A 131,269-nucleotide genomic window follows, 5' to 3' on the forward strand; every position below is an offset into this window, starting at 1 on the left:
AAAAACCTTTAGACTCAGTGACGCTATCCTGGCTAAACAAGTGTAACATTCCCTTATTCCCTCGGATAGCTTTTAATTACAATGTTACATTCCCTGATGTTTTTAAATAGCAACATTTACATTTAAAGCGTTTACATAAATAATTAAAACATTTATATTAACAATTAACTCACGGCGGCCTAAGGCCTACAGCTAGGCCTAAAGCTTAGACCTAGGCCTCAAGCTCTCCCTTCGTATAGTTCCCCCGCGTGTGTGAAAGGGAGTAAATGTTTAACAATGTTACATTCCCTGATGTTTTTTTAATAGAAACATTTACATTTAAAGCTTTTACATTCAAAACAACTCCCTACCCCCCCCCTCGTCGGCGGCTCTCCAGCCGAGCCAGGCCTGGGAATCTCTCCCCCGCTCGGGGTGTATTGGGCGGGGCTACGCGGGGCTGGGCGGGGACACCGAGATGGAGCGGGGCCACGGGTGGCCGGGGCGGGGTTACGCGGGTGGAGGGCGGGGCCACGGGGGACCGGGGCGGGGTCAAGCGGTGTGAGGCGGAGCTTAGCGCGATGGAGGGAGGGGCCGTTGGCAAAAAGGGGCGGAGTCTACAGTCGAGAATACAGTACCGGGGGCGAGAAGGCGGGGCTAATAGTGATAGGGGCGTGGCCGACGGCGCTGCATATCGTGCAGATTGTTACTACTCACTGTGTCTGCTCCAAGCTGCACTCACGTAGGTACATACTTGTGCAATACTATTATTTTTTGCACAACGGTTACTACTACTTTATTTTTCTTATGTTCCACTACGTCTACGTTTCCATCCACTTATTGGCGCCCATTTTTTGCCATTTCATTTTATTATAGCCATTCAATTGTTCGGTCCTACCAAGCCCACCCCACAGGGACCTGTTAATGTAAAAGCTTTAAATTTAAATGTTTCTATTTAAAAACATCAGGGAATGTAACATTGTTAAACATTAACTCCCTTTCACACACGCGGGGGTACGATACGAAGGGAGAGTTTGAGGCCTAGGTCTCGGTTTTTGTAGGGTCATCCCAAGTGTTTGCAGTAGGGGGCGATGTTGCTACACGGACGGACGGACGGACGGACGGACAAACGGACGGACGATATAATCTATTGGTGGCTGGTCCACTTCGTTCCTACCAGTAAAAGTAGCTACATATGTGTAGTAGCTACTACACTTTCAAGCTATCAATTCCGGTTCAGTGATTCTGCACTTGCTCTATTACCATAGTACTATACTGCCTTCAACTTTTACGAACGACTGTTTGTTTAAGGTTAGCGATTTGTCGTATTATCTGGCTGTATAGCAAATGAAAAAATACAATTATTATGCAATAAAAAAAATGTGTTTTAATATTTGTTTTTTTTTCCATTTAAGGCCCCTTTGTAACATATGGGAGGGGTTGGGTTGGGTGGGGAGGGGCTGGGTGGGGGGTGGGGGGTGGGAGGGGCTGGGTGGGGAGGGGCTGGGTGGGGAGGGGCTGGTCACCCGTGGTGCCCTTATAAAACTAAACGTTTAACCTACTCACGCCGGCTTGCGCCCGCCCTCACAGTCGGGCATATTTGCGGAATACACCACGCCGCCGTTGACCCTGGCCATTGACTGAGCAACCCAACGTTCCTACCAGCTCCCTCCGCAGGAATGTGTTATAATGAGCCAAGCATGTCAGTGTGTAACGCGCGTGATGTCACTCCCCATGAACAAGGTGGAGCGGAAACCAAAAATTTGTTGACGCAAATAACCTTTCATTTCCCCTTTCTTTATGCAAAGTGAAGCTAATAAAGACATCAACGCAGCAACTAATATCACGAGCAAAATAAAGGCTGTGTGTGTATGTGTCCCGCGCGTGGCGTCACTCGACATGCCCCCCCCCCGCTCATTATTATTCACGTGTGCCTGCCGGCTGACACTTTTTTTCGCTAATTCGCTTTCGATTTCACGTATCTTTATACAAAGTTGAGGCAATAAATAATTATTCTACGCCGCTTCGCAGTGCATTTGCTGCCTTATTTCTTCGCCACCTCAAACAAAAAGGAACGTCTACCTTTACGCTTCCTACTTAGGCTACATTAAACATTTCCCTGTGACTTTGGGGCCGTCCATAAATGACGTCACGCGATTTTGGACGATTTTTGACTCCGCCCCCCCCCCCTGCCTCGTTACACGGCGTCACAAAAAGTCAGACCCCCCCCCTCAAATATGACGTCACAAAGCTCTGCCCCCCCCCAAAAAAGATAAAACATGCTTCAAATCACTTTAAACTATTGTCATTGTCGTGCGTATTTAATGTGGCGCTGCACTCTGATGTTGTAGGAGAAAACATTTATTAAAAAGTCTATTTAATTAAGTAGAACGTATTGTCTATTTATTAAAAGTTGCGCATTTTGATGTGAAGTCACATTTCTCCCCCCCCCCCCTCGTCACACATCGTAACAAATGTCTGACCCCCCCCCCCTAGGTGCGTGACGTCATTTATGGACGGCCCCTTTGCAGACATATCGAATTCCAATTGTTTATAACCCCAGCGAGCGAAAGCGGAAGAAATACGAAGCATCAGAGCGGTTAATTAATTTCCATAGTTAAACACAGTGCTACTGTGACGTGACGCCGGGGGGTTTCGGGCACAGTTCATGCAGTGCTGCGCTCAAATGCTGCGCGACATTTCCTAACAGGTTTTACAATCGCACAACAAAACGCAAATGTACATCTTTAATATTGCAGCGTACGCCCTAGGACGGGCAAACAGAGCTAGTAAAATAATAATAATAAAAACACCAGTTGCTACATTTCGTTGCGTGCGACTGCCTGCCATGCGACTGTGGAATGGCGCTAAAAGCCCCGCTGCCGAGGAACACGTGCCCGAGTTGCCCCTAGCAACGGCGCGGGTGCGACAGGTGAGAGCCCTTTGTGAGCACGTGGGCGTGGGCGTGGCAGTCGCCATGGCAACGCATTCACGACGCCGGGGAGGGAGGGAGAGGGGGGTGTGGTGGATGGGGGGGGGGATACGAGGTGGGGGGGATACGAGGTGGGGGGGGGGGATACGAGGGTGGGGGGGGGGTACGAGGAGGGGGGGATACGAGGTGGGGGGGGATACGAGGTGGGGGGGGGGGGAATACGAGGGTGGAGGATACGAGGAGGGGGGGATACGAGGTGGGGGGGGATACGAGGTGGGGGGGGATACGAGGTAGGGGGGGGATACGAGGTGGGGGGGGATACGAGGTAGGGGAGGGGTACGAGGAGGGGGGGATACGAGGTGGGGGGGGATACGAGGTGGGGGGGGATACGAGGTGGGGGGGGGATACGAGGTGGGGGGGGATACGAGGTGGGGGGGGGGGGATACGAGGGTGGGGGATACGAGGTGGGGGAGGGATACGAGGTGGGGGGGGATACGAGGTAGGGGAGGGGTACGAGGAGGGGGGGATACGAGGTGGGGGGGGATACGAGGTGGGGGGGGGATACGAGGTGGGGGGGGGATACGAGGTGGGGGGGGATACGAGGTGGGGGGGGGGGGGATACGAGGGTGGGGGATACGAGGTGGGGGAGGGATACGAGGGGGGGTACGAGGGAGGTGGTACGAGGGGGGGTTTACGAGGGGGGGGGAGCGAATGTACAGTGAGAAGTGAAAAAAAAACTAAAAATATAAAAAATAACTTAATCAGGCTGCAGGGACATTTCAAAAAGCCGGGCCGGATCGCCAAAAGTCCGTAGCCTGGAACGCTAGGGGATCGGTCTGTGTGGATGTTTAGAATAGCGGGGTGGGGGGGGCATCCTAGTTCGAAGCAAAGTTCGCCGGTGTTTGGGCTGCACGAGTGTTTGCTCAAGCGGAGGTGGTCCCGATGGGGTTGTGTAAAGAATGTTTTACTAAATAATTGAAAGTGCAGCGAGACGGATACATCTAAGCGATGCATTGTCCGCTTATATATTTTGTTATGTAATTTGTCCTCGTCGTATATGGATGGACCAGGTGAGCGAATTCTAGATTTGAAGCTTTCGTGACTGCAAGGATTCATACTCGTAGTTCTTTCGGTAAAGTCACGTAGGTAAAAAATTAAGTTAAAATTAATAACAATAAAACAATAAAATCACGACGTTTCGGAGGCAACACAAGTCTCCGTCATCAGGTGGGACCGTCACAGCCAGATTAGCTGCATCAAGTGAGAGAAAGCCCCAGGTGAGTTCCATGTTCCACAAACTCCATGCGTGTGAGTCGGGGCAGCTCACGCTCACACCTTCCCCTTACCTGCTCCACCCACCACGATCACAATCACCGCCAGCATCAACCCCGCATCCAACGCCTCCTCCTCCTCCTACTGCATTGGAGACAGCGGCCGGCTCGCTCGCTCCACCGCCTACATCAGAGACCTTCCACCAACCATCTCGACCAAACGTCTTCGGCATCTGTCGTCAATTAACGCGTGCGGCGTTCTGGTAAATTGAATTTAAATTCGTGTTTTTGTTGTTTTGAATCGGTTTGGACCTGCGTTGGGTGTATGTATATATTTTTTGTGTGCGTTACAAGTTGATTTTACGTAACCCGCCTCGATCTTAAAATGATTAATCACCTTTATTAATATTTACTTATCCAAGATAGACACGCTAAGTTGTCAGACTCTTATTTTTCATAACGATCTGGAATTAGCTGTTCATTTGTTTATTTAAACATGTTTTCAGCCGATGGATGATGATGATAATGATGAGTTGTGTTTATTATGCAAATGCGCGATTGAAACCGGGGCGAATTTAAACGAACCGTGGCCGCCGGTCTCCCGTATTCGTTACTGCCACCTCTTAGATGTTTATACCCTATCATCATCATCATTATTATCATTAGTAATTGTTCTTTCTCCCAACGTCCGCTTTCGCCGCTGCAATTTTATGTTTTTTTGTGTTACGTGGAAAATCTCCGTTGAGGTCGTGGGTTTTTACAGGTCGTGGATTCGATCCCGACCCTTGACGCCTGCTGCTGTATATTTGGAGTTTGCGTGTCTCTCTCGTTATCACGGTGGCTAGGAGATGTTAACTGCCTCGCCTGGTATACAGGAGGTCGTGGGTTCGATCCCGACCCTGACGCCTGCTGTATATTTTGTATATTTGGATTTTGCGTGTCTCTCTCATCATTATCACGGTGGCTGGGAGATGTTAACTACCTCGCATGGTAAACAGGAGGTCGTGGGTTCGATCCCGACCCTGACGCCTGCTGCTATATATTTGGAGTTTGCGTGTCTCTCTCTCTCATCATCATCACGGTGACTAGGAGATGTTGACTACCTCGCCTCGGTATGCAGGAGGTCGTGGGTTCGATCCTCGACCCTGACGCCTGCTGCTGTATATTTGGAGTTCGTGTGTCTCTCTCACCCCGTGGTCACGTGAAATGTGTTTCCCTCCCGGTCCTCCGGTTTTCCCCGGCACATTTAGAAACATGGCATTGCGATGATCTTGCTGCTATAAATGTCCAAATGATGGGACCACTTTGTTGAGCGACTATCATTTGTGGCCAGGTCGCTTCTGAAAAAAAAGTGAATGCCTCAGCGGGGTTTTGCCTGATAGGATGGGGTTGGGTTTAGTTGTATTTGTATGCGTCTGGGTCATGTGTTTACCTCTCTTGTGCTTTCCACTACCATCGTGTTTTTTGTACTGTTTGTTGTGACGTTCTCACCCCGCGCCCCTTCTGGACATCCGCGAACACGAGCTTAATAGCGCATCGGATTCCTCCAGTATAAATAAAGATTCTGATTCTGCTTCTGCTATGGTGGCAGCCACGGAGCCCAGCCAGCAGCCAGTCGGCCAGCCAGGAGGGAGGGTAACGCCGAGGCTATTAGCTTCTTGTTAATAGGAGTGCGATTGATGATTGACGATTTCACTGACGGCTACTCATTAAGTGAGCGTGTTTGACACTAACAATGGTGAGGGGAGGGAGGGAGGGAGGGGCTCTGCGTCGAGACAGCTGGAGATTGGCATGAAATGAAATATCGGTGACAGGTCGAAATTACATTTGGGATATTCATTTAGTAAATATTTGGTGTGTGTTGGGAGAGGTTGGGGTGCCACGTTTAAGGTCACGGCTATCATCACTCCCGATTATTATGATGACGTGGATCTGCTCCACGCACTAACCAGCGTGGTGAAGTATGGTCAGTGCCGGGTGGAGAAGGCCCTTCATCAAGGAATGGATTCGCAAAGGGCTGTATGTGCATTGAGGTGCGCCTGGTGGGGCACAATGTGGGTAAACTGGACAAATCTGGCTGTCCGCCTGATGAAGCTAGTTGTAATTACTGACGAAACGTCGTACTCGGATTGTAAATGTTGTGGCTTGGCTCTCCAACACACACCGGTGTGGCTGTACTAGTGACGAATTGGCCACGTTCTGTTTACGTGGCAAACCTTTACTAATTGGCTGTGTCGGTGGTGGCGGGTTTAACGACACATTTATATATTTGCGCGATCTAACCCAAAGGAACAAACCTCCATTGTGGGTAAACTGCCCAGTTGGTTAGCGCTCTCACAAGGCGCGGGTGATACGTGCACACACAAGACAAAGATCCCCCGTGTAGTCTTAGACTGTAGGGGCAAGTGCTGTTAGCGAGCACCTCTGAAGGCCGGCACGGCACACGAGGGGGTGGGTGGCCAACACCATTCCCGGCCGCCTTTGTCTCCCCAGTGCTGAGGTTTACACACCGCACCTGATGGTAACACTATGTAACACGATTTTTGTTCCTGGGTAGTAAGTGTTGTTTTTTAATTGCTTATGCCTAAACAGTATAGAAAATGGCTATTACTCCCCACAAACGTTGCTTTTGTGACCAGGACTTTACGTGAAGGAATGACACAAACGCACACCACGTTTTCTCATTGACAATAGGTACATTTAAAAATATCACTGTCCTGGTCACAAAAGCAAAGTTTGTGGGGAATAATAGCCACTTTCTGTACTTTTGAGGCATAAGCAATTAGGAAATAACACTTACAACAATTTTTTTTTGTTCCACAGTGTAATTATTGGTGAAAATATCTGCTTATAGCGTGCATTATAAATGATATTACTCCTGTTGCTGATTGAATTCCTGCTGCTGTTGCTGATGATGCTCATGCTACTGCTCATGATGCTACTACTGATGAACTGTTGATGATTTCTTGAAGATGATATATATTGCTGATGACGAAGATGATTCTACTGTTGACGATATTGCTACTGCTGCTGCTGATGATGATTCTGAAGATTCTTCTGCTCATGATGCGACTGTCTTGACACTGACGCTGCTGCTGATGCTGCTGCTGATGCTGCTGCCAGTGATGCTGGGGCTACGGATGCTGCTGCTGATGCTACTAATAATGATGCTGATTATCCTTATGCTGATGCAGCTGCGCTCCTGATGATGACACTGATGCTTCTGCTACTAATGTTGCTGCTGCCACTGCTGCTGATTATGATGCGGATGCTGCTGCTACCGCTGCTGCTGATGCTGCTGATGCTGCTGCCGCTGCTGCCACTGCCGATGCTACTGATTATGATGATGCTGCTGATGATGATAATGCTGCCGCTGCTAATGCAACTGCTGTTGATTATGATGATGCTGCTGATTATGATGATGCTACTGATGATGATGCTGATGTTGCTGCCACTGCTACTGCTGCTGATTATGATGATGCTGCTGATGCTGCTGCTGATGATGCTGCTGCTGCTGATGATGATGATGCTGCTGCTGATGCTGCTGCTGCTGATGATGCTGCCGCTGCTAATGCAACTGCTGTTGATTATGATGATGCTGCTGATTATGATGATGCTGCTGCTGATGATGCTGCTGCTGGTGCTGCTGATGATGCTGCTGCTGATTCTGCTGCCGATGATGCTGCTGCTGATGCTGCTGTTGCTGATGATGCTGCTGCTGATGATGCTGCTGCTGCTGCTGATGATGCTGCTGCTAATGCTGATGCTGCTGCTGATGATGCTGCTGATGCTGCTGATGCTGCTGCTGGCAGAGGGAAGTGTCTCCATCCGCTATTTCACAAAAGGCAGTTCCGGCTGTAACTCTCTCCTACTGTGTGTACACAAACCAAAATGTTTACAATGTCGTTTGCAACGTCGATTGGCACATTATTGTCGACTCAAATCTTCCTCTACTTGTTTGTTTAAAAAAGAAAAGGAAATATATGTTTTATTCAAATCTCAGTCTTACGTGAGTCTGTGTACTCTATGCACATATCCGTGTCTCTATGTGAGTCTATGGGTCTCTTTGTAAGTCTACGTATGTATATGGGTCTTTATGTAAGTCTATGTGTCTCTGGGAGTATGTATATGTAAGTCTATGGGTCTCTATGTGAGTCTATGGGTCTCTGTGCGAGTCTATGGGTCCCTATGTGAGTCTGGGTCTCTGAGTATATGGGTCTCTATGCGAGTCTATGGGTCTCCAAGCGAGTCTATGGGTGTCTATGTGAGTCTATGGGTGTCTATGCGAGTCTATGGGTCTTCATGCGAGTCTATGGGTGTCTATGTGAGTCTTTGGGTCTCTATGCGAGTCTATGGGTGTCTACACGAGTCTATCGTCCCTATGTGAGTATATGGGTCTCTATGCGAGTCTATGGGTCTCTGAGTCTATGGGTCTCTGTATGAGTCTATGGGTCTCTATGCGAGTATATGGGTCTCTGAGTCTATGGGTCTCTGTATGAGTCTATGGGTCTCTATGCGAGTATATGGGTCTCTGAGTCTATGGGTCTCTGTATGAGTCTATGGGTCTCTATGCGCGTCTATGGGTCTCTATGTGAGTCTATGGGTCTCCATGCGAGTCTATGGGTGTTTATGCGAGTCGGTGGGTGTCTATACGAGTCTATGGGTCTCTATGCGAGTCTATGGGTCTCCATGCGAGTCTGTGGGTCTACGTGCGAGTCTATGGGTGTCTATACGAGTCTATGGTCCATATGCGAGTGTATGGGTCTCTATGCGAGTCTATGGGTCTCTATGCGAGTCTATGGGTCTCTATGCGAGTCTGTGGGTCTCTATGTGAGTCTATGGGTGTCTATGCGAGTCTGTGCGTCCCCGTGAGAGACGGTGACGGGTCCGAGGTGCATCGACTCCGCTGGGCTCGAGGAGCGGTTCGAGCACTAGCGCGGCGGAACAAAAAAAAACTTGGAACCGATTTAATCCCTCGGGGGGGTTTGGTTCCTCAACGGGACCGGGCCATCGTGAATAAGCGAACCACTCGCACCCCCCCTCTCCCGGCCCTCCGTATCTGCCACGGCCACGGCACGCGTTCTCTCGCGTCGAGAGACACGCGCAAGAGAGAGAAGAGGAGGAAGTCGTCTTGTGGCTGCATGTGCGGCCGTTTCGATGAGGACACCAAAGACACAAGATCCACCCCTCGCCCCCCCGCCCCCTATTAGGACACCCACCCACAACGTAACACATCCATTCAAAGATCCCCCGTGTAGACTTTTTAGCCAAGTTTCGCGTTGATTCCCAATGTGCTGCATCATCATCAATATATATGAAAGGGAAATTTGTGAATGTGTGTCTGTTCAAAATGTATAGCGTACTTCCCGACATGCAACAAACTTGAAATTTGCCATGTGGGTACTTTCCAGACTGCACACCATGCACAAATTATAAAAAAAAATACTTTTGTATTGTGGAGGGGGGGGACGGCGCAATAATGCAGATATTTTGCACGGCAAGTGAGCTGTGACGTCACAGCTGTCAAGTGACCCGTGTGCGGAAGCGTCGCGCAGTGTGCCTGCTGACGTCACGTATCCCCCCCCCCAACTCTCCGCAGCGAAAGTGAAATATACAAATGTGTTGCAGGTCTAAGGCGTTCTTCGCGCAGCATTGCCGCTTTGTTATTTCAGTCGTTTACTGCCGTACGCACCCTGAAAGTTGCGTGTGTCTGCAGCAAGCGCGTGTATGTGTACCTATGGACGCGCGCGTGTTTGTGTGTGTGGGGAGTGGTGGTGTAGTGGTTAGCGCGCTGTCTGTGTGTTCGTGTGTGTGTCTGTGTGTGTGTCTGTCTGTGTGTGTCTGTGGGGGGGGGGGAGCGGTGGTGTAGTGGTCAGCGCGCTGTCTGTGTGTTTGTGTCTTGTCTATGTGTGTGTCTGTGTGTGTGGGGGGGGGAGCGGTGGTGTAGTGGTTAGCGCGCTGCGCTACGAACCCGGCGACCCGAGTTCGTTCCCGCTCACGGCCACCACCGGTGACGATTATTTGAAGTTTTGAACCGCTCCTGGGCCTCCCCTAGGTCGACTCAGCCCCAAACGAGTAACTGGTGTGGTGTGTGAACATCGGCACTGGGGAGTCAAAGGTGAATCCAAGTCCCGGGCGAAGCGGGTTAGTAAAGCTAGTACAGTATATACATGGACTGTTGTACGGTACGCACGCTGAGACAAAGATACCCGTATAGCCTTCACGGACTGTTGGGGCAAGTGCCGTTAGCGAGCACCTATGAAAGGTTGGAACGGTACACGAGGGGGTGGGTGGCCAACACCACGCCCGGCCGCCTTTGTCTCCCCAGTAGCGATGTTTACTACACACCGCACCAGGTACTCATTTGAGGCTGAGTCGACCTAGAGGAGGCCCAGGAACGGTTCAGGTAATCGTCACCGGTGTTGGCCGTGAGCGGGAATAGAACTCGGGTCGCCGGGTTTCCGTAGCACAGCGTAGCGCTAAGGGGCCGTCCATAAATGACGTCACGCGATTTTAGACGATTTTTAAATCCCCCCCCCCTCGTCACACGGCGTCACAAAAAGTCAGACCCCCCCCCTCAAATATGACGTCACAAAGCTCTGCCCACCCCCCCCAAAATAAAACATGCTTCAAATCGCTTTAAACTAGTGTCATTGTAGTGCGTATTTAATGTGGCGCTGCACTCTGATGTTGTAGGAGAAAACATTTATTAAAAAGTCTACGTGTTGTCTCTATTTAAAGTTGCGCATTTTAATGTGACGTCACATTTCTCAACCCCGCCTCCCCCTCGTCACACATCGTCACAAATGTCTGACCCCCACCCCTCTCCCCAGGTGCGTGAGGTCATTTATGGACGGCCCCTAACGGCTACACCACCACCACAAAGATAAAGATTCCCCGTATAGCCTAACATACTGTAGGGGCAAGTGCTGTTAGCGAGCACCTCAATCACTCACACACACTCACTCACTCTCCCTTTCCTCCCATCTCTCAGAGTCGAGACCATGATCCACAACGGCACCCCCCCCCTCCTCCTCCTCCTCCTGCTGCTGCTGCTGCGTCTCTGCGTCTCCTCCTCCTTCTCTCCGCCCAAGACCACCGCCAGCACATCGCCTCCGCGGTGCCGCTCGTGCAAGCCCACTGCCTGGAACGCCACCGACCCCGGCTCCTGCTGCCTCAACGTCTCTGGCTCCGGCTGCGCGCGCTCCCTCGAGCAACTGAGGGCGACTTTCAACTTCACGGCGCTCCAAGTCCTCGACCTGTCCCACTGCGGCCTGCGCGTCGTGGACATCCCCGCAGTGCCGGCCCTGCGCACCGTCTACCTCGTCGGGAACGCCTTGGCCACGTTGCCCGAGCCGTTCCTCGGCGAGGCTCGCGACCTCGACGAGGTCTACCTGGGCGAGAACGAGTTGACGCACCTCCAGAGGTCCATCACCCACAGGGGGCTGACCGCTCTGGACGCGAGGGGCAACCCCATCGAGTGCGACTGCGACTTGTACGAGGCGGTGAAGAGGATGGCAGAGGTGCAGTATTCATCGTCGTCCGGGCCACAGATCGTCGTCGAGTGCGCGATTCCGGAGAGTTTGTCGGGACAGTCCTTGACCAACGTGTCACGCGAGCACATCTGCAAGGAGTCACACACGGCGGTGTACGCGTGCGTAGGGACCGTCGCGGTGGCTCTGATAATCGCCACGCTCTACCTGGGATGCAAGCGCCACCTAGACCCCGTCATCTCCTCCTGCTGCTCCTCCTGTCGCCGCTGCTGCCCCGGCCACAAGTCGGGCCTCAGCTCTCGAATCCGCAGCTCCGATGCCCAGCACGATAGCTACATCTACAGGCCGAGCCCTCGGCGAGAGAGAGAATTCGGCGGAGGAGGTGACCGGGCGAACGCCGGCACGTGTGACCCGAGCCCCTACGAGAATTGGCCCCTCGCAAAGGCGTCCTCGTCCTCGTCGGCCTCGTTGTCCGCAGAAGCATCGGCGGCGACAGCAGCGGCGGCGGCGTCAGGCCCGGGTGGATCGCGGTCAGACCTCTCGGCCGCGGTGTCGGCGGGGTTCGATCGGCGCGCCGGGTTGCTGCTGCAGCTGGGCACGGAACGCCCCGAGTCCGAGTATCAGAACCTCCCCACGCCGAACAGATCCAAGGAGCATGCGCCGACGATGGCGGAGGAGACGGATGTGCACGTGGAAGGTGAAGATGAGCAGGAGGAGGAGGAGGTGGAGGTGTCCATATACGTGAATCTACCCGCGCCAGATCATTACTACAGCCTGGTGCCACCCGTGCACGTGTCGGATGACGATGGTGGCGGTGGTGTTGGTGGTGGTGGCAGTGCCGGCGAGCAGGAGGTGAGGAGATAGGGCAAGTTGAGGAAGCCGTGATGGGAGAGCCAAGGACGGCGGTCGCTTCTCCAGATGAATTGAAGATCGGCGGTGCCTGGTGATGGAGAGATTGTTGGGGTACGTGGCGGCGGTGATGGTGTTGGTGGACGTCTTTTTCAAAAACATGACCGGGATGGAGCGTTTTTTTTTCGTTTGTATCGATTTATTTTTTTCTTGTTAAACTTGTTTACCCAGGAAAGTTTGACATAGCCTCGTGACATTTATTTTATTTTCAGGAGGGTTCTGATCGCTCCCGCGTGTATAATCCAATAAACTTTTTTTTTTATCAAACTTATCAAATTTGCCACCGTGACGCTGGCACGCAGTGGCCTACTCTTGCCAGTGACGCCACGGGATCTTCAAACGACCACTGTGCGTATTTTGACGGTCAATACACCCGGCGTATTAATTGGGGCCGCCGTTTTTATTTGAACCGCGACGACTCTCCAACAACGAGCCGCGAACGCGCTCCCGCTGGGCCGTGTCACTGCCCATCGATGGTTCTGGAATGTTGTCGTCATCATCGTCAGCGTCATTAGCAATAGCAGCGTCGTCATAATCAGCAGCGTCGTCATTATCAGCATCAGCTTACAATCATCACCACCACCGTCAATGATTATTCGCATTATCAGCAAGAGCAGCAGAAATCGCCGCCACTATCGACGAATCATCAACACGAGGGTATTAAAACCACCTCACATCCAGTTCTGGATCATGCTAGTCGCAAAAGTAGCTACATATGCTACGGGCCCCGCACTTTCAAGGGCCCCACGTTAAATGATTTCAAGCTATCAATTCCGGTTCAGTGATTCTGCACTTGCTCTATTACTATAGTACTATACTGCCTTCAACTTTTATGAACGACTAGGTGTTTAAGGTTAGCTATTTGTCGTATTTAACACGTAGGCTTTCGCGACCAATATTAATCATCAAGGTTTTTAAGTTAGATCGCGTTATTTATAAATGTGTCGTAACCCTCCACCACCCGACACGGCCAGTGAGTAAAAAATGTGTCACTTTGACAAAAGACAAAATTGTTCACTACTTTAGCCTCGTAAGATTTGGTACTGTACACACAATTCAAAAACTAGTATCTTGCACTAAAGACGAATTACCTAAATTAATAACAGAAGGTGTATATCGGATTAATTTTTTATGTGGCAGATGCTATATTTGACAGATGGGACGTAACATCAGCGTAAGACTAAAATAACACCAAATAAATATTAAATTATCTCAAACACAACTGTCGGCAGTGGCAGAACATGCTTGCCAACAGGGACACTCAATTGATTTTGATAACGTTGAAGTGTTGTGTAAAACGAATTATTACTGGCCAAGACTAATTAGAGAATCCATTGAAATTGAGAGAAACAGAAATAACTTTAATCGCTCTGACAGCTACAGGCTTAGTGCGGCCTGGAAGCGTATTATTAAATAATACATATTACAATTCCTTATAGGGGAAACGCATACTAATTAACTGATTACAAACGTAGTATATAATTACAATAACCATCTCCTCCCCTCCGCCCCCTTCTGATCTCTGCACCTGCTTGGGTATAATAATTGGGCTAAGTTGTTGAATAATACACATTGCAACTAATTACTAATCTACAACTGATTACTAATCATAACAATTGACTGATTACTAATCTATTATATAATTACAATACCCCCCCCCCTCCGCCTCAAATCACTGCGCCTGAATGGGTTTCACTATTCTGGCAAATTGCCGGATCGAAACGTCGTACTACTCAAAAATTGTAAATGTTGTGGATTCACTCTTCAACACACCGGTGGGCTAAAGTAGTGAACTATTTGTCTTTTGTCCACGTGACACATTTTTTACTGATTGGCCGTGTCGGGTGGTGGAGGATTGCGACACATTTATAAATAACGCGATCTAACCCAAAAACCTTTATTATGATTTGTTGTATTATCTGTCTGTATAGCAAATAAAAACATACAATTACTTTACTGTGCAAGTAAAACATTTTGTGTTCTAATATTTACGTGTTTTATTTTTTATTTAGGGCCGCTTTATAACATATGCTACAGGCCCCGCACTAGCTTAATCCGGCACTGCTCACATCGTCATCATCATCGGCTCCAACTCATGATAATGATTCATCAGCTGCACCCAATCATCATCAGCAACTGGTAGCCATTAATCAGCAGCATTGAACAATCAATCATCATTAGCCCCGCCATCGAGCCATCATCATCCGCATCACTGTCATCGGGAAATTATCATCATTACCAACAGCCAGTCATCATCATCCCTCCGTGGTCTCTAAATTGGTTACAAATCGAGGCCTATCCGGACGTTGTGTGGCGAGTGTTCTCACCAGGAGTTGGTGAAACGCTCCCGAAATCTCCCATCAAAAGTAAAAGCGTTAGAGGCACGGCCTTGAAATCGATCACATTCTCACTGCTCGGGGAGGGTCTCCCACTCGTGGGAGCCTCTGGAGAGAGGCTATTCTTGGCCTACTCTTCCACTCTGGACATGTGTCAGGGAAGAGGTGTAGTCATTCCGCACATCACTGATGAGGAATTTGTTTAAAGAAATCCGAGTTCTCCTTCAGCGCCACTGGCTCCCCATTCACGACACCGCTGTCTTTTCAAATATGACCGCTAGTTCGTGGGTCCCTTCATGCCCTTGCCACACCTCATATCGCCTCTGTCATCTCCTTCCATGCCCCCTCTCGTCCTGCAATCTCCTCTCTCTCTCTCTGTCCCTCCTCACCGTGCCCAGTCCCCGTGTTTGATCCCTCTCCTTCCTTGCACCCCTCCACTGGAATCAACTTATAATAGTAGGTTTTTACCCTTTTAACTGGTACAAAACTGACACCTTTATTCAAGGCATCATGTTTGCAATGACCACAACACAAGTAGTCAAAAAAGCAAACAAAAAGAAGCAACTCTGATAAAGATGATAATATGCACTGTCCTTATCATCTTTATCAGAGTTGCTTCTTTTTGTTTGCTTTTTTGACTACTTGTGTTGTGGTCATTGCAAACATGATGCCTTGAATAAAGGTGTCAGTTTTGTACCAGTTAAAAGGGTAAAAACCTACTATTATATTTTGCCACTGGTAAAAGAGATCTCATAGTGGAATCAACTTCCCCTGTGCATTACGCAGTCCTCCTCCTTAACCTCTTTCCGTTCCTCTCTTAAAGCCTCGCCACGTCCCCATTCCCTTCCTCTTCCCTCCCTTATCCTCTCCACTCCTTCCTGCCCCCCCCCATAGCCAGTTCGTGATCCCAAAGTACCCCCCTCTCTCGCTGCTGTCACTCATTCCTCGATCCTTGTTACGCCCCTGGCACCTGCGCCGTTCCATTCCGCGTCACCGTATCGTGAGGCGCGTCGCGAAGCGCCTTGAGTGGAGGCGCTCTTTAAATACGACTTGGATTCGATTGCACTGCTGCCCCAAGAGGGACTGTGGTCGTCTCAAAGCCGCCCCACTTCCACTGCCCCCCCCCCAACTCACCCCTCCCCACCCCCTGCTGACCCCCCCGCCCACCCCCACAACCTCCACCTAAAACAGCCCAACCCACCCCTGTGTACAAGGGGGAGTGGTGCGGTGCTGGGCCAACACGAGAGAGGCGAAGGCCTTCAAAAGGGAAAGGTGCCGAAACGTAAGAGGCTGCGGGTGGTGGAGGGGTGGGGTGGGGGGTAGCAAGCGGAGGGTCTTCTCTTGTCTTCAGCCGTCCTCGATCAGAGGGGTTGAACCGCAACCACGGCCAATCCTTCGCCACTGACTCATGTCCCCTACCTATCCTCTCGTTGTCTGTTCCGGCGTGAGCCTCGTCCACCACGCTTTGACGTTATCCATCCGCGGAATCCCTCTGTGGTCTTCCTCGCGCACGTGAGCCGAGCATTGTGCCCTGTACAATCCCCCTTTTACAAACAAAAGGCCAGACGGCTTAATGGGAGAGAGGCCCCAAAGAGGACGTGGCCAACAGAGGTCTTGGCCTTCCCTACAGAGGTTTTGGCCTTCCCTACAGAGGTTTTGGCCTTCCCTACAGAGGTTTTGGCCTTCCCTACAGAGGTTTTGGCCTTCCCTACAGAGATTTGGAGCTTCCCTACAGAGGTTTTGGCCTTCCCTACAGAGGTGTGGACCTTCCCCGTGACTTCAAGTGATACGAGCATAGAATCGGACACCTGTGGCAGGCAGCAGCGTGACTTCAGTGCTGTAGACGCGGCCGCAGGTCAACTTAGTAGTTTACATTGTACTGTATATGTAATGGATTCAACTGAGTCTCAGACGTAGACTTGGAGGCAACACACACGGGGTAACTTCCCCTTAACAGAATAACAACCTATGGTGGTGACCACCAGGTTAACTACACTAGTAACTACACTAGTGACAACGTAACTGGTGTAGTTAACCGGGTGATAACCACCAATCTAGCTACACTAGTCACTACGTAACTGCTACTACGGACCGGGACCAACAGCTTCAGCCCGGGTCCACATATTGGAGACTCGTTGAACGTAGAACGAAGACGAAGGTTTCTTACAGGATGAACAACAACCGGGACCCGGCTGATATTCTCTGCGGCGTGGCCGGCTCCGCCCTTGGCAACGTCCACCTTCCAGAATCCTAGGGAAGGATCTGGGTCCCAATCACGTGACCACCCCTAGCCCCCGCTTGGGGCCCCTTTGTAGACTTAACTGGTCACGTGTCCTCCTGGGTCAACCAGAGTGCCATGGCCTCGAGTAACCCCATCCTTCTGCCTGCACCCACACACCCTGCCCTGTAGGGTCGGCACTGCACGTGCCATCTCGCGCGATCAATCAGCGCTCACCGGGCCCCTCTAGGGCTGGTACTACACCCACAACGCGATGTCGCTCCACCGCACGCCGTGCCCCTCTCGAGCCGGCACTGCACCCAGCATGTTGACATCCAGCGATGTCACTACATATATAAGAGTAAAACAATAACCTGTCTGTTATATTAGAGTAATACCGAATAATGGTTAAATACGGCTCTGTCACTCCACTGCTGGATGAAGGCCTTCCCCCACGTCATGTCCGTAACGGACACGTTGATTGACTATACTTCACCACTTTGATCGGTGCAGATTGTTGATGAATGGATCGGTGCTGCACAGGATCGGTTCAGTTCAGATATCACTCTCCACTGCTTGTTGTTGTTGTTGTTGGCCATGAGCCGGGAATTAAACTCGGGTAGCTTGAGCTGCCAACAGTTTCCCGAGCTCTGCGGTCCTCTGTATATTCAGTTATTGGCCAAATAATGAGTGCCTACATTTAGCAGGAAACTGAAACTACAAATTATTGATACACATTTTTTTATTTTACCAGGTAAGACCCACTGAGCTATATGGATATTTTGCAGAAGTGACCTGGCCACAAGTGACAGCTCAGCGAGGTGGCTTGTCATCACGTGGAAATGTATAGCAGCAAAATTACTCTAAACGCGTGTTCATACATGTGGAGGGAAAAACCGGAGGACCCGGATAAAAATGCACGCGACCACGGGGAGAGAGAGAGACACTGCAAACTCCCCAAATATACAGCAGCAGGTGTCAAGGGTCGGGATCGAACCCACGACCTCCTGTATACCAGGCGAGGTAGTTAACATCTCGTGGCGCCCTACGGTGGCGAGATGAACACTCACGCGTGCGAGGGGGAAACACTCTATCTCATACAGACGGTGGAGTCCACATTTGTGTTGTACCGCCCTCTCCTGGCGAGCCAGGGTTATGACACCTAGACACCCACGGGAAGAAGGGAGTTTCACAACGTGTGTGCGGTGATCCACCAACCCTGGCTGCCTCCAAAGTGCTCCGTTACAGACCACGTGCTAAGCAACCGCCGTCCGGCATTGGGCGGTGCCTGCAGCTCGCTAACCGCTGCGCCACCACTCCCAATCCGCTCTGATCAGCATGGTTGGCTACGTACGGTGCGAAAGAAGTCCAACGTTAACAGTTAAAATGCGCGGAGTTATTAATAATCGGTTTCGTGATTGCGTCATATTTATCCACAATAGTTCAATAAATGTGTTTGGCATTATCTGCGTGACATCTCGTCCGGTCACATTTATTTACAGAGTAATCGTCCAAGGAGGCAATGCCGCCGTGGTGTAAGGTGGTGACCACGTGGCGACATGCAACCCAGGGTCAATGGGTTCACACTACAGTCCAGTCGATGATCGACGGCAGGTCACGTGTGATGGTGGGGTAAGGTGTGGGTACTCTCACCTCCTCCTAAGACGGCTGGCGAGCGTGGAAGAGTAGGCCAATACAGTCCGTTCGCCTATAGCGCGTGCTTTCATCAAGCGAATTGGACATTTTCGATTAAAAGCTTTCGTGACTGCAGGGATTCATCTTCTTGGTTCTTTCGGTCAAGTCACGTAGAAGGGAAATAATAAAATAATAAAAATAAAACATAAAATAAAATTCTCACGACGTTTCGGCCACAACGCAAGACGCTGTCTTTCCGACAGACCTGTTCTTCACCTGAGGACGGCTGCTTGTGTTGTGGCCGAAACGTCGTGAGAATAATTTTATTATGTTTTATTTGTATTATTTTATTATTTCCCTTCTACGTGACTTTACCGAAAGAACCAAGAAGACGAATTGGACATGATGCCATGGGACGTACAACGTACTAGGGAATGCATTCTTCGTTCATAACGTGGATGCGATTTGGACATAACGCGATTGAGTGAGCAGAACTACGTCGCAGCGCGAGTATGAATCAGCGGCTGTGCGGCTGCCTCGGTGTAGCATCATCGCACAAGGCAATTGGGATGCTGCTGGATGCTTCTAGATGCTACCCACGAGCCTCGGTCTTTGCTCAGCCTGCGTGCGCATCTCACGGTGTTCTCGCGGACTGTGCCTTACCCCAATATTATCTACTAGGGGTTTGTTCGGGGTCGCCTGGGTCGCCCCTCACAAACATTGACGGCCTTCGGCCAGGAAAGTCACGAAAAAAGTTGCACACGAACGACGCATTCACACAAGCACCCGATGCTCCGTTTTGAAGTTTTAAAATGAAACATCTTTGAATTGTTTTATACTCCATGGGAACCTCATTTGCCAGTAAAAATATGATAATTGTTTTTTTACCCTTCTATCTGGCAACAAAACTGACACCTTTTTACAAGGAGTCATGTTTGCATAGACCACAATACCTGCAGTCATAATGCAAACAAAAAACATAACTCTGATAATGTATGCACTGTCCTTGAAGTTGATTGGTCCACACCCGAGACAGCTTTCCTTAGAGCCTAGTCTCACATGGGTTGGACCAGATGACGCCAAAAGGCGCACAACTCAAAGACAACGCACCATCAGAGTATGAGAGCTTGGTGTAAATGCTTTACCCCGAGCTCTCATACTCTGATGGTGCATTGTCTTTGAGTTGTGCGCCTTTTGGCGTCATCTGGTCCAACCCATATGAGACTAGGCTCTAAGGAAAGCTGTCTCGGGTGTGGACCAATCAACTTCAAGGACAGTGCACATTATCAGAGTTATGTTTTTTGTTTGTATTATGACTGCAGGTATTGTGGTCTATGCAAACATGACTCCTTGTAAAAAGGTGTCAGTTTTGTTGCCAGATAGAAGGGTAAAAAACCAATTATCTTGTTTTATACTCTTTGGTTCTTTCGGGAAAGTCACGTAGGTATAAAATAAAATGAAACACGACATTTCGGACGCAACACAAGCGTCCATCATCAGTCTGCCTCAGCAGCAGACCATGCTTTTCCACCTCAGCAGCAGATCACGCTTTCCCACCTGATGATGAATGCTTGTGTTGCGCCCGAAACGTCGTGACTTATTTTATTTTCTTACCCACGTGACTTTACCGAAAGAACCAAAGAGTATGGATTCCTGTAGTCACGAAAGCTTCAAATAAAGATTGAATTGTATTATGGTTTGAATTAGATAATTGTATTCCTTCATTAAAAGCTTATATCATTTTACATCTGGAAGACTTCATTGAAAAGGACGTTTCGTGTGAATTTTCTCTCGTCGTTAAGTAGATGGCCTTGGCGGGGGTTCGGTTCGATGCGGACTTTCACCCGTTTGGGATTGCGGGATCGAGATAAGGTGACACGGAGCTGGCCGTGCGAGAAGACCGCCGTCTGCGGATCGATTCCAACGTGATCGAACGTCTGTCCCTGTGCCTCCGTCGTTCATGCAGGGGGCGCGTAGGTTTGCAGCGCCCCCTGCATGAAAACGACGGGAAGTGCAACATTCATCACAGATAGATAAAGTTGTGAGCTTGTATAAGAGCATTAAAAGGCGGTGTTCATCAGGATGCAGTCTGTTCTCCGCGTTATCGGAGAACAGACTGCATCACCCTCCAGAGGAGTGTTCTTGACTTATTTTTCAGAAGAGGGGGGGGGGTACTTTTGCCGATTGGGGTTTGACAGCAGCACGATGATGTTTTCACATTTGTTGATGCTGCTGGAGGTTTCGAGATGTTACCCACATTTGTGAAAACCCCATTGCAACGCGGATGATGCCGTCTAGTGGCGGGTGGTGTGTACAGCAGTAGCAGGCCACCAGAGACCACCAATGCAGCCTTGCACCACCCCATTCGGGTTCTCAAGCGTTCAAAAATGCACAGTGTTAATAAATACATAGGAGGAGGTTTGATGAAACTAAGTGGTTTGGCGTCATCTGGTCCAACACCATGTGAGACTAGGCTCTAAGTAAAGCTGTCTCAGGTGTAGACCAATCAACTTCAAGGACAGTGCATACATTATCAGAGTTGTGTGTTTTGTTTGCATTATGACTGCAGGTATTGTGGTCTATGCAAACATGACTCCTTGTAAAAAAGGTGTCAGTTTTGTTGCCAGATAAAAGGGTAAAAAAACAATTACAGTAAAACCTTGGATTGCGAGTAACTTGGTCTGCGAGTGTTTTGCAAGACGAGCACATTTTTTTAATGAATATTCATTTGATAAACGAGCGAGGTCTTGCAATACGAGTAGTACGTGTATACGCTTTGTCTGCCGAGCGTCACGTGATCACAACTCATATACGAGTGCTTTGATATACGAGTGCTTTGGATTACAAGCACGTTTCCGGAACTAATTATGCTCGCAATCCAAGGTTTCACTGTATCATATTTTGTACTGCCAAATGAGGTACCAATGGTGTAAGTGGCTGTACTCACGTGCCCGTGCTTAATCTGTGCTTCGATGATTTCGCTTTAAAACAAAAAATCTGGCCACGTCTCGCACTCCCCCCAGAAAGGGCATCTCGCACCCCCAGGTTAAGAATCAGAAATCAGAATCAGAAAGGGTTTTATTCGCCATGAAAGTTTGCACAAACAAGGAATTTACTATGGCAGGAAGGTGCATACATTCAACATGTAGGAATCTTAAAACTTAAATAAGTGGTATACAGTCTAACTATACTAAAATTACAAAGTCTAACTAATACTCAGGGGCTAAAGTATGTACATTTTTGAATAAGTATACAATATAAAATGTAAACTCGCCGTAATATACAATCCTAAAATACAAATAGGGTAACATGTTGTAAATATGGCAAGGTGTAAAATTTTTAAAGAAGAATAAGAACCGCTGCTCGAGAGGGAGGTTGGAGCTCTCTGGAGGTCACTCGAGTGTGGACCCTTCCGCCAGCAGTTGCGCGAGCTGGCAAATTGCAGGACTGCGCCTGTGTATCTTTATCAACCTCAGGCCAGAGATGAGAGGCAACAAACATTTCGATTGCCCGAGCAGTTGGACTGTTAACGCACGTCAATCGACTTAGAGAGATGCAATCACGACAGAGGTTGGTGGGTGTTGTGCTCGCGCAATCACCGCTCTAATTGCGTCCCACCACCTGGCCTTCTAGACTCACACGGAGACCCCATAGCCTCACGTAGAGACCTGCATAATCCTATAGATTTATACAGAGACCCGTCGACTCACACACAGACCCGTACTCACACAGGGACCCATCGACGCATACAGAGACCCACGGAAGACCTATAGACGACTCACATAAGAGACTCAAAGACTCGCACAGAGACCCATAGACAACTCAAATAGATACCCATAAACGACTCACACAGACCCAAAGACGACTCAAACAGATGCCCATAGACGACTTACACATAAACCCATAGACGACTCACACAAGAAACCCATAGTCTCACACAAGAGACCCATAGTCTCACCCAGAGACCAATAGACTCACTTAACGACCCATGGACTCACACATAGACCCATAGACTCAACGATACATGGACTCATACATAGACCCATAGACTCACACATAGACTCACACATAGACCCATAGACTCACACATAGAGATATTCTTAGGTTTTTTCGGTAAAGTCACGTAGGTAAAAAAAAAATTAATAAAAGTAAAATAAAAATTAAATATAAATCACGACGTTTCGGAGGCAACACAAGCTTCCGTCTTCAGGTGGAACCGTCACAGCACGATAGCTGTATCAAGTGACACAGCTATTATTAATTTTAATTTTTTTTACCTACGTGACTTTACCGAAAAAACGTAAGAATATGAATCCTTGCAGTCATGAAAGCTTCAAATCTAGAATCCCACATAGAGACTCACAGATCTGCCCTATCCGATCTTTGGGTATTTCCTTCCCCATCGGCCGCCGATCTCGTGGAGATCACCAATCACTGCCTGTCTCGCGGACCGGCGCGGCACCACGCTGGGCGAGCGGCGACCCCCCCTCCCCCACAATCATTGACAAGGTGATCACCACTCGATAATTAATCGATAACAACACCGATCGCCTTCGCACGAAGTGGAACTGGAAGCGGGACCCCTCCCGAGGATGTTACGTTTGTGGGCAGTGCAGCAGAACGCAACGGCTGTGCGTTCGCCGCTAGTTGTTGCTGAGGTTGGCGGTTCGAACCGAGCGGCCGCCCTGACTAATACTGCCGGTGTTAATAACCTGTACATAATGCATAGCTGTCAACCCACACGGTTTACCCCGTATTCTTGTACAGGGGAAATTGAGTTTTCAGGTCCATACGGTGTACAGCCGTTTCAATACGAGCAACAATGTTTGTCTGTTTGTTTGTGTTTCTCACCTTGTGATGTGACTTTGTAGGATGCACGTTGAGCTGTATAAAGTCCACGGGGTGACCAGTGAGGTCTGATTTGTTCTGTAACAAGGTAGGCACGGATAAGGGGTTGACAGGTTTGCTAATGGCAATAGAGTACCTTACTCCTGCACACACCGCCTGTGGGCGTTAAAGATCCTGTGGCGTAATGCGCAAGAGCCGCTCATTGTGTGCCGGCGTCAGGGTCCAAATTGGGAACATTTACACCGCAACATAATACCCAACGGCGATCACGCACTGCACTCAACGCATCCTACTGGCAGACTAAAGCCCCTCTACGTACGGTGCGAACGAAGTTAAACGTACATACAGGCCACTGACTTGCACGTGAGACTCACGCTTGCTCCGCCTCAAGTCATCACCCTCGTTTACTACAAAAAACACATTGTCCTGCAGAGGGAGCTGGTAGGATCGTTGGGTTGCTCGGTCAATGGCCAAGGTCAACGGCGGCGTGGTGTATTCCGCAAATATGGCCGACTGTGAGGGGGGCACAAGCCGGCGTGAGTAGGTGAAACGTTGAGTTTTATAAGGGCACCACGGGGTGACCAGCCCCTCCCCTCCCCACCCAGCCCCACCCATCCCACCCCCCACCCAGCCCCTTCCACCCCCCACCCAGCCCCTCCGCACCCTCCCCTCGCCACCCAGCCCCTCCCCACCCTCCTCTCCCCAACCAGCCCCTCCCTCCCCACCCAGCCCCTCCCTGCACGACGGACGGACGGACACAATAATCCCCTGTGGGCTGGTGTAACCAGGAGGTTCCTACCAGTATTAACTTGAAACGTGACTCGTGTCTTCACCAAAGGGGCCGTCCATAAATGACGTCACGCACCTAGGGGAGGGGGGGTCAGACATTTGTGACAATGTGTGACGAGGGGAGGGGGTTTGAGAAATGTGACGTTACATCAAATTGCGCAACTTTAAATAAATATAGACAACACATTTTACTTAATTAAATTGACTTTTTAAAACAGGTCCCTGCGGGATGGGCTGGTAGGAACGAATATCCAAAGAATATAAACATCATGTATTATTACACTTGTTTAGCCAGGAAAGCCTCAGATAGTGTTAAGGATTTTGTAGGGTCCTGCCAAGTGTTTGCAGTAGGGGGCGATGCTGCTACACCTAATCGGACGATACGAAGGGAGAGTTTGAGGCCTAGTTCTAGGCTTTAGGCCTAGCTGTATGCTTTAGGCCGCTGTGAGTTAATTTTTAATTTAAATGTTTTAATGATTAATGTAAAAGCTTTAAATGTAAATGTTTCTATTTAAAAACATCAGGGAATGTAACATTGTTAAACATTAACTCCCTTTCACACACGCGGGGGTACGATACGAAGGGAGAGTTTGAGGCCTAGTTCTAGGCTTTAGGCCTAGCTGTAGGCTTTAGGCCGCTGTGAGTTAATTTTTTATTTAAATGTTTTAATTTAAAACTATCTCAGGGAATGAGTTAATTTTTAATTTAAATATTTTAATTAAAAACTATCTCAGGGAATAATTTAAATGTTTTAATTAAAAACTATCTCTGGGAATAAAAAAACTATCTCAGGGAATTATAAGGGAATGTTACACTTGTTTAGCCAGGAAAGCCTCACTGAGTCTAAAGGTTTTTGTAGGGTCCTGCCAAATGTTTGCAGTAGGGGGCGATGTTGCTATACGGACGGACGGACGATATAATCTATTGTAGGCTGGTTCACTTCGTTCCTACCACTATAAATGTTTTCTCCTACAACATTAGAGTGCAGCGCCACAATAAATACGCACTACAATGAAAATAGTTTAAAGCGATTTGAAGCATTTTTTTTATGTTTCTGGGGGGAGGGAGCAGAGCTTTGTGACGTCATATTTGAGGGGGGGGGGGTCTGATTTTTTGTGACGCCGTGTGACGAAGGGGGGGGGTAAAAAATCGTCCAAAATCGCGTGACGTCATTTATGGACAGCCCCAAAGCCTGCACTGACCCGCGCGGTGGTCAAATAGGGGAGGCTCTCATCCAGCGGAGCATTGAGACAAAGAACTGCACAGTCTACAATGCCACACGGTATTCCACACGCGGCATTGAGGCAGGTCTCGCGGATTCCAATCGCAATGCGAAACTCCACGTGTCGCGAGAACCCTAAGGATCGTTACATATTCTTGGTTCTTTCGGTAAAGTCACGTAGAATGGAAATAATAAAAAATAAAATATTTTATTATGCTTTATTTTAATTTAAATGTTTTATTTTATTATTTCCATTCTACGTGACTTTACCGAAAGAACCAAGAAGATGAATCCCTGCAGTCACGAAAGCTTTAAATCGAAATTTAATCGTTACATGTTGTCAAGCCCACTTGCTTATGCGCGGTGGGAAATATAAACTCACCTGACCGCCCCTCGCTCTGTTAACGCGGCCGCCCACCCACTGCGGCGTTTATATTTCATAGACCGCTTAGGTAAAGTTGTGGCCCGCGCTCAATTGGCTCTGCCGGTGTCACGTGGTGCGGTGTCCGGTTTATTTTTGCCCGAATCACGGCAATTAAACGTTTTCAGAATGTTAAAGTTTAACATTGATTAATGTGCTTTACAAAAAAAAGGTAAGCCCAATCGCTTTAAAAATACCGTATGTTGGTGTGAAGTGTGATTAGTTTGAAAGAATTGATTTTCTTTCGCGAAGGAAATTACCTCAGATTGTAATTAATTACCTCGGATTAACGGTGATTGAGTAATGCCGGCGAATTTTTAAGTATAATTTACGTGAAGTGTTAAAAATGCGTAACTTTGCATAGTGCGTGCGATCATAATCATAATTTGTGTTTTTTCGGGCAAAGAGTTAATCTTACCACTGACAATAATGTTTTTATATCGTGTTCGGATCATAAGACGCACCGCAAATCGCGTAAACTTCTCGCGTTTAATATGATTATGTACACAAACATTCGTGTTGTTTAATTTTAGCACTTATATAATAACAATTATAATAAAGTTGGGGAAAACCTGGCCGTGCGTCTTATCGATTACGTGGTGGGGGAGAACTTTCATCCAGCAGTGGATAACGACTCGCAGTGGTGAAGTCACGTACTGGTAGGAACCTCCTGGTTACACCAGCCCACAGGGGATTATTGTGTCCGTCCGTCGTGCAGGGAGGGGCTGGGTGGGGAAGGGCTGGGTGGGGAGGGTGGGGTGGGGAAGGGCTGGGTGGGGTGGAGGGTGGGAGGGTGTGGAAGGGCTGGGTGGGGAGGGGCTGGGTGGGGAGGGTGGGGCTGGGTGGGGGGTGGGAGGGGTGGGGCTGGGTGGGGAGGGAGGAGCTGGGTGGGGAGGGGCTGGGTGGGGTGTGGGAGGGGTGGGGTTGGGTGGGGAGGGGCTGGGTGGGGGGTGGGAGGGGCTGGGTGGGGTGTGGGAGGGGAGGGACTGGGTGGGGCTGGGTGGGGGGTGGGAGGGGTGGGGCTGGTTGGGGAGGGGCTGGTCACCCCGTGGTGCCCTTATAAAACTCAACGTTTAACCTACTCACGCCGGCTTGTGCCCGCCCTCACAGTCGGGCATATTTGCGGAATACACCACGCCGCCGTTGACCCTGGCCATTGACCGAGCAACGCAACGTTCCTACCAGCTCCCTCCGCAGGACAATGTGTTTGTTAACGTAATCAAACCCTGGGCCGGTTTAGACTATTAGAGTCTCGGCAGCAGAACCACGTGGGAGCCTCGTTCAGTTTAAAGTTTGTGTTTGGGATTATAACTGTGCTGTCTTTGTAACCACAGTAAAATATAATGGTGTTCACTGTAACTGCGTTGATTATTGTTTTGCAGTTCGGGGCCGTCCATAAATGACGTCACGCACCTAGGGGGGGGGGTCAGACATTTGTGACGATGTGTGACAAGGGGGGGGGGGGGTTGAGACATGTGACGTCACGTAAAAATGCGCAACTTTAAATGAATATAGACAACACGTTCTACTTAATTAAATATGCTTTTTAATCTTTTCTCCTACAACAGCGCCACATTAAATACGCACTACAATGACAATAGTTTAAAGCAATTTGAAGCATGTTTTATTTTTTTTGGGGGGGGGGAGAGCTTTGTGACGTCATATTTGAGGGGTCAGACTTTTTGTGACGCCGTGTGACGGGGGGGGTCAAAAATCGTCCAAAATCGCGTGACGTCATTTATGGACGGCCCCTTACATTGGCTATAGCTCCTGTAATGGGCTTTGTAATTGCAATGGTTTAGTTCTGAGTTGTGCTGAACATTAAACTTGTGTAATTGTTTTTGCAATTGTATTGTGATAGCCCATTAACACAATTATGTTTACAATAATTGCGTTCAGTTTTATTGCGTTGCAATAGTGTTATAACTTTAATCAGTATCATTTTGTGTCAGAATTTTGTTTATGGGATAATTGTGTCTCTATAACTGTCATAGATATACTCTGTCGTAAATGTTCTTTATGGGATTATAATTGTGTTGTCACCATAACTGTATTAAACATAATTATTCGTATCATTGTGGTGACATTTTTGTAATTCTAATTATGTTGTCACTGTGATAAACATAATTATGTATCACAATTGTGTTTATTTTTTACTTAAAACTTTCGTGATTCTAGGAATTCACATTCTTTCGGTAAAATGACGTAAAAAAGTGAATAAAAATAATAAAATAAAAATAATAAAACCACTGTTGACTGTAGCCTGGTTTTAATGTAGACTGTACTCCGATTAAAAACCAGGCTACAGTCTACACTAGTGTTTTTTTTGTTTTTTATTATTCTTTTTTATTATTTTCATTCACTTTTTTCACGTGACTTTGTGAGTGTACCCTGACTAAAAACCAGGCTGCAGTTTACATTAGTGTTTTTTGTTATTTTTCATTTTTATATTTTTAATATAAAATAAAAACGTTTTTATTATTTTTTTAAATATAAAAGTATTAATAAAATCTCAATCCTTTATAACATCCTGCCTCAGCAGCTCTCCCGCTATATTTTTTTACCTGATGACGATTGCTTGTGTTGCGATCGCTTGTGTTGCGATCGAAACGTCGTGATTCTTTATTAATTCCATCTACGTGGCTTTACCGAAAGACCCAAAGAATATGAATTCCTGCAGTCACGAAAGCTTTAAGTGAAGATCGCAATTTTATTGTTAATCATTAATGGGTGGGGGATTAATATTCTTGGTTCTTTCGGTAAAGTCACGTAGAAGGGAAACAATAAAGTAATAAAAATATAGAACAATAAAATTATCACGACGTTTCGACTGCAACACAAGCAATCATCAGATGTTTATGTAATTGAAACGTTTGGGCAGGAGCGTGGCCTGGATCCGGTTCCAAGCCTCGCGAGGCGCGCGTCGGAACCGGTTCCCTGCTTCCTTTTTGAGGGAACCGGGTTACCCGGTTCCTTCACACAGTAGACCCAGGCGAGACACGCGTGGTCGTGGAGGCGAACTTAGACTCACTGGAGACTCACTGCAGACTCACTGCAGACTCCAGGGGAGACACGGAGGGAGACACAGGGGAGAGACAGGGGAGACACGAGGGGAGACACGAGGCGAGACACGAAGGCGAGACACGAAGGGAGACACTAGGGGAGACAAGAGTGAGGGACAGGAGACAACCTTGCGGGCTGGGACACCCCGAGACTGACCTGGAGACGGGAAGACACCGCGTATAAGGCAACTTAAGGGGGGGGGGGGGGGGACAAGACCGAGTGAGACTCGGGTCACTCGAGACATGAGCCGGAGACACTTGGGGGAAGACGAGACGCATTGAGACGCACGTGGGATCGCAGAGACACGGGGCTGGAGACACGCGGAGACACGCAGACACAGCCAGGAGGCGACCTGGTGGAGGGGAGACACGGGGAGAGAGACACGGGGAGAGAGACACGGGGAGAGAGACACGGGGAGAGACACGTGGAGAGAGACACGTGGAGAGAGACACGGGGAGAGAGACACGGGGAGAGAGACACGTGGAGAGAGGAGAGAGACACGTGGAGAGAGAGACACGTGGAGAGAGACACTGGGGGCGGGAGACACGACACCGTTATGTCCGCCTCCGCTGTGTTCATCCTGGACCTCAAGGGGAAGGTAGGAATTGCTGTGCCTGGCTGTGCCTCAGCTATGTGTACATGTGCTTGTGTGGTGTGCTGTGTCTGCATGCCATTGTGTGGTGAGCTTTACTTGTGCTTTAATGGTGAGCTATGCATACATGTCATTGTGTGGTAAGCTGTGTCTGCATACAATTGTGTGGTGTGCTGTCTGCATATTCTTGTGTGGTGAGCCTTGTGCTTTAATGGTGAGATATGCACACATGTAATTGTGTGGTGTGCTGTGTCTGCATATGATTGTGTGGTGAGCTAAGCCTACATGTGCTTGTGTGGTGTGCTGTGCATATCCTTCTGGAATACAGTCTGTTGTTTTGCGATGTATTGAAAGCAGCAGTGCTGTGCCATTGAGCTATGTGCCTATGGGTTCTGCCTACCCGAATGACTAAACCTTACCATGTGCTGCGTCTGTGTATACTGGTCGTACCTGTACACCCTGGATATAGTAGCTATGCCATGGGCTTTAACCGCACACACATGTACTGTGAGCTGTATCTACACTGGCTGGAGACGATGCTAGCTGCTATTCCTGTGGGCTATGGGTTGGGCTATGGTTCGTACTTGCACAACTGCTGCGAGGTAATATGCCATGGACTGTCTGGACTCTCTTGGCAAGGCACTATGCTGTGGGCTTTGTCTATACACTGCTTCGGTACTGCCCCATGGGCAAATCCACATGTAGTTTAGCGGCGTGCGCCGATGGGTTATCATTCCGTCGGCTATGTTTGTATCCTGTTGATAATTATTCTGCTATTGAGCAATGCTTGGCAAGCACGTCTCGTGATTGGATTTTTCTCTTGGCTGGGATTAAGCAATACGTTATGAACTATGCCAGTTACACTGCTGTGTGCTCTGTGCTGTTAGCTGTGTCTGCACTGAATGTTTGTATGTTCATTGGTGAAGTGCTGTACTATGAGCTATCTGCCTCTGCACTATGACTAATCAGTGTGCTACGGGATATACGTGCATGTTAAGGATAAGTACTAGGATACGTTCAATGAATATACACTGGCTAGACACTGCTGTGGGTTATACTGTAACTATATAGTATATATAGTACTGTGGTTATGTTCTATGCTAGAAGCTATGGCTCTACACACTTGCTGGGTTTTGTGCACTGCTCTCTCCCTGTATTCTATAACGAGAGACTACGCTGTTAGCTATGCTTGCACGCTGCTTAGTTCATTACTGTGTGGGCTATGTGTACACGCAACGGACATCCAGTAAGCGACGGGTTACTACTACATGTCCCCTGTGCACTATGACTAGGCACATTGCAGCGAGCCACTGTATACGCGTGCACTCTGCCTTGGCCTAATCCTGGTGGGGATGTGCTTCAAAGTGTCTGCTGTGACCGGCTGAGCGCACGGGAGCAAGTGACCGTGGGCGAATGATCCTTGTCCGCCATCGGTGCTGTCAACTTGCAGGCAAGAGCCTGGCCGCATTTGCTGCTGGGGGTACAAGGGTGTGGCTGGTGTTCATTACCTGTATGTGCACACGCAGTCACGGAGCCAATGCACCGATATGCAGAGTTGTTTTTGTTGTTGTTGTGCGTCGGCGTAAATCGTCGGCCGTGTTATATCCACGGCTGGATTGGAAGGCCATCGCCATCTGCAGTGTTTTTTCTGGAAGACTTTGCTGGGTTTTTTCCCCCAGGATTTTTCTGTTGCGTGTAGTCACTTTAAGATGTTTCTTGTTCATGTTTTTGTTTTGTTGCCGTTGCACCCGAGTCAAGAGCCGCATGGCTCACCGGGTTATACTGTACCTAGTAAATGAAAACTGAGATCTGCCGTGGTCTTGCGACTCGCCAAATTCCTCGAGTGCCTGCATGCGTACGAGCCGATCTCATTGCTCCGTCGTTTCAATGGGTTTGTTCTGCCCTTTGGCTGTCACTCCGTCGTTAGCCTCTACCCCTGGCTCTCATCACTTCTAACTGTGTGTCATGTCCAAGCCCCGCTACTACTGATTTATTTTAGTATTTTTATCTCAACGGTCAGTAAAAGTTCTCCTACATTGTGATGGCATTTGCGCAACCCGTAAACAAAAATCCACGTAATAAAAAAGTGCTTAATGGACAAGTGATAGGGGTGTAGTGGTGCATATCGTGAATCCAGCACTTTAGAGGAAAGGGTTGGTGGATCACACCGAGATTTGTGAAGCTCCCAAACCTTTTGGGTTGTGAGATGGCCAGTAGCTGACTGTAGAGGAAATGGACTTGTAAACATGCCTGGAGATATGAGCTTTAGTCATTTGTAAGTGTCGTAGGTTTTCTCCGGGTGTTCCGAATTCATGGCACACAGAGGCAGATATTAATGGAAATGGCCAAACATGAAAATACACGAGTCTTGAAAACAAAGTCTTGAGACTCGGTCAGGCTTTCCTGGATAAATAAATTGCATTATTGCTGTGCAAAAGGAAGTGGTGGAATTTTCCTCATTATTACGGCGGGGTGAGGTCATTGTAGAGGGTGCTTGCTTAATATTACACCGAGAGACAGACCGAGGAACACGACACGTCAGATAGAGCAACCTCCTGCGCTCGAGACATCGTATTGACTTGTTGAAAAAGTGTAAAGTGGGTTTGTGCACGACCCAGATGGAATGGCAGCCAAAAAAAAAGAGGGAGACTTTTCCGGGAGGATGTCTGTTGAGGATATGGCAGAGGTCGCAAACGGGTTTTGATTCCTTACCCGTACCCGGCCGCACCAGGGTCGCAAACGGGTACCCGTACCCTACCCGATACCCGGCTACCCGTACCCGGCCGGGTATCGGGTAGGGTACGGGTACCCGATTGCGACCTCTGGGATGAAGCCATGTTGCAGGCGCGGGTGGGTTGATTCTAGGAACTTGAATTGTGAGAAGAGACAAGACGTTGGGAAATGAGTGACAAATGGTTACTCACCAGTGACTCACGGCCTACCCGTACCCGGCCGTACCAGGGTCGCAAACGGGTACCCGGCCGGGTACGGGTAGCCGGGTATCGGGTAGGGTACGGGTATCGGGTACCCGATTGCGACCTCTGGGATATGGTAGCGATGAGATCGGCTCGTGAGCAGGACTTGGACACAATGTTTGCGTTGAAGGTCCCTGTTCAAGCTGGGGATATGCGGATGCTTCATCCAGCAGTGAATAGATAATTGGCGTGTTAAGTTGATGGCAGGTGTGAGTATATTCACAAGACAACCTCAGAGTCCATCCACTCCACCAACCTCCACAACCAGGAGTCGAACCAGAGGTGTGGACTCGAGTCATGTGACTTGGACTCGAGTCAGACTCGAGTCATGAATTTGATGACTTGCGACTCGACTTGGACTTGCATAACAATGACTTTGTCCCACCTATGAGATGTGGACTCGAGTCATGTGACTTGGACTCGAGTCAGACTCGAGTCATGAATTTGATGACTTGCGACTCGACTTGGACTTGCATAACAATGACTTTGTCCCACCTCTGAGTAGAACTCACAACCTTTAAGATTGTGAGGCGCTCACTCCCAAACATTGTGTCAACCAGCCGAATACTAAAACGTTCATTAATAAATGTAATTTGCTTTCTCGATAAGTGAATTAGATCATAACTAACTGCAGCTATCTTAGGATTTACTCAAGATATTGACAGTTCTGATTAATGAAGGTTATGCCCTTGAATTTATTTAAATACCGTTTGCTCTCTATACATCGCACCAGGATATGCTCATGTTTGAAAAGCACCGAGCTCATCACAACGACACGAGTTCAAAATATATGCCAAGGTCCACCCAGCCCATCATCAACATGGGCAGCAGGTGGTGTGCGTTGGGAAGACTTGTGGTTCACAGCAAGAATGGCCTGGGTTCGATTCCCGACTTGGGCATCTTTTTGTGTGGCGTTTTTATGTCCCTCCCCTCCCCGTGCTGCCTGGCTTTATTCTGGATGTTTTTCTTACCCTGCCTCCCATAGCTAAAACATGCTCAATGTAACTCGTATTGGCCAAACATCCCAATTGGGTTTAACACGTAGGCTTTCGCGACCAATATCATCCATAATAGAGGTTTCTGGGTTAGATCCCGTAAATATATAAATGTGTCGTCAAAACCCGCCACCACTCGACACAGGAAGGACACGTTCAAAGGGCTCGCATAATGCACATGCATAATGTACGTTGCCTCAGTAATCCCCCCCCCCCCCACATTGTGCAAGAGCGCAGAAGGGTGGTCAACACATCTACGCCTCTATATAAGGAACGAAACAGTAAGACTTCTCCACAAATCTGGCTGTCGCCTGATGAAGCTAGTTGTAATCACTGGCAAAACGTCGTACTCAGTTTGTAAATGTTGTGGCTTGGCTCTCCAACACACCGGTTAGTGTTGTACTAGTGACGAATTGGCACGTTCTGTTTACGTGACAACATTTACTAGTTGGCTGTGTCGGGTGGTGGCGGGTTTTAACCACACATCTATATATTTACGCGATCTAACCCAAAAACCTCTCATGGATCCCAATTGGGATTATGCATAGCATCATTGGACCCTACTGCAAACAAGTCTTGAGACTCGGTGAGGTTTTCCTGAGTGAATAAGCGGAATAATAATACTAATATTTCGATTTAAAGATTTTGTGACTGCAGGGATTCATCTTCTTGGTTCTTTCGGTAAAGTCACGTAGAATGGAAATAATAAAATAATACAAATAAAACATAATAAAATAATTCTCACGACGTTTCGGCCACAACGCAAGCAGCCGTCCTCAGGTGAAGAACAGGTCTGTCGATAAGACAGAATCTGAATGACACGTCCTGGGCTTGGAGCATCTATTTAAGCTGGGAGGGAGGAGGAAGAGCACCTTGACAAAATAATTTGCATATCAAGAGGAATTTTAGCATATTTATGTAATATTACACTATGTATTATTCTACCCACCCTACTGCACACCACACTGCTGCATATTTCCATTCTACGTGACTTTACCGAATGAACCAAGAATAATAATACGAATAGTCTGGCGAAGGTGCGTAAAATTAATACCACTTAGTCAGATTCCACCTCTCTGTGCGAATATGCCATCAATAGCTGTATGAGTAAAAGGTTGGGCCTGCCATGAGAATGGAATTTTTGTAAGAACATAGGGACAATTTGAATTCCACTATATATTCTATGAGACCTCCTTTACCAGTGGCAAAATATAGTAGTAGGTTTTTACCCTTTAAACTGGTACAAAACTGACACCTTTATACATGATGCCTTGTATGAAGGTGTCAGTTTTGTACCAGTTTAAAGGGTAAACATCTACTACTATATTTTGCCACTGGTAAAGGAGGTCTCATAGTGTAAATGCTTACCCCGAGCTCTCAATACTCTGATAGTGCGCTGTTTTTGAGTTGTACGCCTTTTGGCGTCATCTGGTCCAACACCAATGGAGACTAGGCTCTAAGAAAAGCTGTTTCGGGTGTGGACCAATCAACTTCAAGGACAGTGCATATTATTATCATTATCAGAGTTGTTTTTTTTTGCATTTTGACTGCTTGTGTTGTGGTTATTGCAAACATGATGCCTTGTATAAAGGTGTCAGTTTTGTACCAGTTTAAAGGGTAAAAACCTACTACTAGACGTACCTATTGTCAATACACTACTGGATGCGGGCCTTGCCACGCTGTATAGATTGTGGGGATTATTTGACCATACTTCACCATACTGATTCTTGAGCACTACGACCGACTTTTATGGGGCCCATACTCTTTGGTTCTTTCGGTAAAGTCACGTAGGTACAAAATAAAATAAATCACGACGTTTCGGGCGCAACACAAGCGTCCGTCATCAGGTGACTTTACCGAAAGAACCAAAGAGTATGGATTCCTGCAGTCACGAAAGCTTCAAATCAAGATTTTATGGGGCCCATTCTGGGTGATTTGGTTGTAGGTAATGTGCAAGCATTAAAACAAAACATGAAGGGGAAACATAGCCAGGTTTTTAACGTACCAAAAATGACAAGAAAAGCCATTTTCTTCGAATTCGGTATATATATTAAAAATAAACGCAATATATTTCAAGAGCCGCAATGCATTGTGTGATGAATAGGAGAAGGTGGGTCTTTAATAAATAACGTCACCAAGCAGTGCTTAATGAGCCGCACGCAGCTCCAGAGTCGCAGGTTCACCGACCCCTGTCCATGGTGAACTGGGCTCCCATGGTGAACTGGGCTTCCATGGTGAACTGGGCTCCCATGGTGAACTGGGCTTCCATGGTGAACTGGGCTTCCATGGTGAACTGGGCTTCCATGGTGAACTGGGCTCCCATGGTGAACTGGGCTCCCATGGTGAACTGGGCTCCCATGGTGAACTGGGCTTCCATGGTGAACTGGGCTTCCATGGTGAACTGGGCTTCCATGGTGAACTGGGCTTCCATGGTGAACTGGGCTTCCATGGTGAACTGGGCTTCCATGGTGAACTGGGCTTCCATGGTGAACTGGGCTTCCATGGTGAACTGGGCTTCCATGGTGAACTGGGCTTCCATGGTGAACGCTTCCATGGTCATGGGGTCGGCAACCAAAATAGCAAGAGGCGGCATTTTTTTCGAACTCGGTAAAAACAACCGCAATGTCAATCTAGATCTGAAGTTTTCGTGACTGCAATGGTCCATTCTCTTTGGTTCTTTCGGTAAAGTCACGTAGGTATAAAAATGAATAAATAAATAGATTTCGACGTTTCGGAAGCTTGTGTTGCTTCCGAAACGTCGTGATTTTTTTTATACCTACGTGACTTTACCGAAAGAACCAAAGAGTACAACCGCAATTTTCAGGAGCCGCAGTTACCTCATCCTGCCTCTTTTAAGGACTGCTGTCACGAAGCAGTCCTTAAAGAGCCGCAGATTGCAGACCCCTGGTTTAGATGGACAGAAAATTACATTTTTTTACTTCTGTAATGCAGTGACTGTGGTTAATGTTTTGCTGATGTCAATCTCTCAAGTTGCGCTTGGCAACCTTTTTCTTTCATCCGAACAATTGTTTTCATGCGCACGAAAATGCAGATCATACTGCGACTCCTCTTCCACAACATGTTCAATTGTTGGAACGGTTGGCACAATCAATCGTATTTCCGATGACTGTAAAAAAATATATCACCTGAGTCATCCGGCGGCATATATACTGCCCCGTCGTTGCCTTGCGTTGCTTCGCTGAGCCCAGTGACCTTTATTTGATCGTCCCCAAGATTCTCGTGGGATTGTAGCTTTGGGAGGCATTGCACACACACACAGTAATCTCTTATCAACGTCTATTCGGTGATGTAACTGTGGTCAAATCTTCACATTCCTTCCCTGTGGCCCAGTTCTCCCGTGAGCGATGGCAGTGAGCGTATCCCGTGGTCATTCCCCCGCTGGAGACTTGTCCCGTGAGCTACCTTGGTCGTTGGGGGAAAGCGCTGACAGCGATGGGGATGCACTTGCAGTACTCTTGTCGAGGGTAGTAATTCTGTGACTCAACTGTGGAAGCGGGGGCGGTGTGACATTCTGGCCCAGGTTGGCATGCTTTAATTAAACGATCTTTCAATCTTGATTTGAAGCTTTCGTGACTGCAGGAATCCATACGCTTTGGTTCTTTCGGTAAAGTCACGTAGGTATAAAATGAAATAATTTATTTTATTTTAAAATTGAATAATTTATTTTATTTTATACCTTCCGCAGCTATACGATCTTTCATCTGCACAACAGTTTTTTCAAGAGTGTGCACAGCATAGTACATTTCCCTCCTATATCACTGCAAAAAGGAGTGCACCAATATATCGCTTCTAGGAGAGATACCTTATCAGTGGTGTTTAACGAGTTCGTCTTCTGGCGCATGGTGTGCCGTGTACACACGCTGGCGATGCTTTATTGCCCACGGTTCTCATGGGAGCGAAGCTTTGGGAGGCACTACGCTGATATTTTACTGGTAGGAACCCACTGGTTCCACCAGCCCACAGGGGATTATTGTGTCCGTCCGTCATGCAGGGAGGGGCTGGTTGGGGAGGGAGGGGGAGGGTGGGGAGGGGCTGGGAGGGGAGGGCCTGGGTGGGGTGGGGAGGGCCTGGGTGGGGTGGGGTGGGGGTGGGTGGGGGGTGGGAAGAGCGGGGAGTGGCTGGTCACCCCGTGGTGCCCTTATAAAACTCAACGTTTAACCTACTCACGCCGGCTTGTGCCCACCCTCACAGTCGGCCATATTTGCGGAATACACCACGCCGCCATTGACCCTGTCCATTGACCGAGCAACCCAACGTTCCTACCAGCTCCCTCTGCAGGAATGTGTTATTGACGTCCACGCGACAATGTCACTGTGGTTCTTTAAATTCTTTCCACAGGTCTTGTACCACCCATTGAGCGATGTTGTCAGTACGTCTCCTGGTCACTTGCTGCCTTGGACGTGTCTCACGAGTTCCTTTGTTGTTTGGAAAAGCACTCACAGTGGTGGCGGGAGGAGACGCTCCAAGCTGTTCCCTCGCCAAGAGTAGACATTCAAATTCTGTTACCTAACTCTGGAATTTGATGAGAGGTCTGCATAGGTGAGTGTGTAATTTCTTCTAAAGGATTAACTTTAATGAAGGTTTTCAAAAATGTTATATTGCAGGCTATCTATCCTACAATAGTAATAATTTACAACATTTTCTCAAACCATGGCTGAGTGAAAGCACCCCACATTCTTATCTCTCAAGAGTCAGTTGTATTGTATTGTTATATGAATTATTGCAATTATCAGTCGGGAATATAAAGAATGAAATCCTGACTTAAAGCTTTCATTACTGCAGGAATTCATATTCTTAGGGTCTTTCCGTAAAGCCACGTAGATAGAAAATGAATAATAAGAAAATGAAAATATCACGACGTTTCGATTGCAACACAAGCAATTGTCATCAGGTGAAAATAGAGCTGCTGAGGCAGGAAAAATATTTTAAAAATATTTTTTTTCCTGCCTCAGCAGCTCTCCCGCTATATTTTTCACCTGATGACGATTGCTTGTGTTGCGATCGAAACGTCGTGATATTGTTATTAGTTTTATTATTTTTCTATCTACGTGGCTTTACCGAAAGACCCAAAGAATATAACATCAATAATTGATTCCCCCTTATGCCCTTGTAGGGTGTGTACAATTCGTGGTGGCTGCATAGTGTCCAGAGTTTCTGTTAACCAATCATTAACAACTTTAGGAAAATTATAAATGTATTTTATGGGGATTTTTTTTTTTTACAAACCACATAAATTGCAGAAATCTAAAATAAATAAATAAATATCTATCTAAAACATGAATATTGGGATTTGTTTGCTGTACTAATGGTTAAAGTATGCTTGTATTTATCCAAGAAAGCCTGAGTCTCAAGACTCTTATTCAAGAGGGTTCTATTTTATTGGGATTTTCAGCCAATTTAATTTTAAGGAATGTTTTGTCTAAAAATCCGTTGTCAATTCACTGCTGGATGAGGCACCTCCCCATACCTTGCTGGTCATGGGGTTCTTTGACCACACTTCACCACTCTGGTGCATGCTGTTTGGTGAAGGTGAGGAGCAAAGATGTGTGAGCATACAGTTAAGGTTTCTCTGGCTTTATGTGGGTTCCGTTTGTGTGATTTCACGTTAATGTGGATATCATATTTCTACCCAAAAATCGCCATATGATGCGGTTTCAATTTACTAAGATGCAGCTGTGCGGTAGGAGTGGGACAACATTGTGTGTGTGTGCTGTGTGCGCTTACTCGGCAGACAGCTGACTCGTGCAGTTTCACTTTGTGCACCTTTTTTGTAATGCATCTACCGCACAAAGCGAGGGACACCTGTACAGAAATGGACTTTGCTGCACTTTCCTTCTGCTGCCCACCACACAGCCATGCAGCTCCAGATCTGAACATTATCCAGGCTCAGAACTGCTTAGCTTCAGAGGTAATCTGGTCATAGGCAAGTACATGCATAGGCCTATGTCAATCTGACAGCCTGATGAGAGCCTCCCCTACACTGGAGTCATGGGCAGTTAATTAACCGTACTTCAAAATCGGAAATGAACCGTTCTTACACGCACCATTCGATGCATGTATTGCGACTCTTTAAGAATCGATTTCCATCTATAAATAGTTACAAATCTGTATGTTCCTGACGTTGCTGACAAACGACTTTTACCGTGTAGGTGCTCATCTGTCGCAACTACCGCGGCGATGTGGAAATGTCGGAGATCGAGCACTTTCTGCCGGCGCTGATGGAGCGTGAGGAGGAGGGGATGGTGTCGCCGGTGCTGGCTCACGGGCCCGTACGCTTCCTGTGGATCAAGCACAACAACCTCTACCGTATCCTTTGCCCGTCTGCAGTGTCGAGGCGAGAGAGCCAGCCACGTTAGCGCCGAGGGGCGGCCGGGCGACTCGGGATGTAGAGCCGCTTGCCGTTCCAGCGCCTCTGAGAACACATTCCTGCGGAGGGAGCTGGTAGGAACGTTGGGTTGCTCGGTCAATGGCCAGGGTCAACGGCGGCGTGGTGTATTCCGCAAATATGCCCGACTGTGAGGGCGGGCACAAGCCGGCGTGAGTAGGTTAAACGTTGAGTTTTATAAGGGCACCACGGGGTGACCAGCCCCTCCCCACCCAGCCCCACCCCTCCCACCCAGCCCCTCCTCACACTCCCTACCCAGCCCCTCCCCACCCTCCCCTCCCCACCCAGCCCCACCCTCCCCACCCAGCCCCTCCCCACCCTCCCCTCTCCACCCAGCCCCACTCCCATTTTTGGATGCACGACGGACGGACACAATAATCCCCTGTGGGTTGGTGGAACCAGGAGGCTCCTACCAGTATAACCGGGTGCAAATCCAAGCAGCCGCTGCCTGTGGTTAAAACCGGGTTGTCAAAGTGTCGTGAGTTGATGGTCTTAGCCCATTCACCCACGGACGGAGAGAAAAAAAAAACCCCATCGCATTAAATTTAGTTCCGCGCTTCATTTGTCAAAAAATTTCAGCTCTGAGCTTTAAAGATATTGGTTTGACTGCCATGTGATGAACATTGCTGTCTGTGATGGGGTCGGTGGGTGTAAAAGTGTTGCCCTATGCTATGTGGAATAGAGGTCATTTTAAAGGATCTCAAAGGTAAGGGATCTCAGAGGTAGCTTTGTGATACCCCCGTCTGTGGGCCATTCTCTCAACACGAAAGGTTGCGGTGCTGTGCGATCGATCCGAATGGATCGCTATTCTCGTGACAAGACGCCGTTTGTACAATTGTGGTGACGTGTCATAACCAATATTTGAATATGAAGGAACACAGTTTTTCAGTGCAACACTGATGGTGCATCTACTTATTTTCCCTATGCACATAGCCACATCGACATTCTTGGCTGCATTACTGAGAGGTCATCCAAGATTAATATTTCGAGTTAAGGTGAAGTTGCCTGTTGGATTGTTGCCATGCTAATGTCTGCTAATCCAAGAGTTATTAAATTTTGCATACCTTTGTTCGTCATGTTGGCAGCTATGCATCAACATGCTGGCAGTTTTACACGCTGCGATGTAATATAAATTTATCGTCAGCCGTGATCTATCCACTGCGGGATTAAGCCCTCTGCAAGACGTCGTCATCTCTCATGGTCTTGCGATGCAATAATTTTGCACGTGAGCCGATTTCATAATTCTGTCTCCATGGTGGACCTCTATCTGGGGCTTGTTGTTGCCTCTTTGGGCTGCCACACCATCATGAGTCTCTCCCACCGGCCGTCGTCCCTTTTTCCGTGTCCTGTTCAAGCCCACTCCTGCTTGACGGTCATTACGATATTTACGCCACCTTTTTGCCAGTATCAAGTTGTTGAATGGTATAGACAAAATGCTTTACCTTGTCTGACATAAATACAGGCATAATGCAGCTATTTTGGGTTGGATCGCATAAATATATAAATGTGTTGTTAAACCCGCCAGCACCCGACACAGCCAATTAGTAAGGTTTGTCACGTAAACAGAACGTGCCAATTCGTCACCAGTACAGCACACCGGTGTGTTGGAGAGCCAAGCCACAACATTTACAATCTTGAGCACGACGTTTCGCCAGTAATTACAACCAGCTTCATCAGGCAACGGCCAGAAATACAGGTGTTTAGATGTTCAAACGCCAAATAGACACCTATTACATCAAGTCTGCATTAACCACACGTGGTAAAAATGCAAACAATGATGCATTGATAATCACACATTTGAAACGATCGACTTTGACAGCACGATGATGATGGGGTGTTTTCACATTTGTGTATTGTCGGGGGCCCCACGTTAGGGGCCGCACTAAAGGCCTCCAGGGGCTGCCAAGTGGCCCGCGAGCCTTACAATAAAGAACACTCTCATAGAATGGAAATAATAAAATAATAAAAATAAAACATTATAAAATAATTCTCACGACGTTTCGGCCACAACGCAAGCAGCCGTCCTCAGGTGGAGAGCAGGTCTGTCGAGAAGACAGAGTCTGAATGACACACTCCAGGCTTGGAGCGACTATTTGAGCTGGAGTGTGTCATTCAGACTCTGTCTTCTCGACAGACCTGTTCTTCACCTGAGGACGGCTGCTTGCGTTGTGCCCGAAACGTCGTGAGAATTATTTTATTATGTTTTATTTTTATTATTTTATTATTTCCATTCTGCGTGACTTTACCGAAAGAACCAAGAAGATAAATCCCTGCAGTCACGAAAGCTTTAAATCGAAATGTAACACTCTCATAGCCGATGAAGAGGAGAATTCAGTTTTCAGTTTAATTTACTAGGTATAACCCTGTGAGCCATGCGGCTCTTGACTCGGGTGCAACCGCAACGAATAAAAACATGAACAAAATAATAATCATAATTAGAGGAGAAAAGATAGGCATTGCTGTGTGTTGCCTGTGCATTGGTGTCACCGCTTCCTTGATTTTGTTGGTCTTCCAGTTGTGGCCACCTCCAAGAAGAATGCCAATGTTGCCCTCGTGTTTGCCTTCCTTTACAAGATGGTCCAGGTGAGATTTGCCTGCTCTGCACCCAGCTATCCGTACACTCGCGTGTGTTTGTGTTAAAATCCCTTATCAGATTGTTATTGCTATTTATGCAACATTTAAGCCGTGCGCTGCAGATAAGGGTTTCAAAATCATAATCTTTATTTATCCTGGAGGAATCTGATGAGCTATGAAGCTTTTTTTCACTGGTTTTGGGGTCTTCTGAGTAATTCAGCCTTCAATGTCGACACGATATGAGTGGAATACATTTTTAGGGGTTAAAGTGCCCGTGAGCTGCAAGATGTTTGGTGCAAAGTTATGTAACACATAAAACGTACGTCTATTCCATTGCCCATTCTCTTCCTCTGCCCTGCCCCCACCCCTCTGTGCCTTCTTATTACCTCCCTTTTCCTCTCGTGGTCCCCTAAGTACCCCTCTATCGCGGTCACTCATTCATCAACCCTTGCATATATCTGCCATCTCAATCATTTTATTGTGTCACCATTTTTTTTACCATGTGCAGCACCCTGAGTGAAGGCGTGCTCGATTCATATAAAATAAGATAACACGATGATTATGTTAATTGCTGGGTGTCAAATCGTTGCTTGGCAAAATTTTCAATTGTGTAATTAGTGGCGGTTGAGCCTGCTGCATATGCAGCGGCAAACTTTTTTTTGAACGAGATTCTGCGCAATCTCCTGTGCGATTTTGCGTACCATTGAAATTCGAAAGTCCGTGTTATTTTGGCACTCTTTACCGTGACACAACGTGCACATGCGTAAAAAAACTGTGCCAACTTGCACCACAATCGCCATTACGACTGCTCCGTTCGTTTGAATCCATCCTGACGATGGCACTTCATCTCAATGAATGGTTACTTTTATTAAATATTCATAAAAAAAATCGTTAAACGTTATCATATTATGCGGTATGAAAACGGCAACAGTGTTATTACAAGACATCTATCGGTAATGACATTATCTATTGAGGTCATTCATTACATTCTTATAAATTTGACCTGTAAAAGCAAGGTTACGGGACGGATACGAGGTGATGTGTGAGTGTGTGGTGTTGGCCCAGATTCCTGACCACCTCATCATGCAAAGGCCTCTGTTGCCCACTTGGCCACTCCTACCCTGACACACCACCTCTCCCCCCACCCAGTCATACGCTCCACCTGTCTGGGTGGACACATGAAGAGAGGGGTTGCCAGCTTGCCTGGATAAACAACAGCTTACCTGGTTACACAACATTATTTGGTTCTTTTGGTAAAGTCACGTAGATAGAAAATAATAACAAAAAAATTAGTGAATAAAAAAACACATTCCTGCAGAGGGAGCTGGTAGGAACGTTGGGTTGCTCGGTCAATGGCCAGGGTCAACGGCGGCGTGGTGTATTCCGCAAATATGCCTGACTGAGGGCGGGCACAAGCCGGGGGGAGTAGGTTAAACGTTGAGTTTTATAAGGGCACCACGGGGTGACCAGCCCTGCCCCACCCCTCCCACCCTCCCCACCCAGCCCCTCCCCACCCTCTCCTCCCCTCCCCACCCAGCCCCTCCCCACTCAGCCCCTCCCCACCCAGCCTCTCCCTGCACGACGGACGGATAACAATAATCCCCTGTGGGCTGGTGTAACCAGGAGGTTCCTACCAGTATAATATAAAAAAACACTAATGTAGCCACCAGGCTACAATCCACATTATAGATTGTGGTACACTCATTCCGATTAAGAACCAGGCTATAGTCTACATTAGTGTTTTTTTGGTTTTTATTTTATTAATTGTATTCACTTTATTATTTATTATTATTAATATTTTTCTTCCATCTACTTGACTTTACCGAAATAACCAAGGAATATGAATTCCTGCAGTCACGAAAGTTTTAAGTCAAGGTTACTCAACAGCTTACGTGGTTTAAACGCCTTTTGTTCTTCTGCTTCCCCCGAACTGCTGTGACCTTGGAATTCCCTCCCTTTGCCACTCTTCTCAAACGCTCATAGCCTCTCTGAATTCAAGAAACGTATTAACTCTTTCAACGGTTACAATTTTGACGTTGCTAACTTGTGGTTGATTTTTCGAAAAGGCTACATAATCATTGTAAAATTGTCCACGAAAACCTACATAGTTTTTGATGTCTGTTTCTGGCTGCCTGCCTGATGTTTTGGCTCTTTGGGCTTCTGCTGAGTAACTGTTGGCAGGGAGAAATGTTGACTACCTCGCCTGGTATGCAGGCAGTCGTGTGTTCGATCCCGACACTGACGCCTGCTGTATATTTGGAGTATGCATGTCTCCCCCGTGGTCACGTGCATTTTTCTCCGGGTCCTCTGTTTTTTCCCCTCCACATTTAAAAACGTGCATTTCGAGTATTTGGCCGTGATACATTTCATCGTGATAAGCCGCTTCATTGACCTATCATTTGTGGCCAGGTTGCTTCTGTAAAAGAGCTACACAACTCAGTGGGCTTCACCTGGTAAAATACAAAATAGTTTAGTTTAACGTTGTAAAGTAAAACAAAAAACTCGTGTCTCGTGGGGGTCATGTCTCCACGCCCAGGTCTTCTGTGAGTACTTCAAGGAGTTGGAAGAGGAGAGCATCCGGGACAACTTTGTCATCATCTACGAGCTCATGGACGAGGTCATGGACTTTGGTTTCCCCCAGACGACGGACAGCAGGATTCTGCAAGAGTGAGTTGACACGTGGGGAATACAATAAAAATCACGAATACGAATCCTTGCAGTCACGAAAGCTTCAAATCTAGAATTACACGTGGGGGGTCTGTCCCTGGCGTGGAACTATTTAACGTGGCTGGCGTTCGCGGCCGGTGCAGAATGTTTCTCCCCGCTGGGTTTTCCGTATTTTCCATCCGTGTAACGATGCATTGATTCGTCAATTTAAAATCAATTCCACTTACGATTGATGCAGTTTAAGAATACATTTTTTATTCGCATATGAAATATCAAATTTAATCGGCTTGTACGCGGGTGCTAGATGGCGATGGCATGGGGGGAGGCTTTCATCCAGCAATGGATTGACAAAGTGATGAAAATTATAATTAGCGTGGGCTACTGTTTGTAAGGTTATCAGTCCCTCCAGAAAAACGCGATTATGCGATCGCAAGATTTCACGCAAAATCAGCCAAAGTCCGCATATTTATGCGGGGGGGCGCGTTTTTTCAAATACGCCGCACTTTCGCCGCATAAATTGCAGATTTCCACGCGCAAAATATGCGGGCTTGCATGATTTCATGATCCCCGCATTTTCGTTGCAAAAAGTCACATATATTTTAGCAGAAAGTTGAAAAATGTTGCGTTTACTTCACACAAGCGCAGCCATTTCCCCTGTTGCCATGGGAACGTTATGAAGTGACGTCACTCATTACGCGACATCATTGAAAAGTTGCAAACCCCGCGATGCCAATGAAACCATGATGAAGCCCGCAAATCTTTCTCATTTGCCAACATACATAAGCGCAAAAGACCGTGCAAAGCAGTTCCCCAGTGTGTTACATGACAGTGGGGGCAAATTATTTTGCATAGCTACCTCTGTAAAACAGGAAGCACACATTTTATTTTTTAATATTTTATTTATTCATTTTTGCAGAAGTTGTAGCATATTCATTTTGTAAAGCTACAGAACTTGTTTGACTCAATGTTTTGTAAGTTTGAGCCATCTGTGTGTTAAGGTCTGAAATAAAACAAGATGAGAACTTAAATATTCCCAGCACTTTCTGTGATGTAGTATGCTTGCTTATCATAGGAAGTAATACGAAATTACTCTTTACGTTAAAGTAGTAACCTAGTGAATAGGGTGTTGGGGGAATCACTTTTTTTTTCTCTTTTTCATCAAACCGCAGTTTTTGCAAGTTACCGCAGTTTTTGCAAGTTCCCGCAATTTTTGCAAGTTCCCGCAATTTTTGCAAGTTCCCGCAATTTAATCGCATAAAATTGCATAAATATCCCGCATATTCCATCGCATTTTTTAAGAAAACGTGCCGCATAATCAACGATTTTTGCCCGCAACAATCACCAAAAAACTCCGCGTTTTTCTGGAGGGACTGGGTTATGTAACATTGTATTTTGCCAGTGCCTTGCTTAGTGTGCTTGGGCAATTATTTCTAGTTTTTTTGCAAGCATACCAGAGTGCTCTGGGATACCACTCAAACCCTCTCTCTGCTGGTGAACAACAATACACGCTCATGTAATATGAATTTAACTGAAGACACCAAGGGAGACCATTGCAGTACTTTCTATAGCCTCTCTGTTGGTGTATTTGTGTACAAAGTGGACTGGGGTGGTGGTGGTAGTGTAGCAGTTGGCACGCTGTGCTACGAACCCAGTGACCCGAGTTCGATTCCCGCTCGCGGCCAACACCGGTGACGTTTATTTGAACCGGTCCTGGGCCTCTCTTAGGTCGACTCGGCCTCAACTGAGTACCCGGTGCGGTGTGTAAACATCGCCACTAAGGAGACAAGAGCAGATGGGCATGGTGCTGGCCACCCCCCTCGTGCACCGTGCCGGCCTTCATAGATGCGCGCTAGCAAGACTTGCCCCAACGGTCTGTTAAGGCTATAAGGGGGATATTTGTCTTATAGTGGACTGCTGCTATTCACCAGCACTTGCGCACACACACAAGAGACAAATGTGTGTGTATGTATATGTTGGATTTTGTGAGTTTCTCCCATATACCTTGTAGTCTAACTCTCATAACAATAACAGTAATCGCCTTTTAGCCATGATTTATCCACTGCTGGATGACGACCTCTCATCTCTTACAGTCCTGAAGAAAGTGAGCTTTTAATACATAAATAAATTAATAGATGTTTGCCGCCCACATTTTGGCTCGTGGTCAATAGCAGCAGCATAGTTTGGCTCAATTTCTTATAAATGAGGCTCAGAAACAGTTGGTTGTAGTTGTAAAAACAGGCAGGCGAGTTAGAAGAAGAAGTTGTGGCTGCCTGGGTTATTGCGTGCGTGCATGCGTGTGGGGTTGACCTAACTTCCTGAAAAGAATTCCACTTCTATTTAAAGCTTTCATGACTGCAGGGATTCATCTTCTTGGTTCTTTTGGTAAAGTCACGTAGAAGGGAAATAATATAATAATAAAAATCAAACATGATAAAATAATTCTCACGACGTTTCGGCCACAACGCAAGCAGCCGTCCTCAGGTGAAGAACAGGTCTGTCGGAAAGACAGTGTCTGAATGAGATTTAATGAGATTCAGACACTGTCTTCCCGACAGCCCTGTTCTTCACCTGAGGACGGCTGCTTGCGGTGTGGCCGAAACGTCGTGAGAATTATTCTATTATGTTTTGTTTTTATTATTTTATTATTTCCCTTCTACGTGACTTTACCGAAAGAACCAAGAAGAAGAATTCCACTGTGCCGGGTTCCACTTCGTTTCATGACCACTGCTGATAACACTGCTTTGCCTCCTCGGTCTCTGGGACTCCGCCCCTCTTTGCTGTGATTGGTCCACACCTGGCTCATTGGCACGCCTCTTATTGCCCGTGATTGACAGGTACATCACTCAGGAGGGGCACAAGCTGGAGGTCGGGGCCCCGCAGCTCCCCGCGACCGTCACTAACGCGGTGTCATGGCGGTCGGAGGGGATCAAGTACCGCAAGAACGAGGTCTTCCTGGACGTCATCGAGTCCGTTAATCTGCTGGTGAGGTGGCGCCATCGACGACGTTTGGCAAAGTGGGGGATCTCGCTGCAACCGGTTGCGAGTGGTCGTGCAACCATTTGCTTACGGTAGAGACGGTGTGCTTTCGAGCATCTGCTCGGCGGTTTCTAGCGACGTTATTGCATCGCGTGCTGCACGTTGCCAAACATTAATTGATTCCGAATACGTCGATTGCATTTTCTGTTGCACAACTGCTCGCTTGGAAGGAGTGGGGGAGCCGAGGAGTGGAAGGGCACAAGAGATCATCTCGTGTGTGCGGTTGCTCGATGGATTGTTACGTCGCCAGATTGCGAGAGATTGCAGCGGTTAAGGGAAGGTTACCTTCATCCATCATTGGATTGATACGCGACTGCTGCCGATGAGGATGACGACGACGACGACGACGCAGTGTTATGACGTTAATAACGGGATGACTCGGTTTTTTGTATGAGCAGGTGAGCGCCAACGGTAATGTGCTGCGGAGCGAGATCGTGGGCTGCATCAAGATGCGCGTGTTCCTGTCGGGCATGCCCGAGTTGCGTCTGGGACTCAATGACAAAGTCCTCTTTGAAAATACCGGACGTAAGTGCCTTTGTGTGACCCGGCTCAAAGTCAACGGTGGTGGGAGAGAGGTTACATTGGTTCTTAATTTGTGCTGTTCTTTGTTATAAATTGGTGGTTCTTCACCTTTACTGCAGCCTGGCACCGCTTTGGTTCTCAATCAGCAAAACATCTCTGATGTTAATAAATACACAGGTTTGAAACCAAAGTAGTTGTATTTACTGGCCCGTGCTGAATTTGTGTTTTGATGGTTTACCCTTCTTAAAGAATCTGGCCAGATCTCGCATCCCCAGAAAGGGCATCTCACACCCCCAGGGTTATAAATAATATATTTGTTGAACGGATGCCAATTAACAATCTGTCGGTATGACACTCTACCCCCCCCCTTCCCTCCACTGACACAGCCAAACAAATGTAATCATCACGAGCGTTTAATGCACCAATTATTATTGTTATGTCTCACTCACCGGTAAGTTGAGAAAATCTCACAAACAAATTTAGCATTTGGACGCAGCGTTTCGCTTGAAACTACGTCAATCGTCGTCCAGGAAGTCTGAATAAAATCCGGGAAGTGAAATGTTACTTTATCTTGATTTGAAGCTTTCGTGACTGCAAGGATTCATATTCTTAGGTTTTTTCGGTAAAGTCACGTAGATAAAAAATTAAAATTAATAAAAGTAAAATTAAAATAAAATTAAAAATTAAAATCACATTTTTTTTACTTTATTATTATTTTACTTTTATTAATTCAAATTTGTTTTATCTACGTGACTTTACCGACAAAACCTAAGAATATGTTACTTTATCCTTTACTTCCTCGATAAGATTCAGAATGTCAGAAGCTGAAACGATAGTTAATTGGCGTATAAAACGTTGAATGCGCGAGAGTTTCTGTTCCCCGGGAAGCTCCTGGTGCATGGAGCGAAACGCCAATCCAATCGGACTGACTGCACGGACTCATGCACACCGTGTTCACCCACCACACTGCAGGCCATAGCAACGCTTCCTCTTCTGCTTCTTCCCATGCGCCGGGAATTCCCTCCCACTGCCTCCTTTTCCTAAGCCCCCGTAATAACCTCGCTCGTTTAAAAAAAAAAACATCCACGGCTCTTACGCGTTGCACACTTTGATCGTGCCGTTGTTGGCCTCTTGACGGTTTGGGCTTTTGGGCCTGTGCTCAGCGACCGCTTAGAAATATAAATAAAAAAAACATTCGGCTAACACAGCTGTGATGGAATTGGCAATGTTTTTTTAATCGGCATCGCCCGAGTGCTGTGTGTCGCCTCGCCAATATGTTTTATTCAGGAGCAGTGGAATGCTCGCTTGCCTCGGCTTGTCAACGCGACGTTTGCACGCCGCGGTGAATCCCGAGGGGAGCCCCGCTCATCTCTATTAACAAGTTGCGAATGCTCCCCCCCCCAAACCCGTGTGAGCGCGCACTGTGTTTCGGGCTTCGGCCCACGGGGTTTCTGTTGCCCCCGCGCTCTCTATGCTGGGTTCTTGTCATAATAAAGAAAACGAACAAAAAAGTTTCGCACGTCGGCTGTCACGACCGATATTATCCATTTCGATTTAAAGCTTTCGTGACTGCAGGGATTCATCTTCTTGGTTCTTTCGGTAAAGACCTGACAAAGGAATTCCTTCCTCCCCTAACCCAGCAGCTTAAATATACGCTGCCAAGCTTGGTAGTGTTCATTCAGACGCTGTCTTTCCGACAGACCTGTTCTTCACCTGAGGACGGCTGCTTGCGTTGTGGCCGATACGTCGTGAGAATTGTATTTTATTATGTTTTATTTTTATTATTTTATTATTTCCCTTCTACGTGACTTTACCGAAAGAACCAAGAAGATATTATCCATAATAGAGGTTTTTTTGGGTTGGATCGCGTAACTATAAATGTGGCGTTAAACCCGCCACTGCCCGACACGGCCTATGATTAAGTCTTGTCACGTAAACAAAACGTGGCCATTTCGTTACAAGTTCAGCACACCGGTGTGTTGGAGAGTAAACCCACAACATGAACAATTGGAGTACGACCTTTTGCCGGTAATTACAAGCAGCCTCATCAGGCGACAGCCAGAGTTGGTGAGTATAACAAAAAGAAGTTGTGATTGTCACTAGACATTCGGCAGCACAAGCGGCGTTGTCACGTTAACGTCGAATTGCGGATTCGTTTTCGTTCGATGAATCGGTGCTTCATTACCGCACTCCAGTGGCATTAACGGGTGGGGGGGGTTGGTGTCCTTTTTCCCGCAGGGGGAAAGAGCAAGTCGGTGGAGCTGGAGGACGTGAAGTTCCACCAGTGCGTTCGGTTGTCACGCTTTGAGAACGACCGCACCATCTCCTTCATCCCTCCCGACGGCGAGTTTGAGCTCATGAGCTACCGCCTCAACACGCACGTGAGTCCGGAACCTATGTGTATATATACACACACACACGGAGCAAGCCCTCGTTTAACAAGGGAGATACGTTCCTGAAAAGTTCCGCGTAAAAAAAAAAAGCGCGAAGCGAAAACGATAAAAAATTTTGCGATAAAGTTTGGCAAGATGCGATGTACGCAGACCGTGAGATTGCGGGGCAAATAATTTAAGGTATGCCATCGCGTTACCGTATCGTTCCACGTTCTGTATCATACCACTCGCCCGCGCAGCTTGAGAAAGTAATTCGTCAACCGCTCAGAAACTGTGTTATAACGGTGCGCGTTCAACGTTAAAACGGGCACGTTCTGCTTAGCATGACAAGCGTTGGAAGAACCGCATTCCACGTAGCATGCCAAGCATTGGAAGAACCGCATTATAGCGAAAATGTGTTGCGAGGATTTACCGAATATGTATACAGGGTAGCCACAGTCCCTCGGCATCTAACAAAGAGATGACGTACCTTTATTCGAATCGCTCAGTGTGCTGCCCTCCATCCTCAGTGTGCAGTTACTCATCCTTCCCTCTCTTAACACGTTCCTTCGCAGTGGGCAGGTAGGAACTTGGTTGGACAGCGCATTCGTGCGATCCGTGTCACGCAGCGCAAGCTGCGTGGGGCGGCGCGTCACGTGGTGCTGAGCCCGCCTATGAAATACAAATCGAGGGCGTGGCTATGCACGACAAACAGACAGACAAATAATCCCTGGTGGGCTGTGTGGAACTGTTGTTCCTACCTGTATAAACTCGTGAATGTCTGCCATGTTGAAACCTCACCTGGAAATACGGTGAATAAAACTAATATTGCATGCAAAGGGACTTTGTGGCCACCCTGTAAGCATAACATGTATACATCATAGTTGCTGAGCAGAGGCCCACATTTCCAGGCAGCCATGAACTAACGGCACCATTAAAGTTGTAATTGAGAATAATACATTTTTCTTACTCAGTGCTCTTCATCCATGGATCACAGAACGCTGTACAACATCAGAGTTGATACGTTTGTGGGAATGAGCAAGGTTTTATCAGGGGGGGTATATAGACGATGAAAGTGAATGCCAAAGTGCAGCATTGTGAGAGAAGAAGCAGAGGTGAGTGTGACGTGTATGTATGTTGAACTTCTTTCGCACCGTACGTAGCCAACTGTGTTAATCGGAGGTGCGGTATTTATGTATGTTGAGCTTCTGTCACACCATAGCTGTACTAATCGGAGGTGAGCGGTGGATGGGGGGGGAAGGACAACAAACTAAACACAATAAGCAGTTCTAAATAAATTATTTTAAAAAAATCTAGGTTTGAAAATGCATCGCGTAGTGTGGGTGGCTGAACACCGTGTGGAATGACAAGACACCGTCGGTGTCTGGTCTAGAGCCGAGCCCTCGACACGCATGGCTGGAGGACTCGATGAGTGGATGTCCACAGGAACCGTGGTTGTGGCCGTGAGAGCAGGTGTATGTGTGTGGGGGAAGAAGAGGGAATGTTTTCATTACCAGGGGGCCACAACCGCACTTTGCCGTGCAGCGCACCGCCGTGTTGTTGCCGGTAGTAACACGTGTTGTTGTTTGGCATGTGGACGTCCGATGTTTCGCTCCAGTGTGTGCTTGGGAGCTTCTGCAGGAATGGAATTCAACGGGCCACTTTCTCTCTCATCTTACTTTTTTTGTTCCATTTTATCAACGTCCGTTTCAGGTAAAACCGCTCATCTGGATAGAGTCCGTGATTGAGAAACACTCGCACAGTCGCGTGGAGATCATGATCAAGGTACGCGGGTGCTACCCACCGTACCCACCCCGCCTCCCCCCCCCATTTTGCAGGGAGGGATTCCCAAAGCCAGCAGCAGAGAACGGTAATAATTCTAATCGTACGGGTAAGGGTTTTGAAATTACTTGAAATGGCTTTCTTTTCACTACTGCTGGCAGGAGGGCCTCCACTCTCAAGAGAGAGCGGTAGAGAACACGTACACCAAGGGTGCTGATTAAAGGTGGACTCCGATAAAAATTATGAAATAAAATTGATCAAGTCGATCGTGAAAGGCATTGTACCAACTCGCCTCGAGAAAAGTGTTTTGAACCCTTTTCCATTCCGAGACGACTGCAAGGTGCAGGGTGGGTCCCGTTCGCCACCGAATCTTGGAACACGCAAGTGGTGGTGCCGTTGTTTTTGAATGCATTGTACTCACCGCAGAGAACTGCAGCGACACGACTGCACTCTATGATAGCCGGCGCCAAACTGTGCCACAGCATCAGAATATTGATACTGGAGCTATCTGATGAGCTATGAAGCTCTTCTTCACAGATGTCCAGTAGACGCCATCACCGCATGGCCTCACGGCAGCCTCGATACCAATAAAGTATGAGACATCTCCTTTACCAGTGGAAAAATATAGTAGTAGGTTTTTACCCTTTCAACTGGTACAAAAACTGACACCTTTATACAAGGCATCATGTTTGCAAAAACCACAACACAGGCAGTCAAAATGCAAACAAAAAGAAACAACTCTGATAATGATAATGATATGCACTGTCCTTGAAGTTGATTGGTCCACACCCGAGACAGCTTTTCTTAGAACCTAGTCTCCATTGGTGTTGGACCAGATGATGCCTTGTATAAAGGTGTCAGTTTTTGTACCAGTTGAAAGGGTAAAAACCTATTACCAATAAAGTTATTTTTTTCGATGACTTGCACGTATCTCATCGGAATGGGAAAGGGTTAATCAACGCTTTGACCGCTGTTTTAGCGGCAAATTAGTGACGAGGGCTGCCTTGTGCTGGATCTGCTTGCGCGCAGGCCAAGAGCCAGTTCAAGCGGCGCTCGACGGCGAGCAACGTGGAGATCCAGATCCCCGTGCCCAACGACGCAGATTCGCCCAAGTTCAAGACCAGCGTGGGAACCATCAAGTGGGTCCCCGAGACCAGCTCCATCCTCTGGTCCGTCAAGTCCTTCCCGGTACGACGCGAGCCCCGCCTCTTTGAGTCGGTACACGTGTATTTGCACACGCGTCTTGAGCGTGCGTCGGGAGATGAGCAGTGGGTGGATGTTTTAGCCAGTCTGGGGGGGGTGGTGGGCGGGGTGGCGCCTCTCCGAGGTGGACTCGGCATTAAATGAGTATTCTTTGGGTTTCATCTTCTTGGTTCTTTCGGTAAAGTCACGTAGAAGGGAAATAATAAAATAATAAAAATAAAACAATAAAATAATTCAGACGCCGTCTTTCTGACAGACCTGCTCTTCACCTGAGGACGGCTGCTTGCGTTGTGGCCGAAACATCGTGATAATTATTTAATGATGTTTTATTTTTATTATTTTATTATTTCCCTTCTACGTGACTTTACCGAAAGAACCAAGAAGATGAATCCCTGCAGTCACGAAAGCTTTACATCTAAATATTCTTTGGGTCTTTCGGTCTTTCGAGTACCTTGTGCGTTGTGTAAGCATCGGCACTGGGAGACAAAGGCGGCCGGGCGTGGTGTTGGCTACCCGCCCCTCGTGTGCTGTGCAAGCCTTCATAGGTGCTCGCTAACAGCACTTGCTATGTGTTTCTTCTGTATAGAGTGGCATTCTATGCCAGATGGATAAAATACAGGAAGTTAGCACAATAGGGGGGCACAGGTGGTGCATATACCAGTCATCTCAGTCAACCCATGGACCCCGAGTCTGTCCCAAGCCCTCCTGCAAGCGAGTCTTCGACACATCACATGGCCACAAAGTGCACCTTAGCTTGGCATCGGCGCTATGGTAACATCACTGCCACACTGTGGCGAATAGCGGCTGTTGTCCGTGTATTGTGTTGGCGTTCCTGGTGTTGTGGTGCTTTGTTGTCAGCAGAGGGCAGTGCAACAAAATCAATTGGAATTTACCAATGCTTCACCGCCCTATGGTTCCTTGTCTTTGCCAACCTATACTGACCAGCGTGCTCGAGTTAGGTCAAGGGATCTCCATGATCTGCACAGCATGGGAAGGCCACCTTTATTCAGCAGTGGATTGACTATAAAGGCCGTAGATGTTAGTATACGCGTGCGAGTGTGAATGATAGTGTTCTAGTGGTTTGTGTGTGTGTGTGTGAAGAGTGGCGTGTTGGTGTGTGTGGAGTGTGGTAGTAATATTATCGAGGTGTGTGAGTGCGTGTATGTGCGGCCGGGCGTGATGTTGGCCACCCACCCCCTCGTGTGCCGTGCCGGCCTTCATAGGTGCTCGCTAACAGCACTTGCTTCTACAGTCTGTTAAGGCTATACGGGGGATCTTTCTCTTTGTGAGGAGGGGTGGAATGGGTGTGTGTGTGTGTGCGGTAAAATCGACTCATGGGATGGGGGTTGTGTGGTGAACAGTGGCACATTGCTGTGCGACCAGTGGTTTTGTGTAACCCTGGTGATGTTTGTGTGGGGAGTGGTGACTTGGCCGGGTCACCACCCCTACATGTGCCATGCCTGTCTAAAATAGATTGCCGCAGTGGAAAGATGTTAACTGCCTCGTCTGGTATAGAGAAGGTCGTGCATTCGATCTCGAACCTTAACGCCTGGTATATTTGGAGTTTCCATGTTCTCCCCGTGGTCGCGTGGATATTTCTCCAAGTCCTTCGTATTTGGCTGCTTATACATTTCCACGTGATAAGCCACATCATTTAGCTATCAATTGTGATGGCCAGATCGCTTCTGAAAAAGAGCGATACAGCTCAGTGGGCCTTACCTGGTAAGTAAATACAAAAAATAGTTTAAAATAGTTTTTGTTTCGGGCGCTTTATTTTGGTGATTTTCGAAAAGTTTTTTTGGTTTGGCCATGTTTGTTCGTTGTAGTACAGAGTTAGACTGATGGCTTTAATCTAAGTTGTCTTGTGGTTGTTGTTTGACTTGCACCCCACTGGGATTTTTGCACATTTTTGTGTACGGTGCTTTTTCTGCAATATTTTACTGTCTTTTCTTGGATTTTCTGTTTGCACTCCGTCACATATTCACTTTAAGATGTTTTTTGTTCATGTTTTAGTTTTTTGTTTGTTGCGGTTGCACCCGATTCAAGAGCCGCATGGCTCACAGGGCTATACCTAATAAATTAAACTTGAACTTGAAATGACGCTTTGCGCCGATATCCCGCGAGATTTGGCGTGCGTGCTTGCGTACGTGCGTGCGTTGCATCTATCAGGGCGGTAAGGAGTTCCTGATGCGTGCTCACTTCGGCCTCCCGAGCGTTGAGAGTGAGGTGCAGGAGGGGAAGCCGCCCATCACGGTCAAGTTCGAGATCCCATACTTCACCACGTCGGGCATACAGGTACAGCCTCTCTCTCCCCCTCTGTCCAGCGGGGTTATCCCGCGGTGTTGTGCGTCTACCGTAGAACCGTGACGATCGGTCGATTTGGCTGCGTAGGTTTTCGGGCTCGGGCTGTAACAGCTCTCGGGAACACTTCGAGAAGCTCCAAGCGCGTGGAGCGGAAACGCCTAAACGTATCGGTCGATTAAATCGATTGATGTTTTGTAATCGATTGCTCTATTTTTGTGGTCTGGTACTCGGGGGCCCCTATAAACACGTTCCTTCGGAGTGGGCAGGTAGGAACTTGGTTGGACAGCGCATTCGTGCGATCCGTGTCACGCGGCGCAAGCTGCGTGGGGTGGCGCGTCATGTGGTGCCGAGCCCGCCCGAAGCGCTCTATGAAATACAAATCGAGGGCGTGGCTATGCACGACAGACAGACAAATAAACCCTGGTGGGCAGTGTGGAACTGTTGTTCCTACCTGTACAATTACGGCAATCCCGACATCCCACCTCCTGAAGGTGGGAAGCCCCCTAAGAGCCTACGGTGCGTGATGGAAACGGCTGCACCGTGCAACAGCCATGGTCTCTCTACTGCTGGACGAATGCCTCCCCCAGCCATCGTGATCTCGCGCGTTTTCCACGACGCAACAATCCGTCAAGCTCCTGCTCAAAAGCTGCTTTCATCTCTCTCCATCTTTCCTCGGTTCACGTTCTCTCTGGCCTGTTCTCTCCTTTGACTGTCAAAGACTTTAGCGCCGGCCATTGTTCCTTTATAACCATGGCGTGTTCTATCCAAGCCCACTTACTTTTCTTTGCATTCAATGTGATGTTCCTCTAATCCATGCCTGCCTGTCTGTTTCTCAGTAAATCCAAGCACGCATCCTTCCCGTTACTTCATTATGCAATGTTCTGTTTTTCTTCTGTTTTCTGTGACCCGTGTCCAATATTTCAGATTCCTATTATCCGCTGGCCTCGGCAGTAGGGGTTTCACGAACAGGACTTGCCTCAACAGTCTACTGTGCTGAATAGGTTTCTTGTGTCTTTTGTTGTTTGTGCGCATCCCAGGTGCGATACCTGAAGATCATCGAAAAGAGTGGGTACCAGGCCCTGCCGTGGGTGCGCTACATCACGCAAAACGGAGGTGAGAGAGCCGCGTGCCCTGTCGCAGCCCTGTGTGATTATAATTACGTTACAAATTACTCCATAAGTTCAACATACGTATGCACACACACAGCAATTATTGCACTGGCAGGATGAATGACCACTTGCAGGCTGCCACTGGGGAGGGAGGGGGGTTCACCCCTTCGAATGTTTGAAGATGAGATGTGACGTGAAGGCGTTTTGATTTGCCGAGGCATTTGCACAATGCCCATCATAAATAGAGTCATTCTTATCGTCATACAATGTTAGGAAAAGGTTTGCAGGCTGGATTCCTGGCTGGCGTGATGATGACGGCACCCGCATCCCACAGGCGTTGAGCCGGGTTCGTACGCGCTGGCGTCACGCTTCTCCCTCCCCCGACCAGCCAGCCAGCCTCCACCCCGGTCATGTATTCCATGCAAATGTGTGGGAGTTACTGTCATACTCTCATGCTACATTAGACAAAAGTTTTGCTGGCTGGCTGGATAGTTAGCTGGAGGGTGCGTCAGTGGGAGGGAGTAGGACATGCGAGCTGCTGGTCTACCACTATTAATAAGATACCGCTAAAATCTGTTGGCAATAGTTATTTCTTTACCGCGGGTAATTCACGTGACGTCATATATTACGTGAACGGGGACAGCGTTACGTGTCATGGGTTTTGTTGCATCATAACGTTCCTACGTGTGGCCGCCAACCTGTACATCTCGTTTGCAGCTCTCTCTCTCTCCCTCTCGTGTGTGTTGCTTTCATCCCGCTAATCTTCGGTGGCACCTCCTGACTAATCTGCTTATTTGGGCCGTTGGCTGGCACGCAGCGTGGCACTGCCCCCGCGAGGGATCCGAACAGAGGCCTCGTCTCGCGGCGTGATGCAGATGGCACAATCGGAATCAAATTGGGCAAAGTGATGAAAGAAAATTGTACTTGCATTTGCTGCGTTAAGCCCAGCAAAATAGGGGCGTTTCTCAACACCTCTTTCTGACCACGGCATGAATCTGAAAATAAGTGTTTTCCCAAACGGAGCAAGTTAAAAAAAATATCCAGTAACGGTTTTAGTTACATTTTTTGGCGTAACGTACGTGTACACAAGCAGCAGGCTTTTTGGAGTAAGCCAGGGTTTCCCAAAGCACTTGTAACTCACACCACCCTTCAAAGCCCGTTGCCTCTTTGGAGACTCCCCATGCCATGTTATTTTTAATTCGCCGCTCGCTCCGGCTGCAACGCGAGGCCCCCCTTTGACGACCCTTAACGGGCCTCTAAAACACGACCCCTCCGGTATTCATGACACCATGGTTTGGGAAACCCTGCCATAAGCTTGCACAGTAGCTGACTTGCAGATGTCACTTGGTAAACATCACCTCTTCTCACTCTTGTCGGCTCCCCGTGCTCGTTCATCCCATCTCTTCCCTGTCACTCTCCCCATCCCCCTCGCTCCACTCTGCGTGCTTTCTCCGCTCCGGCAACCACGGCTTTCTGTTGATGCCTCCGGTCGACCTTCGCTCCGTGGGGAGGTCGCTCATTCTCCTCTGCTGCTCCCCATAACCTGAAACTCCTTTCTCCCAACCATCTGTGCTGCTTGACTGTCTGCTCCCAAGTCCAGGTTCAAGAACTCCCTTTTTCCCTCTGCCTATGAGTGACTGCCTCTCTTTACAAAATGAATATGCCCACCGTTTTTGTACAGCCTCTGGAGATGCGGTTGCATTTATTGACTCTGCACACTGGGATTTTTGCACACAGCGTTGGTGTACGGTGCTTTTTCTGGAAGACTTTGGAGTTTTCTCCTGGATTTTTCTGTTTGCACATAATCACTTTAAGATGCTTTCTTGTTCATGTTTTTGTTTGTTGCGGTTGCATCCCAAGAGCCGAATGGCTCTTGAACTGAAACATCTAATTAGTATTTTTCTGCATCCTTCCACGTTGTCGCTGTTGCACCAGACTACCAGCTCCGGACCAACTGAGGCACCGGAGTCTCCCGGTTACGCTGGCTCCCGTTTGCGACGCCGACAACGGAGGGTGCCGCCAGACGCGCCTCTACGTCGGTGGTCGGTCGGTGGCGACGGCACACCGGTCCTTCCACTCCCTCAGCACCAGCTCCTCCCTCCGCCTCACCGCTTTTCCAAACTGCCCGTTCATCCGTCCGTCCGTCAACTCGTCAGCACCCGCGCCCGGGGGCTGCCGTGACGTTCCCGGTCGCCCATGCCGCTTGCTTGCCACCGTGTGGCTCCCTGCGGATGCTTCTCGTCTGCCGGGGATGAGCGAGGCAAAGCTGCTCCTGTGCACCCCCCCCCCCTCCCACCATCGTCCCGTTCCTCCCCCCGCACTTCATTAAAAATTCCGGTACTGCCACGAGTTCAGGCCCACGTCCCGACGGCGGTCGTCGTAGCTCTGTCGGTTGAGTCCCTCAAGGTCGGAGTCGCCAGACAAACCCCACCTCCCACTCCATGCCGGGTCTCGTTTAAGGTGCCGTACTTGCCCCCCAAATGTATTGCCGGACGTATTGAGCTACCGTCTCTGTGGGATGCCGGCGATCGTGGTGTTGCGCCGCAGGGAGACGACCGGATTTCGTTGATTGTCACCAGAAATGTCGCTGCCCAACAAAAAGAATTTCTTTGTCTCTTATCATGATGATGACGATGATAATGTTGTGGCTGTGCGAGACAGGTTGGGGTTTATTGACACGAGCACCTGGGCTGGTCGTGAGATCTCGAGTGGCACGGGGTAGCTTTTCTAATCCAGGTGGTCGGCGACTCTCCAAGACCACCTTGACTCCATGGGCCAGGCCAGAGCGGAATTGGGTACCAGTAGAGGTGGAAAATATTCTGTGATATCAAGATCTTTACACGGTTAATAGCGACGGATTGTGTAATAACGTCGTACTTGGTACACGGGGCTATTGCATCATTCACTTTTATTGGCCATTTAAAGATGTTGGTCCAACTCTAGCTTTGCCATCCACAGACGGCACCATTATTATAATTATCGTTTCGTTTGTTTACCCAGGAAAGCCTCGCCGAGTCTCAGGACGCTTTATTTTTTTTCAAGAGGGTCCTTGACAAGGTTTCAAAGTTGGGGGCGACGTTGCTGCTGCTGCTGCTCCTTTGTGTAGCCTCAATTGAGTAATTTATCAGCATTGCGATGTTTGGATAAAATCAGTTACATAGGATGTGTTTTTTTTCTTAGCTATGGGAGGAAACCAGAGAACATGGAGGGAAACCCCATGCATAACGGGGGGAGTAGACAAAATAACTCCTAAAAACTCCACACCTGTGTCGGGAATCGAACCCAAGTCTTACCACTGCGCCACCCTACGAATCTTGTACGAACAGGTGAAATATTCGGTTTGGGCCATGGACTACTTTTGCCCCTCCCCCCATCCCCCACGTCTTGCTGTGAAACTCACCTTGCCAATGAAGTGTGCTTGTGTGTGTGTGTCGCAACACAGTGTGTGTGTGCGTGTGTGGGTCTCTGAGCCACGGTCGACCTGTGTGTGCGTGCGAGTTGGTCATCGTCTTCCCCATTTAAGTGTTGTCCTTGTTGCAGTTACTGAGTAAAAAGTGTAAAATGTTGTAGCAGGCGGTTGAAGGGAAACCCCCCGATACCGCCACGGAGTCAGTATTGTCGCGTAGAATTCGTTGATCGTTTTCGAGAGACCTGATTGCGGGTTTATCCCGCCCAGGGTTCTTCTGTTTATTTTTATTTTATTTAAATTTGTACGGAAAAACGAAGGCCTAACTTTTTACTCCGAGCTTCGTCCCATTGTCTGTCGCCCGGAGATGATGTTACATTTCGTACGGGCCGGTGAAAGTGTTTTTCGATTCGAGCGGCTCGCAACAGCGCGTGGAAGTACGCGCCGTTTTAACGACCTGCCGAAACAACATTGCCAATCAATACCGCAGTAATGAACCTATCGGTTGAGCGCGAGGTGTCAGGCCAAACCTTTGAGGCATGCCGTTACAGCCTCGCGTGCCCACGGCTGTGGCGTGTACCGTATGCTAAACCATTGCGCGTTGCTCCTGCCGCATTAGAAGGGATGTCTGTCTGCTCGTTTGCACAGCGACGACAAGGGTGGTGGAGGGGTGGTATTTTTCCCCGCGTGGTCCCTATCGATTTAATAATCTCATGGATTCTGACGCTCGATGCAACGCGCATCGAATCGTTCGCGTAAGCATCGATCGTTTACAGTTCGCGCACATCGTTTTTTCTTATTCTGTCACGGAGCTTAATTTCTTTTGAAATGTTTGCGTGAACCTATCCGCCGCAGCGATGCACATCATGCATGTGGTGTGCTAGGTGCGGGGATATTTCCCGGGTTTCCGACACGCTGGGCAGACCAGGCTGAAATTAAAAGCCCGTATCTGCTACCCATCACTCTTTGAGGGGGGGGGGGGTGTAGTGAAGAGAGAGAACTGTACAAAAGAAATGCCGACAAACAAACAAACACAAACCGAGACAAATGCTCATTTCCATCGTTGAAATGCAACGGCGTTGCTCGCGAAACATTCGCACCATTCGCCAAGGGCTTCGCACAAACATCGCGTGGTTTCACGGCTCCTTGCAAGGGAAACGATCAATAACCAAAACAGCTCCTCTCTTGCCGTTACGCAACTTTGGCGGCTTTGTGCCCCTGGGGTGCGCGACACGTGCGTCTTGATGCAAGAGTGTTGAGAAAATGTAATTTTACACGGCCTTGGAGGAACGTGTTCCAGGAACGTGTCTACGGCGGCGTATTTAACAAGCGTGGAAATTACGCCACGCCAAGTCTTCTCTTGCCGAGAATTTGGTGTTTTGCCCGATCTCGTCAGATCTCAGAAGCCGAGCAGTGTTTGAGCCTGGATCGTGCTGTCGGGGGTGATCGCCACGCAAGTCGGGCTTTGCAGGTTTACGTAGCGGCAAGCAGCAAAAGGGCAGTGCAACAAAATCCATTTGCTGTGCTGTACTTCTATGCTCTCACACTTGTACGTTCCGCCTTCACCAACTCCGCTCTGACCAGCGTGATGACGTACGGTCGGACAACAACCCGTCCACCATCCGCGTGGCGTGCGGGTGGAGGAGGCCTTGAACCAACAGTGGGTTGATTTAAAAGAGGTGGGCCTTCAATGTGCTTGGAAGGGAAGACGCTCCGGTGCCAACAGCATTGGTGACGTACCGACAAGCGCGTGGGGAGCGTTCCGCCACCGTCAGTGTTTCTTGCTCTGGCAACGTGAAACAAATATAAACTCTTCTTCTTGGTTCTTTCGGTAAAGTCACGTAGAAGGGAAATAAAAATATAATAAAAACAAAACATAATAAAATAATTCTCACGGCTTTTCGGCCACAACGCAAGCAGCCGTCCTCAGGTGAAGAACAAGTCTATCGGGAAGATAGTTTTTTTAAAATTATTGTATTACTTCCCTTGTACGTAGCTTTACCGAAAGAACCAAGAAGATGAATCCCTGCAGTCACGAAAGCTTTAAATCGAAATATAAACTCTAGTGAAGTATGCTTTATTCGCCCATTTAACAATGCTTCAGATTTGCATCAAACAGCCGGACACACTGCCTCTCTCCTGTATGTTTTCATTACGAGATAAGAACAGGTTTTTGTTGTTCTTGTCTTTCGCGACTTAAGTTCAGGGCTGACCACGTGAGGCTGTGGGTGACGTCCTAGCCACGTTCACACGAGGAGAGACGCCACAGGGCTCTGGGGTTTCTATACTTTCTGTAAAAAAAAAAACTTGAGCTATTTACATTCCATTTGCGCGACCAAGGCGAAGAGATTTCCATTCGGAACCCTCATAGAAAGCGGTGTGACGTCACCCCCCGCCCCGCCCCACAGAATGCATTGTGACGTCACCACCAGCTTCCCCGTTGTTAAAGAACGGCCACCGGAAGATGACATCACAGAACTGCTGCCGAGGTCACTTCGATTGCATTTGCGTCTTCAACATATCAAGTTGTGCACCCTCGCATGCCCCTGCTGTGGAAGCGAACCGGACGATATGAAATCCCCGCCTATCTTTACCTACGGGGCCAATCGGCGATGATGATGATGATGATGTCGTATGTGGCTTGACGCCCTGATTCCATCGTTTTTATTATTTACATTTCATCGGTAGGAGACGTCGCAGGAAGTGATGCCGCTTGGCTCGATGCGCTCTGCTCGTCTCACGAGAGATGCTGAAGGACGTCGATCGGAGTGGCCCTTCCGTTTGGCAACGGGGTGAAGGCCGGGGCTGCGAGTGTGGCGTCGCATTCGTACGAATGGCTTCGTGAACACCGGCTCAAGACAATATCGTTTCCAATTTTTGAATGTCTACATATCTCACTTCTCCCCCCCCCCCCCACCACCGTCTTTTTATGAACGTGCCTGTAGATGAACTTTTGCGTTTTGGAGAAGATCTATTGATGTTACATCGCCGTTCACATGAGAAAATAAGTCGGATTAAATAACAGAATAAGCCACCTCCACGCAACATTTTGAGAAATAATTATAACCGGGTTTATTTTAACTGGGTTTCTAAAACTACCCCCCCCCCCCCCACATCCGTCCATCCTGCAGGATGATTGGGTGGCACCACCGTCGATCGGCAGCAGCAGGTCGTGTGTTGGTGGGAGGTTAAGTGTGGGTACTCCCATCTCTTCAAATGTGTCTGACCCGCGTGGATGAGTCGACCAGATGCCCTCTATGGAAGGGCTTTACTTGAAGGCCCTCTCGTGACATCTGGGGTCCTGAACCGAGCCTGCTACGTGCCACGTGTATAGCTTCACTGACGGTGGGACCCCAGATCTGCACCATGCTTGTCTCTTACAAACTGAAACGCGTATTTTTGTTGTTGTTGTTGTAACTCTGGCCGACGAAAGCATTTTGCCCAACCGGAAAGTCACTGACGCGCGCAGTGCAGTACTGAACAGGAGTACTGGAAATAAATGTCTCTGTTTTTGTTTTGGCCGCATTATTCTGTTGTTGTTGCTGTTACAGTTTGTCTCTCGCTCGCTTGTTTTTTTGGACATCCCTGTCACTCGGTGACTTTGACCGACTATTTGACGAGGGTGACATTTTCGAGAAGACTCGAGCAGAACTTGAGATTTCGGGGCGATTTGTGACCGCGCGCTCTCTAGAGACGATTTGTGACCGCGCGCTCTCTCGAGAGACGGGGGGCGCGTGACTACGATTGATGCGAGCGGTGACATTGTCCGCTAATTGGATTCCACCTCGAGTGGGTCATCCCGAAAGGTCAACCGTACGCGGCGTTCGTTTCCAACTTCTTGTCGGGAGATTTCCTCGCCTGGCTGTTTTGACCGATTTAACCCGCGGACGACACGACGCGGTACAACGCCGCGCGTCTGTGTCACTTGTCCGCCCTCGCCAATTAACCGCCCTAGCGCAGCGCGGTAATGGGACGCGGTGTCACCGTCACTTTCCATAGGCGTTTTCAGATCTGGCATTTTCATGCGCAGTGATATGTATTGTTAATATCGCGTGCATTTGTTGAAACGAATTAAAAGCATTTCCCCCCCTCCCACGTTTTAAAGCGGTTTTTAATTTCATTCCTGTGCAGTAACCTCCCTCGTCCTGGTTTCCCGTTGCATGTTGACGTTCACAGATCCGAGCATATTCGCACTCCCGCCTACACCCCGACGAGTCAGGATATATCCGCCGAGTTGCTGCGTCTCGACGAGATTAACCGTGCGACGTTCGTTGCTCGATGTCAAATTGTCACAATCGCATGCTGCTCTCAAAGGGGTCGCTAAAATCGTCGGTTTACTTTAGCACACACGTAAACCAATTGTTTACTCCCGCTCGGCGGAAAGGAAAGATCTCACCGAGTGAAGGTCACTTGCCTGTAGGGATGTTATCGTTGCGTGAAGTGACGGGTCTTGATTGTGCTGTTGGTACATTTGAGGGAGCAAGTCATTGTGCGAGTGAACATCTGTGATGAATTTCAGGTCAACTAAAACAACACGGTTTTCACCGTCACCAAGAGGATACATTCCAGTTGACGGGCTGCGATTATTCAAATAGGTTTGAGTAATCAGAAGGATTGTAAACGTGTTCAGATCAGCCAAATGGAGTATTTAATCTTCTTAACATAGTTTTTTTTTAATTAACAGCCAATCACTGATCTTCAATTTCCCTAAATTTCTACACTTAATCCTCCATTTCGTGGATTGTTCATTCCACGTTTTATTTTCACGAGAGCCACCAACAAGCGTGGGGGCAAAGCGTCGAGATCCAGTCCCAGGATAACGCGGCATCCATTCCACGTTTTACTTTGGTTGAGGACCCACTGCTCATGCCATTTTAAGTATTCCCTGATACATACTCTTAGTTCTTTCGGTAAAGTCACGTAGGTAAAAAATGAAATAAAAATGAAATAAAAATAAAACAATAAAATCACGACGTTTCGGAGGCAACACAAGTCTCCGTCATCAGGTGGGACCGTCACAGCCAGATTTGCTGCATCAAGTGAGGGTTCTGGTAAAAACGCAGAGCAAATGCCTCCAGCGGAGTAGACTTAGTCCGCACCCGACTCTGGGCTTAGTAATCTACGAACTCCATCCGAGGTATTCATCTTCTTGGTTCTTTCGGTAAAGTCACGTAGAAGGGAAATAATAAAATAATGTAAATATAAAACAATAAAAATTCTCACGACGTTTCGACTGCAACACAAGCAATCGTCAGCAGGTGTGAAATCCACAGCAAGAAAATTTGAAATAAAAAAATAAAATCCATCCCAGGTGTTTTGCTTTCCCACGTTGCACATGTCAATGTTAAAGGGCACATCATTGGAATGTAGACACCATGTGTTTTAATTGTACCGTGGTCGTAGCAATATTTCGGCGGTGCTGGTTTCTTGTCCACGCCCGGTTGTGGTCGTAACTGCATGGATTTCGATGTTTTAAATTCCACCGCGAGCATCTGCTGGAGGAATGTGTGACGAAGTCGCTTCTGTCAACCTTTCAGTTCGTCACAGCGTAGTCGTTTGGGTTTAGAGACCGCGTGTTAGGCATGGCTTGTTCTTCTTAAGCGTTCAGCCACCACGCACTACCGCGTGCATCTCCGAGTTGGATTGAGGAATCTCACCTGGGCTTTGTGAGCTGGATTGAGGAATCTCACCTGGGCTTTGTGTGCTGGATTGAGGAATCTCACCTGGGCTTTGTGAGCTGGATTGAGGAATCTCACCGGGTTTTGTGAGCTGGATTGAGAAATCTCACCTGGGCTTTGTGAGCTGGATTGAGGAATCTCACCTGGGCTTTGTGTGCTGGATTGAGGAATCTCACCTGGGCTTTGTGTGCTGGATTGAGGAATCTCACCGGGTTTTGTGAGCTGGATTGAGAAATCTCACCTGGGCTTTGTGAGCTGGATTGAGGAATCTCACCTGGGCTTTGTGAGCTGGATTGAGGAATCTCACCGGGTTTTGTGAGCTGGATTGAGAAATCTCACCTGGGCTTTGTGAGCTGGATTGAGGAATCTCACCTGGTTTTTGTGAGCTGGATTGAGGATTTCTAGATTTGAAGCTTTCGTGACTGCAAGGATTCATACTCTTAGTTCTTTCGGTAATGTCACGTAGGTAAACAAATAATTTTAAGTTCGTTTTTTACCAACGTGACTTTACCGAAAGAACTAAGAGTATGGATTGAGGAACTTCGCCTGGTCCTCCATCAAGTAGTGCGTGAATGCGAAATCTTCCGCGTGGAACAACCGGTTCCGTTTATTCGGCATATTTCACCGGAGATTTGGAAACCCAACGTGGAGTTGATTGCCTTCCTATGCCCCTCATTCCACTGACACATTCCGAGCCGAGCCGAGCCAAGGAACCGTCACGGTAACGGGGTGGGGGGTTTTTGTTTTTCTTCCACAGGCTATTTTCCAAGCGGGGCCAGAACCAAACTGTGATGCGATGGTGTCGCGAGACACGTGTGCATCTGGCTCGGAACCAGCGGTGGGCCTGATGACGCGTTAATTGTGTGTGACGTCACTGGTGATCGTTCCGCGTCGTCCCCTCCAGCCTCCAACCCCTCCCTGATGAGGCTGGTCGCGATACCCGGTGAAACGTCACAGGACCCGGATTGTAAAATGTAGCGTGGGTTTATATTCTCAGGTTTTTTCGGTAAAGTCACGTAAAACCTGAGAATATGAATCATTGCAGTCACGAAAGCTTCAAATCTAGAATTAGCGTGGGTTTACTCTCCCAATACGCAGCCATTGTGCTGAAATAGTAACTAATTGACACGTTTGTTTTGCGTGAGAAACCGTACTAATTTGCTGCGTCGGGTGGTGGCGGGTTTAATGACACATATTTACGCGATCTAACCCTCTTACGGCACGGTTTTTTCAGTGGGAAAACAAACTGGTGCCTTCCCGAGCCGCGCTGAGGCTGGCTCGGCACGACCGCCAGCGCGGCTCGGTTGTGCAGTGGATTACGAGCGACTGTGGAAAAACAAAAACCGAGCGCGTGAAATTCCAGTGCCGGTAGACCAGTGTGTGTTTGCGCGACACGCGCGACGAGGAACACCTAAGATGCGGTTCATTGCCTCTTCACACTCACGAGGCCTGATATAGATACAGCTGTGGCGAGATGTTAACTCCCTCTCCTGGTCTACAGGAGGTCGTGAAATCGATCCCGACACTAACGCCTGCTGTATATTTGGAGTTTGCGTGTCTCTCTCTATCATCATCATCACTGTGGCTATGAGATGGTAACTACCTCGCCTGGTCTACAGGAGGTCGTGAAATCGATCCCGACACTAACGCCTGCTGTATATTTGGAGTTTGCGTGTCTCTCTCATCATCATCACTGTGGCTATGAGATGGTAACTACCTCGCCTGGTCTACAGGAGGTCGTGGGTTCGATCCCGACACTGACGCCTGCTGCTGTATATTTGGAGTTTGCGTGTCTCTCTCTCTCTCCCCGTGGTCGCGTGGATTTTTCTCCGGGTGCTCCGGTTTTTCACTCCATATTTAGGAAATATGCGTTTAGAGTAGTTTGGCTGCTATACATTTCGACGTTCAGTTCATTTATTTCAGTTCATTTATTAGGTGTAGCCCTGTGAGCCATTCGGCTCTTGACTCGGGTGCAACCGCAACAAACAAAAACATGAACAAGGAACATCTTCAAGTGACTACGCGCAACAGAAAAATCCAGGAAAAAACAGCAAAGTCTTCCAGAAAAAGCAACGCATATCAATGCTGTGTGCAGAAATCCCAGTGGGATGCAAGTCAAACAATAACAACCATAAGACAATTTAGATTAAAGTTATCAGGCTAACTCTGTACTACAACAAACAAATATGGCTAAACCAAAACGTTTTAGAAATCACCAAAATAAAGTTATAAAAACAATGTAACAGTGATCATGGCAACTGTGATTCAAATTTAACAATAAACGATATACATAAACATGTACGACCAAACTTTGCAGCCATAGCCGGCAGCATGAGTCACAGATGATAAGCCACCTGGCCTAGCTCTCACTTGTGGCCAGATCACTGCTGACAAAGAGCTTATACTGGTAGGAACCCACTGGTTCCACCAGCCCACAGGGGATTATTGTGTCCGTTTGTCGTGCAGGGAGGGGCTGGGTGGGGAGGAAGGGGCTGGGAGGGGATGGGCTGGGTGGGGCTGGGTGGGGAGGGTGAGGAGGGGCTGGGTGGGGAGGGTGAGGAGGGGCTGGGTGGGGAGGGGTGGGGCTGGGGCTGGATGGGGAGGGGCTGGTCACCCCGTGGTGCCCTTATAAAACTCAACGTTTAACCTACTCACGTTGGCTTGTGCCCGCCCTCACAGTCGGGCATATTTGCGGAATACACCACGCCGCCGTTGACCCTGGCCATTGACCGAGCAACCCAACGTTCCTATCAGCTCCCTCCGCAGGACAATGTGTTATAGCTCAGTGGGCCTTACCTGTTTTAGATGTTGTAGAACTTTCCGTTTGTGTGGTTTTTGGCCAGAGCGTGCCGATGTAGCCATCAAACGTGTCACGTGCCATCGGTTGGTTCTTTAAAAATGCGCTCCTACACTCGCGGTAGTATCCTTGGAATCATCTTCTTGGTTCTTTCGGTAAAGTCACGTAGAATGGAAATAATAAAATAATAAAAATAAAACATAATAAAATAATTATCACGACGTTTCGGCCACAACGCAAGCAGCCGTCCTCAGGCGAAGACCAGGTCTGTCGAGAAGACAGCGTCTGTCGAGAAAACAGAGTCTCATTCAGACTCTGTCTTCTCGACAGACCTGAGTTTTCCATCTGGATAATTAAAAAGTGCCATAGATCCCAGCGGCTTCATAATATCGGAAGGAAGAGCGTTCCAGACGGCCACAGAAGCGCATCCAGCCAGGTGTTGTGGTTCATTTGTGGCAAGAACTTTGTGTGTGGGGGGGGGGGTTAATTGATTCACGTTGTTTGATTTCCGGGCGGTGGCGGGTTTAACGACACATTTACACGATTTATCGGTCGCGAAAAGCCCTATACTACGTGTTAGACTGGCTTCTCACACATTGACCATAAATTTCGATTTAAAGCTTTCGTGACTGCAGGGATTCATCTTCTTGGTTCTTTCGGTAAAGTCACGTAGAATGGAAATAATAAAATAATAAAAATAAAATCATTCTCATTCAGACTGTCTACTCGACAGACCTGCTCTCCACCTGAGGACGGCTGCTTGCGTTGTGGTCGAAACGTCGTGAGAATTATTTTATGATGTTTTATTTTTATTATTTTATTATTTGCATTCTACGTGACTTTACAGAAAGAACCAAGAACATTGACCATACTTCACCACGCTGGTCAACGTGGGTTAGTGAAGGAGCAGGGAGCCTCCGACAACCCGGTTGTTGTAATGCATTGATGGCCTCATCCCCCAAATGCATCAGCGCCGTCAAGGGTTTAGGGACATACGACACGAACGGGCATATCGTGAGCGATGTTATTGTTTCATATCTCTCGTGTGCATTCATTGGCGACATCAACCCCACCGTTATCGGCCGCGTTCAGAGAGATTCTCGTACCGACAAACATCTTCCGCTTGCAATGTGGTGCCACGTGTTCTGCTCTGACGCACACAGCTGAGTGCTGGGGGGGGGTAAATGTCCACACACCACGCACAAACCCCACCACTTTGACCGGTGTTAAGTGTGAGTTGGGTTATAAAAGCGACGTGGTGACTGGCGGCTGTTAAATACTCACGAATTCCCTCGCGGGAAAACCCCGGCCCCTTTATCTTCTTCCCAGACCAAGCAAACGAAAAACACGAGCACCAAATCCACGACGCGGCTTCGAGTCTTATCACGCGGCTGGTGGCAATGTGCGCTGTGTCCGATACGCGCTCACTACGCACCGGGGGGGGGGGTGGCGAATAAACAGTGCGGCGTTGTTGGCGTTCTTGTCGTTGCTGTTGTTGTGATTGTGCTCGTTGTCGTTGTTGTTGATGTTGTGATTGTTGTTGTTGATGTTGTTCCTGTTGTTCTTGTCGTTGATGTTGTTGTTCTTGTCGATGTTGTGATTGTGCTTGTTGTTGTTGTTTATGTTGTGATTGTGCTTGTTGTTGTTGATGTTGTTGTTCTTGTCGATGTTGTGATTGTGCTTGTTGTTGTTGATGTTGTGATTGTTCTTGTTGATGTTGTTGTTCTTGTCGTTGATGTTGTTGTGACTGTGCTTGTTGTCGTTGTTGATGTTGTGATTGTGCTTTTTGTTGATGTTGTGATTGTTCTTGTTGATGTTGTTGTTCTTGTCGTTGTTGTCGTTGATGTTGTTGTGACTGTGCTTGTTGTCGTTGTTGATGTTGTGATTGTTCTTGTTGATGTTGGTGTCGTTCATGTTGTTGTTGATGTTGTGATTGTTCTTGTTGATGTTGTTGTTGTTCTTGTCGTTGATGTTGTTGTGACTGTGCTTGTTGTCGTTGTTGATGTTGTGATTGTTCTTGTTGATGTTGGTGTCGTTCATGTTGTTGTTGATGTTGTGATTGTTCTTGTTGATGTTGTTGTTGTTCTTGTCGTTGATGTATTGTGGCGAGTGGGGTTCGTGCGGTGGTGCCAATACACGGGAGGAGTTCAAGACGTTTCATCCACCAACTAGAAACTGAGCGGCCTTACATCAGAAACAGCAGCGGACCTCTCCCTGTCCTCGTCTCGCTGCCAGCGTCACGGGCAGAGGACAGCGCCGACATGCGAACAGCACAAGGACAATGCACGTAGCAGAGCATTGACAGCTCGGAGTGAGCGGCACGATGAAGAAGACTGCACATAGAGCAGTTCACGTTCAGCAGAAGTCCTGTGTGTGTGGTTAATGCGGTAATTGATTCCTCGCAAAACAAGGTATCTATTTGGTATTTGAACATCTTAACGCCTGATGTTTTACTGCCAGAAAGGGTAAAGCACCAATCTTGATTTGAACACCAATTCTTATTGTTCATACTTTGACGCTGGCAAAAAGATTCCGTGATGTGTGCTGTGGTGGTTCGCTGACTGCACTTAGAACCACCTCCATAGAGACCCGGGGTTCGAGTCCTCTCCCATGTCCAACGTCAAGGTGGCGAGTTTAATCACGGCCGCGTCTGGGTCTCCCTCTAATTCTAGATTTGAAGCTTTCGTGACTGCAAGGATTCATATTCTTAGGTTTTTTCGGTAAAGTCACGTAGGTAAAAAAAAATTAATAAAAGTAAAATAAAATTAAAATCACGACGTTTCCGAAACGTCGTGATTTTTATTTTAATTTTATTTTAACGTTTTTATTAAAATGTTTTAACCTACGTGACTTTACCGAAAAAAACTAAAAATATGTCTCCCTCTAAGTTGACTCGGCCTTAATAACCACTAAGGCTTGTACAAACACTAAACTATTATTTTACTAGGTAGGCCCTCTGAGGTATACGGCTCGTTTTTCAGAAGCGACCTGGCCACAAGTGACGGCTCCACGAGATGGCTTATCACGTGGACATTTGTAGCAGCCGAAGACTCGAAACGCGTGTTTATAAATGTGGAGGGGAAAAGCGGAGGACCCGGAGAAAAAAACACTCGACCACGGGGAGAGAGAGAGACACGCAAACTCCAAATATGCAGCAGCAGGAGTCAGGGTCGAGATCGAACCCACGACGACCTCCTGTGTACCAGGCGAGGTAGTTAACAGCTCGCCACCATGCAAACTCCAAATATACAGCAGGCGTCAGGGTCGAGATCGAACCCACGACGACCTCCTGTGTACCAGGCGAGGTAGTTAACAGCTCGCCACCATGCAAACTCCAAATATACAGCAGGCGTCAGGGTCGAGATCGAACCCACGACCTCCTGTGTACCAGGCGAGGTAGTTAACATCTCCTAGCCAATGTGTCGCCCACATAAACGGCGCCGGGGGCAGGAACAAAGGTGGCTGGGTATTGTTGATCCGGCCACACCACTGCCATTGTATGCAGTGCTGGCCTTCACAAGGCGCTCGCTAACCACACTTGCCCCAGCAGTCTGTGAGGCTGAATGAATGGATGGATATCTCGTCACATGTGTGCATGGACACAGATCAGATATTCCACGACAGTTGTCGCCACCTACTTCGGGTGACAACACCACTGTATAATAAATGACGCATTCTTGGTCGTATAATACTGGTAGGAACCTCCTGGTTACACCAGCCCACAGGGGATTATTGTGTCCGTCGTGCAGGGAGGGGCTGGGTGGGAAGGGGAGGGGCTGGGTGGGAAGGGTGGGGAGGGGCTGGGTAGGGAGGGTGGGGAGGGTGGGGCTGGGTGGGGGGTGGGAGGGGTGGGGCTGGGTGAGGAGGGGCTGGTCACCCCGTGGTGCCCTTATAAAACTCAACGTTTAACCTACTCACGCCGGCTTGTGCCTGCCCTCACAGTCGGGCATATTTGCGGAATACACCACGCCGCCGTTGACCCTGACCATTGACCGAACAACCCAACGTTCCTACCAGCTCCCTCCGCAGGAATGTGTTTAATCGGTATACCAACACACGTTGCCGTCACGGTTGGAACCGATGTCTGCCCTGGCCCATGCAGAGTGAGTGTGTTGTTTTTGTGTGGATGTGTGTGGGGAGCGGTAGTGTGGTGGTTAGCGCTCCATTCCGCTACGAACCTGGCAGAGACCCGTGTTCGATTCCCGCTCACGTCCAACACCGGTGACGATTATCTGAACCGGTTATGGGCCTCCTCCCGTAGGTCGACTCAGCCTCAAATGAGTACCTGGCGCGGTGTGTAGTAAACATCGCCACGGGGGGAGACAAAGGCTTCATACTCTTAGGTTTGTTCGGTAAAGTCACGTTGGTAAAACAACCTAAGAGTATGGATCCTTGCAGTCACGAAAGCTTCACATCGAAACAAAGGCTGTTGGGCGTGGTGCTGGCCACCCACCCACCCCCTCGTGTGCCGTGCCGGCTTTCATAGGTGCTGCTCGCTAACGGCACTTGCCCCAACAGTCTGTGAAGGCCATACGGTGAATCTTTGTGCGTGTGGATGTGTGGTGGGGTGGGTGACGTGTGGTGTGTGTATTTCCCCCCCAAGCTATTTCAAACCTTTCACTCGTTCGCGTGTAGGACAGTTTGAATCACGATATCAGTGCTGATACATCCGTTCGCTTTACGAAATAAACCGGGTGTGTGAATCAACTTGCCCTTCCGTGTGTGTGTATTCTTTTTTTAACATCTCACTTTCCATGTACAGTATATATAGAAAATCTTGATATTCAATCTGGTTCCTGAACCATATACCCGGCCGTTGTCTTAATTTCGTTATTAAGTTTCGTGAGCGAAATAAAAAAAATTCGCAAGGCGCATCGGTGAGGCCCCTCTCCTGCCTAAACAGGCTTACTGAATAAAATAATAATGATCCATCGTGCTCTAGCAATTGCTGGACCGAGTAGCCCCCCGGCTTATTTCTGATTGAGAAATGATCAGGTACAACAAACCACACACTCGCACACAAAACGTCTCTAAAGAAATGAGTTTTGAATTTAGATCATCGCTTCTTCACCTGGGGGTGCACGCGGCACTCCCTGGGGGTGTGAGATGCCCTCTCTGGGGGTGCGAGACGTGGTCAGATGTTTTTGTTTAGAAGGTAAATCGTTCAAGTTCATTGATTAGGTGTAGCCCTGTGAGCCATGCGGCTCCTAAGTCGGGGGCAACCGCAACAAACAAAATATGAACACAGAACATCTTAAAGCGACGACGCGTAACATAAACATCCGAGAATAAACCAGCAAATCTATTTTAAAAAACTTATGTAAACGCTGTGTGCTAAGCAGAGGTGTGGACTCGAGTCATGTGACTTGGACTCGAGTCAGACTCGAGTCATGAATTTGATGACTTGCGACTCGACTTGGACTTGCATAACAATGACTTTGTCCCACCTATGAGATGTGGACTCGAGTCATGTGACTTGGACTCGAGTCAGACTCGAGTCATGAATTTGATGACTTGCGACTCGACTTGGACTTGCATAACAATGACTTTGTCCCACCTATGAGATGTGGACTCGAGTCATGTGACTTGGACTCGAGTCAGACTCGAGTCATGAATTTGATGACTTGCGACTCGACTTGGACTTGCATAACAATGACTTTGTCCCACCTATGAGATGTGGACTCGAGTCATGTGACTTGGACTCGAGTCAGACTCGAGTCATGAATTTGATGACTTGCGACTCGACTTGGACTTGCATAACAATGACTTTGTCCCACCTATGAGATGTGGACTCGAGTCATGTGACTTGGACTCGAGTCAGACTCGAGTCATGAATTTGATGACTTGCGACTCGACTTGGACTTGCATAACAATGACTTTGTCCCACCTCTGGTGCTAAGATCCCGATGTGGTGCAAGTCAACAAGAGCAACCATAAGACAATTTAGATTAACCATGTTTTCACCAAAATAAAGCGATAAAACAACGTAACAACAGTAACAATCGACAACACAAATTAAGCACGGGGCACGGAAGTTACAGCTTACTTTGTTTGATCAAACCGACGTATTAATTACCATGAAAAAAATACTATTGAGAACCAAAGGGGTGCAAAACTTCGATTTAAAGCTTTCGTGACTGCAGGGATTCATCTTCTTGGTTCTTTCGGTAAAGAACAGGTCTGTCGGGAAGACAGCGTCATTCATTCAGACGCTGTCTTTCCGACAGACCTGTTATTCACCTGAGGACGGCTGCTTGCGTTGTGGCCGAAACGTCGTGAGAATTATTTGATTATGTTTTATTTTTATTATTTTATTATTTCCCTTCTACGTGACTTTACCGAAAGAACCAAGAAGAAGGGGTGCAACGCTACAGTAAAGTTCTAGAAGCACTGCTCTCGATGATTTAAAAGTGCACAGCGCCGGTGGCTACCGAACAGAGGGGAAGAAAGAGATAGGGGGGGGGGAAGTGAGAGATCAGCAGGCGACGGAACGCACCCAGACCGGAACGTGAACAATCAAGGGAAGCGTGCGCAATTCTTCATCAATTAATGAGTTTTGGTCTTGGTGAGTTGTTCCACCTGCTCGCAAATTGAATCGCGATCTTCCAAGTCGTGCGTTAGGTTATTTTTTTAAGGCTGAGTCGACCTAGGGGAGGCCAGGGACCAGTTAAGAGATTATATCTCGCGCCCGCTGATGATAGCCGTGGGCGGGAATGGAACGCGGGTGGCGGTAGGGGTTTTTTTGGTAGTTGAAGCGCGCTAACCATCGCGCCACCGCTCCCCACGCACACAACAACAACAACGACAGCTGCCACTCACCACGAAGTGACGGCGAAGTCACCGCAGCGCTTGTACCAGGCTAGGTGCATTTCGAGGTCACATACAAACATACCAAAGACAAGGGGGAAAAATTCCCCCGTATAGCCTTTAACAGACTGTAGGGGAAAGTGCTGTTTGCGAGGTGTGGCCACGACCACGCCCGGCCGCCTTTGTCTCCCCAGTGGCGATGTTTACTACACACTGCCCCGGGTGCTCATTTGAGGCTGAGTAGACCTAGGGGAGGAGGCCCAGGACCCATTCAGATAATCGTCACCGGCGTTGGCCGACGAGACACCCCCCGACACACGCGCGCGAGCTGGTCTCTCTCATCAGCTCCATCTCCACGTTGGTCGCCCGCTGGGAAATGTTTCAGTGTAAGTGGCTCCCATCGTGCTGCTGCAGCTGCTGGTGATGACCGCAGGCTGCGCGATGTGCCATGTGGAACTCCCCACCCGCACCCCCATCAACCCCCCCCCTCCTCCACCCCGCCCCCCCCTTCCACCTCCCCACCCTTTCCACCTCCCCACAAATGAAGCGAACTCCCCCCTCCTCACCCCCCCTCCACCCCCCCCTCCTCACCCCCCCCCTCCTCCACCCCCCTCCTCCACCCCCCCCTCCTCCACCCCCCTCCTCAACCCCCCCTCCTCCACCCCCCCCTCCTCCACCCCCCCCTCCTCCACCTCCATCCTCCACCCCCCCCCTCCTCCACCCCCCTCCTCCACCCCCCCCCTCTTCCACCCCCCCTCCTCCACCCCCCTCCTCCACCCCCCCTCCTCCACCCCCCCTCCTCCACCCCCCTCCTCCACCCCCCCCCCCCTCCTCCACCCCCCTCCTCCACCCCCCCCCTCTTCCACCCCCCCTCCGCCACCCCCCCCTCCTCCACCCCCCTCCTCCACCCCCCCCCTCCTCCACCCCCCCTCCTCCACCCCCCCACCATTTCCACCTCCCCTCCTGTCCACCCCACCCCCCACAAATGAAGCGAACTCCCCCCTCTCCCCCCTCTCTCCACCCACCCCTCTCTCCCCTCCCCCCGCCCCCTCCCCCGCACGTCTAGTTGGTGACGTCACACGCACGGAGGCTCGATATAGGCTGTGACGTCGGCACCCCAGTCGCGAGGCGAGCGGAGCGGCACGGAGAGAGGCGCAGAGGACGCAGCTCAGCCATTCACTCATTCATTCACTCATTCACCCATTCATTCACTCATTCATTCCGTTGTTTGTTCTACAGCAGCAGCAGCATTATACCCATCGACAACAGCAAACATCGTCGTGGTCGACACTCCCACCACCGTCACTGGTGTTTGCAGGCAAGCGTTCGGGGCGAATCGCATTGTGCTTCTAAACATTCTGATGAGGTTGTGTGTGTGGGGGGCTGCGAGAGAGAGAGACGGGGATGATGCGGTTATACATTATTTTATAAAATACATGACCACGATATAATGAGTGTTAATGTTGGTGGTGGTGGTGGTGATGGATGACCACTGTTGTAATTGTAATCCAGAGGAATTGTTGTCGTGTGAATTTCTCGCTGCCGTTTCTCGCTGAAGTGGGGTTCCAAGGAAGGAGGAGAGGGGGGGCTGGGGGGGATGTTTGGTTTAAATGTTGCGCCCTGGAACACCCCGCAGAGTGTGGTGAATTATATTTTAAAATATCACCACCACCACCACCATCATCTTGCGTTGTTTAAATAATCGGTCGTGGTGGTTTGATGTGTAAGGAGGGCAATTAAAAACAAAGATCTTATGCCGAGATGAATATATTTGCAAAACGGAGAACAGTCGTGAATTGACTTTGTTCATACTGTACATTATTTTAGCTTCCATCGTTGATTGTTGTCATCATCATCATCATCACCAGTCTTCTGTGGTTGGCTGCAAGCTGCGCCTTGTTGCAATGTTATAGTTAAACCTCGGCCTGGGATATAACTTCGGCAAAGAGAATCGAGCCAATTCGTTGTTCTATCCAACATCAACACCGCCATCATCATCTTGTATTGTTTCTGCTAATCCGTCTGAGCGATATTAAATCGGATGTCTTTCCTAAAAAAAGAAAATCTTCTGCTAAGATATCCGTGCACGCGAGAATAGTTTATTCCGCTATGCTCACAACATCGCCATCCGAGCCGTCCTTCGGCTACGGGACGACCGTCCCGGGCCCTGCACTTTGGGGAGGGGGGGGGGCACACGGTTGGTGGTTTGCTCCGAGCCCCGGACCCCCCCCCCCCGCTATGGACCATCATCATCACCACCACCACCATCATCACCATCACTACCACCACCACCAACCACCATCCTCTGCATTGCTGGTATCGTTGCTCACGATTCTGTGTAAACGCGGTGGTCGGGTTTCAATGAGTGTGTGGGGGTGGCAGTGCAGGTGGTGTGTGACACGCGTGCCTCGGCGCGAAGAAAAACCTGGGGATCGATTCTCGAGTTTGAATGTTCACCACACCACCTCCCCACCTCGCCCTGCTCTGCGTGGGATTTCCTCCTTCCATAGCTACATAAAACAACAACAACATACAATGTGACACTGGTGTTGGCCAAGCATCCTCAATGTAGCAGGACCCTCCTGAAAAAGAGTATTGAGACAGCCTGTGGCTTTCCTGGGTAAATAACATGTACTATCTCTGAATGATAATTTACTTTTCGATTTAAAGCTTTCGTGACTGCAGGGATTCATCTTCTTGGTTCTTTCGGTAAAGTCACGTAGAATGTAAATAATAAAATAATAAAACATAATAAAATAATTCTCACGACGTTTCGGCCACAACGCAAGCAGCCGTCCTCAGGTGGAGAACAGGTCTCGGGAAGACAGTCTGACAGAGCCTGGGGTGTGTCATTCAGACTCTGTCTTCTCGACAGACCTGTTCTCCACCTGAGGACGGCTGCTTGCGTTGTGGCCGAAACGTCGTGAGAATTATTTTATTATGTTTCATTTTTATTATTTTATTATTTCCATTCTACGTGACTTTACCGAAAGAACCAAGAAGATGATAATTTACTGTTATAAGTGATTTATAACACTGGTCAACACACTCTTTCTGGCATCAGGTATTCCAAGGGATTTAAGGTAATTTTGGGGTTGCCGATTCCAAATCTGGCATCAGTTTTTATCCATCACATCAGGTTTTTGAGATCAAATATTGCATTTTCAATAAAAACTGCAGAAGAAAAATATTCAATAAATGTGGATATCTACATAAAATGATATTATAAACACACTATTCTAAAAATACAGCACCATATTTTAACACTAAAGCAGTCACCGACTCGCAACAACTTGCAATCATAAGTGACAGAGTTAATTTCGGGTAAAATCAATGAAAATGGGGTATGCCGATAGCATAAAAATGATGTGATAGAGCAAATCTGAGATCAGATTTTTTTGTTGACCAGTGTTATTCATCTTGGGTTGATGTTCGGTGGGGAGAGGCTATATTGACACTTACATTGAATACAACACCACCATCATCCTCTTCATTAACTCTATCGATTCTGCTGATTAGGTTAAGTGCTGTGGGCTTCGCGGGGTACATATTTGACGTCGGTGTTTTACACCCTCGGTTGAGATAGGTGGACGAGCGAGTCTTCGGTGTCATTAAGTTATTGTGCAAATGCATCATCATTATCACCACCACCAACAACAACCACCATTCGCCACTAAGTGGTGGTAACGTCACCGCGGCGCTTGTGCCAGGCTAGGTGCACGTTGAGGCCACGTGAAGTGTCGAACGCCCGCTGGCAGGAGGTCACGGGGCAGACCAAGCAGGTGCCACGAATCGACTGACTGAGATGACTGGGCCCATGCACCACCCTTGCCCCCTACTGTGTCACCACCATCACAGTCTCTTGAATTCCGATGGTGGTCATGATTATTATTTGAGCTAAGTGGCCAGTGAAATGAGATGCATGTGTGTGTGTGTGATTAGTATCTTGTGCCGAAAGATGTATGCGAGATGATTGGTGTTAATGTTACCGTGGTGATACAATGAATGTGAAAGTGTCATCCGTGTAATCATCCTCGTGGTGCTTTGCTGAGATTTGTTTTCGGCAATTGTTGTTGGGGTCGTGAGTGGCGGCGAGGCACGCGCAGCGCGCACAGAAGTGCCGTGTGTTGTAACCTCGCGCTAATTTGTGTGTGTCCGCGCAAGAGAGCAATTTATTAAACTAAATTCGAAGCTTTCGTGACTGCAGGAATTTTTCTTTGGTTCTTTCGGTAAAGTCACGTAGAAATACATTAAATAATAATAGAATACGACTTTTCGATTGGAACACAAGCAACCATCATCAGGTACAAATGAATGAGAAAACAAACATGGTAAACTTGGAAATATAATGCAATACTACACAGAGTCGGCCAACACCACAGTCAATACCCCACCTGGTTGATTACGTTATTCCAAAGATTGCTCTGTGTCGATGTTTTGTGTCTCTGTCTCAAATTTAGCAATCTTTGGAAGAACGTTAATCAACCAGGTGCGGTTGTTGACTGTTATGTTAGTCGACTCTGTGTTGTATTACATTGTATTTAAAAGTTTACTAGGTTTGTTTTCTCATTCATTTGTACCCGATGATGGTTGCTTGTGTTGCGATCGAAACGTCGTAATCTATTATTATTTATTTTAGTTTATTTCTACGTGACTTTACCGAGAGAACCAAATAAGGAATTATTCACTTTAGTTACGGTTAATACATCATCATCACCATCGTCATGAGCAAAGACAAAGACCCCCCCCCCACCCCCGTATAGCCTTAACAGACTGTAGGGGCAAGTGCTGTTAGCGAGCAGCACCTATGAAGGCCGAAACGGTACACGAGGGGGTGGGTGGCCAGCACCATGCCCGGCCTCTACCATCATCAGAATCACGGCCACAGTCATCATGATATACTGTTCATCATCGTGACCGATCACCATCATCATCACCACCACCCCCCCCTAGTAATCCTCTCGTTGCGGCTGCTGCCGAGAGCCGAGGTAGCAACGTGGGCGATAGTCGCAATGTGGAGCGTCAATGCCGGCTTCTATTCAATTTCCTATTCACCGCGCCTAATGCACGCACCCTTGCATAACGCACACAATGCGTGCTCTATTCATGCACGACCCACTGCCCAATACATGCTGTGCCACACGATAATACATGTTTACATAATACACACACGTAATGTAGTGTACAATAACACGGTTATGCACACGCACACACTGCGACAACAACACATTGACAGCGCATTGTGTGTGTCGCTCACTAAACCCGAGTTCGATTCCCGCTCACGGCCAACGCCAAGTGACGATTATCTGAACCGATCCTGGGCCACCCTTAGGTCGACTCTGCCTCAAACGAGTACCCGGTGCGGTGCTTAAAAACATCGCCACTGGGGAGACAAAGGCGGCCGGGCGTGGTACTGTCCACCCACCCCGCCCCCCCTCGTGTGCCGTGGCGGCCTTCATAGGTGTCACTCGCTAACGGTACTTGCCCCCAAAAGTCTGAGCCTACACGCGGGACCTTTGTCTTTGGTTTAAAGCAGGAGCTTCACGTTGACCTTTAACCTCCTGCACATTGCTGCTGCCATCTCGCGCAAAGGTAGACGGCGGTCAATTATATTCCCCCATTCGTGAACGCGTTGAATTGTGTTGTTGTTGTTGTTGTTATGCTTGTGCCCCACCACTGCCAACGCAGTAACGAGTAGCAGCAGTCGCCGTCACCAGATAGATTTTTTTATTTACACGCTTTCATTTAACTCTGTTTGTCTCTTGTTGTCATATCCTCAAATTGTGTAACTCAATTTTAACCCACTTCCCAATGTGGTATCGACTGCGAACTTGGTATACTTACGTCATACTGATGACAATACTAAATTCTATCATTAAAAATACAAATTTGTAAACAATCTTTTTTATATGTTATGTTTCGGCTTGGGTCTAATTGTCCACGCTCAACTGACGTTGGCTGTAATTGGCCACGGCCCCTTACGTTATGGCAAGCCTCGGGGTCACTTCCTGGAGCCGTGGAGTTCTGCCATTACTCGTACGGTACATTTCCTTAAAGCGTGTTTAAAAAAAAAAGTATTTTTAAATATTACTTATTTTAAATTAAATATCCGTGTGTGTGTGTCTTTGAGTGCAGGCCTCTGCGATAGAGATTGAGAGAGTTGTGGTTGAGAGAGAGGAGTTGTTGTTGTAGAGAGAGTTGGTGGTTGAGCGAGAGTTGTTGTAGAGAGCGAGTTAAGAGAGGAGGTGGAGGTGGCGAGGTCGCGACCCCGTTGGCCAAGATGAACCCGGCCGTCTCGCCCCCCGTGCTCATCACGGACGCGGCGGGAGGGCGATCATTCATCCGCGGACAACTACTCGGCAAGGTGGGTCCATAGCATCACCACCCTCCCCCACCCCACCCCCCCCTACAGCATCCCTACAGCGTCTCAATAGCAGCATCTCGCCTGTGTTCATATCTGGTTCGTAGCGTGTCCGTATCGGCATCTCGCGTGTACAGGACGGCTGGTCCGTAGCTTCTCCGTAGCATGCTATGGAGACGCTATGGAGACGCTATGCACCAGGTATTTCCGCGAGATGCTGTAAACTCCCAACTCCTCTAGCCCTGTTGCAAACCGCGAGCTCTGACTGACCCCTGACCCCTAAACCCTCGAACCTTGTCCCCTAGCCCCAATTCTTCTCGCCCCAATTCGTCTAAGCCCAACCTTGTCACATATTCACTTTAAGATGTTTTTTTTCTTGTTTTTGTTTGTTGCGGTTGCACCCGATTCAAGGGCCGAATGGCTCACAGGGCTACACCTAATACATTAACTTGAACTTGCTCCATCCCCTAGCCGGCGCACCCAAACCGAACCCCGGAAGCCCTGATCCCCTACGGGGGGGGGGGGCTTTGGGGTCAAAGGGCAGAGCTGGCACTGCCAAGGTCTGGGTTCGCCGCGAGTGATTGTTGAGAAGGGTCTCAAGTGCAGCGAGTTGGTGGTCTCAGGTCCGTTACCAGCGACTGGCACAGACTCGCGGAGAGACCCCGAGGCTTCTACGGAGTGTTCTTTAGCGCGCTGCGCTACGAACGCGGCAACCCGAGTTCCATTCCCGCTTGCAACAAACATCGGGCGACGAATATCCCAAGCGGTCCTGTTGACTGGGCCTCTTTGATGCGGTTTGTGGACATCGGCACCGGGGAGGCAAAGGCGGCCTGCCGTGGGTTTTGACCACCCCACCCCCTCGTCGTGCTTTGCCGGGCCCTTCCCAGGTTACTCCTCGCTAGCGGCACCTTGCCCCAGCAGCCTGTTGAGTCTACCCAGGGGGTCTTTGTCTTTGTCTGTGTGTGGTGTTGCGGTTAGTGGTTAGTAAGGGGAGCGGTGGTGTAGCGGTTAGCGCGCTGCGCTACGAACCTGGCGAACCAGGTTGGATTCCCGCTCTCTGTGAACACCGGTGACGATTATCTGAACCGTCCTGGGCCTCCCCTAGGTCGACTCGGCCTCAAATGAGTATCTGGTGCGATGTGTAAACATCGGCACTGCGGAGACAAAGGCGGCCGTGGGTGGTGCTGGCCACCCCCCACCCTCTCGTGCCTTCGTAGGCGCTCGCAAACAGCACTTGCTCCAACAGTCTGTTAAGGCTACACGGGGGGGGGGATCCTTTGTCTTTGTGTGTACGCAGGGCGGCTTTGCGCGGTGCTACGAGGCCACGGACATGGCCACGCAGAAGGTTTACGCCATCAAGGTCATCCCACACTCGCGCATCGCCAAGCCCTACCAGCGCGAAAAGGTGCAGTGAGCGTCGTCGTCGTCATAGTCGTCGTCATAGTCGTCATTGTCATCGCCACTGGTCATCATTGGTGTAATGATCATCGCCATCGTTATATTTGTAATCGATGTATTCATCATCGTCACCATTATTGTGTTCGTAATTATCATCACCACCATATATTAGTAATCGTTGCATTCGTGAGCATCGCCTCCGTTGTGTATTCATCGTTACCATTGCATTCTTGATGGTCCCAACACCTTTTGTGTTCATGAGCATTGATGATCATCGGTAGCAGGGCGAGAGGTTTATTTCGCGCGTGGAGCCGATTGAGCCAAGACGATTCTCTGTCGAGGGCGACTCGCCCTGTGGACAACGAATCCCGTCTGTGTCTCTTGGACCAGCAGGCATGGCGATCGAGAGCAGTTGCAGGGGCTGCGCCTTCACCGCTTTTGCTCGGAGCTGACGGTCGGCTGTCGGGGCCTCCATGCGCCATGAAGCGTGGGGCCTGCGATAAATAAATAAATAAATACACCGTCCACCACTCCCCCCTAAAAACTCTACTCGTTAAAACATTTCCCGCTTCCCCAATGTGCTTTGGGCAAGCGGTTTAGGAGAGGGCTCTCCATCTTACTCGCACGATCTAGCTTGGTTATAGTTACTCCTTAGCAGAGGTCGCAATCGGGTACCCGGTACCCGATACCCGGCTACCCGTACCCAGCCGGGTACGGGTAGACCGTGAGTCACTAGTGAGTAACCGTTTGTCACTCATTTCCCAACGTCTTGTCTCTTCTCACAATTCAAGTTCCTAGAATCAAACCCACCCGTGCCTGCAACATGGCTTCATTCCAGAGGTCGCAATCGGGTACCTGATATCCTACCCGATACCCGGCTGGGTACGGGTAGCCCGATAATCGGGTAGGGTACGGGTACCCATTTGCGACCCTGGTGCGGCCGGGTACGGGTAAGGTATCAAAACCCGTTTGCGACCTCTACTCCTTAGACGGGGACGGGGACGGGGGGTTACACTGGACAATTATGTAGCCCTTGTTAATGACATTTTAAGGACCAGGGGCCGATTACAGATGCACTGGAAAACCACGCAGAGCCACGCCGAAAATAAATCCCCACCCCCACCGTTTCCTTGCCTCCGCCGTCTCCTGCCCCCCCTCCCCCCGTCTCCTGCCCCCCCCTTCTCTCCCAAACCCCTCGCCCTCCCTCGCCCGTTTCCGCATCGCCTGTTGAATTACATTATTACATTCCCTCCCCGCTCCCCCCCCCCATGCTATAAACTCCTGCGATGCTGCCCCCCCCACCCCCGCCCATCGTTGTGGCAACCGGTTTGGCGGCGACTGTCCACGGAGAAATCCCGGAACCGCGCGCACGACGAGTGAATGCGAATTCGGGAAGGGAAGGAAGGACGGGGGGAGGGGTGGGGGGGATGGAATGTGGATGGCTGGTCCCCCTCCCCCCCCGAACCCTCCAGCGGGGTCGGGCGCATGGCGGAGCCGAGCGCACCCCAGAGCGCGGCTTCCGCGCTGCTCTGGGGTGCGAGGCGCGTCGGATGGGGGTTGTGGAGGGGGGTGTGGGTCGGGCAGTGGTGGGCGGCGGGGGGGGGGGCATGTGAATGAAATGAATGAGTGGGCGGAAATGAATGAGTGAATGCAATTAATTTGGGGGAACAAAACATGCCAGTTACTACCACACACGTTTAGAATTTGAGTGCAACTCCATCATGGGTGGGTGGGTGGGTGAGCGGGTGGGTGGGTGAATGAGTGAGTGGGTGCATTAGTAGGTGAGGTGAGTGGGTGAGTGAGTGTATGCGTGAGTGGGTGGGTGAATGAGTGTATGCGTGAGTGGGTGAATGAGTGTATGCGTGAGTGGGTGGGTGACTAACTGACTGACTAATTGGTGGTCCAGGTGGAGCGCGAGGTGGAGCTGCACGGGACGCTGCGTCACCCCCACGTCGTCCGCTTCTACTACCACTTCCAGGACGCGGAGAACGTCTACCTCCTGCTGGAGCACTGCAGCCGGCGGGTGAGCCGCACTGCCGCAAACCAGCACCAAACCTGCCATAACCAGCACCAAACCTGCCATAACCAGCACCAAACCTGCCATAACCAGCACCAAACCTGCCATAACTAGCACCAAACCTGCCATAACTAGCACCAAACCTGCCATAACCAGCACCAAACCTGCCATAACCAGCACCAAACCTGCCATAACCAGCACCAAACCTGCCATAACCAGCACCAAACCTGCCATAACCAGCACCAAACCTGCCATAACCAGCACCAAACCTGCCATAACCAGCACCAAACCTGCCATAACCAGCACCAAACCTGCCATAACCAGCACCAAACCTGCCATAACCAGCACCAAACCTGCCATAACCAGCACCAAACCTGCCATAACCAGCACCAAACCTGCCATAACCAGCACCAAACCTGCCATAACCAGCACCAAACCTGCCATAACCAGCACCAAACCTGCCATAACCAGCACCAAACCTGCCATAACCAGCACCAAACCTGCCATAACCAGCACCAAACCTGCCATAACCAGCACCAAACCTGCCATAACCAGCACCAAACCTGCCATAACCAGCACCAAACCTGCCATAACCAGCACCAAACCTGCCATAACCAGCACCAAACCTGCCATAACTAGCACCAAACCTGCCATAACTAGCACCAAACCTGCCATAACTAGCACCAAACCTGCCATAACCAGCACCAAACCTGCCATAACCAGCACCAAACCTGCCATAACCAGCACCAAACCTGCCATAACCAGCACCAAACCTGCCATAACCAGCACCAAACCTGCCATAACCAGCACCAAACCTGCCATAACTAGCACCAAACCTGCCATAACTAGCACAAAATCTGCCATAACCAGCACCAAACCTGCCATAACTAGCACCAAACCTGCCATAACCAGCACCAAATCTGCCATAACCAGCACCAAATCTGCCATAACAAGCACCAAACCTGCCATAACGAGCACCAAACTCACCGTTACTGGCACCAAACCCACCGTGACCGGCACCAAACCCGGTGCATGCAGGGCCTCCGCCGTGTCGATCCCCGTGGCGCTGATCCCCAGGTGGTTCCCAGCTACGAGCAAGCGCCACTCCCGACCCCCCTAAAGCCTCCCTCGACCCCCTTGCCAGGAGCCCCCAGGATTCCCCACAATCCTACAAATGGGGTGCGGTGGCAGGAGGGGGGAGGGGGAGGGGGGAGGGGGAGGGGGGAGCGAGGGAGGGAGGGGAGCCGGTGGTGATGTTGAAAGGGTGGGGTGCAGTGTGGGTATTTGGGGGGGGGGGGGGGGGGGTGGTGTGAGGGAGAGAGGGAGGGGGGGGGGGGGTGGGAGGGGGGTCGGGGGGGGGGGCGGGGAAGGGAACGGGGGAGGGGGGGGGAAGCTGCCGACACTGGTCTCTGACAAAGACCCCCCCCCCCCCCCATAGCCTCAACAGGCTGTTGGGGCAAGTGCTGTTCGCCAGTTAGGGGGTGGGTGGACCAGCGCCACGCCCGACCGCCTTTGTCTCCCCAGTGGCGATGTTTACACGCCGCACCGGGTAGTCGTATCGCGCTGTGGGATGCAATTTGCATGAATTGCACTCTATTGAATCAAATAATTATTTGAGGCCGAGTCGACCTAGGGGAGGCCCAGGACCGGTTCAGCTAATCGTCGTCGTCGGTAGCCGTGAGCAGGATTCGATCTTGGGTCGCCGGGTTCGTAGCGGCGCTCCCGCCTGGTCTCCCGTCACCGGCGTGAGAACAAACCCCCAAACAACGGCGGCCATGATCCATCAAGTGCCAGTGCGCAGTAGGCCCCGGAGCCCGTGGCGGGAGTGGGTGAATGTCGGTAGCCCCCCCCCCCCCGACCACCGCCAAGGGGCCGCTTTTCGGTGCGGTTGTAGTGTATGGGGTGGCAAGAACGGACGAGTGATTTGTTGACCTCCTCCTCCTCTATTTTGCACTCCCCTCGTGTTTTTGCGTTGTTGTTGTTGTTGTTGTGACGTTTTGAACCCGTGCCCCTACTAGACATCTGTGGGGGCAAAAGCTTTACAGCTCCATCGGATCGCTCCGGTATAAAAAGATTCTGATTCTGACTCGTAAAAATTCGCGGTTCGAATCTGGCGGGCCACCCCGGTTATTACTCTCGTGCATATTGACCGTAGAGAGAGAGAATTAAACAACCCCCACTTCTTCGACTTTTAGCGCTTAAATGCAGAGTTGAGCAGCAGTTCAGCCCCTCCCCCCATATCCTCTCCTGCGATCGCGACCACCCCCGCGGATCACGCAGAGCGACCGCGTGAGAGAAACCCCCCTTGGATCGTCGTGGCCGGTTCTCTCTCCTGGGGCGATTCCGCTGATAAGCGACGCGACTTCGCGCCGAGGTTTCGGCTCTTTGTCGCGTCGTCTCTACGGGAGATGTCGCCGTTGGTACGGAGGGACGCTCTGATTGGTACGAAGGGACGCTCTGATTGGTACGGAGGGACGCTCTGATTGGTACGGAGGGACGCTCTGATTGGTACGGAGGGACGCTCTGATTGGTACGGAGGGACGCTCTGATTGGTACGGAGGGACGCTCTGATTGGTACGGAGGGACGCTCTGATTGGTACGGAGGGACGCTCTGTTTGGTACGGAGGGACGCTCTGTTTGGTACGGAGGGACGCTCTGTTTGGTACGGAGGGACGCTCTGTTTGGTACGGAGGGACGCTCTGTTTGGTACGGAGGGACGCTCTGTTTGGTACGGAGGGACGCTCTGATTGGTACGGAGGGACGCTCTGATTGGTACGGAGGGACGCTCTGATTGGTACGGAGGGACGCTCTGATTGGTACGGAGGGACGCTCTGATTGGTACGGAGGGACGCTCGCACCGTGTCGGTGACCAAACGTCCGTCGTGGAATCCCTGCGTCCTCGTGATTTAAATCCCCTCCCGGCGCTCCCATCCCTCCCCCGGCGCAGTCGCTGGCCCACCTGATCAAGGCGCGGAAGTTCCTCACCGAGCCCGAGGTGCGCTACTTCCTGCAGCAGATCGTGGCGGGGCTCAAGTACCTCCATGCATGCGGAATCGTGCACCGTGACATCAAGCTGGGTACCCGGCCACTCGCACCACCCACTCACACGACTCGCCACCCACCCACCCACTCTCACCACCCACCCACTCTCACCACCCACCCACTCTCACCACCCACTCACTCACACCACCCACTCACTCACACCACCCACTCACTCACACCACCCACTCACTCACCCCACCCACCCACTCACACGACCCACCCACTCTCACCACCCACCCACTCACACCACCCACCCACTCACACCACCCACCTACTCTCACCACCCACTCACTCTCACCACCCACTCACTCTCACCACCCACTCACTCTCACCACCCACTCACTCTCACCACCCACTCACTCACACCACCCACTCACTCACACCACCCACCCACTCTCACCACCCACCCACTCCCACCACACATTCCAACCCACCCTCTCCACCCACTCAGCACCCAGCCACTCTCACCACCCACTCCACACACAAAAAAACAAAGATCCCCCGTATAGCCTTCACAGATTGTTAGGGCAAGTGCTGTTAGCGAGCACCTATGAAGGCCGGAACGGTACACGAGGGGGTGGGTGGCCGGCAACCACGCTCGGCCGCCTTTGTCTCCCCAGTAGCGATGTTCACTGCACACCGCACCAGGTACTCATTTGAGGCTGAGTCGACCTGGAGGAGGCCCAGGACCGGTACAGATAATCGTCACCGGTGTTGGCAGTGAGCGGGAGCACGGTTATTCGCGTGTGTACATATGGGGAGCGATGGCGCAACGGTTAGCACACTGCGCTACGAGCCCGCCCCGTGGCCTGGACGTGTCCGAACACGCACCGGTGTGGACCGTGCGACCGCTGTTTGTCTCGGCAGGGAATTTCTTCATCACGGAGCGAATGCAGCTCAAGATCGGAGACTTTGGCCTCGCGATCAGGCTCGGCGAGGGAGTGGAACAGAAGAGGTGCCAGACACCCCCCCCCCCCCCACTTCACTCGCGCCCCGTCCCCGATCACGTGTCTGTGTGGCTCTATGGGTCTCTGTGGGTCTCTGTGGGTCTCTGTGGGTCTCTGTGGGTCTCTGTGGGTCTCTGTGGGTCTCTATGGGTCTCTATGGGTCTCTATGGGTCTCTATGGATCTATGTATATCGATGGGTCTCTATGAATATCGATGGGTCTCTATGGGTCTCTATAGGTCTCGATGGGTCTCTATGAATATCGATGGGTCTCTATGGGTCTCTATAGGTCTCGATGGGTCTCTATGAATATCGATGGGTCTCTATGGGTCTCTATGAATATCGATGGGTCTCTATGGGTCTCTATGAATATCGATGGTTTCCATGGTGTTGGGTGGCCTGGCCATATTCGTCTCGGTGGTAGCAGTGGTGGCGTTGACAGCGACGAGATGTTGACTACCTCGCCTGGTGTATAGGAGGTCGTGATCCCGACCCTGGATGCCTGCTGTTTATTTTTGTAGTTTGTATGGATTTTTCTCCGGGTCCTCCGGTTTTTCCCTCCCACATTTTAGAATCAACATCACCACGCGTTTAAGAGTTTATTTGGCTGCTGTTATAAATTTCCACACGATGATGAGGAGCCACTTCCTTGAGCTATCATTTGTGATGGCCTGGTCACTTGTGAAAGAAGAGCTACATCGCTCGGGGTGGGCCTCACGTGGTAAAATAAAAAGTTTAGTTTTTGACAGTTCATCGTCCACATGCGGTTTCCACCGGTGTCTGCGAGGTGCAAAAGCGTTTTGTGGCCGCCACGTCTCGGACCCTCGTCGCGCCACGCGGCCTCCTGCGCACCTACGTCGTCGTTGTCGTCATCAACATCGCCATCATCGTTGTTGTCGTCGTTAGTATCGTTATCGTTGTCGTCGTCATCTTTGTCATCGTCGTCAGCAACATCGTCGTCAGCAACATCGTCGTCGTCATCGTTGTCTTCATCGTCGTCTGTTGCAGGACGATCTGCGGGACTCCCAACTACCTCGCTCCGGAGGTTCTCGACAAGCAGGGCCACGGGCGCGAGGCCGACGTGTGGGCGTTTGGCTGCATTGTGTACGGCACGCACGTGACGCGCACACACGTGACGTATGCGCATATGGCACATGCATGCAAGTGACGTACGCGCACGTGGCACGCGCACGTGGCACGCGCACGTGGCACGCGCACGTGGCACGCGCACGTGGCACGCGCACGTGGCACGCGCACGTGGCACGCGCACGTGGCACGCGCACGTGGCACGCGCACGTGGCACGCGCACGTGGCACGCGCACGTGGCACGCGCACGTGGCACGCGCACGTGGCACGCGCACGTGGCACGCGCACGTGGCACGCGCACGTGGCACGCGCACGTGGCACGCGCACTAGGGGTCGGCACGGTTTGAACCGACTCAAACTGGTTTCAAATTGAGCAATCCAAACCAAACCAGCGACGACTGAACCAAACCAAACCAAAACCAAACCAAACTAAGCTAAACCAAACCTCTTAAGTTGGCTTGAACCAAACTAGTTTGAGCCGGTTCCACCCTGTCCGAGCCAAACCGAGTCGGTTTTCGTAGCCCCAAACCAAACCGAACCAGTTCAAACAGAGCCAAACCAAACCGATTTGGTTCGGTTCAAACCGCGGTTTGGTGGTTTGAGCCAAACCGTGCCGACCCCTAACGCGCACGACGAACGCCGTGAGCGGAACCCTCAGCCCTAGCCCTGCTTGCCCCCCCCACCAACCCGAGCCAGATTCGGATGTCGCAGCCAGTCGAAAAACCAGGCCCGTACTGTGCTGGCTCGGCTCGGATGTGCCAGGTGGGGCTGGGGAGTTGTGGCTTGAAAGTGGTATTAGGCCCTCGGTTTGGGGAACATATTTTTCCCATCCTCGCCGTAAATGTGCGCAATCGTCTGTTATAGCGATAGGTCGATTGACATTTACGGTCCGTGTTCTCTGATTGGCTGGGTTTAAAGCGGTGGTTGCAAGTCTCGGGCAGCGAGTCCTCTTCAGGCAGTGTCGAGTCTCTGCGGTCAATGGTGGCCAAGTGGTGGTGCCGTCCAAATCCCAGCTTAGCCTCGCTTAACACCTCGACAAACATTCGCTCGTGACTTGAATCTTGAACTCCAACGGTTGACCCTTTGCGACCCGCCCACCCCCGCCGCCTCGCCCCACTCTCCGCGGCGAGCGGCCGCGCTCGCGAGGAATTCTGACGGCGGCCGTGCCTCGAATTCCGCGTCCACCACAACCCCGGCGATGAAAAAATGAATCCGGTCAAACCCTCGCCCCCCCCCCCCAACTCTAATGCCCCCACCCCAATACCCACATTGTGCCCCCCCCCGTTGCCCCGCTCCCACAGCTACACAATGCTGGTGGGGCGCCTCCCGTTCCACGCGGGCGAGCTGCGCGACATGTACCGGTACATCCGCGAGGCGCGCTACCCGCTGCCCGCGACGCTGGGCCACTCGGCGCGCTCGCTGATCGCGGCGCTGCTGCGGCTGGCGCCCGGCGAGAGGCTGGACCTCGACGGCGCCCTGCAGCACCCCTTCTTTACACAGGTGGTGACGGGTACCCCGCTCCCTCCACCCACCCACCACTACCCGCCCACCCACCACCACCACCCACCCACCCACCCACCACCACCCCTTCATTACACAGGTGGTGACGGGTACCCCGCTCCCTCCACCCACCACCACTACCCGCCCACCACCCACCACCCACCCCTTCTTTACACAGGTGGCGACGGGTCCCCCGCTCCCTCCACCCACCCACCCACCACCACCCACCACTGCCCCTAAAGCCTTCAACGGACTGTTCGGGGGCACGTGCTGATGTCGAGCACCCAAACGAGTTCCGGCACTGCGAACGATGGACAGGGAGGGGGGTGGGGGGGGGTGGTCGGCAACCACGCCCGGCCGCCTTTGTCTCTCCAGCGATGATATTTCGCACACGGCAGCCCGGGTGCTGGTGTAAGGCGGAGTGGACTACAGGGTAACGGTGAAGATGTGTTCGGGATGCGTTACGTGGGGGGTGGGGTGGTGGGGGGGGGGGGGGGCAAAGATCCCCCGGGTAGCCTTGACAAGCTTTTGGGGCAAGTGCCGCTGGCGAGGGTAGCACTTGACGAAGGCCGGCACGGCACACGAGGTGGTCGGGTGGCCACCACCACCACGCCCGGCCCCCCCCCAGTGCCGATGTTTGACACGCGCCGTGCCAGGCGTGGAATCGACCTCGGGGGGGGGGGGGGGGGGGGGGATGCCCAGGATGACTCTGGTGCTGGTTGCCGCGGGCGACCCGAGGTCCGATTCCCGCCGGGTTCGTGGAGTAGCGCAGCGCCAAACCGCCGCTCCCCGCCAGTGGGCGCACGCACGGGGGAGACGCCGCGGCCTGGTTGCTCGCTAGCGCCTCGTCAGTAGCGCCTCGTCAGTAGCGCCGCTAACAGCGGCTCTCCACGTGCCTCACCCGGTGGGGGGGGGAATTGCCTTTTCTCACCGAGGCTGCAGAGAGGGGTGGTCCTGTTTCATCACGCGGGGGTCTCCCCTGCCAAGGGGCGGTGGTGGTTTAGAGGGGGGAGTGCCGCCGTCAAACCAAACGCGCCCCCCCCCCCGTGCCCAGGACATCCCGTGCCAGATCCGGTGACTGCTGCGGATTTTCATAACCCAGGTCGCCTCCCCCCCCCCTGTTCACCCACGCTTCGCTTCACGCTTCTGTCCTTTTGTGGTCAACCTCGCAGCAGTGGTGGCCTTGCTGCAAGCTGCCCGCTGCTGCAAGCTGCCCGCTGCTGCAAGCTGCACGCTGCTGCAAGCTGCACGCTGCTGCAGGCTGCACGCTGCTGCAAGCTGCACGCTGCTGCAAGCTGCTGCAAGCTGCTGCAAGCTGCTGCAAGCTGCTGCAAGCTGCACGCTGCTGCAAGCTGCTGCAAGCTGCACGCTGCTGCAAGCTGCTGCAAGCTGCACGCTGCTGCAAGCTGCTGCAAGCTGCACGCTGCTGCAAGCTGCACGCTGCTGCAAGCTGCACGCTGCTGCAAGCTGCTGCAAGCTGCACGCTGCTGCAAGCTGCACGCTGCTGCAAGCTGCACGCTGCTGCAAGCTGCACGCTGCTGCAAGCTGCTGCAAGCTGCACGCTGCTGCAAGCTGCACGCTGCTGCAAGCTGCACGCTGCTGCAAGCTGCACGCTGCTGCAAGCTGCACGCTGCTGCAAGCTGCACGCTGCTGCAAGCTGCACGCTGCTGCAAGCTGCTGCAAGCTGCACGCTGCTGCAAGCTGCTGCAAGCTGCACGCTGCTGCAAGCTGCACGCTGCTGCAAGCTGCACGCTGCTGCAAGCTGCACGCTGCTGCAAGCTGCACGCTGCTGCAAGCTGCACGCTGCTGCAAGCTGCACGCTGCTGCAAGCTGCACGCTGCTGCAAGCTGCTGCAAGCTGCACGCTGCTGCAAGCTGCTGCAAGCTGCTGCAAGCTGCACGCTGCTGCAAGCTGCTGCAAGCTGCACGCTGCTGCAAGCTGCTGCAAGCTGCACGCTGCTGCAAGCTGCTGCAAGCTGCACGCTGCTGCAAGCTGCTGCAAGCTGCACGCTGCTGCAAGCTGCTGCAAGCTGCACGCTGCTGCAAGCTGCTGCAAGCTGCACGCTGCTGCAAGCTGCTGCAAGCTGCACGCTGCTGCAAGCTGCTGCAAGCTGCACGCTGCTGCAAGCTGCTGCAAGCTGCACGCTGCTGCAAGCTGCTGCAGCGGGGGAGTTGGTGGATCGCCGCGCACTGCTGGGTTGGTGGGGGGCATGCGAGCAGGAGCCACAACTCCCGGCTCGCCAGCAGAATGCGTCGCAGGGTGAAGAAAATCCCGTGGAACTCCACCACCTCGTTCCCTCCTCCACTTTCCTCCCGCTCGTTGGCGTTCGCTAATCGGTCTGAAACTTTGTTTTTTAAAGAGCTACCCTGCCCACGTGGTGACCGTTCCCGCGCTTTCTTCTCTTCCTACCCCCCCTCTCCCCCCCAAAGGGCTTCACGCCGGAGCGACTGTCCAGCAGCTGCTGCTACTGCTCCCCCGACTTCCCGCAGGAGCTGAGCCCCACGCGGGCGCTGCTGGTGCGGGCGCGGGACCTCATCTTCGGCAGCGGCGGCAGCGGCCGGCGAGACAAAGCGAGCCGCGACGCGGCACCCGCCGGTCGGTGTCACCGCAGAGTGGGGGAGGGGGGGGGTGGCTGGAGGGGGGGGGTTGGGATGAGGTTGGGGGGGGTGGAGGGGGCGCTGGATGAAGTGGGGGGATGGGGCGTGGTGTGCGATGGTTGTGGAGGGTTATAGGTGGTGATGTGTCTTGCAGTGGCATAGTTTTTTTGGGGGGGGGGGGGGTGTGTGCAAGAGCCCATAATTTGGTGGGGGGGCGGTTTGTATAACAAGAGAAGCAGTGCTCCAGCCACTGCTGGATGATCGGAGGCCTGGCGTGTTCGTGGTGGGGGGGAGATGTGGGGCGACGTGTGGGCCGGGCCGTGTGAGATGGCGACGCTTTTGCGGTGGGATGGGGCCGGGGGGAGAGGGTGGGGGAAGAGGCCTTTATCCAGCAGTGGGTAGATAACGGCCGTTATCGATGCGCGGTGTTGTTGCCCCCGAGACGTGAGCTCGTGGTCACGCCAGCCCCCATCCGTTGTGTTGCCCCCCCCCGCCGCCGTGCAGACGGAAAGCCGGACGAGTCGCTGTCCGAGGAGCTGGCGAGGAGAACTGCGCTGCTGCTGCGTGTCAAGGAGGTGAGTGTGGGGTGAGCGGTGGGTGACGACCCCACGCCGCCGGTTAGCTGGGGGGGGGGGGGGCGGGAGAGCGAGGAATGGTGGTGTGGGTAGGCCTTGGCAAGGTAAGGTGAACGTTAAAAGGTAAAAACGAGCGTACCTTTAGCCTACCTTTTACCTTACCCCTTGGCATGTCGACGCCTTTACCCTTTACCTTTACCCTTTTACCCGGTAAAAAGGGTAAATTACCTTACCTTGCCGAGGCCTAGGTGTGGGTGAGCGAAGGAGGGGGGGGGTGGATGGCCGAGGTGAGAATGGGGCTGGGTTGGTGAGTAACGCAAGGCGGGGTGAGCGGGTTAGGCGAGTGGATGAGTAGGTCCGCTTAAAAAGAACCATGCCCTATGTGACCTTTTTGCCAGTATCCGAAATGATGAATAATAAGAATAGGTTTTACCCTTTCTAGCTGTGAAACAGCTGTGTTAAGATGTTCAAACACCAAACTGAAACCTTTTACGAGGAATCATGTCTGCATTAACCACAATACTTGCGGTCAGAATGCAAACCAAAATCATGCTCTGACAATATATGCATTGTCCTTGAAACTGATTGGTCCACACCAGAGACAGCTTTCTTTTTAAGCATTGTGGTTAATGCAGACATGATTCCTTGTAAAAGGTTTCAGTTTGTTGTTTTTACATCTTAGCACAGCTGTTTTGTTGCCAGACAAAAGGGGAAAACCTATTCTCTAGTTTTGGTACTGGCAAAGGAGGTCCCATGATATAAACGCATGCGTATGTTTCATCAATACAAGAACCATTTTAAAGCATTCATTAACTTGGGTTTCCGCGCTTAATTTGACTGCTGGAAATCACAACTCTGATGAGCGAAACGTCGAGTTTGACTCGCACCGGCGGCGAACGTGATCGTCACGTGGCCACGTGCGCGCGGGTGGTCTGGTGGTGGTGGTCTGGTGGTGGTGGTGTGGTGGTGGTGGTGGGGTGGTGGTCTGGTGGTGGGGTGGTGGTCTGGTGGTCTGGTGGTCTGGTGGTGGTCTGGTGGTCTGGTGGTGGTCTGGTGGTCTGGTGGTGGTCTGGTGCTGCCCCCTGCTGTGGGCAGCCCGGATCGTCGCGCTGGAAGAAGGGGATTGATCTCAGCGGGAGCTCCGTGACCTCCGCTTTTAGGTGGGGGCCGAGGGGGGGGCCGGGCTCCCCCCCCCCCCCCCCCCCCGATCTTTCTGAGATTTTTCACCCCTTTTCCTCGTCCCGAGACAGTTTGCAAGATGCAGGGGGGGGGGGGGGGGGGGGTTGTGGGGTCTTCCCATTCACCGCTGGGAATCTCGGAGCGAGTGACTCGGCGTGAATTTTAATCCGATTTAGTAAACAAAATAATTATTTTGTTTATTTTATTTAGCGCCCCCGTGTTTTTAAAAGACGACGTCACTCCCCGCAGAGAACCCGGAGCGGCACAACCGCCCGCACTCTGCGATAGCCGGTGCCAACGCTGTGCCGTGCGCCCTCCAGCCGCGCAAGCCCGTTGCTCCCGATGCCGCTCGGAATCGATTCCGTTTCCGACGACGTAGAACCGTTTGTAATTGGAGCGGAAACGGAAGGGGAAGGTGACGGACGTGCGTGCCCGCACATCGTCGGAACGCGAGGAAGGGTTCACCGATCGTCGGCGTCTTTCGTGACGTCGATTTTTAGACCTCTGCGATGGACGGCGTCGGAGCGGTTTAATTAGCGTGGTTCTAATTGGCGCGGTTCTAATTGGTGCGGTTACTATTCCCGCCCTCCACCGCCCACCGCCCCCGTGGTTAGGACGACACCGGGAGCAAGAAACCTCCGCTGTCGCCGGTCCCCACGTGGCTGCAGTGGAAGTGCCGCGCCCAACGCCGCGACTCCTGGGTGCGCGATGCCCCGGGCTTGCCACAGCAATCCGGCACGACCACCACCGCCGCCACCTCGCCACGGTCCGGCACCGTCGCCGCCACGACAACAATATACTCCCCAACCGCCGCCTCTCCACCACGCGGCGGTGCCACCACCGCTGCCACCACCACGTCGCCCTGGGCAAGCTCGAGCCAAGCGAGCCTCATCACGCCGACGACGCCGCTAACGCCGCTCCCTGGCGCCGTGAGAATTCTGAGCGCGGCCACGCCGCCCCCCTTCACGGACTCCATAGGTGAGGGGGCTGGGGTCGGGGGTTGGGGGCTGGGGGTGGGGTTTGGAGGACTGGGGGCGGGGGGGTGCGGTGTTTAAACACCGTCACTCGGGAGACAAAGGCGGCCGGGTGTGGTGCTGGTCACCCACCCCCTCGTGTGCCGTGCAGGCCTTCATAGGTGATGCTCGCTAACAGCACTTGCCCCTACAGTTTGGCAAGGCTACATGGGGTGGTCTTCATCTTTGCACACTGGGTGGAAACGTTGGTGCTGAAAAAACTGCGTTACAAACCCGGTGACACGAGTTCAATTCCCAGCCGGTGCTTCTTGTAAAATATATATTTCTATATATATATAATGTATACACACGAATAAATAAAAATACGCGCGTATTTCTATATAAATATATATTCACGCATGCATTTAAAATATTGTAATATTTACGTGGTCGTGCATTTTACATTCCCAGATTTCATGGGAAATGACACTCTGCTGAGCATCACCGACACCTTCCTGGAGCTGCTCAACCAGTGCCTGGAGTCCACACAGATGGGTACGTGCGCCCCCCGGGGTCCGTGCACCCACTGGCGGGATTGCTCGTGCCGAAAACAATCGCCGAGTTTGCCCGTCGCGCTTGCGCCCTGTGGTTGCTCATTTTGCTTGTCCACTGCTGGTGCTCGCGGTCGCTCGTCGCGGTCCGATGGCGTCGCTCACCGCGCTTGCTCCGTCGCGGTTGTTCAGCGCCGCGCTGGGAGGAGGTGGCGGCACCCGCGTCACCGCCGGGCGCCGAGTCCCCGCCGCTGCTCTGGGCGGTCAAGTGGATCGACTACTCCAACAAGTACGGCTTCGGATACCAGCTGTCGGACCGCAGCGTCGCCGTCCTCTTCAACGACGCCACGCACCTCCGCCAGCTGCACGACCGCCGGTGCAGCACCTCCACCACCTACAGTATCACCTCCACCAGCACCACCTCCACCACCACCAGCTACAGCACCTCCACCACCTACAGAACCACCACCACCAGCAGCAGCACCACCTCCTCCACCTACAGAACCACCACCAGCAGTTAGAGCACCACCACCACCAGCTACAGCACCACCACCAGCAGCTACAGCACCAGCAGCAGCAGCTACAGCACCACCACCACCAGCAGCTACAGCACCACCTCCTCCACCACCTACAGCTACAGTACCACCTCCACCACCAGCAGCAGCACCACCTATACCACCAGCAGCTACAGCACCACCACCACCTACGGCACCTACAGCACCACCACCACCACCTACAGCAGCTACAGCACCACCAACCACCTACAGCACCACCACCACCTACAGCACCTACAGCACCACCACCAGCAGCTACAGCACCACGACCTCCACCATTATACTTTGATTAAATTTGCGACCTTTGCTCACGTGACCCCCATGGCCTCGGCGTGACCCCCATGGCCTCGGCGTGACCCCGTGGCCTGCGCGTGACCCCGTGGCCTGCGCGTGACCCCGTGGCCTGCGCGTGACCCCGTGGCCTGCGCGTGACCCCGTGGCCTGCGCGTGACCCCGTGGCCTGCGCGTGACCCCGTGGCCTGCGCGTGACCCCGTGGCCTGCGCGTGACCCCGTGGCCTGCGCGTGACCCCGTGGCCTGCGCGTGACCCCGTGGCCTGCGCGTGACCCCGTGGCCTGCGCGTGACCCCGTGGCCTGCGCGTGACCCCGTGGCCTGCGCGTGACCCCGTGGCCTGCGCGTGACCCCGTGGCCTGCGCGTGACCCCGTGGCCTGCGCGTGACCCCGTGGCCTGCGCGTGACCCCGTGGCCTGCGCGTGACCCCGTGGCCTGCGCGTGACCCCGTGGCCTGCGCGTGACCCCGTGGCCTGCGCGTGACCCGTGGCCTGCGCGTGACCCGTGGCCTGCGCGTGACCCCCGTGGCCTGCGCGTGACCCCCGTGGCCTGCGCGTGACCCCCGTGGCCTGCGCGTGACCCCCGTGGCCTGCGCGTGACCCCCGTGGCCTGCGCGTGACCCCCGTGGCCTGCGCGTGACCCCCGTGGCCTGCGCGTGACCCCCGTGGCCTGCGCGTGACCCCCGTGGCCTCGGCGTGACCCCCGTGGCCTCGGCGTGACCCCCGTGCTCTGCGCGTGACCCCCGTGGCCTCGGCGTAACCCCCGTGCTCTGCGCATGACCCCCGTGACCCCGTGCTTGCAGGACGATCCACGCGTGCGTGCGGGGGCGGCTCGGCGTGCTGCTGGAGCCCCCTGGGCCGGAGGTCGCGGCGCCGCTGCCGACGCACGCCAGCGTCCTGCGCTACCTCGCACGCTACATGCAGGACAACCTGGTGGAGGTGTGTGAGTGTGTGTGTGTGTCCACCCCTGTGGGGAGCGGTAGTGTAGCGGTTAGCGCTACGCTGCGCTATGAACCCGGCGACACGGGTTCGATTCCCGCTCACGGCCAACACCAGTGACGATTATCTGATCCGGTCCTGGGCCTCCCCTAGGTCGACTCGGCCTCAAATGAGTACCTGGTGCGGTGTGTAAACATCGCCACTAGGGAGACAAAGGCGGTCGGACGTGGTGCTGGCCACCCACCCCTTCGTGTACCGTTCCAGCCTTCATAGGTGCTCGCTAACAGCACTTGCCCCTACAGTCTGTGAAGGCTATATGGGGGATCTTTGTCCACCCCTGTGTGCGTCCACCCGTCGCGGTTGTTCAGTGTCGTCTACCCCTGTGTGTGCGTGCATGTGTGTCTACCCCTGTGTACGCGTACCCGTGTGTGCGTGCATGTGTGTCTACCTCTGTGTGCGCGTACCCGTGTGTGTGTGTGTGTCTGCGTGCTGTGGGGAGTGGTAGGGCAACGGTTAGCGTGTTGCGCTACAAACCCGGCGAGTTTGATTCCCGCTTACGGCCAACACCAGTGACGATTATTTCAATCGGTCCTGGGCCCTCCCCTAGGTCGACTCGGCCTCAAATGAGTACCTGGTGCGGTGTGTAGTAAACATCGCCACTGGGAAGACAAAGGCGGCCGAGCGTGGTGCTGGCCACCTTCGTGTGCACACAGTGCCGGCTTTTACAGGCGCCACTCGCTGCTCACAGCACTGTCCCCCGACGGTCCATCTGAGGCTGTCTCCGCTGTCCAGGGTGCTGACCTCCCGTCTGACCCGAGGGAGCTTTCGGACGGCCCGGAGCCCGTGCTGCTCAAGTGGAAGAAGACCGACTCTGCCATCCTGCTGTTGTTCAGTCACCATGTCCTGCAGGTGGGAGGGTGACCCCCCCCCTCCCCCCGAACCCTCACACCTGCCCAGCAAGGTGGCAGTACAGCAAGTCGGTTGGCAGGGTCGTCTGGAGTAGCCGATGATTGATTGCAGGGTTTTCTTTCGAGCACCAAGCTAAGACGAAACTATTTATTTTACCAGGCAGGGTTCCACTGAGCCATGTAGCTCTCTTTCGGAAGTGACCTGGCCACACATGGATAGCTTGACGATGACGCGGCTTATCACGTGGACATTTACAGCAGACGAAATATTCTAAACGCCACGTTTCTAAATCTGCACTCGAGGTGCCCGGAGGTACCCGGAGGTGCCCGGAGGTGCTCTCCGGTTGCCCTGCGTGAAACGTGGAGGAGCTCCGTGCTGGATTATCCTCGTAGCAAAAGTATCGATTGCTAGGGGCCCCACACTTTCACAGGCCCCGCGCGAAATGCTTTCAAGATATCAATTCTTGTTCGGTGATTCTGCACTTGCTCTATTACTATAGTACTATATCGCCTTCAACTCTTATGAACGACTGGGTGTTTAAGGTTAGCGATTTGTCATATTATCTGGCTGTGTAGCAAATGAAAAATACAATTCCTTTACTATGCAAGTAAAAAAATTGTGTTTTTTAATATTAGTTTTTAAGAGCCACTTTATAACACATGCTACAGCCCCCCCCCCCAACCTAAACTAACTCGCTATTCCTACGAAGGTTTACAACAACCAGTACAGTATTCACGATTCATAATTGGTTTCCTTCCGGTTTGGGTGTGCCGTGCATTAATGCTAGATTTTCTTTCTGAAATGTATAAGAATCTTTTTTATCGGGGCAAAGTGCGGGCCCCGATTTTTACATCACGTTGTGATGCACACGCATTGTCAACAAGCCAAAACCCGGTTATGAAAAGCAGGGGGGGGCGGGGGGGAAGATGGGGATCAGACTCGCTGCCCCCTAAACCATCTGGGGTACCAACCAAAAGGCGAGACGGTGAGACATTTAAAAATAAGTAATATTTAAAGAAACCTTTTTAAAAGCACGCTTTAATGAAATGTACGAGTAATGGAAGAACTCCACGACTTCAGGAAGTGGCCCCGAAGCTTGCCACAACGTAAGGGACCGTGGCCAATTACAGCCAACGTCAGTTTACAGTGGACAATTAGACCCAAGCCGAATACATAACATATAATTAAAGAATGTTTAAAAATATATATTTTTTATGATGGAATATAAAATGGTCATCAGTATGACATAAGTATACCAAGTTTGCAGTCGATACCACATCGGGAAGTGGGTTTAAAACTGAGTTACAACATTTGAGGATACAACGACAACAAGAACAACAACAACAGAGCGAGTTCGATGAGAGCGAGTAAAACATGACAACCCTCCACCGCCACCCGGCGACCAGAGACGATTTGTGTCACGTGAGGAGCGACTGGAGGTGGTGGGTGTGGGTGCAATGGTCCTAACTTTATATTACATGCAACTGGACATCTGTGGGGGGGGAAAGAGCTTTATTGCTCTTCGGATTCCTCGGGTATAAATACATATTCTGATTTTCTATAACAGAGTTTTTTTTGGGTTAGAGCGATAAATATATAAATATGTCGTTAAAACTCGCCACCACCCTACAACTAGAACATGCCAATTCGTGACGCACGTTCTGTTTACGTGACAACCCTTACTAGTTGGCTGTGTCGGGTGGTGGCGGGTTTTAACGACACTTTGATATATTTACGCAATCTATCCCAAAAAAAAAACCCTCTTATGGATGATATTGGTCGCGAAAGCCTACGTGCTAAGCATTCTGATTTTCTGCGTGCATCTTTTTGTGCCCTTCTCCCACCCTCACTCCCCCTCCCCCACCCCCCTCCCCTACGACAGGTGAACTTCTTCAGCGACCACACGAAGGTGATGCTGAGCCGGCACGCGGGCGGCCGGTGGCTCCTGACGTTCGTGAGCGAGGAGCGCGCCGTGACGACGCGCCCCCTCGACTCCCTGCACGCGCACGGAGTCTCTCCCGCGCTGCGCAACCGCCTGCAGGTTGCGCGCAAGCTCCTGCGGTAGCCACTTCGCCCGCCCGTCTGCCTCGTGTCCTTGAGCGCGTCTCGAGGCCCGAGGCTGGCTCGCTCGCCCGATTTGATTAATCGGTGGTCACGGATTCCTCGATTCGTTTTGGAGAACGGTGTTCAATTTCGTCGTCGGTCCATTCGGCCACCATCGTTCAGCGACTGATGAAGTCGTTATTGATACGTTCATCGGCGGGTTCATTAATTTGTTTTTGTGCCCATATTCGATTTGGTCGATTTGCCAAGTTGATTATTTATCAGTCGATTAATCGTTTGTTTACTTGTTGTCGTCACGACGCTCCAGTAGCCGACTCCAGATTGACGGCTGTCGGCCATCTCGTTGCCCAATTGATACGTTCCGCGACCGATTCAGTCCATTGCATTTTTTTCGTTGATTTTAAATTTAGCGATCCATTCGTTCAGCGCCTTCATTGAGTGACTCGTCAATGTATCCGCTCACTGACTGATTCGTTCGTTCCCTGCGCTCGTAGCGACGCGTAGATTTAAAAAAATCGTTTCTTCCGCTCGCCCGCCTATGACCGTTAACCCTGAGATTCGTTTTGTTTACGAATTATTCAAAGTGATATGTAAACGAGGGCCAGTCCCCTCGGTGGATGGGGGCGAAGGGGGTGTGCAAGCCGCGTGGTCTGTACCTCCAGCGGAGCACCATCTACTAAACGCTAGCATAGCAAGTAGGTTGGTAAACTAACTCCGCTTGTGGAGCTTTTCAGTGCAATCCCTGCACCCCCCCTCTCCCAGAAATGCCCAGCTTCCCTCCCACACTTTTTAAAAATAACACTAAAATAAATAACTTGCCCAAACATCATCCCCCGTGGCGGGGTGGGGGACATCCTCTTGCAAAGGAGTCTTGAGACTCCCGAAAGGTCTCTCCCTTGCGTAGACACTATTTACAGTAGTTGGAGTTAACTTAAAAGCCAAAACAAAAGCATTATTGTCAACAGTCTTTGTTATCATGTGCGGTATTAGATTATCCGGGCCAGTTTTGTTACAATTATTAAACTACACCGCAGGATTGCGGGACGGGGTGGTGGTGGTGGTGGCTTGGGGGGAGGCCTTAATCTAGCAGTGGATTGGCCATGGTTATCGATGTTGCTCATTTGAAAACTAATGCGAGAATTAATTTGAATAATAACTAGCAACCTAAACCCACAAATCAATTGGAAGTGTGGCCGTCCCTCGCTCCAGCCAAGTCAGCCAGCCAGCCAAACTTGTAAATAAAATAGTTGTAAAGTCTGCAGCCATTTTATAGTTTCCTGTGATGGCAAAGGCCTGTTGTAGGCCGTGTTCTCACAATGCATTGCGTGTTGTGCGTGTTGTGCGAGGGGTGGGGGTGGGAGTCTGCAGCCGTGCGGATGACTGTTGAAGTTGAATCTAATCGATTCGTAGACTTGGGCTACTCACGTTGACAATGCTTTAATCGGAGTTGTTTTAAACTTTGATTTAGAGAGGACGGCCTCCTTTTGTGGCCTAGTCACGGCAAAGTCTGTTTGTTATTCCAAACCTAGGGCCAACGCCAATTATTTCACGCAGTAGCCATCAAGTTGAACGCAAAATAGTCTGGGAGGTCGTGTAGGTAACCATTTTCAAGATGTTGCACTTTGTTAAATGTCCTTTGGGTCTAAACGGGTCTTTTTTACACTTGATGACGAAGAACCCTGTTACTGAAGTAGTTGTAGGCCTCGGGTGAAGCCTGTGTTGGAGGTGGAGGGGGGGGAGAGTCTCCTCTGACTGCGGGGGCGCGGGGGGCTCTCCTTAGGGGGGTTGCCACCTGTCCCTGGTTTTCCCGGATCGTCCTCTTGTCGAGGTGATGATCACACTGCTGCCCTCTTTTTTTTTTTTGCATCTGGTGACTCTTCCCAGGACATTTAAACGGGCCTGGGTTTTGTCAGTTGTGACATCAACAACAACAACAATCCACCACTCAAGGCAACGCATTGACCTGTAGATCTCTCGCCTCGTTCCAGGTGATCGCACGGCATCTTTCCCCATGCAATGTCCCGGATTTTCGTGACCTCAAGAGGCAAAAACCAACCCCCCCCCCCCCCCCCAGCTTTTTTCCCCCCTCCAACTGTCCCAAGCAGCCTCCAGACCCTTAGGCCTCCGTTTTAGGTTTGAATCCTCTCGTCCGTGTAAGTTTCCAACCTCCACCGCGTATCGTTTCGCCCGATCGCTGTTCTCCTCCAGAAGAAAGGCCCCTCAGGACCTGTCGCCTTTTTTAAAATTTTCACTGTCTTATAACTCCGCCAGCGCTTGCGTTGACGTGCAACCCCCCCGAACGGCACGACTCGCGCTCGGTAATGTTCCTAGGCCGAGCGTCGTCGACGGCGAAACAAACGTCGCCAGCAACGCAAGAACCCCGCCTGCGAACTGGCATCTTGGGTGGCTGGCATAAGAATAGAGGGGGGGGGGGGGGCGGGCAGACAGTTTCCCGGTCCTTTAATTCATTAATTCAATCCTGTATTCTTCCAGTCTTTATTCACCACTCAGTCACTCGGTCAACGTGATTTGGATTCGATGTGAGCGCTGCTTGTTGGAGAGCAAAGCCTCTCCCTCTCTCTCTCAGGGCGGCTTTGCCTCTCCACGTGACCTCTGTCCGCGATCTGATTTAGACGTCGGCTCATCCCAAGCTCTGTGACCGCCTTGGAGGAGCGTGCAAGATGAGATTTGTCTGGATGTTTCCGGCGCCGACTGTTGCCTCCCATCCGTGAACCTTCGGGGGACCCCGGGTTCCGTCGGTAGATTTTGTGGCGGCTTCGGCAAGCGGCGGGGGGGGGGGGGGTCTTGTTGTGTGTGTGTGTGCCCTGCGTTGTAACGCGACCCACCCCCCCTCGCGTTGGCGATTTGTGCACTAACCACTCCTTTGTGTGCCTTGTGTGGTGGGGGGGGTCCAGTGTCTCCTTCACCCTTTGTGATGACGCGGTTGAAACGGTGGGGGGGGGGGGGCAGAGAGCGATGGCGCAGCGGTTGGACGCACTTGCGCTACGAACCCGCTGTGACGTCAGGGGCTGTGACGTCAGGGGCCTAATGATCCTCAGCCCACCCCACCCCTGTACACCTATTGCATGGCTGTTTAGTGCATATCTTAATGGCCTTGTTTTTTATAAGAAGGAAGGTCAACCTCGAGTAATGTTTACAGGGGGCTGTGAAGCCTTACATAAGTGGCCCAGCCCGCAGAGTATTTATTTGATAGGTGTGTGTGCGCGTGTGTGTCTTTGCGTTAGGGCGGAGCGGTGGCGCAGTGGTTAGCGCACTGCGCTACGAAACCCGGCGACCCAGAGTTCGATTCTTGCTCACGGCCAACACCCGGTGATGGATTATCTGAACCGGCACTGGTCCTCCCCTAGGTCGACTCCGCCTCAAATGAGTACCTGGTGCGGTGTGTAAACTCGCCGCTTGGGGAGACAAAGGCGGCCGGGCGTGGTGTTGGCCACCCACCCCCTCGTGTGCCGTGCAGGCCTTCATAGGTGATGCTCGCTAACAGCACTTGCCCCAGCAGTCTGTTAAGGCTACACAGGGGATCTTTGTCGTTTGTGTCTTCCTGGACCACGAATTTCTTATTCCCGCTCTGTTCCGGAGGTCGGCGGTGAAAATATTTGGAACAGATTCTTCCGTCTCCTCCTCCTCTAGGTCCACTCGGCCTTAAACGGAGTTTTTTACCGCACGGGTGCCGGTGTGTGTGTGTGCACGTGGTAACGGTTAGAACTGGGGGGGGGGGGGGGGGGAGACAAAGGCGGCCGGTGGCGTGTGGTGCTGGCCACGCCACCTGCCTCTCGAGTGCTGTGCCGGCTTCTATCGGTGCTCACTGACAACACTTTGCCCACACCCGCACGCACCCCCCCCCCACACCCCCAAATAGGCCTGGGGGGGGGGGGGTGTATCTTTTGTCGTTTAAACAATATTATTACGGTTAAGTATCTCGGTTTACAGATGTGTGATTCTAGGGGTCTGGATGAAGCACTTTATTGCAAATGTGTTTATCCACTGGCGTTAAGGCGACCTTTCGCCGACCTTTCGTTGACCTTTTGCCGACCTTTGGCCGACCTTTCCTCGACCTTTGGCCGACCTGTCGACCTTACCTCGACCTTACCTCGACCTGTCGCCGACCGTGGATTTCCGGGCCGTCTCCCGTACGATTCTCGTGCGCACGAGCGCCCGCCGGTGTAATTTCGACAAAAAAATATTTGGCGACAAAAGTGCGTAAAAACATTTTTTTTTGCGTGCGTGTCATTTATTTGCTTTTCGGGCATTTTATTTAAAGCTGGGTGGGAGGGGGGTGGAGGTTGATTTTTAAACAGCAAAATAAAAACTTGCGGTGATTTTTAAGTGGTTGAAATAAAGGTGCGTATTTTATTTTCATCTCCCCCGCGTGCGCGTCTTCGATTTTATTGCAACAACAACGAAACATTCGCCGTCGAGCAGATCCGACGTTGTTCCTGACCTCTGCAAAACGATAAGTAATATATATATATATTTTTAAACACGCTTTAATGAAAAATACCGTACTTGTAATGGAAGAACTCCACGACTCCAGGAAGTGGCCTCGAAGCTTGCCACAACGTAAGGGTCCGTGATGATTTACAGCCAACATCAGTTGAATGTGGACAATTAGACCCAAGCCGAAACATAACATTTAAAAAAGATAGTTTAAAAACATTTTTTATTTCTCATGAGAGAATATAGTATGCTTGCGTTGTGGCCGAAACGTCGTGAATTATTTAATGTTTTATTTTTATTATTTTATTATTTCCATTCTACGTGACTTTACCGAAAGAACCAAGAAAACAAACGGTGAGTTAATAAAACGCGTGTAAAAAAAAAAACCACTCGGACCACGTGTGTCCACAACCAAACGCCGTTTGTGGCCTTCAAAGGTGGGGGGGGGGGGGTGTGAACACCGAATCAAAGACAGCGAGTGCCTCGTTTAACGCGGTAGATCCGTTTCGAAAAGTGCTCCGTGAAGCGCAAACTATTATCCCGTGACGAATGTTGACGATAAAGTTTGGCGAGACACGATGCACTACGGCTACGCTGCACACGACGACAACGACGACGCGACGGTGGCGAGACGGTGGGGCGAATCACTGAGGGTACACTGCCACATTGCTGTATCATTCCGCGTACTCTATCACTACCACTTGGCTGCGCAGCTGAAGGTAGTTCGTTGACCGTGTTATGACGGGGTGGGGGGGGGGCACGTTTCGCGCTATAACGGGGATTCGTTCTGCCCTAGAATGGGCGCACATGCCACACTGTAACGGGGATGCGTTCTGCGTTATGCGAAAAGTGTTCCCTTGTGCAAGAACCACGAAGGCAGCAGTCGTTTAATATCCCGCGTTGTGTGAACACACGCCGAGTGAGGACGTCGTAACGTGCAATTTACATTTCATACGATTTCCACTCCTCTTCTTGGTTCTTTCGGTAAAGTCACGTAGAAGGGAAGTAATAAAATAATAAAAATAAAACATAATAAAACAATTCTCACGACGTTTCGGCCACAACGCAAGCAGCCATCCTCAGGCGAAGAATGAAACACCCCAAGCTTGGAGCGTATATTTAAGCTGGGTTAGAGGGGGGGGAGGTGGGAAGAAGAGCGCCTAAACAAAAGAATTTGCATATCAAGAGGAATTCAGCATATGGAAAATGCGTAGGAGGTGGGCGGGGGGGGTTCCAAATCAATACTATGCCCGTGCATTATGCAGGATTAGCAGCATCAAAGGGGGGGGGGGAGGGGGGGAGCATTAACAAAGGAAAGGAATGTTAATAGTATGTAGCTGTAGTTACTAAACAGCCACGTAAAAAACTACAGTATAAACTGCATGACAAACTAAAGTATAAACTACATAGCATCATCAGTAAACTTACTATACTCTACAATAAGCTGAGTTACTAACAGTAAGTAATACATGAAAAATTCTACGTTGTAAAAAATTATATAATATGCTTCCATCTAAACTTTATTATCTTACATCACACGCATAGACGCGTGTGATGTAAGAGAATAAAGTTTAGATGGAAGCATATTATATAATTTTTTACAACGTAGAATTTTTCATGTATTACTTACTGTTAGTAACTCAGCTTATTGTAGAGTATAGTAAGTTTACTGATGATGCTATGTAGTTTATACTTTAGTTTGTCATGCAGTTTATACTGTAGTTTTTTACGTGGCTGTTTAGTAACTACAGCTACATACTATTAACATTCCTTTCCTTTGTTAATGCTCCCCCCCTCCCCCCCCCCTTTGATGCTGCTAATCCTGCATAATGCACGGGCATAGTATTGATTTGGAACCCCCCCCGCCCACCTCCTACGCATTTTCCATATGCTGAATTCCTCTTGATATGCAAATTCTTTTGTTTAGGCGCTCTTCTTCCCACCTCCCCCCCCTCTAACCCAGCTTAAATATACGCTCCAAGCTTGGGGTGTTTCATTCTTCGCCTGAGGATGGCTGCTTGCGTTGTGGCCGAAACGTCGTGAGAATTGTTTTATTATGTTTTATTTTTATTATTTTATTACTTCCCTTCTACGTGACTTTACCGAAAGAACCAAGAAGATGAATCCCTGCAGTCACGAAAGCTTTAAATCGAAATTTCCACTCCTGTTTTATTTACCGGCTAAAGCCCACGGCTATTGGCTCGTTCGGAGGCGACCTGGCACCGCACGTGTTGAATAGCCCGTCGGCATCGCCACCACACACGGACATTTATAGTCGCAGCCAAATAACTTGAACGCGTGTTTTTTTTTTTAAACAAATGTGGAGGACGACAAAACCGGAGGAACCCGGAGAACAGCCCACGTGACCACCACGAGGAGCGAACACGCGGACTCCGGAATATACAACGACGGGCATCGCCAGGGTTCGCGATCGAACCCACGCGTTCCTGCGTAACCGGAGTGGGGGCGATGTAACAACATCGGCAAGTGAAGCTTCTACTGCCGAGGGCGCGGTGGTGATTCTTCTTCTTACGCACCCCCAGGGGGTGCCAGATGCTCCTTCTGGGGGTGCTGCAAGACGTGGCCAGATTTTGTTTTTAGAAGGTAAATAATCGAAAACACAGATTAAGCACGGGCGGCAACGTAAGTTACAACTTATTTTGTTTCATATTCTTGGTTCTTTCGGTAAAGTCACGTAGAAGGGAAATAATAAAATAATACAAATATAAAACAATACAAATTCTCACGACGTTTCGACTGCAACACAAGCAATCGTCATCAGGTGTGAAATTCACAGCAAGAAATTTTGAAAAAAGTGGCTGTGGATTTCACACCTGATGATGATTGCTTGTTGCAGTCGAAACGTCGTGAGAATTTTTATTGTTTTATGTTTGTATTTTATTATTTCCCTTCTACGTGACTTTACCGAAAGAACCAAGAATATGAATCCCTGCAGTCGCGAAAGCTTTAAATCAAAATTTAGTTTGTTTCATCAAGCCTCCTATGTCTTTATTAACATTATACAGATAAGAAAAACGCGCTTGAGAACCAAAGGGGTGCAGAGCTGCAGTGCAGATTGAGAACCACCGGGTCTGAAAGATGAAATCGGGTTTACCTCTTTTGTTGCAATAAAGAGGTCCCACGATGTAGCTTCTCACCCCGAGCTATAAATGGTCTAACACGCGTGGCATTGTCTTTGTACTGTCTGCCTTTTGTCGGACTCTGGTCTGACTCTGGTGAGACTGAGCCATGAAGAAGCTAGCCGTCTCTGGTGTAGAGGCCAATTCGGTCTCAAAGACTATGCATATCTATTATCGGAGCCTGTGTCGTATGCATGTTCACTCACAAATACTGCGTGTGGCGAATGCAAACTGTTTTATTGCCAGAAAGGGTGAAACCTATTTAATTGTTTTTATACTTTGATGCTGCCAAAATGTCCCCGTTATAAAGCCACTGGACGACGGCAAGAATCCGGTCAGATTCACGACGTTTTCTGGGGGGCCGCACCGTCGTAAAAGCGGGTACTGCCTGTACCGCCACGGCAGTGATTTTTAAAGAAAAACTAAACAGCCGTCTGTAGGCCGCATCGCCGTGTTTTGCAATCCAGCTTCTCCCCACGAGCTCTTCCACCCTGCCCGCACCCACCGCCTGTATTTTGTTATTGTGATTCCAGGGCCGCGTTCAACAACTGTTCCTCGTGGTCACACTACCCCCGCCGTGGAAGAAAAAAAAAGTGTGTACAGGGACTCCTCTACCTATTAACTATTCGACTTAGAAACTTTTAGAGATAGGAACAAACCTGTCCGTATATCCAGTTGCCTGTTTGGACCGAGCGTCCTAGGTTCAACTCGTACTCAACCTCTGCCACATCTCCTCCACCGCCACCACCAATCACCCATCTCCACCCATCTCCACCACATCCATCTCATCCACCACCACCAACCACCATCCATCTCATCCACCTCTCCCGGCCTGCAACTTGCCCTCAACCTCTTACACCCCCCCCCACCATCTCCACCTCCATCAATCTCATTCACTCCCCCCCCACCTCCCGTCGGTCTCCAACTTGCCCGCAATCTCTCACACTCCATCGCCCTCCATCCCTCCCATTCCCCCATCACCTCCTTCATCCACTTCCTCCAGCCACCTCCCTCGGTCCACAACTTTCCCTCCACCTCTCACACACTCCCTCCACCCCCTCTCCACCACCATCACCTCCTCCATCCCCTCCCCACCACCATCACCCCTCTACCCCCTCCCCACCACCATCACCTCCTCCATCCACCATCTCCATCACCCCCCTCCCCACCACCATTACCTCCCCCCCCTCCCCACCACCATCTCCATCACCCCCCTCCCCGCCACCATCACCTCCTCCATCCCCTCCCCACCACCATCACCTCCATCCACCATCACCTCCTCCCCCCCCTCACCACCACCATCACCTCCTCCATCCAACATCCCCACCCACCCACCCACCGCCTCACTCGTGGTAGAGGCCGTACACAGACGCCACGGCCACCACGTGGGCGGACACGAAGGTGGCGCTGGCCGCCCCGTCCGTGCCCTCGGCCCAGAGGCACCGGCCGGCCACGCCGAGGCCCTGGCCCGCGGCGTCGGACATGGCCACGCAGCACACGAGCTTGTGCCTGTCGAAGCCGAGCCCCTTCACGCGCTCCCTGATCGCCTCGGTGAGGGCGCGAGCCGTCGCTGCGCTCCTCGCCTGCTGGTAGCTCACGTGGCGCAGGTGGCCGCCGAGGAGCTCCTCCACGACCCGGCGGACTTTGGCGGCCGAGAAGGCCGCTGCCGACGCGGGGCCCAGGCGGTAGGAATTCTCGCAGGGGGGGTCCTGGTGCCAGTCGCCCTGAGCCGGGGGCAACGGGAGGCCCGAGAAGCTGACGCGGCTCTGGGGCAGCAGCATCCACGACGCGACGGAGAGGCGGCGTTGGTCCTGCTGATGATGGTGGTGGTGTTGTGGATGTTGTTGAGGATGTTGCTGGTGCTGGTGGAGGAGGAGGTTTATGGACACCGATTCTCGCCGTGACGGCACCGATAGCTGCAGCGAGCCGCTCATCGCCGAGCTGCGACGAGAGGGGCTGAGGCTCGGGTCTCTGGCTGGAACCTGGAGACGGTTGTGCTGCTGTTGCTCCAGCTGATGGTGCTGCTCCAGCTGATGCTCGACGTTGGTTTGCACATTGAGATGTGCTCTTGCAGCCATGGCCCTGCGTTCGTTGTTCAGAGGACGCGGTGTTGTTTCCTTTTAAGCTCACGGCGAACGCGAGCTGACGTTTTGGAGCGGCCCCTGCCCCGCGGCTGGACTGGTGACGGCTGCGGCGAAGGAGCAATGAGGCACGCGTTATTGAGTAATAACAATAACAACAAGCAGACTAACAATAGCGCTCGGGATTCTATAGAAAATGTTTCTATAGAAAATAATGTCCGCCCGTTCGAAAATTGAAGAAACGGGAAAGCGGCCGCAAGAGTCGACACGGGCGACTGACGCTCACCTGGCGGCAGCGGTGACAGGTGGAGAGAGAGGAGGTGGTGGAGGAGAGGGAACGGGGGGGGGGTAGAGAGAGAGAAGGGGTGAGGAGAGCAGAGCGTGAAATCTATTGTGAAATCTTTCATTTAAAAGGGGGGGTGGGGGGGTTTATATAAAGCAAAGCATTAAAAAAACTAAATGATGAACGAAGCAAAGTGCCGACTACACCGAGCATCTTCTTGTTTCCTCTGATCGTAAAAAAAAGAAAGGAGGGGGAGGAGAGGGCGAGGAGCGGAGGGAGATGGGGAATGAGAGAAAGGGGTGGAGGAGAGAGAGAGGTGGTGGTAGAAGAGGCAGAGATGAGGAATGAGAGAAGCGGGAGAATGAGGAGGTGGGAGGAGGAGGGCGAGAATGAGGGAAGATGAGAAGTTCGAGGGTGGAGCAGCGGAGGAGGAGAGTAGAAGAAAGGAAAGAGGTGGTGGTGGTGATCAGGAGGAGAGTGGGGAGGTGGAGGTGAGGGGGAGGTGATGGGGAGCGGTGGCGCAGTGGTTAGCGCCGCGCTGTGCTACGAAACCCGGCGACCCGGATTCGATTCCCGCTCACGACCGATACAAGTGACGATTCTCTGAACCGGTCTCGGGACCTCCCCTAGATCGACTCCGCCTCAAATGAGCACCTGCTGCTGTGTAAAACATCGCCACTGGGGGCCGTGTTTGGATAGTTGAGCCGTGGTTACTGACCACCCACCCACCCCCTCGTGTGCCGTGCCGGCCCTCGTAGGCGCTGCTGCTCGCTAACAGCACTTGCCCCAACATTCTGTTGAAGCCTACACGGGGGATCTTTGTCTGGTGGTGGTGGTGGAGGTGGTGGAGGTGTCACCTGGTGTAAGCGGATACCTCGCGTGGGGGGTTAGCGCTTCAAGTTCAAGTATTAGGTGTAGCCCTGTGAGCCATTCGGCTCTTGAATCGGGTGCAACAAACAAAAAACATGAACAAGAAAACATCTCAAAGTGACTTTGTGACTAAGTGCAAGCTGAACATCCAGGAAAAAAACTGCAAAAATTCCAGAAAAAAGCACCGTGCACCAAACGCTGTGTGCAAAAATCCCAGTGGGATGCAAGTCAAACAACAACAACAACAAGCACAAGACAACTTAGATTACGGCCATCAGTCTAACTCGGTACTACAACAACACAAACATGGCCAAACCAAAAAACTTTTCGAAATCACCAAAATAAAACCATAAAAGCAATGCAACAGTGAACATAGGAACTGTGACCGAATTTTCACAATAAACGACATAAACAACATATACCACCAGATAAAAGGGTAAAAAACAATTGTCATATTTTGCTATTGGCAAAGGAGGTTCCAATGGAGTATAAACCTAGTGAACTTAGAAATATAATGCAATACAGCACAGAGAGTCGGCTAACACAACAGTCAACACCCTACCTGGTTGGTTACGTTCTTCCAAAGAGTGCTACATTTGAGAGAGAGACAAAACACAGACACGGAGACACACAGACAGACACACAAGCAGACAGAGACCACACAGAGACATACAGAGAGAGACAACACAGAGACAGACACCACAGAGACACACAGAGAGAGAGGCGTTGTGGCTCTGTGTGCCTATGTGTGTGTCTCTCTGTGTGTCTCTGTGTGGTCTCTCTCTGTGTGTCTATCTGTGTGTCTCTCTCTGTTGATGTGTCTGTCTGTGTGTCTCCGTGTCTGTGTTTCGTCTCTCTCTCAAACTTAGCAATCTTAAGAAGAACGTTAATCAACCAGGTAGGGTGTTGACTGTTGTGTTAGCCCACTCTCTGTGTTGTATTGCATTATATTTCGAAGTTTACTTTGCTTGTTTTCTCTTTCATTTGTACCTGATGACGATTGCTTGTGTTAGCAATCGAAACGTCGTGTGCTATTACTGCATTTATTTTCTTACTTCGTGACTTTGCCGAAACACCCACGGAGTGCTAATCGCGCCGGGGCAGCCAAAGGTGCGGCCGCGCCGTCCAATCTCCGCTTCCAGTGACACAGGCGAGTGGGGGGCGAGTTCACACGCACAGGTCCACGGATCGAGTGACACTTCAACAAAGACCCCCCCCCCCCCACGTGTAGCCACACACTCTCTCAGGCGGTTGGGGCAAGTGCCGTCGGCGAGCAACGAGTTGCTGCTGCTGCGAACTGGGTGGTGTGGTCTGGGAAAAACAACAACAACAAAAGCCCACCCCCGGCCGTCTTTGAACACACCCGTGCTGGGCAGTCATTTGAGGCCGAGTCGACCTAGGGGAGGCACCCTGGGTGTTGGTGGCCGTGAGCGCGCTGACCACCACGCCAGCGTATTTGCATGCAAAGACAAAGATCCCCCATGTAGTCTTTAACAGACGGTAGGGGCAAGTGCTGTTCGCGAGCACAATTACATGCACACGCAGACACATGACACATACACAGACACAGACGACAAAGATCCCCCGTATAGCCTTAGCAGATTGTTGGGGCAAGTGCTCTTAGCGAGCACCTATGAAGGCCGGCACGGCACACGAGGGGGTGGGTGGCCAGCATCACGCCCGGCCGCCTTTGTCTCCCCAGTGGCGATGTGTATTACACACCGCACCAGGTACTCTTTTGAGGCTAAGTCGACCTAGGGGAGACCCAGGACCGGTTAAGATAATCAGCGCAGCGCACTAATCGCTTCACTACCGCTCCCCACACGCACACACTTACCGCACACACACTCACCCCACACACACACTCACCCCCACACACACTCACCCCCACACACACTCACCCCACACACACTCACCCCCACACACACACTCACCCCACACACTCACCCCCACACACACTCACCCCCACACACACACTCACCCCCACACACACTCACCCCACACACACTCACCCCCACACACACACTCACCCCCACACACACTCACCCCCACACACACTCACCCCCACACACACACTCACCCCCACACACACTCACCCCACACACACTCACCCCCACACACACACTCACCCCCACATACACTCACCCCCACACACACTCACCCCACACACACTCACCCCCACACACACACTTACCCCCACATACACTCACCCCACACACACTCACTCACCCCCCCCACACACACTCACCCCCACACAGACTGACCCCACACACACACTCACCCCCCACACACACACTCACCCCCCACACACACACTCACCCCACACACACACTCACCCCACACACACACACTCACCCCCACACACTCACCCCACACACACTCACCCCCCACACACACTCACCCCACACACACTCACCCCCCACACACACTCACACCCTCACACACACACACTCACCCCACACACATTCACACATACACTCACCCCCACACACACTCACCACACACACACACTCACCCCCACACACACACACTCACCCCCACACACACTCACCCCCACACACACACTCACCCCCACACACACTCACCCCCACACACACTCACCCCACACACACTCACCCCCACACACACACTCACCCCCACATACACTCACCCCACACACACTCACTCACCCCCCCCACACACACTCACCCCCACACAGACTGACCCCACACACACACTCACCCCCACACACACACTCACCCCACACACACTCACCCCCCACACACACTCACCCCACACACACTCACCCCCCACACACACTCACACCCTCACACACACACACTCACCCCACACACATTCACACATACACTCACCCCCACACACACTCACCACACACACACACTCACCCCCCACACACACACTCACCCCACACACACTCACCCACACACACACTCACCCCCACACACACTCACCCCCACACACACTCACCCCACACACACTCACCCCCACACACACACTCACCCTCACACACACTCACCCCACACACACTCACCCACACACACACTCACCCCCACACACACTCACCCCACACACACTCACTCACCCCCCCCACACACACTCACCCCCACACAGACTGACCCCACACACACACTCACCCCCCACACACACACTCACCCCCCACACACACACTCACCCCACACACACTCACCCCCACACACACTCACCCCCACACACACTCACCCCCACACACACTCACCCCCACACACACTCACCCCCACACACACTCACCCCACACACACTCACCCCCCACACACACTCACCCCACACACACTCACCCCCCACACACACTCACCCCCACACAGACTGACCCCACACACACACTCACCCCCCACACACACACTCACCCCCCACACACACTCACCCCCACACAGACTGACCCCACACACACACTCACCCCCCCCACACACACTCACCCCCACACACACTCACCCCCACACACACACTCACCCCCACACACACTCACCCCACACACACTCACCCCCACACACACACTCACCCCCACACACACTCACCCCCACACACACTCACCCCCACACACACTCACCCCCCACACACACACTCACCCCACACACACACTCACCCCCACACACACTCACCCCCACACACACTCACCCCACACACACTCACCCCCACACACACTCACCCCCACACACACTCACCCCCCACACACACACTCACCCCACACACACACTCACCCCCACACACACTCACCCCCACACACACTCACCCCACACACACTCACCCCCCACACACACTCACCCCACACACACTCACCCCCCACACACACTCACACACTCACCCCACACACACACTCACCCCACACACACTCACCCCCACACACTCACCCCACACACACTCACCCCGCACACACACTCACACCCTCACACACACACTCACCCCACACACATTCACACACACACTCACCCCCCACACACACACTCACCCCACACACACACTCACCCCCACACACACTCACCCCCACACACACTCACCCCACACACACTCACCCCCACACACACTCACCCCCACACACACTCACCCCCCACACACACACTCACCCCACACACACACTCACCCCCACACACACTCACCCCCACACACACTCACCCCACACACACTCACCCCCCACACACACTCACCCCACACACACTCACCCCCCACACACACTCACACACTCACCCCACACACACACTCACCCCACACACACTCACCCCCACACACTCACCCCACACACACTCACCCCGCACACACACTCACACCCTCACACACACACTCACCCCACACACATTCACACACACACTCACCCCCCACACACACTCACCCCACACACACTCACCCCCCACACACACTCACACACTCACCCCACACACACACTCACCCCACACACACTCACCCCCACACACTCACCCCACACACACTCACCCCCCACACACACTCACACCCTCACACACACACTCACCCCACACACATTCACACACACACTCACCCCCACACACACTCACCACACACTCACAGGAGGTCGTGGGTTCAATCCCGACCCTGACGCCTGCTGCTGTATATTTGGAGTCTGCGTGTCTCTCTCTCATCATCATCACGGTGGCTGGGAGATGTTAACTACCTCGCCTGGTCTACAGGAGGTCGTGCGTCCGATCCCGACGACGTTTGCTGTATATTTGGAGTCTGCGTGTCTCTCTCTCATCATCATCACAGTGGCTGGGAGATGTTGACTACCTCGCCTGGTATGCAGGAGGTCGTGGGTTCGATCCCGACCCTGACGCCTGCTGCTGCTCTATATATTTGGAGTTTGCGTGTCTCTGTCTCCTCGTGGTCGCGTGGATTTGTCTCCACGTCCTCCCGGTTTCCCCCCCTCCACATTTAGAATCGACATTCACGCGTTTAGAGCATTTCTGCTGCTTATAAATTCCCCGCTTCGTTGAACTATCATTTGTGATAGTCGGGTCGTTTCTGGAAGAAAGCTACTAGGAAGCTAAGTGGGGCCTTACCTGGTAAAATACAAATAAATAAATAAAGTTGAATCTTTAAATCGTTGTGTGTGATACCCCCCCCCCCCACCGAATTGATGAACGATGCAGACGCACGATGATTACTCGGGATAAAACCTCTCTCGCGACGACGTTGCCCACAGTTACGGTGTCGTCGTCATCATCGTCGTCATCATCATCGTCGTCGTCATCGATGTCGTCATCATCATCGATCTCGTCATCGTCGTCGTCATCGTCATCATCATCGTCGTCATCAGCGTCGTCAACGATGTCGTCATCATCGTCGTCAACATCGTCATCGATGTCGTCATCATCGTCATCATCATCGTCATCGTAGTCGTCATCATCATCGATGTCATCGTCGTCGTCGTCGTCGTCGTCGTCGTCATCATCGTCGTCGAACTTCCCGATTATTGGAAACGGACAGCGGTCTGTCCGTTTTACTGTCGACCACCGTGCACCACCTACTCCACCACCTCGGGTCATCCTCGCAGTAGCAGCAGTAGCAGCAGCTGCAGCAGCAGTAGCAGCAGTAGCAGCAGCTGCAGCAGCAGTAGGTGTAGCAGCAGTAGCAGCTGTAGCAGCAGTTGCAGCAGTAGCAGCAGCTGTAGCAGCAGCAGTAGCTGTAGCAGCAGCAGTAGCAGCAGCTGTAGTAGCAGCAACAGCTGCAGCAGCAGCAGTAGTAGCAGTGGCAGCAGCAGTAGCTGTAGCAGCAGCAGCTGCAGCTGTAGCAGCAGCAGCAACATCTGCAGCAGCAGTGGCAGCAGCAGTAGCTGCGGCGGCTTTCTGCTAAAGTCGCACGAAGACGGCGGTGGTGGCCGCATTGTCGCGACGCGCCCGCCCTGCCGCGGCCGTCTGGAAAGCTCTCCCGATATTCGGAAGCCGCGATGGAGCTGCGCAGCGCTTTTAAGTCATCGTCGACATTGATCAAACAAAAATTAACCCGTAAAAACAAAGTTTTTCACTATAAATCCTTTATATGCGTGTTCAATGGGCCACAACCCAGCCCACTTTGGTCTTTGAAACGGGCGGCTAGAGTCCTCTTGCCCTCTGGTTTGAGATGGCTGCCACCTATGGGGCAGATGATTGCCTGCCACCATTAAGCAATTGGTAATTAAATATAAACAAATTTTCCCTAAAAGGTGTAAAATTTTGGAATAAAATGTTTCACGAAAATACATTGTCACGCACAACGAGTCTGTGTGGAAAATGTCAGCTCGATTGGATCACGGGAAGTGGGTTAAAAAACGACCGAAAGATTTGCACGGTCGTAAGCGTGCAAGCAAGCAAGCAATTGAACTTAACATAAAGGATTTAAAACTAATTTCTTTAGAACTCCTTTTTGGCGTTTTAGTTTGTTGTCGTTCCCCCCGCAACTCGGATCAGCGCGGTCGGCTACGTGCGGTGCAAAAGAAGTTCCACGTACTCGTATCGACCGTCACGTTTCGTGTCCTGTTCGTTATTGTAGCGTGCTTACCCGCCCTGGCTGGACACCTGTAAAAAAACACAAAGCGCTTCATAGCTCATCGGATTCCTGCATTATTAATACATCTTCTATGCTCTCTGGTTCTTTCGGTAAAGTCACGTAGGTATAAAACAATATAAATAATATAAATTAAATCACGACGTCATGTCTTGCTGTGGTTGTTCCCACCTGATGACGGACGCTTGTGTTGCGTTCGAAACGTCGTGATTTAATTTAATTTGTATCATTTTATTTTTCACCTCCGTGACTTTACAGAATTGAACCAAAGAGTATATGGATCCATGCAGTCACGAAAACTTCAGATCTAGAATACATATTTTGCTGATTCTGATTCAAACATCTCGCGAAAGGAGTGAGAGAGTTCAAGTTCATTTATTAGGTGTAGCCCTGTGAGCCACTCGGCTCTTGAATCGGGTGGAACCGCAACAAACAGAAAACATGAACAAGAAAACATCTTAAAGTGACTATGTGCAAACAGAGAATCCAAGAAAAGACAGCAAAATATTTCAGAAAAAGCACCATACACAAAAGTGTGCAAAAATCCCAGTGGGATGCAAGTCAAACAACAACAACCACAAGAAAACTTAGATTAAGGCCAACAGTCTAACTCTGTACTACAACAAACAAACATGGCGAAACCAAAAAACTTTTCGAAAATCACCAAAATAAAGCCACAAAAGCAATGAAACAGTGATGCTAGGAACTGTGACCGAATTTTCACAATAAACTACGTGAACAACATGTACCACCAAACTGGCTGCATGAGGCACTCAACAACAGCAGGAGCATCAGTCGGAGTGTCAACATCACGACGTCATGTGCTGAGAGAGAGAGAGGGGGGGAGGGAGGAAGACACGTGCCACGACAATGAGCAACCATCACCTCCTACCAGGAGTCGGCTGGAGATGCAAGGCGCTGCCAGTCGATGCTTGGGCCCCAGGCTGCAGCCGTGGCGGTGAAGGATGGCCAACTCGCGTGTCGCCGGGAGAACGGTGTTGGTCTTGGCAAGCGCTCGGTATTTGTCTGCTGGCGGAATGCGTTCCCTAGGCTGCGCCCGTCTCCGGCAATGATTAACCTCCGCATCCTCCCATGAGCGCGGTGCGGCTACGTACGGCGCGAAAGAAGTTCAGCACGCATGACGCCCTCGGCGTTTCCCCGGTTATGGATGGACGAGTCTTCTTCCCGCCCCTACGGCGAATGTTGCTGCAGATCAACGGCTCGAGTTTTACACCCAGGTGGTTGGGCCAGATGATTGCACACGGAGGAGCGGAACGGTGCATCGCTGCTGGGACGTCTCCTTCTTCGTACGGGTCTCTGTGCGAGTCTGTGGGTCTCTGTGTGAGTCTATGGGTCTCTGTGCGAGTCTGTTGGTCTCTGTGCGAGTCTAAGGGTCTCTGTGCGAGTCTATGAGTCTCTGTGTGAGTCTATGGGTCTCTGTGCGAGTCTAAGGGTCTCTGTGTGAGTCTATGGGTCTCTGTGCGAGTCTATGAGTCTCTGTGTGAGTCTATGGGTCTCTGTGTGAGTCTAAGGGTCTCTGTGTGAGTCTATGGGTCTCGGTGCGAGTCTGTGTCTCTGTGTGAGTCTATGGGTCTCTGTGTGAGTCTATGGGTCTCTGTGTGAGTCTAGGATGGTCGTGGGGAACGGCAGTGCAGTGGTTAGCGCACAGCGTGACCAACACGGCGACCCGAGTTTGATTCCCGCTCACGGCCATCATCAGTGTCGATTATCTGAACCGGTCCTGGGGCCTCTCGTAGGTCGACTCAGCCCTTAAACGAGTACCTGGTGCGGTATGTAACATCGCTACTGGGGAGAGACAAAGACGGCTGGGGGTGGTGTGTGCTAGCCACACTCCCCCTTCGTGTGCCATGCTAGGCTTCATAGGTGCTCGCTGACACAGCTCTTGCCCCAACAGCCTGTATGGGCTACACGGGGCATCTTTGTATTTATTTTGGTTTTTGTCCTGTATGGGGAATCATTCTGCTGACGCCACCGTGTTCACTGCTGAGGTTGATCGAGGCTCTTGCTGCAATCGCTTGTAGTGGTGGTTGAATATAGGAGGTGGTTGGTGGTGGTGGTGGTGGCGGTGGTGCAGAAGAGAAGAGACGGACTGATCTGGTAAACAGCAAGACGTGGAGCTGAGTGGACTTGCCGATGACCGCTACCAGCGGTGTCAAGATCGGCCTCTGCGGAGGAGGCTCGCGAAGGGCGCGGAGGGCAGAGGAGCGACGCTCACAACAACGAGCGGAGTGCCAGGCGGATAAAACACAACAAGGGAGCAGAGTTGGTGCATCTACCGTAGGTCATCTCAGTCAGTCAACCCCTGGCCCCTGGGTCTGTCCCGTGACCTCCTGCCATCAGCGAGCCCTCGACACTTCACGTGGCCTCGGAGTGCACCGGCTACTGTGGCGAGTGACGCCTGTTGTTGTTGGTGGTGGGTGGTGGGTGGTGAGTGGTGGTGGGTGGCGGGTGGTGGTGGGTGGTGGTGGGTGGGGAATGGTGGTGGTTGGGGGGTGGTGGGTGGTGGTGGGTGGAGGGTAGTGGGTGGTGAGTGGTGGTGGGTGGGGGGTGGCGGGTGGCGGGTGGTGGTGGGTGGGGAATGGTGGTGGTTGGGGGGTGGTGGGTGGTGGTGGGTGGAGGGTAGTGGGTGGTGAGTGGTGGTGGGTGGTGAGTGCTGGTGGGTGGGTGGAGAGTGGTGAGTGGTGGTAGTGGGTGGTGAGTGGTGGTGGGTGGTGGTGAGTGGTGGTGGGTGGTGGTGGGTGGGGAATGGTGGTGGTTGGGGGGTGGTGAGTGGTGAGTGGTGGTGGTGGGTGGAGGGTAGTGGGTGGTGAGTGGTGGTGGGTGCGGAGTGGTGGTGGTGGGTGGGTGGAGAGTGGTGAGTGGTGGTAGTGGGTGGTGAGTGGTGAGTGCTGGTGGGTGGGTGGTGAGTGGTGAGTGGTGGTGAGTGGTGAGTGGTGGTAGTGGGTGGTGAGTGGTGGGTGGTGAGTGGTGAGTGGTGGTGGGTGGGTGGTTGGGGGGTGGTGAGTGGTGGGTGGAGAGTGGTGAGTGGTGGTGGGTGGGTGGTGGGTGGTGGTTGGGGGGTGGTGAGTGGTGGGTGGAGAGTGGTGAGTGGTGGTGGGTGGGTGGTGGGTGGTGGTTGGGGGGTGGTGAGTGGTGGGTGGTGTTGTAACTCGAGTGCCGAAGGCGTTAATTCTCCCTCGGGGTGGGGGGGGGTTTGAGGGGGTGTGGGGGGGGGGCTTTATGGGGGGGAAGGGTGGGGGGGCTGAGTGGGGGGGGGGGCTATTCGAGGCCGGCGTTGTCTCGACATTACGGGGCACATCAATCGGAGCCCGCGCGCGGTGTTTTCCCAGCCAAATTCTCGAGTCATAATCTCGTGCCCCGTGTATCTGAGTAAAACAAAAAAAAGATATAACGCACCACACACACACACTTCCATTATTTGTTTTAGCGGGCAAGACCCACTGAGCTATGTAGATTTTTTTTCGCAAATTGATAGCTCATGTGGAAATGTACAGGTTGCCCAAATATTCTGAACCACGTGGTTCTAAATAAGGATGGAAAAACACCGCAGGAGCCGGAGACGAATCCACGCGACCACGAGGAGAGAGACACGCAAACTCCAACTACGCAACAGGCTCCCAGGGTCGGGATCGAACCCACGCCCTGCTGTAGACCAGGCGAGGTAGTTAACATCTCCTAGCCACCGTGATGATGATGATGATGAGAGAGACACGCAAACTCCAGATATACAACAGGCATCGTCAGGATCGGGATCGAACCCACGACACCTTCACTGGTTTGGAGAGATACGTCTCCTCTGCGAAACCACGAGCGGCATTGCCCAGACACGAGGACACCTCCACCAACTTGGCAACGCCACCGCTACCAACCCTAACTCGTGTCTAACTAAACCCGTGTCTCACTAAACCCGTGTCTCACTAAACCCGTGTCTCACTAAACTCGTGTCTAACTAAACCCGTGTCTAACTAAACCCATATCTAACTAAACCCGTGTCTCACTAAACCCGTGTCTCACTAAACCCGTGTCTAACTAAACTCGTGTCTAACTAAACCCGTGTCTCACTAAACCCGTGTCTAACTAAACCCGTGTCTAACTAAACCCATATCTAACTAAACCCGTGTCTCACTAAACCCGTGTCTCACTAAACCCGTGTCTAACTAACATCGTGTCTAACTAAACTCGTGTCTAACTAAACTCGTGTCTAACTAAACCCGTGTCTAACTAAACTCGTGTCTAACTAAACCCGTGTCTAACTAAACCCATGTCTAACTAAACTCGTGTCTAATTAAATCCGTGTCTCACTTAACCTGTGTCTCACTAAACCCGTGTCTAACTAAATAATCGAGCGGAGCATAAATACTATACCTCAGGCGTGCCACCTAGACAACCTCACACACAGTGCTATATATATACATTTAAAGACGAAAAAAACTACTTTAACAAACTCTGGGGGCAAGTGCTGTTATCGAGTATAACGGGCGGCATGGCGCACGAGGGGGTGGGTGGCCAGCACCACGCCCGACCGCCTTTGTCTCCCCCAGTGGCGATGTTTACACACCGCACCGGGTACTCATTTGAGGCTGAGTTGACCTAGGGGAGGCCCAAGACTGCTTCAGATAATCATACACCAACACCCGCCATTCGCCACGAAGTGACGGTGACGTCACCACGGCGCCTGTGCCAGGCCAGGTGCACCTTGAGGCTACCACGTGAAGTGTCGAAGGCTCGCTGCTGACAGGAGATCTCGGGACAGACCCAGCAGGTGCCATGGGTTGGCTGACTGAGATGGCCGGTAGATGCACCACCAGCTGTACCCCCCTACTGTGCCAGGCTAGGTGCAGGAGATCTTGGGACAGACCCTGCAGGTGCCATGGGTTGGCTGACTGAGATGGCCGGTAGATGCACCACCAGCTGTACCCCCCTACTGTGCCAGGCTAGGTGCAGGAGATCTTGGGACAGACCCTACAGGTGCCATGGGTTGGCCGACTGAGATGACCAGTAGATGCACCACTAGCTGTACCCCCTACAGTGCCAACTTGCTGCATTTTAGCCGCCCGGCGCTCGGCTCGTTCTTGTGAGCGTCGCTCCTCTGCCCTCCGTTGTTGCTGGAGGGCGACTGCCTCCAACTGCCCAGCAGCAGCAGCAGCGTCCTTCACGAGCATCCTCCTCCACAGAGACACACACACACACAGGCAGTGTCTGCCTGTGTGTGTGTGTGCGTTACGCAGTGAGTGTTTGAGTGAGCGAGTCGTCATTGCCGCTGTAACCAGGCAATCATCACGCTCCTCTAGCTCTGCCACCCCCCCCCCCCACGTCTCGCCTCTGCCTCCCCCTTCGTCTCGTCTCCCTTTGTCTCTCACCCCCCCACCATCACCCCCCCACCATCACCCCCCCCCATCACCCCCCCATCCCATCACCCGCCACCCCCCACCCCGAGCTACGTGTCCAGGCACGCCACCAGAGCGCGTCCTGTGCGATACCGCACCACGGCATTACTAAAATGGTCCCGCCATAGGAACGTGGAATTCCTCACCGCTGGCACGGGCGGCGGGGGGGGGCAGCCAATTTAGCAACGATGTCAAATCCCCACCACGGGGTCTAGAGCGGGGAGAGGCTCTGAGCACGTTCTGCTGCCGCCTCGCCATGGTGACCTCCTGAGAAGCCGGCTCATCCCATAGAGAACCCCACTATCATCCCATAGAGAACCTCGTCTCATCCCATAGAGAACCCTCGTCCCATTCCATACAGAAGCCTCGTCTTATTCCATACAGAACCCTCAACCCATAGAGAACCCTCGTCCCATCCCATACAGAACCCTCGTCTCATACAGAACCCTCGTCCCATCCCATAAAGAACCCCACTATCGTCCCATACAGAACCCTCGTCTCATCCCATACAGAACCCACCCCCACGTGTACCGTGCCGGCCTTCATAGGTGCTCGCTAACAGCACTTGCCCCAACAGTCTGTTAAGGCTATGCGGGGGGGATCTTTGTCTTTGTGCGCGTGTGTATGCGGGGGGGGGGGGGATATCAGCTTGTCGCGTACCGCGTCGCTGTTCCGGAGCGCGTCTGCCACCGCGTTTAATCGCGGACCAACGCGCACACACCCCGAGTCGCTCACCACAAGCACGACGGACATTCAGAATCGGCCGTCTGACCCTTGCAGGCGTCGTGTCAAGATGTTCAAACGCCAGAATCGGCCTCATAGCTCTTACTCTTTGGTTCTTTCGGTAAAGTCACGGGGATGGATGGGAGGGGATGTGTGGGGTGGATGGGTGGGGGGGGGGATGGGTGGGGGGATGTGTGGGGGGGATGGTTGGGGGGGGGTGTGTGGGGGGGGGTGTGTGGGGGGGATGGGTGGGGGGATGTGTGGGGGTGATAGGTGGGGGGAGGGATGTGTTGACGTTGTCAAACATAATAAATTGAATAATTTATTATTTTATCTGTATACGTGACTTTACCGAAAGAACCAAAGAGTAATTCCTGCAGTAACGAAAGCTCCAAATTAAAACTCATAGCTCTTGTTGTTGCGAGTAATCGAGTGCCGCATGAGACACACACGGTGCACCTGTGCAGTGACATCGCCGATGTCGCCGTGAAATATCGCCCCGAGGGGGGCTCGGTGAGCACTGCCTGCCAGTGCTGGATGGCCCCACGCTCTGCGTGCAGTGCCGACCCCTACAGGATAGGGCGTGAGAGTGCCGGCCACGGCTATGGGGTTACTAAGGGCCGTGGCACTTTGAGTGACTCTAGATTTGAAGCTTTCGTGACTGCAAGGATTCATACTCTTCGTTTTTTCGGTAAAGTCACGTAGGTAAAAAATGAAATTAAAATAAAAGTTAATTAAAAGAAAATAATAAAAATCACGACGTTTCGGAGGCAACACAAGTCTCCGTCATCAGGTGGGACCGTCACAGCTAAATTTGCTGTATCAAGGTACAGCAAATTGATACAGCAAATTCAGCTGTGACGGTCCCACCTGATGACGGAGACTTGTGTTGCCTCCGAAACGTCGTGATTTTTATTATTTGATTTCTATTAATTTTAATTTCATTTTTTACCTACGTGACTTTACCCAAAAAACTAAGAGTACTTTGATTGACCCCCGAAGGACACGTGACCGGCTAAGTCGACACAGGGGCGCCAGGTGGGGGGCTAGGGGTGGTCACGTGTCAGGGTCGGGATCCCGCTCGAGGATTCTGGGAGGTGGGCGTGGCTAAGGGCGGGGCCAGCCAGGCCGCGAAGGATAAAAGCCGGGCCGCCCCAGAGGGACCGATTGCTGTTGTTCAACCTGAATAATCTACGATCTACCTTCCATGTTCTACAGAGTCTCCAACACGTGGACCTTTACCCAAGCTGTGTTCCGGTCCGTTGTAGCTGGTGACTGTGTAATTAGTGTAGTTAGCCTGGTGGTCACGTGGCTAGTGAAGGTGTAATTAGTGTAGCTAGCCTGGTGGTCCACCACCACAGGTTGTTATCTTGTTAAGGGGCAGTTACCCCTTCGTGTGTTGGTGTTAATACATGTGTAGCCTCCAAGAGGTGAGTCTGCGGCTCCGTTGAACTCACTCCAACTGGGTGTCAGAAGTGGCCAAACGTTATTTTAGCCGAGTTAGGTTAGTTAGGCTTACGCGAAGCAGACCACGTAGTCAAATTTTAATTAATATAGGGCATTGTCTTTGAAACTGATTTGTCTACACCCAAGACTCAGACTTCTGTATGGCCTCGTCTCAGCAGGTTCGATCGCGTAAATATACAAACGTGTTGTTAAACCCGCCACCACCCGACACGGCAATTAGCAAGGGTTTGTCACGTGAACACAATTGGTGAGCAGCTGCATCATGGGGTGGTGGGGAGATGGGTGGGGGGGATGTGTGGGGGGGATGGGTGGGTGGGATGAGTGGGTGGGGAGATGGGTGGGGGGGATGGGTGGGGGGGGATTTGTGGGGGGGGATGGTGTGGGTGGATGAGTGGTGGGAGATGGGTGGGAGGGATCGGTGGGGGGGATGGGTGGTGGGGAAATGGGTGGGGAGATGGGTGGGGGGGATGGGTGGGGGGGATTGGTGGGGGGGGGAGATGGTGGGGGGGATGGGGTGGGGATGGGTGGGGGGGGGGGATGGGTGGGGGATGGGTGGGGGGGGGGGATGGGTGGGGGGGGTTGAGTGGGGGGGGTTGGTGGGGGGGGATGGGTGGGGGGGATTGGTGTGGGGGGAGATGGGTGGGGGGGAGATGGGTGGGGGGGAGATGGGTGGGGGGGGATGGGTGGGGGGGGGATGGGTGGGGAGGGGTGGTGGGGATTGGTGGGGGGGATGGGTGGGGGGGGGATGGGTGGGGGGGATGGGTGGGGGAGGGGATGTGTGGGAGGGGATGTGTGGTGAGGGGGGCGTTGTGTTTGGTGTGGGGAGATGTGTGGGGGGGAGATGAGTGGGGGGGAGATGTGTGGGGGGGGGGAGATGTGTCGGGGGGAGATGGGTGGGGGGGGGGGAAATGGGTGTGGGGGATTTATTTCGATTCGCTTGCACGTGGAAGCCAAAACTCTGGCTGCTGCTGCTGACGTCAAACATTCCGATGTAGGTGGCAGGGACCCCCCCCACACCCCCCCCCCACACACCCCCCCCACACCCTCCCCCACATGATGAGAGAGACGCAAACTCCAAATATACAGCAGACGTCGTCAGGGTCGGGATCGAACCCACGACCTCCTGTATACCAGGCGAGGCAGTTAAAATCTCCTAGCCACCGTGATGATGATGAGAGAGACACGCAAATTCCAAATATACAGCAGACGTCGTCAGGGTCGGGATCGAACCCACGACATCCGTAGACCAGGCGAGACAGTTAACATCTCCTAGCCACCGTGTGCCAAACGAGGGATGGATTGTGACACCGCTGGATTGTAAGACACGTGTGCGTTTGTTCGCCGAACTTATTCTCGCACCGTACGTAGCCGACCGCGCTAATCGGAGTCGCGGTTGTCGAGAAATGAGTTTGCGATCTCGCTTTGACGGTGCGTAGCTCCCAGTGACTTCCGACGACACAAGTATTCAGATCAGACGTCCAAAAAACGCTCTTCCACTCACGTCCACCCCCTTGCACGTGATCACCTCGTGTCAACAATGCGGGTATCTTTCGATTTAAAGCTTTCTGTGACTGCAGGGATTCATCTTCTTGGTTATTTCGGTAAGTCACGTAGAAGGGAAATAATAAAATTAATAAAAAATACAAATAAAAACGTCATAAAATAATTCTCACGACGTTTCGGCCACAACGCAAGCAGCCGTCCTCAGGTGGAGAACAGGTCTGTCGAGAAGACAGAGTCTGACTGTCTTCTCGACAGACCTGTTCTCGACAGACCTGTTCTCCACCTGAGGACGGCTGCTTGCGTTGTGGCCGAAACGTCGTGAGAATTATTTTATTACATTTTTATTTTTTCATTATTTTATTATTTCCATTCTACGTGACTTTACCGAAAGAACCAAGAACATGCGAGTATCGTCGTAAATACATTCAATTCCCCCCCCCCCGCCCGCCCCCATCATGCCATACTTCCCCTAAATCTGCAAGCGCCGAGCCGTGAAGGGAGACGCGCGCGGAGCCGCGGCACAAAGCCAAACTTATCGGAGTGTGAAATGGATGGAGCATTTAATCCGAGGCGCTGTCCACTCGCATTGTTTACCGACTCGTCCCATCGGCGCGCGCGCCACGGACACGGAGCCAGCGACAATGTTGTTGGGGAGAGGGGGGGGGGGAGGGTGGTGGGTGGGTGGGGGGGATGAGTGGGGAGGTAGGTGGGTGGTTGGTTGGTTGGTGAGTGGGGAGGTAGGTGGGTGGTTGGGTGGTTGGGGGGGATATGTGGGGAGGTAGGTGGGGTGGTTGGGTGGGTGGGGGGATATGTGGGGGAGGTAGGTTGGGTGGTTGGGTGGGTGGGGGGGTGAGTGAGGATTTAGGTGGGTGGGTGAGTTGGTTGGGGGGGGGGTGAGTGGGGAGGTAGGTGGGTGGTTGGATGGGTGGGGGGATGAGTGGGGATTTAGGTGGGTGGGTGGTTGGTTGGGGATGAGTGGGAAGGTAGGTGGTTGGGTGGTTCGTTGGGGGGATGAGTGGGGAGGTGGGTGGGTGTTGGTTAGGGGGTGAGTGGGGGATTTAGGTGGGTGGTTTTGTTAGGGGGGGGTGAGTTGAGGTGAGGAGGAGGGTCGGTGGGTGGTGGGTGTTTGGTTGGGGGGTGAGTGGGGAGGTATGTGGCTTCGTGCTTGGGGTCTTGGTTTGGTGCGTGGGTAGACAGTTGTGGTGGTTAGGGATATGATTTACATCAGTAGGGCTGCGTGGTGGGTCGGTGAGTGAGTCGGTATGTGTGTAGGTAGGTAGGTGAGTGAGTAGGTGTGTGGAGAGCATGTAAGAGGCTGAGTGGAGAGGTAGGTGGGTGGTTGGGTAGCGAGGGTAGCTTGTGTGGGGAGGTGGTTGAGTCGGTGGGTGGAGAGGGACCTAGGGTTTCGAGTGAGTCGGTAGGTGGAATGGCGACGCTGAACGCCATCCTCACCACAACCTCATCACAACCCTCACCACCCCTCCCTCGAGCTCCACCGCTCCACTAACCAAC

General features: G+C 51.1%; 3 protein-coding genes across 5 annotated transcripts; 2 read left to right on the forward strand and 1 right to left on the reverse strand.

The window, feature by feature from the left end:
* The first annotated feature begins 29,015 nt into the window (after nt 1-29,015).
* On the forward strand, nt 29,016-65,339 carry LOC144947631 (AP-1 complex subunit mu-1). 2 transcript variants are annotated; one of them, XM_078876847.1, is made up of 12 exons: nt 29,016-29,711; nt 39,846-40,002; nt 42,597-42,664; nt 45,192-45,322; nt 48,157-48,304; nt 48,757-48,883; nt 51,119-51,261; nt 52,966-53,037; nt 54,064-54,222; nt 56,407-56,532; nt 57,579-57,654; nt 59,586-65,338. In XM_078876847.1, exons 1-12 carry the CDS (start codon nt 29,670-29,672, stop codon nt 59,606-59,608), a joined length of 1,272 nt encoding a protein of 423 aa, XP_078732973.1. In that variant the 5' UTR covers nt 29,016-29,669; the 3' UTR covers nt 59,609-65,338. The 2 variants fall into 2 exon arrangements, with proteins under 2 accessions (XP_078732973.1, XP_078732974.1); XM_078876848.1 differs by lacking the exon at nt 29,016-29,711 and adding an exon at nt 31,082-31,155 and having other exon boundaries at nt 59,586-65,339.
* A 12,130-nt stretch (nt 65,340-77,469) lies between these two features.
* On the forward strand, nt 77,470-105,008 carry LOC144947632 (serine/threonine-protein kinase PLK3-like). 2 transcript variants are annotated; one of them, XM_078876849.1, is made up of 16 exons: nt 77,470-77,656; nt 82,474-82,702; nt 83,997-84,104; nt 86,004-86,120; nt 89,062-89,191; nt 90,024-90,111; nt 91,111-91,206; nt 92,490-92,688; nt 95,118-95,283; nt 95,790-95,860; nt 97,654-98,017; nt 98,464-98,547; nt 98,736-98,919; nt 100,191-100,326; nt 101,119-101,235; nt 103,118-105,008. In XM_078876849.1, exons 2-16 carry the CDS (start codon nt 82,619-82,621, stop codon nt 103,298-103,300), a joined length of 2,127 nt encoding a protein of 708 aa, XP_078732975.1. In that variant the 5' UTR covers nt 77,470-77,656; nt 82,474-82,618; the 3' UTR covers nt 103,301-105,008. The 2 variants fall into 2 exon arrangements, with proteins under 2 accessions (XP_078732975.1, XP_078732976.1); XM_078876850.1 differs by lacking the exon at nt 91,111-91,206.
* A 7,232-nt stretch (nt 105,009-112,240) lies between these two features.
* Nucleotides 112,241-120,659, reverse strand: DYNLT4 (dynein light chain Tctex-type 4). The gene is made up of 3 exons (XM_078876785.1): nt 120,600-120,659; nt 112,787-113,085; nt 112,241-112,726 (listed from the first exon to the last, which is right to left on the reverse strand). The coding sequence occupies exons 2-3, from the start codon at nt 112,973-112,975 to the stop codon at nt 112,241-112,243; spliced, it is 675 nt and encodes a 224-aa protein (XP_078732911.1). The 5' UTR covers nt 112,976-113,085; nt 120,600-120,659.
* Between the last annotated feature and the right edge of the window lie 10,610 nt (nt 120,660-131,269).

This window comes from Lampetra fluviatilis, chromosome 46 (assembly GCF_964198595.1).
Source record: "Lampetra fluviatilis chromosome 46, kcLamFluv1.1, whole genome shotgun sequence".
Taxonomy (NCBI): Eukaryota; Metazoa; Chordata; class Hyperoartia; order Petromyzontiformes; family Petromyzontidae; genus Lampetra; species Lampetra fluviatilis.

Coding starts and splice junctions, on each gene's coding strand:
- LOC144947631 (XM_078876847.1), top strand. CDS start 29,670: ATGTCCGCCTCCGCTGTGTTCATCCTGGACCTCAAGGGGAAG. Junction 29,712..39,845: donor TCCTGGACCTCAAGGGGAAG/GTAGGAATTGCT, acceptor TTTACCGTGTAG/GTGCTCATCTGTCGCAACTA. Junction 48,305..48,756: donor TCGAGTCCGTTAATCTGCTG/GTGAGGTGGCGC, acceptor TTGTATGAGCAG/GTGAGCGCCAACGGTAATGT.
- LOC144947632 (XM_078876849.1), top strand. CDS start 82,619: ATGAACCCGGCCGTCTCGCCCCCCGTGCTCATCACGGACGCGGCGGGA. Junction 84,105..86,003: donor AGCCCTACCAGCGCGAAAAG/GTGCAGTGAGCG, acceptor TTGGTGGTCCAG/GTGGAGCGCGAGGTGGAGCT. Junction 86,121..89,061: donor TGGAGCACTGCAGCCGGCGG/GTGAGCCGCACT, acceptor CCCCCGGCGCAG/TCGCTGGCCCACCTGATCAA.
- DYNLT4 (XM_078876785.1), bottom strand. CDS start 112,975: ATGGCTGCAAGAGCACATCTCAATGTGCAAACCAACGTCGAGCATCAG. Junction 112,727..112,786: donor TGCCGTCACGGCGAGAATCG/GTGTCCATAAAC, acceptor CATCCACAACAC/CACCACCATCATCAGCAGGA.